Source organism: Ictidomys tridecemlineatus, chromosome 7, assembly GCF_052094955.1.
Source record: "Ictidomys tridecemlineatus isolate mIctTri1 chromosome 7, mIctTri1.hap1, whole genome shotgun sequence".
NCBI lineage: Eukaryota > Metazoa > Chordata > Mammalia > Rodentia > Sciuridae > Ictidomys > Ictidomys tridecemlineatus.
The window spans coordinates 162,077,186-162,203,179 of NC_135483.1; the positions used below are offsets into that span (position 1 = coordinate 162,077,186).

A 125,994-nucleotide genomic window follows, 5' to 3' on the forward strand; every position below is an offset into this window, starting at 1 on the left:
CAGTAAACACAGTCTCATCCTCCGCGCTGTAATTCAGATTCATTTTTGTTTCGATGATTTTCATTTGGGTAGGCGTTTTGTTTACATTTTGTTGTAAACAAATATTGTTTGTGTTTGTCCCAAACATTGTTGAACATCACCAATAGCCCATTAAGATAGGTAAGTTAGCCGGGCGCGGTAGCACATGCCGGTAATCCTAGCAACTCCGGGAGGCTGAGGCAGGAGGATCGGGAGTTCGAGGGCAGCTTCAGCAACTTACCCCTGTGTCAAATAAAAAGACATTTATTTAGAAAATTAAAAGGGCCGGTATGTAGCTCAGATTGCCCCCGGGTTCAACTCTCTAGCTTCACACACACACACACACACACACACACACACACACACAGAGCCCTATCTTCACAGGTGAAAGGATTGTCACAGGATTGTCTGCAGTACTAAGTTTTCCAGAGGTCTCCTATACTAAGGAGACATCAGATTCTACCTACCCCAGGCTTGAAGTAAATTTCATCTGCCTTTTAGTTATGTCTCAAATTCCAAAACTAGAGTTTTATTTCACCTAGCCTTACCATACTCTGCTCAAAGAAACAGTGCTGGGTTGTTCTCCAGGAAGAGAGAGGCACCTAGCCATCTATCAAAACCTGTCCTGGAATATAGGACCCCCTACCCACAGACAACAGAATATTTTTTTTGCTAAGTCAAGATTCCTTGTTTTGGAAATATGAACTGGAAGTATGCTATTGAATCAAAAGAATCAGAAGAGAATATTGTTTTAATAACATTACACAGAATGAAAATCCCAAACTTCTGCCCTAGACCCCACAGCTACCTTGAATCCTGAACAACCTTCAGCTAAAGCTTCTTAAGGCTAATCCTTTAAATAATAACTACTTTTCTTGAACTCACCTCTGAGTGGGTTTCTGTTTCTTTCAACTAAACTAGGCCCAATTAGAAAAAAACAGCAATAAGTTAAAATATTAGTGTTAATTTATTTACTAGCTACTTTTTCTACTTAAAAGTCTGCTGAGAACTGACTTCAATTCATAATGAAGAAATGTCTATATTCTGAGAAGGTGTCCCAGAAGTATTAGATGCACAAAATTCTATGATGATCTTATGATATGTCAATCTACCTAGGCTATTGTCCCCAGTTATGAAAGCTTTGTTAATGCAATTAAAGTCCATAATAATTGACTTTAAGGGAAATTGTCCTGGATAATATGAGAAGGTCTGATTCAATCAATTGAAAGCCCCTTGAGCAGAACTGAGACTTCCTTCATGAAAAAATTCTACCTGTGGACAGCAGCTTCAACCTGTGCCTGAGTTCTAGCCTGCCCTCACCGAAAGCCTTGCCCTACAGATTTTAGATTTGACTAGCTAGTGACCACAACTGCAAAAGCCAATTCCTTGCAATAAATGTCTTTATGTGTATCTACTATGCTCAGATGCAAATGCCAAAAGTTAATTTCACTATTCATTCAAAAGATATTTATTGACGACCTGTCATATGTCAGAAATTATTTTAGGTGTTGAGAACACAGTGTTATACAACACAGTATCCTCCTGTAGTTTATATTCTTTCAAGGGCAGATTAAAAATAAAAGTGGTGTGTGTGTGTTACTTCAGGTACTGTAAAGTGCTATGAAGAAAAATAAAAGATAATAAGGTGAGTATGAACAGAAAAGGTGAGATATCTGAGATGAGATTTGAGCAGATACCTGGATGAAGTTAAGGAATGAGGACTTGTGGGAAGGGTATTCCAGACAGAGCAAGTATGGATTTTCCAAGGTGAGAATGTTCTAAGAAGTGTTCTAAGAAGAAGATTGGTATGTCTAGAGTGGTGTCAGCTGGTATGAGTGGCAAGAAATGAGACCAGAGAAATAAGCAAGGCAAAATCATCCAGGATCTTTTTTTTTTTTAAAGAGAGAGTGAGAGAGGAGAGAGAGAGAATTTTTTTAATATTTATTTTTTAGTTCTCGGCAGACACAACATCTTTTTTTTTTTTTAAAGAGAGAGTGAGAGAGAGAGAGAGAGAGAGAATTTTTTTTTAATATTTATTTTTTAGTTCTCGGCAGACACAACATCTTTGTTGGTGTGTGGTGCTGAGGATCGAACCCGGGCCGCATGCATGCCAGGGGAGTGTGCGACCGCTTGAGCCACGTCCCCAGCCCAAGGCTTTATATCTTACTCAGGTGTAAGAGAAACCCACTAGAGGGTTTTAAGCAGAAAAGAAATGTGATCTAATTTGTGTTTTTATAATGTCCATTTTGGTGCTCAATAGAAAATATATTATGGGTTATCCTTTGCGTGTCTAGCAGGCACTCAGGGAAATTTGAATTAGGCCTGTGTAAGGAGACAAAAGCAGATGACTTTTTAAAAAATGCATATTGGGCTGGGGTTATGGCTCAGTGGTAGAGTGCTTGCCTCGCAAGTGAGAGACCCTGGGTTTGATCCTCAGCACCACATAAAAAAAATAAATAAACAAAATAAAGATACTGTGTCCATGTATAACTAAAAAATATTTTTTAAATAATGCATATTGCCTCAGGTATGACTTTTACAAATTTTCAATCTAGCCCTAACCCTCTCTTGAACTATCCTGCTCATGAGGTCTTTCAGTTGATTGAATCAGACCTTCTCAGATTATCCAGGACAATCTCCCTTAGAGTCAATTATTATGGACTTTAATTGCAATAACAAAGCCTTCATAACAACACCCAGGGTTGGTATTTATTTGAATAACTGGGGACAATAGCCTAGCTAGATTGACACACCAACTGTCTACCCTTGTTTCATAAATATTTCATATCTCAAATTCAGTGTGCCCAAATCTAAGCCAGATTCTCTTCTAATAGAGATCTCAGTGAGAAAAAGCATCATTCCCTAAGCCTCTTGGATAGAATCTGTTCCATCTTTTCACTTACCGCCCCTCCCTCTAAAATTACAAGTTACCAATATCCCTTCTTCATATCTTTTAAATCCATGACCATGCTTTCATTTCTCCTAAATTATCTTAGTTCAAGCTGTTACTAATTCCTAGTTCATGACAGTACCATTTTCTCTGCTCTATACCTCACTGCTGCTACTCCATACCTCCATTACAGTCATCTCTGGTGCTTTTATCTGCTCTTGATAAAAGCTAAATCTGTTCATGTCTTGACTTGGATTAAAATCCTTCAGTAATCCTACTTGATACCCTTGAATACCCCAATACCTGCTATTCCTTGTACATGGAATGCTCTTTTCTTCTCAAATTGGTTAATGCCTTTCTGGTCCACAGAGTGAAACCTAAGTGCTAGTTCTTCAGGAAGTCTCAGATGCCTTTTTCTGAACTACATAACACAGCGGGTATATAACTTCATCATTGCCATTATCACATTGTACTAAAACCTTTGACTTACCTGTCCATAGTCTTAATTATAAAGCCTATTGAATTTTTTATTTTTGTTTTGTTTTGTTTGTGGTCCTGGGGATTGAATCCAAGGAGTAACACATGCTAGGCAAATGCTCTACCACTGTGCTATATCCCTAGCCCTTCATTTTACTTTAGAATGCTTAGGGCAGAGATCTTTACTATTCAACTTTGTAGCCATAGTGCTGAGCCCACCTTGCCCAGAACCTGGCAACACCACATTGCTGAATCAAAGTATCAGATAATGAATACTGAAGGAAAAAAATCTTCCAAGTTTTCCTGCTAGTGCTTCTACTAGCTGATACATAAACCTGTCACATTTTTGTTACTGGATTCTCAATGATAGAGGTATTGTCCAAGAACAGGAACATTGTTACCAATGATTATTATAATTATCAATAAATAAACTAAGAAACTGGTAGAAAGTAGGGTAACATAGAATGTTAGAACCAGAAAAGAAGTAGGATTTCTGAAAGAGGTTCAGAAATGTTGGGTAGCTTCGAATGCTTGAATTATTAATGACAAGTGTTCTGTTATAAGCAGCATTGACCTACATAAATTGGTGATAATAACAATAGCAACAGTACAAAGCCAGCTGTTCCTAATGCCACCCAGAATCCAAGAAGACCTAATAGACATATTGCTTTCCTCTTAGTAGTGGGAAGTATGAAATGCAAAATTTGTCCTTTATTTTTGAGGAATTGTCCAGGTACTAGTACCAGGCTATTGTAGCCCTAAAACAGTGGTTCTCAACTAGGGGATGATTTTTTTTTTCTCACATACTTCACTATGTCCAGAGATTATTGTGATTGTCCCAACTCTTTTTTGTTAGAGTCTTATTTCTTGTTCTTATCAGCATCTCCTCTACTGGATTTCACCTAACTCCTCATCCTCTAACAATAGTCTGCTGTTTGCTCACCAGGAAATCTCACCCTAGGAATGAGATACAATTATAGATAGAGTTTGTTTGTTTTGTGCTATGCATCTGAAACACCACCCAAAAGTCTGTAACTACATTGTAATTGTTTCCATGAAAATTGGTTAATGCCTTTAACGGGATTTTGATATCTAAAGCTGTTACAAAGAAAAGGATAACATTTAGAGAACAGGAATCCTATGATGCACAGGAAAGCTCCTTACAAGAATTATCTGTGGTGGTGCATACCTGTAATCCCAGCAGCTTGGGAGGCTGAGGCAGGAGGAAGAGGCTGAGTTAAAAGCCAGCCTCAGCAACTCAGCAAGACCCTAAGCAACTCAGTGAGACCCTGTCTCTAAATAAAATTCAAAAAGGGCTGGGGGTACTGGTGATGTAGCTCAATGGTAGAGCATTTGTCCCACATGCACAAGTTCAATCCTCAGCACTGCAAAATTAATTAATTAATTTTTTAATGTACATTTTTTAGTTTCAGATGGACACAATATCTTTATTTTAAATTTATGTGGTGCTGAGGATCGAAGCCAGTGCCTCGTGCATGCTAGGCAAGTGCTCTACCACTGAGCTACAACCTCAGCCCCTAAATAAAATTAAAAAAAAAAAAATTTTAAAAAAAGACTAGGAATATGGATCAGTGGTTAAGTGCCCCTGGGTTCAATCTCCAGGATTGAACAAAAGGACAAAAAGAGAAAACTTGTACTCAAAAATATCACTAATGGAACAAGTCCTTACTTTTTGTTTGTTTTGTACTATTGGGGAACAAATCCATGGTTTCAGGCATGCTAGGCAAGCACTCTACCACTGAGCCAAGTGTTCAGCCCAAACTATTAATTTTCACTGTGTTTACCAACCACCCTCCCTCTTTTACACCTACCTAACCTTTAGTGATCATTCATTCCCAGCCTTTATAGTCTTTCTCTAGTATCTAAATAGAAACTATTAGTGTTTCACTTACTATTGCCAGTTAGATGGCAAGTGGTCTAGATCCAAAAGTCACATTTTAGAAACTGCTTTCTAGATATCATGGGTAACAATGAATCACGCTGTTATGTATACTTGTAATGCACCAATAAAAAAAAAAGGGGGGGAAAATAAACTGCTTTCTTGGCTGACGACTGGAACCCAATGGTAGAGGTTGGGTTTCCTATAAAGGAAGCAGTCTCTGAAATAGAAATGCAAGAAGTTTGTGGGAATACTCTAAGAGATTTTTATATTCTCATATAAACAAAGATTTGCATGTGCACTTCCTACAGGAAAAGGGAAGAGAGAGCTCTCTTTTGGCCTCATGCAATCCCTAGAGAGAGCTACATTGGAGAGCTGTCACTTACAGAACTCCTGGCAACTCCAGTTATGAGGGAGAGAGGAGAGGAATCTGGTTAGCCCACCACAGTATCCACTACTGGTGTCCAAAAGTGTCTGCCATGAGATAGCAGTGATGCAGCCAGACAGAGGGTGACACTTTAACCTGAGGACATGAGACTCAAAGAAATTTGGGTTCTCTCTCTTTCTCTCTCTCTCTCTGATAAGTGAAGGAGATATCAGTCCTGCTGTCTTGACCTTGAAGGACTTGGATAGCAAGAGCTGGCAAATACCCCTTCCTTGATTCTCAAATTTTTTTTTCTTTCTTGGAATGATGATATTAATTGAAATGATTTTTTAAAAGTCTATATTTTTTTTCTTTCCTCATGGCAATATATCAGTGGCTTTTTCTCTCTAGGAGCTGCTGAGTATAGAAGTAGGGTTGGGGGCAAAGGGTAGAATTTGTATCTGTGTACATGCAGAGGTGTGTGTGTGTGTGTGTGTGTGTGTGTGTGTGTGTGTTCCACTAATGCAGTAATTACCAAAATTTAAGGATATTCCCTGGGAATTTATTTAAATTGTAGGTTGTAGCCAGGCATGGTGGTGCATGTGTATAATCCCAGGACTCAGGAGGCTAGGTAGGAAGATGGAAAATTGAGGCCAGCCTCAGCAACTTGAAACTTTGTCTCAAGATAAAAAAGACTGAGGATGAAGTTCAGTGGTAAAGAACCCCCAGTTCAATCCTCAGTACCAAAAAAAAAAGTGAGTTGTAGGCCCAAACATAATACAGAGACTGACTCAGTAGGTTTGAAGTGATTTTTGAAATTATTTTTTAATTATTTATTTTGGTGATACTGAGGATTGAACCCAGGGGTGCTTTACTACTAAGCTACATCCTACATCCCCAACCTTTTTTCTTTTCTTTTCCTGTTTTTTCTTTCCTTCCTTCCTTCCTTCCTTCCTTCCTTCCTTCCTTCCTTCCTTCCTTCCTTCCTTCCTTCCTTCCTTTCTTTCTTTTTTGGTACAGGGATTGAGCCCAAGGGTGCTGTACCACTGAGCCACATCCCCAGCCCTTTTTATTTTGAGACATGGTCTCCTTAAGTTGCTTAGGGCCACACTAAATTGCTGAGGGCTGGAATTTGCAATCCTCCTGCCTCAGCTTCCCAAATCACTTTGATTATAGATGTGTGAAACTATGCCTGGCTTCCTTAACCCTTTTTATTTTTATTTTGAGATAGGTCTTGCTAAATTGCCCTGACTGGCCTTGAACTTGCCATCCTCCAGAGAGCTGGTCTTGAAATGAAAATTCCTTACAAGTGGTCTTCCACCATACTTTGAGAAACATTGAATACCATAGTCTGTCTGTCTGTCTGTCTGTCTGTCTCTCTCTCTCTCTCTCTCTCTCTCCTGCGCCCCCCCCCCCAGGGATTAAACTACAGAGTAATATCCCCAGTCCTTCTCAATTTTTTTTTTTGAGGCAACGTCTCACTAAATTGCTGAGACTAGCTTTGAACTTTCAATCCTCTTGCCTCAGCTTCCCAATCCACTGGGATTACAGACATGCACCACCATGTCCTGCTATCAAAGCCTCTTTTGTTATCTATTTCCTTCTTTCTTTGACTTTTTTTTCTTTCTTTTTTGTTTTGGCACTACTGGGATTGAATCCAGGCATGCTCTACCACTGAGTTATATTCCCAGCCCTTCTTGTTTTTGAGATAGAATCTCATTAAATTGCTGAAGCTGGTCTCAAACTTGAAATCCTCTTGCCCTCAGCCTCCAGAGTAGCTAGGATTCCAGGCATGCACCACTGCACCCAGCGCTTATCTCTTTCTGAGTTCTTGAAGAAGGCATGCAGGTCTTTATTGTTCCATGGCCAGAAGAAGAAATAAAAGTTCCTGATTATTTGATAGTACATGCAGTCTGTCCCCTCACTGAGATAGTCAGGGACTCCCATACAAACAATACTCCTTGTGATTCAGATAGTAGAACTGGGGATTTTGTTCAGAAGTAGAGTACTTATCTAGCACGCGTGAGGATTCAATCCCCATTAGGGGAGTGGGGGATGGGATTAAGGTAGTGAAAATTCAGTATCCCCCCTCCTACTTCCCCCAAAAGGGCAAATGTGCTCAGGGAACTTTAAATCATAGCCTGTTACCCATTAAAAAGTGTGATATGTGTTCTCCCTCAAACAATCTTACTGATCTCAAAAACCAAGTATATCACTAAAGCCAGGATGCCTTCACCTTTACATCTTGAAGAATAAACTAGATAAGAATGAAACTACTGGAAGATTGCCTCAAAGGGCTAAAGACAAACTCCCCAGGTCCTAAACTGTACGATTTGTTTTCTTTCACTGTAACTTGTATGTTCTCTCAATAGTTGCAGCTGTTCAACTTTATCACAGGGCAAAATGATTATCTAGGATGTTGCATCAGTAGAAGAGATTAACATTTGGCTCCAGACTAACCAACTGACCCACCATTCCCTCAAGGTAAAAGTGCTCACACAAGGAAAAAAAAAAAAACCTTAAAAAAAAAAAAAACACTACTTAATGTAGTGGCACATGTCTGTAATCCTAGTGATTTAGGGAGGCCAAGGCAGAAGGATATTGCAAGTTCAAGATCAGCCTCAGCAATTTAGTGAGCAACTTAGCAAGACCCTGTCTCAAAATAAAAAGGGCTTGGGGATGTGGCTTAGTGGTTAAGCATTCCTGGGTTTAATTTCCCATACCCACCCCCCAAAATTCCTAAAGTCAATTAATATTCCTACAACTCAAGCCCATATATTTTAGGAGTTCAAAAGTTTTTAAACTGTGGATTAGGGGGTTCTAAAAGGCACAAAGAAAAATGGTTTGAGAGAGAAAATCAGGAAAGAGAAAGCAATGGACTATAGTAATGAGGCTGAGAGAGTGGCAGCTGGAAGTTTGCTGGCAGCTGGAAATTTGCTGGCAGCTGGAAGTTTGCTGAGACCCCTTCGGCTGTGGCTCTCAACATCTCCCCCTCTCTGTTTAAACAACAAGCATGTGATTAGGGACTGTGCCTGCCTTAGGTTGTCCAATAGTACATATGGTTCCTACCCGTCATCGGATGAGCTGACCTCAAGGCGTCAGCCTCCTGTTTTAGGTTGGTACCATTGCAATTGGATCTTACCCATCACTGACTATATAGTTAATGCTATAGTATCCCTTGAAGATACTGGTAGGATTTCCCCTTCCTCTACTGTTTTCTCTTTGCTTTCCACTGGAAAAACTATATACTGACTATTGGAAAATAAATTAAATACAGAATCTTTAAACATCACAAAAGCTTGTAATACTGCATTAAGCTCTACCTTTTGAGCTGATTGTTTGGGTACTAAAAATGTAAAAGTTTGATCAGGTGTAACTATTGCTGCTGTACCATTATTTGACCCATCAGTGAATATATTTGGAGCATTCATGATAGGTATTTTTCTTGTCATTTTTGGAAAAATTACAGGATGCGATGACCAAAAAGATAATAAAGGATTAGATGGTAAGTGGTTATCAAATGAAACATTAGATATGCACATGATTATTGCCCAAGTATTTAACTCATTAGCTAACTCATCAATTTGATTCATAGTATATGGAGTAATAATTTTATTGGGAGAAATTCCAAACACTCCCTTTGCTGCTTTTATTCCTTTGAGTATTAATTGTCCTACAGCCTCAGGATACCTAGTAAGAATAGTGTTAGGAGAATAAGATAAATGTATCCATAATAATGGACCTTCTTGCCAAAATACTCCTGTAGGAATATTTTTACCACAAGTTAATCTTGGAGTCAATCCTAGAGGATTGATACCTAACCATATTTGGCAGATGGACGTCACACACTTGCCAGAATTTGGAAAATTAAAACATTTGCATGTTACAGTTGATACTTCTTCTGGATTTTTGATGGGCTCTCTTCATGCCGGAGAAAAAACTAAAGATGTTATAGCTCATTGCTTACAAAATTTTGCCACTGTGGGTGTTCCAAAACAGTTAAAAACAGATAATGCCCCTGGTTATACTTCTACCTCTTTTAAACAATTTTGCTCATCATTTGGCATTACTCATATAACAGGAATTCCTTACAATCCACAGGGACAAGGCATAGTTGAAAGAGCTCATCAAACTATTAAAATGTACTTATTAAAGCAAAAAGAAGGACTTGGGAAGGGGTATATATTCCCCAAAGATAAACTTAAAATAACCCTTTTTACTCTAAACTTTTTAAATTTGGATTCATCAGGACTTAGTGCTGCGGAAAGGCATATGTGTCCAAAAAATGTGCATAAGCCCGAGGTACTTTGGAAGGATATTCTAACAGGACAATGGAAAGGTCCTGACCCAGTAATTGTTTGGAGTCGGGGGTCTGTTTGTATGTTTCCACAGGGAGAACAGCAGCCGATTCGGATTCCAGGGAGATTAACTAAAGTGATTTCTATAGACCAAAAACAAGATGATTTGGCTCAAATCCATAACAGCTGATATCCAAAACTCCAGTTTGACTATCCTTACATGTGTGACAGAACCGGGATGCTTTTTTCAATATCTATTTTATTATTACCTTTTCCCACATCATGAAATTCTATTTTGTTTTTTGAGCTCATACACACCTAGGTTAATGTTTTGCTGATCAGTTCTATTTTTTGACTATAGAGTTTTTAAACATTGCAATGGAGATTTCACCTGTAAAAAGTTATAAGGCCTTTACTATTATGTGTTGTATGTATTATATTATGTGTGCACACTTGTGTTTTATGTTGTATGTTTGCATGTACATATGTCCATATATCATATATGATGAGCGCTCATGAAAAAATGGATCCAAATATTTTTTTTTGTTCACATGATTTAAATGGTTTAATTTAAATTAGGTAAACAGCTGTTGAGGATTGTTTTAATATGTGAACAAAAAAGGAGGTTAACAGATCTGTTTACTTTCACCTTTCCTTTTCATTATATTTAATAATTCTGTTCAAGATAATGTAAATTGTTAAGAAAATTGTTTTCTTTTAGGGCCTTCTGGAATGTTACATAATTTTTTCTTTAGCCATTATTGCCAGAATTCCTATCTTCATCCCAGTGCTGGTGAAGACAAAGATAAAACCAATCTACAGCTTCTGCAATAGCCATCACTGAACTGCTTGCAGAACTTGCCTGGACTATGTATCACTTACATGCATTGTGAACTATCTGTTGGTGCAGCGACTTGTGGTAGTGTTGGGGTATTTTTGCAGATGATGTCATCGGTGGTACAATTTTTCCAAAAGGAGCCGTCAATTGGCTTGGTGAATCCTCCTCCCTTCGGCTTGTCATGGTCGTTCAGCTAAAATTTGGGGGCCAACAGAGGTGAGCCACTGGTACAAAGACCTATCCACAGGTGTGGCTGTATGCTGGACCGGTAGTCAGTGACAGGTAAGATCCAATTGCAATGGTACCAACCTAAGACAGGAGGCTGACGCCTTGAGGTCAGCTCATGCGATGACGGGTAAGGACCATATGTACTATTCGACAACCTAAGGCAGGCACAGTCCCTAAGCCACATGCTTGTTGTTTAAACAGAGAGGGGGAGATGTTGAGAGCCACAGCTGGAGGGGCCCCAGCAAACTTTCAGACTGCCAGCTGATGATTGGCTCACAGCGGCCCCAGCAACTTCTAGCTGATTGGCTCCTCTGTGGTGATGCTCATTGGGGTGTTTCCCCACCCTTTCAGACTACGGAGCTGCTCATTGGGGGACTTTTTTTGGCTCTGCCCACTCGACCCAGCCTATCGGCCTCAAGAGCAGGAGGATTGTGGGAGGTGGAGAGGCTGGTGGTTTTGGGAGAGGCTTGTGGGAAGCTGGTGGTGGCAGTTGGGCTCTGAAGGTTTTCCTGAGGAGCTGTTTTGTTTGGCGTGTGTGGTTCTAAAAATAAAGTTCGTTTCTTTTAACAAGTGGCTCCTGAATTGTGCCCAGTGAGACTGCGGCAATCTGGAAAGCTAAGAACAACTCCTTCAACTATGTTGTCACACTTTGTGGCCCTGAGTAGTTAATTATACCGTTTTCTTCTCAAATTTCTGGTTTTGAGGGGCGGGGCATGTAGTTCTGTGGTAGAAACATTTGACTAGCATAGGTTTGATCCCCAACATCACACACACACACACACAGAGAGAGAGAGAGAGAGAGAGAGAGAGAAAATCCTAGTTTTGACTCACTTGATTTTTTTTTTAAAGAAAATGTTGTTAGTATAACAAGGTTGCTGCTGCTGCTACATTTTTCAATAAGTCGTACAGTTAGAACATTCTGACTTGATCAGAAAATGTGGATTTGCTTGTTATCTCTGTGTGTTTTGGTCAACTTTTTCATTGCTATGACCAAAAGACTGGACAAAACAGAGTAGAAAAAGTTTATTTGGGGCTCTTGATTTCAGAGGTCTCAGTCCATAGATGGCTGACTCCATTGCTTTGAGCCCAAGATGAGGCAGAACATCATGGTGGAAGAGTGTGGTGGATGGAAGCAGCTCAGGACTTGGGACCAGGAAGCAGAGAGACAGACACAGACACACTGCAGAACTGCAGACCAGGACAAAATAGATATCCCACAGGCACACACCTCCAATGAACCACCTCCTCCAGCCACATCCTACCTGCCTACAGTTACCACTAAGTTAACCCACTCAAGTGGATTAATGTACTGATTAGGTTAAGATTCTCATAACCAATTGTTTCATCTCTAAACTTTCTTGCATTGTCTCACACATACATTTGGAGAGGACATCTCATATCTAAACCATAACACTATGCTTCCTTCTAGTTGGTATAAGTTACTTAACATCCTTAAATTTCAGTTGCCTAGGTATGTAAATGTGTTCTGAAGGAATGAATCCAAAAGACCTCTTCGCACCCTCTCAGATGGCCCACTATCAGCCAGTGCTTCCTCTTTGGAGATCTGAGTCCTGGGCTCCAGGATGTTTGGGGATAGAGGTTATGCCTGTCCCATGCTTCCTAATGACTAACACCAGCCAAGCTGTTCCCATCAGAGATCTAGTTTCTGGCGCTGTGGGGCCCTTTCCTCCAAGTTGCTAATAATAACCCCAACATCTTCCATAGGTTCTCTCAGCCCTGATGGTATGTGCAGAAAAGAGTAGGCCTGACTGTTATCCTTTGAAGACCTGCTTAAAAGGTTTGTCCTTGGCACATCTGGCAACTTCGTTTTGGGGAGGGTTCCCATTATTCACAGAATTAGTGAACAGCCCTATCTCCATAAAATAGACCCTTTTCTGGCTCCAAATTTTTTTGGAACCCATATTGAAATGCAAAGTAGGGTTCTTTTACTGAGAGAACCTGGAATCAGAAAACCTCTCCCAAAGTAAAGCACCATTTATTTTTATTTTATTTTATTTTTTCATATAGTATATTGGCCCCAAATCCACAAGTATATATTTTTTTAAAGAATTTTTGAGAGGAAAATAGCAATCCTCAGGCAATAGGGAGGTTGGTACTGTTAAGATACCAAAATATTGGAGGTATTACTTTGTGAACAGAAAGAGGCCTGTGGGGAGGGGGAGAATTTAAGAACAAATGTCTTTCCAGGGGTTTGTTGATGCATCTAATTAATTGTATAGAAAAGAATTCCATCCTCCCTCCCATTCTCTCTCTGCTGTGGTAAATGTCACCTGGAATGTCCAGGAGCATAGTGATATATTTAGAAATCCCAAGATAGAATTATCAGATGGAGTATAGGAAGAATTTTCAAATCAAACTAGAAATGCCAACAAAGCATTCATATGAAGCTTACTAAGCCAAGAAAGGATCACAAAATCGTAACTGATCTAAAACTCTGTGGCCTGGTTCTGAAAGCCCTCCTACTATTCTTCTAAAAACAGTTGTTCTATTTTTTTCTTTCTCTCCTTCCTTCCTTCTTTCTTTCATACCAGGGATTGAACCCAGGGATGCTTAACCACTGAGTCAATCCCAGGCCTTTTTGTGTTTTATTTTGAGACAAGGTCTCACTAAATTGCTGAGGCTGGCTTTGAACTTGTGATCCTCCTGCCTCAGCCTCCCAGATCATTTGGATTACAGGTGTGCAACCAGTTCTCAGTTGTTCTACTTCCTCTTTTTTTTTTTTTTAGTTGTAGTTGGTAACAATATTTTTGTCTAACTTGATTTTTATTTATTTTTATGTAGTGCTAAGGATCAAACCTAGGGCCTCAAACATGCTAGGTAGGTGCTCTACCGCTGAGCCACAACCCCAGCCCAGTTGTTCTGTTTCTTGATTGGAAAATGATTTCTCATATTGCACTCGGAGGGACATGGTGTAATTTAAATATTTCCAGGCCCACAGGGATTATAGTTTCAAGTGATTTTCCTCCACAATAGGTAAGTTAAAGGCAGAAGCTAAAAGTTGAACATTTCATTGGGAATGGAGTGTTCCTAATTCATAGTAAGGTCATAAGAAGTAAGGAAGACCATGGGAGATGGGTTTCTTGAGCTAATTTTCTAAGGTGTCTTTTGAGAGTATCTTTGGTCTTTTCTACCTTTCCTGATGCTTAGGGTCTTTAGGCACACTGCAAATGATATTGTACATATAGTGCTTTAGAGATTCTTCGAGTGATAGTTACCTTGAAGGAAAGGGCATTGTCGCTTTGTAAACTTTGGGAATTCCAAACCTGGGTATGATTTCAGAGACACAAACTTTAATTACTTCCAAGGCCCTTTCCATCCTGCAAGGGAAATCTTCCACCCAATTGATGAAAGTGTGTACCCAGACCAGAGATATTGCTCTTTTTAAAGAAAGTTTATTTATTTATTTTAATTAGGTATATATAACAGGAAAATGCATTTTGAGTCACTGTACACTTGCATGACTCTTGACATTGGCACGTAAGGGAAATCTAGTTGCCAGTCTTCCTCAAGATATTTACCTTTAACATTGTATACCAGAGGAGCTACCTTTTTGTTAAGGCAATTTTTCTTTTGACAAATTTCATAGGCTGCAGTGATCTGTTGAACTGTCATCAAATTTTTGCCTATAAATAGCTTTTTATTACCATTACCTTTGTTTTGTAGAGAGATCCCTTTAGCTATGTCATGTAGGGTTCTCTTGGTAAACTTTACCATGTAGCTTCCATGTGCTACATTATATCTTTTAGAGGGATAAATATCAGGGCTAAATAATCACACCACTGAAAAACATATTGAGCCTACCTACCTAGGAATTTAGGAAGATCTGTAAGTTTTGAACTGACTTAGAACAAACTGTGACTCTGACAGAGCCTTTTGTAATAGTTATCAGGCACTTCTATATAAAAACAAAATTCTTTTATAACCTCCCAGTTTTACTTACCCTTGAAAGGACTGACACAGTGTACATCTTGAGTTATACTAAAAGAACCATTGTCTTTTCTTTCTCAAAGTCCATGTATGACTGTGCTTTGGTTGTTCTTTCCAGCCAGGTGTTCAAGAGTAAGTTGGTTAAAAATTGACCTTGTTTCTATCTACTGTTAAAGTCAGCTGAGATTTGCCAGCAGGTCACTCTTAGGAACTTGGGAGAAGCTCTTCGATCCTTTAGCTTTTCTTCTACCAGCCATGCCATCTATCAGGATCAGTCAGGGTCATGCTGACCACACGTGGCTTCCCTTGGAAGCATCAGAGACATTTCCCTCTCCAATAATCTTCTTTTTAGCAGAATATGCACTGGTTGGCTTCCTGACCTCTAGGGCTCTCATGATCCCCCTGATCAGAAGTTTGGATGACTCACCAGAATTGTAGGGCCCTTATGAGTCCATCATTTCCAGGGTTCTGGCTGACTTTAGAAGGCAAGTACCAGAATATTGGCTGTTTTCTTTTTCTTACCTTTTACTTCCTTAACTTTTGTCTCCAAGTTTTGGCTTTAAATACATAGCAGGCTAGTTTCAGCAGTCTTAAAGTAGGAGTTTTAACTTTAATGTTTTTAGCTTTAAGTTTTAACTTTAAGTTTTAACTTTAATGGTTTTAGCTTTAATGTCCACAACTTGACAGTTACCCCTTTTGTTTAATTCGGGTCAGTATCATTACTGGAAGTCAGCATTATGTTCTCTCCCTCTTGTAGGTGATGGCTTATTGTCTTAACTCAGGTTATTTTGTTAGGAATAGTACTTCTGCAAAACATTGTTAGGCAACAGTTAAAAAGTTTTACAAGAAAAATGCCAAAGAAATTAACAAGGGAGACAGCATTGATGATCAAAAATAAACTTATCTGATGTATAAGTGTACCCCATTTATGTAATAAGACACTATGTACCCAAAAGAAACCAGACAAGCCAGGTTGTTCCCCCACCCCTCATGGGGGGGAGGGGCACGGGGAACAAGGAGTGAACTCAGGGGCACTCAATCATTGAGCCACATCCCCAGCCCTATTTTGTATGTTATTTAGAGACAGGGTTTTACTGAGTTGCTTAGCACCTTGCTGTTGCTGAGGCTGGCTTTGAACTCGTGATCCTCCTGTCTCAGCCTCCCAAACTGCTGGGATTACAGGCATGTGCCCCACACCTGGCTACAAGCCAGGTTTTAAAACGGCAGTGTGGGCTTTTGTGTCAGATACAATATATAAAAGTTAGTTACCTTGCCTTTATCAAACTTACTTAAGGTCTTCTTTTACAAACTTTAACAAAACACTTATACAAAGTTCAGACAAACATATTTAGTTATCATACATGAGTATCTATAATCACATTTATTTAGTGTGTCAACTATAATGGAATAACCTATGTTATTAGACCTTGAATCAGACTTCTATAATCTTCTAGAATTTTATTTAGCAGTTGATATTTATGTATCTTAATATTGCAAATTAAACTATCTTTTAATAAACATGTTTAAAAATATTAGTCCCATTTATGTTAAATTTAATTTACCCATGAAACCAAGATATCAGACAAGCCTAGTTAACATTTTAAGGCATTTTTTACCTGCCAAAGAAAATTCTTAAAAGCAATGGACATTACACTTTGTTGGTAAACATTTTATAGAAAACATCACTCCATTGATTGGCTGACCACTGGCTGATCACCTGGAAAAATAGGTAGGTTAGTAATTTTAAAGATATGTTTATTGGACTGGGGTTGTGGCTCAGTGGCAGAGCATTTGCCTAACATGTGTGAAGCAGTGGGTTTGATCCTCAGCACCATATAAAAATAAATAAAGGTATATATCCATCTACAATTAAAAATATTTAAAAAGACATCTTTACTTTTCCAATTAAATTTATCCTTTTGTTAAAAAAATTTATTTAAGTCAATAAACTAAAAGGTACTTGGATACTTTTTAAAAAATTTATGAGTATCCATTTATCTACAAGTCAATTTTTGGTAACATGTAAACAATGTAGGTACAAGAACATATGTAGACATGAAATTCAATATACAAGTATTACAATGACTCAGACATGGAGAGGGCCTGTGCAATTGGAGATATTAGGAGTAGAGTTTGTCAGCCCTGGTGGATGCTGAAATCCAAGGATCAGCTGGCCACCTGTCCTGAATGGGGGCAGACTTATTCCCACTATTACCACTGTTTATCACCCTCCTTAGGATTCTTTAAAGGATATCTCTTTTTCCAGTGTATTTGAAAGTTAACCCTTGAATAATTGTTCTCTGAATAGAGCAGGAAAAATGAGGGCTAAAAAAACACAAGTTAGATAAGACTAATTGGAACAAAAAGATATATTAATTTAGGCATGCAGGACCAAAGGTGAATTCACCAGAGACCTTATGAGCTCAAAAAAAGAGATGTTTTTTGGGGAAAAAAATGACACAGTCATAATTATGCTAGTAAAGGAGCACATGGAATATCTTTATCAGACCAGAACATACTTTTGGATCAGATTAGAGTCCCAGATATAGGATCTTTTCATTTTCCTTCCTGGTGCCCACCCTGGAGAGAAAAGAAAACCCCATGGGAATTAGGGTGTTTCCTGACATTCCAGGGCCTGTCATGTCAGTTTTCTGAAGCTAAGCACCTGTGATGTTGTCGCAAAAGCAGAATGTACATCTCCTCAAAAGGTCTGGGGCCTTTACAGAAGGCCATTCCATCACTCCATTTCTTTTGCATTTGGGGAGGAATTTGCTGAAATAGAATCCCAGAGTACAAGAAAATACAAAACAGCTGGAGATGTGGCTCAAGTGGTAGCGCGCTTGCCTGGCATGCATGTGGCCCGGGTTGGATCCTCAGCACCACATACAAAGATGTTGTGTCCGCTGAAAACTAAAAATAAATAAATAAATATTTAAAAAAAACAAACAGCCATTTATGTCCAATAGTGGTTTTATTTAAAAGTGACACTTTTTTCCTCTGTTCTCAAATTTGGGGCACTTGTTCATGCATCCTACATCCCGGATGAATATCCTGCATGCCACTAAGAGGCAAGGAAAGCTGCTGTTTTGAGCATGAGAGGCATAAAACTTGTACACAGGGCATTTCTGACAAGCCAGTTGTAAAAAGAATGTGTTATAGTTTATGCTTCCCTTGAGAGGACATTTTTCTATCCTCCAGCTTATATTCAGGCCAGGCTTGAGTGCAGAAAAATATCAGGGATTTCTTTTTTAGAATTTGTAGATTAAATTGAGCCCAACTATTTGAGATACATTCTAAGTGTATGTCGACATCACAGGGAGTATTTCCCATCTGTAAGACAAAAAGGAGAAGAACATGGCATTCTATTATTTTTCCTGACCAGGGAGGGCATCCCTTGATGTTCCTTCCCTTTCTCATGTGAAGAGTTGTGGCCTATCAGAGTATTCTCCTTGTATCTTTTAATTCCCTTAGATTCCTTCCCTTTCCTCCATGAGTGACCTTGATAAAGGGTTGTGGCCTATTGGAGTAGTCACCTTTACTGACAAGGCTTTGCACGTCCTGTGATTCCCTGTCCATTATGATAAACCCTGGCCTGCCTATGTTAAGCCTACCATCAGTTGAAAGACTTTTGGCGGGGAGAATTGTGCTTCACTCCATAGGGAGGAAGTTATCATTCAAGCATTCTCTTAGGTCAAACCTCAGTGCACTGACACAAATTAGAATCCAACCCTCCATATGTCAAATCAACAAGTTCCTCCCAAAATCCCAATCTGCTTGTGTCAAGACAACCTCCTACATCAGCCAGGCTCCCACTACTCAAGCAAACTAAGTCCCAAAGAATCAGAAGCTGCACCTGTTCCAAAGTCCCCCAAATGACCACCTCATAACTGGCCACACGATTGTCATTCTAGGCCACCACAATACAACCAATACACCAAATATATGTAACCAGGTACATGCACACACCTGAGAACCATACATGTCCACTTGAGAGCTCTAAGTTCCAATGCAAAAGTCTGTAAAATGAAAGCCCATGTAGGTTTAACACAGGCGTGGCAACCATCCTGACTGTACCAAGTCCATACAAGTCCCCACTCCACAAACCCCCACATCAACACTCAGACAAACCTCCCTGACAAACACACCCAGCTCCCAGTATACAGTCAGCCACACACACCTAGGAAGTCAACCATACTGCAACAATCCAAATCAACAGTCATCTGTTCAATCTGTCATGAAGCAGACATTCAAAAGACCCCCAAACCACTATGAACTCCAACCCCCTAAGACCCAGCCTCCTAAGCAACCAAATCCCAATAGAAAGAAGAAATCATCCTGACAATGCTTCAAGAAAACCCCACTGATCCAAGACATAGAGAACTCTGGCCTGCACCAGCACAACAAAACTTGACCCCAGAAAAAAAAACTTATACCACCTTAACTGACTTTACAATTTATAGCCAATTTAATAACATTCACAAACTTTTTGATATTTACCTTCCACAAACTATCTGCAACTTTCTTAAACTCTCAACAGCTTGTTTAAATTCCCAATAGCCTTATTTATCTATGAGTCCTAGTGAGACAGTTGGGGTTTGGAGGAGCATATCAAGAAATCTGGGTCTATATGAGATCTACAGCAAACATGAGAGAAAGGCATTTTTAGTAAAGAAAGCTTGGCTCATGTTTTGGAGATTAGTGAGTTGCCACTTTCCCAAAGAGCTTGAACCAGGGCTTGGGAATATATATAGCTCAGTTGGTAGAGTGCTTACCTTGCATGCACAATCCCCAGAACCACAGGGGAAAAAAAATGAGAGAGCTTGAATCAGACTAAGACTTTGTCTCAGGATCCAAAATATATTTGGTGAGGGCACCCTGCAACATTGAGCCAAGTCAGTCAGAAAGTGAAAGGAAGATATGGATGTTTGAACTGGTCAGGTCAACCTGGCTTGTGTTCCAAGGGGAGAAGCTGAAGCAGAGCTTGACCAACAGTCCTCTGTCAGAGACAAAGGGGATTGATCCAGCCTCCTTAAGATTTACACCTTTGGGCTGGGGATGTGGCTCAAGCGGTAGCGCCCTCGCCTGGCATGCGTGTGGCCCGGGTTCGATCCTCAGCACCACATACCAACAAAGATGTTGTGTCCACCGAGAACTAAAAAATAAATATTAAAAAAAGAATTCTCTCTCTCCTCTCTCACTCTCTCTTAAAAAAAAAAAAAAGATTTACACCTTTATCTTTAGATTGGTGGCTACATTAACTGCTTTTAGCTGGCTGACAGATGCCTGATATATATATATATATATATATATATATATATATTTTTTTTTTTTTTTGGACTGAGGCAGATTTTTCTAAAAGAACTCCAGAAAACAAGAGTGATGGTTCTGTTGGTCCATTTTACTCACCCATCTGATAATCCTGATAATCTGGATGATTCCAGATGACCATGGACAACAGAGAATAAAGCAACAGAATTAATTTTATTTTTTAGATTCTTTTTTAGTTGCAGTTGGACACAATACCTTTATTTATTTATTTTTTTAATGTGGTGTTGAGTATCAAACCCAGGGCCTCACCTGTGCTAGGCGAGCGCTTGCTTTACTGCTGAGCCACAACTCCAGTCCCAGAATTAATTTTTTAAAGACAGGAAGTGGAGCTCCATTAAGAGAGGGGTTCCAAGTGGTTGTTGCAGAGTTGCTAAGGCGTTAAAAGGTATTTGCTGGAGGTGAACTTTAAAACTATTGGCAATGACTTTTAGAGAGAGGAGTTTCTACATCTAGAGTGTGATACTCTGTGATCATGCATCCATGTGTCCAATCAGGATGTTGATCATGTGCTTGATATCGTGCTGTATGGCCTATCGGATACTTTGTACATGGAATTATTGTGATGGAGGTCCTTGCCCTGTCTGCCTGTTATATTTCTGGCTCCTGCTCTCAGCAGGCAAATGCTCAACCACTGAACTATACCCCCATCCCTTCCAAAACCTTTTAAATAATGGCTCATATTTAATATAATTTCTGTTTTCCTGATTAGTTCCTAACTCAATAAAGATGAACTGGCCAGTTAATCTCCTTTGTTATCCTGTTTTTTTTTTAATATCAGAAACTAGCATCTGTATATACTACTAACCTCTTATTACTCAGTTCCTTACCTAGTCAAGGAAGGTATTCTTTAAATCAGAGATTTCCCAATAAAATTCTCAGTAAATTTAAATCATTAAACATTTTGTGAAGTTTATTCTATTGATCAAAAATTTCCCAGTAATGAAATTATGTTAACTTCAAAAAATTTGCTTTTAGCCAGGTGTAGTTGTACATGCCTGTAATCCCAGCTACTGGGAAGCTGAGGCAGGAGGCTACAAGTTCAAGGCCAGCCTGGGCAACTTAGGGAGACCCTGTGTCAAAATAAAATTTTTAAAAAGTTGGTGTATAGCTCAGTGTTAGAGTGCTTACCTATCATATGCTAGACCCTGAATTCAGTCCCCAGCACAAATAAAAACATTGCTTCATTTTAGAAAAAAATGCATGTGATGTTCACATAAAGGTCTTGTTTTGTGGTTAAAATTCATCCTGTAGCTGGGCACAATGGTGCACACCTATAATCCCAGCTGCTGGGAAGGCTGAGGCAAGAGGATCATGAGTTCAAAGCCAGCCTCAGCAACCATGAGGCACTAAGCAACTCAGAGAGACCCCTGTCTCTAAATAAAAATACAAAATAGGGCTGAGAATGTGGCTCAGTGGTTGAGTGGCCCTAAGTTCAAACCCTGGTACAAAAAAAAATTCATCCTGTATTTGTTTTCTTTTTATATTTTTAGTTGTTGATGGACCTTTATTTTATTGCCTAGCATGTGAGGCACTGGATTTGATCCTCAGCACTACAAAAAAATAGTTAATTAAAGAAAGGTATAAAAAATACAACATCATTTTTAAAGATATAGAGATAAAATATTTTATTATGGAAGACTTCAAATATTCATAAAAATTAGATTTGATTGTGAAAAGCTCCATATGAACCCATCATTCAGTTCAATAAATATCAACATACGATCAATTTTGTTTCATCTATTATATCCCTGACCCCCAGTTATTTTAAAGGAAATCACAGATGTCATTTCATCTGTAAATACTTCCATATAAATATCTAAGTTTTTTCCCCAATATTGGGATTGAACCCAAGGTCATATATATGCTATGCAATGCTCTTCTACTTCTTATTTGAAACAGGGTTTCACTAAGTTTCCCAGGCTGGCCTCAAACTTGTGATCCTCCTGTCTCAGCTTCCCAATTAGCTGTGATTATGGGTCTTTACCACTGTGCCAAGGAAGAGTCTTTTTTTTAAAAAAATTATTAGCTCATTATACTTATACATAATTGTATAAGTATATGATATGTTCATCAATGCAAATAACATAATTTGCTCCATTTCAATCACCAGTAACTACCCTGATCCTTCCCATGAGCCCCTTCCTCTATTCTAGTGGTCTTCCTTCTATTATTATTATTTATTTATTTGGTACCAGGGATTGAACTCAGGAGCACCTGACCACTGAGCCACATCCCCAGCCCTATTTGGTATTTAATTAGAGACAGGGTCTCACTGAATTGCTTAGTGCCTCATGGTTGCTGAGGCTGGTTTTGAACTTGCAATGCTCCTGTCTCAGCTTCCCTGCCCACTGGGATTATAGGCATGTGCTACTTGCCCAGTTCCTTTCTATTATTTTTTTAAAATATTTATTTACTTATTTAGTTAGTTAGTTTTTAGCGGACACAACATCTTTATTTGTATGTGGTGCTGAGGATCGAACCCAGGCTGCACACATGCCAGGCGAGCGTGCTATCACTTGAGCCACATCCCCAGCCCCTCTATTATTTTTTAATTTGTGCATTATAATTATAAATAAAAGTAGAATTCATCCAAGCACGGTGGCACACACCTGTAATTCCAGCAACTTGGGAGGCTGAAGCTAAAAGATCCCAAGTTTGAGGCCAACCTCAGCAACTTAGCAAGGTCCTAAGCAACTTAGCAACCATGTCTCAAAATTAAAATTATTAAAAGGCCTGGGGTTGTAGCTTAGTGGTAAAGCACCCCTGGGTTCAAGACTTAGTACAAAATAAAATAAAACAGTAGGTATGCTTTTGTTATTTGAAAAAGTCTTCTTTTTCTTGAAATTTGTCAAAGTATAATATGTACATGTATGAATATATCATAATGAATTCCCTCTTTTGTGGGGTACTGGGGATTGAACCCAGGGGTACTTTACCATTGAACTAGATCTCCAGTCCTTTTGTTTTTGAAAGAGGGTTTTGTAAATTTGCTTAAGGCCTTGCTAAATTCTGAGGCTGGCCTCAAACTTGGGATATTCCTACCTCAGTCTCCTGAGTTGCTGGGATTACAGATATGTGCCCCCACACCAAGCACATATCTACAAATTTTAATTACTTAAAATCATCTAATATCCAGTCACTTAAATTTTTTCCCAGTCTCATGTATGGTTTTTATTGTTGTTGTTGCTTTTTGTTTTGTTTTTGTGATACTAGGGATTCAACCCAGGGAAACCCTAATACTGAGCTACACTCTCAGCCTTTTTTACTTATTTTTTTTTAAATTTTGAGACAAAAGCTCACTAAGTTGCTCAAACTGGCCTTGAACTTGTGATCCTCCTGCTTCAGCCTCACAAGTAGCTGGGATTTCAGGCATTCACCTAGTACCTGGCTCACATGTTTATTCTGTTACCATTTAGGAGTGCTGGGTTCTTTGTCTCTGTTCAGCAAAGAATTGGAGAACAGGACACAACAGAGATAGCAAGAGCTATCAGAACCAGATAGCAACAGAGATAGCAAGCAAGCAGCAGATTTATTGCAAAAGTGACAGAGATAGACTTCTCTGAAGAGAAGGGGTCCCAGAGCTGGGAATCTGGTGAGGGGGTTTTGGCCTGTCTATCCGTGCTCTCCTCACTATTATTGATTGGTGCCTCTTCTGTCCACATGTCTGTTTTAGTTTTTCTATGCTTCTGTTATTTGAAAAAGTCTTCTTTTTTTGGATTCCCCACTTAGGAGCACAGATATGGAAGTATCTGTCTGACTGGTCCTCCACTTGTGTACATGAGTGCTTTCAACAACCAGGAGGTTGACCTCATCAGAAGACCCTCTCTGTGCTCCTTTGTTCTGATCCTGCCCCTAACCTCCTCACTTGCCATCCTGCCCTGGCTGCCTAAGCCCTTATACATCTCCCTCAATCCCCACTCTCAGAGAACACCCTGACTACTGCTGGGAGTTGGAACACTGACCACTCTGATTACTTCAAGCTGGAAAGGGGCATTATAAAGCTTGAGTCTGAGTGTCCTCCTAAGGAGAAGTCAAGGCTAAGAGGTATTGTCAAGACTATACAGAGGTCCTCAGAAGAAACTGGAAAATATATTTATGTCGGGTTCATCTATATAGCCATTCTTTTGATCTTAACATACAGAAACATATTACAGCAACAGAGTGAGATTAATACTAAAGCAAATATTATTATAGTGTTAAACAGAAGAATATCGTTGTACAGTTGGAGCAAGAAACAGAAAATCATACCAATGATGACTGGTATGTAGTTATTAATTGTGATAACATCAATTAGTCTGTTAGTTATAATTTGAGTACATCTTTTATATTGATTTAACTGATGTTGATTATGTGTTAACATATCTTTAACTACAGTAGTTTGATTAAGGACATCTATTAAGAATTGTAAAGATATGTGTGTGTGTGTGTGTGTGTGTGTGTGTATGCACAAAGATTTGGGGGTCCATGTTAAAATAATATCAACTACTTGGTCAAAAGAAAGGTTAAAAGACATCAACCAGCCAAGGGAGGACCTTAAGGGTATTTGATATACCCAGCAAAAGGAGCAACTTGATTAAGAAAGTTTAAGTCATATTGAGTTTTATTTGCTAAGCATACATGTTGAACAGTTACTTCATAGAAAAGAGAAAAGTTATTCACAGGATACAGAGTGAGGTCACAGATATTAGAGGAATGCTTAAGAAGACAGGGCTCCATCTGCCTACTCAACCAGCAACATACTCATCCTTGATTTCAAATAACATATTCAGATAAGGAATAAGTTACCTTGGTTTCATCTACATGGGTACCAATAAAGTGAGGCAAAGCAAATTAGGAATGTACAACAAAAGATATAGTATGAAAATTACATAAAATATATGTTGTTTTGGTTTCATAATGCTGTATAGACCTAGTACAAAATAAATCAGAGCATTGTACATGAAGTGGCTATAAAGTCATCCAGTGGGTTAAAGGAATATACATGGCAAATAACTTCCTAAAAATGACATCAATTCTAGCAGTTAATAGTCATTGTCATTTTCTTTCTGTATTAAAGTATATTTTTTAGGGAGCAGACAGTCCAGTTAAACAACATTTTAACATTAGTATCTGTATTTAGGTTAGCTAAAAGTAGACTTATTGGACAATGTCAGGAATTGCTTAGCATAATCAAGAGCATTTTTGTGAGGCTGGATCATTGTGGGTAGCCACTGAGCATTAATTGTCAAAGCTTGAGTTACATCTTGTCCAGCACTGCACAGTCTGCCAGCCAAGCTCTCAAGGTCAATTATCCAAACCAGTTAGTTCCAGCTCCATCAAGCAAGGTATCATATCAAGCTCTTTTCCTGATTACCTTGTTTTAAAATAGGGAAAGTCAAATTAAAGTGTAATAGATGTTTCTGATAATTTCAAGTGACATTTACACAAGATCTTGGAACTCTATTTGGGGAAGCTGTACTTTGTTTTTTTATATTAGACAAAATGATAATGTATTCCACCCACATTGTACAATTGTGGATGTCTGTAGCATTAGTATATAAAATAATCTGTGGTTTGTTTATAGTAATGTTCCCATTAGTATTTTAAAGATAGGATTACCAGAGTAAAAGATGGCTAAGGAACATAAATAAGGATGATGCTGTGCAGGAAGTGGAGGCCATAAAGAGGAAACATTGCAGCATGTCAAGGTGATATTTGACATAATGTCCAGAGTGAAAGACAACCCTCCCTGTGCCGAGGCACATAAAGGTAAGGGTCCCTTTCACACAAGAGTAGTTGGTGGAAGAGTCCAAGTACAAAAACATATTTATTATTACTATTGTGTATGAATTTATCTTATATCCTCATCTTAGTATCATAGTTCCAAGCAAGTGAGATACCTATACTGTTGGAGTTAAAGGCATCCTGTGAGTCCTGGTGTGTACCACAGTCCAGGAGAAAAGATTCCTGCAACATATATCTGTGCACATATGGTCATAATTAGGCTTTGTTAGAACTAGACTCAAGTATATACTAATAATACACAGAACAGGGTTTTCTGCCTAAATAGGTTAAAGTTAGAAATATCTCATGTGTAGGATTCCAGTCTTGTGGAGCTATTGCTATTAACCCAATAGCAAGCAGTACAGCCACTGATATTGTAATCAAAAGACCAGTAAAATCAAACATATCACTTAACTTGTTTAAACAGGAATTTGAGATCTTCTATCAGCTTACAGGTATAGTGATCTCTGTAGGAGCCTCTTTTGTGGTGGACTCAACAAGGGGTCTCCAGGCATTAAGGAGGGTATGATGTATCCAGAGGCCTTATCCTGCTACATGGACTGCTAAAGTGTTTGACATGATTATTGGGTAAGGACCCTCCCAGTTGGGAGTATGTAGCCCCTATTTGGATCTATAGTTTTTACTAGGACAAGTTCCCTGGACAGAAGAGAGGGGGTCCTTGATGATCTTCCTCAGGAAGTTCTTATCAGATTTCTGTAAGAATCTGTTAAAACTTGACCAACTGAGTTACATGGGATACTAATTGAGTAGTCTTGAAATCTAAAAGTAAATCATTAGACAAAAAATGGCCTTCCATATAGGGACTCAAATGGAGTTAGTCCCTGTCAGCCAGGAGTACTTCTAAGCCTTATTAGAACCAATGGCAGAAGTTTAACCCATGGTATTTTAGTCTCCTAAAGCAATTTTCTTAAGTGTCTCTTAAGAAGCCCATTGTTTTTTTTCTACTTTGCCTGAAGATTGGGGTCTCTGTGAACAATGAAGATTAAATGTAATTCTTAATGCTTGAGAGAGTTTTTGTGTTGTTTCTGCCTTAAAAGCAAGTCCAGGGATGGAGTTGTAGCTGAGTGGTAGAGTGCTTGCCTAGCATATGTGAGGCACTGGGTTGTATTCTTAGCATCACATAAATAAAGGTCCATCAATAACTAAAACAATATTTTTTAAAAAGGCAAGTTCATTATCACTTTGAAGACTTTGAGGGGACCAAATCCAGGAATGTTCTCCTAAAGTAGAACTTTTACAACTTTAATAGCCTTTTCAGATCTGCAAGGAAAGGACTCCACCCATCCAGTGAATATATCCATCAAAACTACTAAGTATTTTGAATTTGATTCCCCACTAACTGCCAGCCCACTCCTAGATAACAACCTGTTCTTTGTTGTCCAGGAGGACAGAGACATTTATTGGAGGGATTAACCTGTTAGCAGATTTCAAGCTTTAGATGATCTGATGGACTATGCCCTTCAAGTTTTTTCCTGAAAACATTTTTTTTTGTATTAGAGTAAAAGTATTATCTTTTCCCAAATGTTAGAGATGGTGGAGAGATTTTAAAATCTTTCATTGGAATGCTTGGGAATAGGATGCCCTCGGGAGAAACCCACCGTCCTCTATGATCTAGTTAGTATCTTTGAGTAACAGCCTGTTGAGCTTCTTCCATTGAGTACAAGGGGTATTCAGAGGATAGAAAATAATTTTCCTATAGGAGTGGGGTAACTATGGAACCCTGTAAAGCAGTTTCCTTGGCTCTAACATCTGCAGCCTTATTTCCTTTAGCTCTTATGTCCTGTCCCTTCTGATGTCCAGTAACATGGATAACTGCTACCTGAGAGGCAAAGAATCTTCTTGGCACGCTTAATAGGAATGCCTGTAATAGTAAGCAATCCTTGTTCTTTCCAGATAGCTGTGTGAGCATAAAATATAAGAAAGGCATATTTAGTGTGTGTGTGTGTGTGTGTGTGTGTGTGTAATGATGACACTCTTATCTTTAGAAGGCTCTTGGGCAACTAATTCTGTTAGCTAAGTGCTAATACTACAGAAAGTGGCCCTGATTCAAGAACCTCAAAATCTGTCACTACTGCATATCCAGATCTCCAAATCCCATTAATCACCAAGGAACTACCACAGTGTATAGCATGAGATTGGGATAATTTATAGGATGATCAGATAAATCTGGTCTGGCAGCATAAGTTTCCATGAAAACTTCCTTGTTCATAGAAAGGCCCTGAGTTGTTTTACTGTCTGAGGAAGGGGATATGAGAGTTTGGGTTGAATTCTTTCTGTGCCACGCTTTCGAGTTTCACCTCCCAGTGTCATGCCCAAGTAAATAACCTGGAGAAGGCACAACTGAGCCTTCTCTCAAGAGATTTTATATCTCTTATATGTCCAGGAAATTGAGAGTCGGTGCTCTCAGAAATTATTTTTTTCTGAAGCTCCACATTAAAGAAAGTCATGTTCCTACCTAAGTAACACTGTTTTAGGGTATGACCAGTCCATGAGGTCTTGTGCCAGTGCTTGTCCAAACAGATGGGGACTGTCTCTAAAGCTCTGGGGAAGGACTGTCCAGGTAACTTGTTGGGCCTTAGAAGTAGGAGCCTCCAAGGCAAATAGAGGTTGGCTTTTTGGACAAAAAGGAATGCAGAAAAATGCATGCATCCTTCAAATCTAGGACAGTATTATAAGTAAAAAATTCTCTTGGGGAGTAAATGGGTTTGGAACAACTGGTGCAAAGGGACTACAGCTTCACTAATTATACAAAGGTCCTGAACTAATCTCCATTTTTGGGGGGCCAAACATGACTTAGAGTTGCCACAACAGTGGGGACTTGTCAGTCAAAATTGAAGAAGTGGACTGAATGGGACTCTCTGGAAACTTCTCTGGGAAAAACTGGAGTGCAAGAGAGGAACACTGTCCCTCTCCTGAGAGGACCCACTCTTTCCCTTGAGAGTATCCCCTTTCCCTTTCCCTTCAATAAACTCATTCTTATTACTCTGAGCAGCATGTCTGGAATCTTTCTGATTTGATTTCAGGAATGGGGGTTTGACGACTGGGCCTTCAGAGTGCCTCAGTTTCTAGGAAGGCCCCAGTTCCACAACAAGAGAATAGAAGAACATGTTAAATGACACCAAGGGGCGCTCTTTACCGAATCTAAAATATTCTAAAGGAATAAATTTGCTCCTTTTCTTTTTTTTTTTTTTATAATTCTACAGGACATACAATTATCTGATATTGTATTATGTAATTGCTTTCTTTCCCTTACTAGAATATAAACTCTGAGATGGAACTTTTATTTCTCTAGCAGGTAAGTTCCCCCAAAATAGCTGACTACACTTAACAATATCCTTTATACCTCAAAACTGTTTAAATAGCATTGCTATCCTCCCTCTACAGAAAGCTATGGTCTGCAGAGATTAATTAGGCCTTGGGAATAAATGGAGAGAAAATTAGTCTGGGCTTGACTTATTTCTGAACCACGAGAATCAAAGCAAAGTTGTCTGGCTTATAAACAATAAGGGAAATCCAAAACATAAATCAACACCAAATATGTCACTGGCCACCCAGGAAGAAGGCTGTTAGATAACTGAGTCGCTTCCCTAAAGGCATGGTCTTATGTTGCCCTCATAACCCCATGGGAAAGAGCAGCAGGTATTGTATTAGACAGTCATTAACGAGTAAAATCTGCCAGGCTTCACAGCTTGAGACGATGGCATGAGGGGATCAGCACTTACAAGGTTGGACACTTACATAATTAATCAGCCCTTGGGTTCCCTCCGGCTCTTGGGAGGGACTCACGTGCCGGGCCCCGAGACCGGAAGTAGTTCCCCAAGAAATCCGTGGCCGTTGGCGAATCCGGAAAGGAGTTCTAGTGCGGAAGGTGGGGCGAGCGGTCACCGAGTTTTACGGAAGTACGCGAGGGCGAGGCAGGATCCGGAATGGGGAAATGAGGGGGGCGTGTCCTGAAGCCCCTGCACCCCTCTGATTGGCCGTCAGGAGGACGAGGCCTCCACAATCCGCGCTACGGCTTTGAGAGCTTGCGTGTCATGACGCTATCAGGAGGGAAGAAGGGGCGGGTCTGGGTCCTCAAGGGGCCAGCCGATTGGCTGGGAGGCCCTGGAGTTGGTCCTCCCGCCCGGCTTGAGGGCGGTGCCGCGGACTTGGCCCGGTGTTTGCGACCGGCTTCGGAGAGACGATCATGGCAGCTCGAGCCGGTCAGAAGGCCTTTACTAGGGTAGTCTCGGAGTGCGGTCCGAGGTTGGGGACGTCTGCCGCAGTCCCGGCACAAGGGTCAGCGCGGAATAGTAGGTAATAAACAATGGGGGCGCGGGGACGAGAGCAGTTTTACTCCTGGACTTGCTGAGTGGCGAGACAGGGAGATTTGGGGGTGAGGAGGAGCCGAACCCGGCGCCTTTCCCTTGACTCTGGAGAAGTGTCGGCATTTGAGGGACTCTGGCGCAGCGCCCGACGCTGGCCTGCTGTCTAGGTAGTTCAGTCTCTGGGTGGTTGGCTACCCTCCCGGTAGGTGGTGAGGCATTAGCGCAACGACTGTGGACGCATCTGATAAAGCAGTTCAGCCACAGGTGTTTGGGGCTCTTCCGATCTCCTTCCCTATGACCTGTTGCTGTGGCGGTCGGAAAGTTTTTGTTTTGCCCCGGGCTCTCGGAGTCTAGCTCAGAGATAGAGGACCTGCATCGCAGGCGCGAGACCTTGGATGAGCCCCTAGTGTCCCGGAAACACCCCAACTAGTAAGACAAAAAGCATTTGCGCGGAAGGGTTGCTCGCTGCTGGGGATTTGGGAGTTTGTGGCTTGGCGATGAGCTCCCCTTCTGTTCCTCCTGAGTGGTAGGTGTTCAGAGGCGCTTTTCCAGTTTGGGTGGAGTTTTTTGTCCCCACTATGGTACTTATAAAAACTAAATGTAGCCAACGAAGGACCTGTTTTATTTTTGTTTCCTTCCCCATTCCGCTGTAACTTAGAGGTCTTGTAACCTTGTACCAGAGTCTGTCTTCGATTTTCCTGGTTGGTTCCTTTATGGAGAGGTTGGAGTGGAGATGGAGGTGGAGAAATGAAGGATACCATATTTTTTACTAGTTTCCTTTTTTTAAAGAAAAAAATTCTTTTTTAGTTGTTGGACACAATAATTTTATTTTATTTATTTTTATGTGGTGCTAAGCTAGCACTCTACCACTGAGACACAACCCCAGCCCCTACTAGTTTCCTTTTTACTAATAACATTGTGTAGAATTTTTCTCGAAATTGGTGTTTAAAATATGTAGACAGTATGAGGAAAATTACTGTTTAAAATATGTATACAGTGAAAGAGCACAAATCTGGCCTAGCCCCAGGCCATTTAGATTCAAAGAAGAATTTAAGGAAGTAACAACGACACACACTTCCAAATCCTTTTAAACAAATTGGATAAACAAGTAAAATCAGATATAATTTACTCCTGCTTTAGGGAAATAATCTCAAAAAGTATTTCTAAACAGAATAACAATATTTTAGATCTTTTTTTTTTGAGAGTGAGAGAAAGAGAGAATTTTTTAATATTTATTTTTTAGTTTTTAGCAGACACAACATCTTTGTTTGTATGTGGTGTTGAGGATCCAACCCGGGCCGCAAGCACGCCAGGGGAGCGCCCTACGCTTGAGCCACATCCCCAGCCCTGTTTGTGTAACTCTTAAAAATATTGGTTTGCAAATAAAAGTGTTACATTAACATAGATTTTGGCCTTTATAATAGAGTATTTGAGAGAGTAGTATTGAAAGAAGGCACGTGGTGCATGCCAGGGCACTGAACCATAGCATGAACACTGACCAGAAAATCTATATTAGTTTGCTTTAAACCCAAAACTTTTCCTTTTTCTTTTCTTTGTGGGGAGGTGAATCTCCTAAGGCCTGGCACGTGCTAGGCAAGCACTCTACCACTGAGCTACATCTGCAGGTCTATTATCTTTTTTTTTTTTTTTAAAGATGGATACAATATCTTTATTTTATATTTTTATATGGTGTTGAGGATCAAACCCAGTGCCTCACATGTGCAAGGCAAGTGCTCTATCACTGAGCTATAATCCCAGCTTCAGGTCTACTATATTTTTAAAAATAAACTTTTCTCAGACAATCTACTTTTTCTGATACTGATTTATCAGAAAATTATTAATTTTAACAGTATCTGCCACATAATTAGCCTCCAATAATAAATAACATGGTATCTATGGAGTGGAAAAAGTGGGGAAAAGTAGATGAAACTGTTATAACTGTTAAAGGTAACTAAAGAATGTTTAGATTTTGTATGTTAAATTTAGCTTTTATAATCAATATAGCTAACAGATCCAGATATAATTTTTTGTGTGTGTGATTTATTTTTTGGGGGGGGGTGCCAGGGATTGATTTCAGAGGCACTCAACCACTGAGCCACCTCCCCAGCCCTATTTTGTATTTTATTTAGAGACAGGGTCTCACTGAGTTGCTTAGCATCTTGCTGTTGCTGAGGCTGGCTTTGAACTCAAGATCCTCCTGCCTCAGCTTCCCAAGCCTCTGGAGTTATAGGCATGCACCACCATTACATTAAAAAAATTTTTCTTTTAGTTGTAAATGGATACAATACCTTTATTTTATTTATTTGTTTTTATGTGGTGCTAATGATTGAACCCAGTGCCTCACACATGCTACGCAAGTGCTCTACCACTGAACTACAACCCCAGCCCTTTTCCATTACTTTTTAACAAATAGTCATGCAGCATATAGCTTGACCTTTTTTTATTGACCTCTATTACATGTAGAATAAGTGAAAGGAAAGCAAAGAACCGTGAGACTGGTGAGTGAGAAATGAAAGAGACCAGGCAGAGATACACATGAGAGTTTATCCTTAAATGGAGAGAGGCAAAACAGACTTGGGGATCAAGGCTTTTACGGGGCAGGCTCAGGGATTAGAGCCTGGTGGGTCCTAATGCAGGCGGTTAAGGGTGGGGTTGATATGAGAGAATGGTGAGCCTTTTTCAGAAATGCTCTTGGACAGAAAGTGAAATTTTTCTTACAATGGTGACTGTCACTTAAGATGGCCATCCACATGCTAAGCAAGGACCTTACATTAAGCCCATTCAAATTGTGTGTGTGTGTGTGTGTGTGTGTGTGTGTGTGTGATGCTAGGAATTGAATCCAAGTTCTGTGTGTGTGAGACAAACATGCTAACACTGAGCTAAATCCCCAGTCCCCTTTCAGTTTTTATAATCAACTAATTGTTTATTTATTTATTTATTTATTTTGTATTATAGAGCCCAAATTTGGTCTCCTTTTATTAGTTGGGCTTCTTCTTTGCATTTTGAAGCCATATTCTCAGGTATCCTTTAACTTCTGGCTGAATATTCCCAATTTCTTCAACTGTTCCTAGTTCTTTATATCTTTCAGATTTTCTCCTCCACCTCAGCTAAATTGTAGGGTCTCAAGTGTCCTTCAAGAAATTTTATTTATGTATCAATTATACTTTGCATATATCAAATATTATATATAATAACATGAGATTTCACAAGGCCACTGTTTTAGCCAGCTTTGTGGTGCCGTGATCAAATACCTGACCAGGGACAACTTGGAGGAGGAAAAGTTTATTTTGCCTCATGGTTCATTCAATGGTCAATGGAGGATACTACTTGGGGCCAAAATGAAGTAGAGCATCATGGCCAAAGGGATCTTTGAAGGAAAGCTGCTTGCTCATAGCAAGGTCAGGAAGCAGAGAGAGGGAAGTTGGAAAGGACAGCAGGGAAGATGAGCCCCTTCCAGGGCACACACCCCAGTGATCCACCTCCTTCAGTCATGTATACCAGCCCATAGTTACCACCTAGTCAGTCCATTCAAACTAGAATGAGCTGATAAGGTTACAGCTCTAATAATCTAGTTGACTATTTCTGCATTAACACAGGAACTTTGGGGGGGGGTATCACATCCAAACCATAATATTCCACTCTGGCCCCCAAAAGATCATGTTCATTTCACAATAAAAAATGCTTCTAATTCATCTTCAAGAGCCTATAGTCTTAACAGTTTTAGTATTACCCAAAAGCTCAAGTCCTAAGTCTCCTGTGAGACACAAGGCACTCTTGGCTATGAACCCCTGTAAATCTCAAAAGCAAGTTACATAAATTCAATATACAGTGGCACCAGGTAAACATTCCCATTCTGAAAGGGAGAGATAAAAGACAGATAAAAGGAATGGTGGTGGGCATGCCTGTAATCCCAGTGATTTCAAGAGGGTAAGGCAGGTGGAGGATCAAAAGTTCAAAGCCAGCCTCAGCAAACTTAGGCCCTAAGCAATTTAGCAAGGGCCTATGTCAAAATGAAAAGGGCTGGGGATATAGCTCAGTGGTTAAGTACCCTGTACCAAAAGAAAGAAAAAAGGAATGGGGCCAAAGCAAGACCTAATCCCAGCCAGGCTAACAGTTTTTATAGTTCTACCTTGAGTATCTGGGGCACATGGTGACAAGAGGTGGTTTCCCAAGGGTTTGGGTGGCCTCGCCCCTTTGGCCTTGCTGGTTGCAGCACACAAGTGCTGTCTTTCAGCTTGGCGCCAGCAGCTCTTCTTGGCAGACAGTCCACATTATTGGCATTTCTAAATTTCTGGGGTCTCCATTCCAGTTTTGGCTTCACTTTCACAGCTTTACACATTGCTGCCTTCGGGACAGCCTGTAGGGATTCTTGTGTGTGTGTGTGTGTGTGTGTGTGTGTGTGTGTGTGTGTGTGTGTGTGTGTATTGGTGCTGGATGTTGAACCCAGGGCCTTGTGCATGCAAGGCAAGCACTCTACCAACTGAGCTATATCCCCAGCCCTGGGATTCTGGCTCTACTGAAACCAGAGTTTTGAGATGAAACTAGATTCCCTGCTTCTGCTGGCAGATGAGGTTTGTGCAGTCTGTAGGCCTTACCAATTTCCTTCAGTATTCTTACCTGGCAAATTTAAAGAGTAAAATCCATTGTCAATAATGAAGAGTGAGATTTATTTAAGTGAGAAGAGATAATCTGATAGCATTATTAGAAACTGAGGTCGTGTGAAGGATCCCACCCCCTCCAAGTCAGAAAGATTTCAGATATGTTGCTTAGAATAACAGGCTTGAGTTTATCGAAGGGACTGGAAAAGGGAAATGGGACACTCTGAAGGGAGTGAGGGACAGTGTGCTTCTCCTACACTCCAGTTTTATTGAGGGTCCCAGAAAAGTTTCCAGAGGTTCTCACCCAAGTCCACCTCCTGACTTTTGACTGACAGCAGAATGATTTGAGACTTTGGGTCCCAGAGAAGTTTCCAGAGGTTCTCACCCAAGTCCACCTCCTGACTTTTGACTGACAGCAGAATGATTTGAGACTACTGCTACAATAACTCTAGGTCACTGGTCCATGCTGACTGGTTTTAATTGGATCTTTAGCCATACATTCTTATATTCTTACAAAGCTTATGGTTAGGAAGAATTATCCTTATCTCTCTGATAAGGATAATAATAAGTTCCATGATCTGATCTGTGAAAAGGGTCACAAAAGCTCCTCCTTGAGGGTAACTTGAGTTCCTCTTATCAACATTATTTTAGGTCTGCATTTCTCCTGCAGATAACAGATAGTTTGCTGAGAAATGTGACATATCCTGTCCACTTCAGTTGGATAGGGCTGTAGGTAAATTGCTTCTTAGAAAAGAAAGCATGAGCCAGATAGGCATGGAAGTACACGCCTGTAATCCAAGGGCCTTGGAAGACTCACAGGAGAATCGAGAGTTCAAAGCCAGCCTCACAATGGCAAGGCACTAAGCAACTGAGTGAGACCCTGTCTCTAAATAAAATACAAAATAGGGCTAAGGATGTGGCTCAGTGGTTGGGTGCCCCTGCATTCAATCTCTGGTACCAAAAAAAAAAAAAAAGAAACAACAGCATGTAAGGGTCAGCATAGTGGGCACATATTAAAGAATTCTTCTCTTAACCTCATGTTTCCATCAGTTGCATCAGCCTGCCCCCTATCACTACTGTACTTTGTCTGGCCTCTCAACCCTTCTTTTAAAATTATAGTGGAAACCTTATAACCCCACAACTCCATCATCTTGTATTCCTGTAGAACTAGCACCATGTGATGACACCAAGGTCTGCTGAAAGCTTGCTCAAGAGCTGGGCCCTCTGGAATTATGACTCTATGGTCTCTCGGTGTCTGGGTAGCTGAACAGGGTGAAACACCTTGCTAGGCTCCCTTGTATATGTTGGGCACCCCATGATATCTTCTCAAAGGAATTTTACCTTCTATACTATGGAGCCTATAGTGGATGTGGTCTTGCAAATTTCTAAGATGCCCTCAAGCCACCTTTTCTATTGTGCCGCAGTCTGGCTGGGCACAATTCAGGAGCCACTTGTCAAAAGAAACAACTTTATTTTTAGAACACACTAACACCTCACCACACAGCTCCTCAGGAAAAACCCTCAGAGCCCAACTGCCACCACAGGCTTCCCACAAGCCTCTCAACCTCCCACCCTCCTCCTGCTCTTGAGGCCATTGGCTCAGTTGCGTGGGCAGAGCCAAAAAAAGTCCCCCAATGAGCAGCTCCTTAGTCTGAAAGGGCCGGGAAATAGCCCAATGAGCATCACCGCAGAGGAGCCAATCAGCTAGAACTTGCTGGGGCCGCTGTGAGCCAATCATCAGCCGGCAGCTGGAAGTTTGCTGGGCCCCCTTCGGCTGTGGCTCTCAACACTATTGTCTTGGTGAAGTACTTAACATCCTAGTGGCTGTAATCTTGTTAACAACCATATATCGACCTTGGTCCTAGGTATCTAAGTATTTTTCTGGTATAACTGAAAGTTTTTTCTGCAAGTTTTCGAAATCTTCAACTCTGCCTTGTTTTCCTTCCTGTGTGTGTGTGTGTGTGTGTGTGTGTGTGTGTGTGTGTGTGTGTGTTTTGCTGGAGATCAAAACCAGAGCCCACACGTTCTAAGGAATCACTCTACCACCAAACTACATCACCAGCCCATCAGCTCTGCTTTCTGTTCCTGATTCTCACAGCATACCTGTCTAAAAACTGATAGCAATATCCATGCCATCTCCTGAATGCTGTGCTGCTTTAACATTTCCTCTGCAAATTAGTTCTATTACCGTTAACTCCAGCTTCACCGAAAGTCTTAGGACATGGGCAATATGTAGGCAAGTCTTGCCAGAGTATAACGTAAGTGGTCTCCAATTGCATTCCCAGAAGAGTACTTATTCCCCTCTGAAATCTCATGAGCACAGTCCTTTTTTTGTTTGTTTTGGGTTTTTTTTTCTTCTTTTTTAAATAGTTTTTGTTGTTCTTTTTCTTTTTATTTTTTTTGAGCACAGTTCTTAATTCTATTGGCATTCTGGTTTTCTGAGTTCCCACCAGAATTGCTCATTAAGCTCCACTGCAGCTGGGTATGGTGGTGCATGCCTGTAATCCTAGCAGCTTAGTAGGTTGATGTAGGAAGATCGTAAGTACAAAAGCCAGCCTCAGCAACTTAGCAAGACTCTGTCTCAAAATAAAAACCAAAAAGGGCTGGAGATGTGGTTCATTGATTAAGTTCCCCAGGTTCAATCCCTGGTACCAAAAAAAAATGAAATAAAATAAAAATTAAAAAGCTCTGCTACAACATTCTAGGGTTTTTCCAGCCTGCATCACCAAACTTTTCAAAATTCCTCCCACAAATCATTTTCAACTGCTTCTGAATCACATGATCAAGTTAATTAGAGTAAAAACCTCACTCTTGATATCAATTTCTGTTTTAGCTGACTTTGCATAACTGACAAGAACACCCAACAGGAACACTTAAGAGGTGGAAAAGTTAATTTTGCCTCATAGTTCTATGGTTAGTAGAGTCCACTGCTCTGGGCCCACAGTGAGGTGTGGAACATCATGGCCAAAAGACCCTGTGGAGAAAAACTCCTCAGCTCGTGGCAGTATCAGGAAGCAGAGAAAGGGAAGGGGGAAGGGGCTGCAGTGAAGATGAATCCTTCCGCGCACACCCCTGGTGGTCCACCTCCTCCAATCATGCCCCACCTGCCCACAGTTACCATCAAGTCAGTCCTTTCAAACTAGGAAGAAATAATCAAGTTATAACTCTCATAATCTGGTCGTTTCATCTCCAAATATCTCTGAATTAATAACGGGAGCATTTGGGTGACACCTCATATCTAAAGCCATAACAGCTACCCTATTTCCTTTTTTAAAAAGTAATTTGCCAGGCATGGTGGTGAATGCCTGTAATCCCAGAGGCTCGTGAGGCCAAGACAGAAGGATTGCAAGTTCAAAGCCAGCCTGGGCAATTTAGAGAGGCCTGAGAAATTTAGTGAAACCCTGTCTCAAAAAATAAAAAAGGGCTGCGGATATGGCTCATTGGTTAAGTGCCCCTGGGTTCAATTCCTGGTACCAAAAATAATAATAGTAATTTAAAGATTTGATTTAATGAAATATCACTTTTTTTCCTCCTCTGCTGGTACTGGGATTTAATACAGGGTCATTTTATCACAGAAGTACATGTGTCCAGCCCTTCTTTTTTATATACCTTTATTTTATTTATTTATTTTTATGTGGTGCTGAGGGTTGAACCCAGGGCCTCGCATGTACTAGGCCAGCACTTTACTGCTGAGCCACAACCCCTGCCCCCATGTCCAGACCTTATAATTTTTATTTTGAGACTAAATTGCCCAGGCTAACCTTGAACTTGCAATCTTCCTGCCCCAGCCTTCTGAGTTGCTGGGATCACAGTTGTATGCCACTGTGCCCATTGAAATATCACTCTCATACTTGAAGCTCTTCAACAGCTGCTCATTAAGAAAAATTTCATCCAGGTATGGTGGGTTTAGCTCAGTGGTAAAGTCCCTGGGTTCAATCCCCAGGAACCCTTTCCTCAAAATTTTTTTTCAGTTTTTTGTAAATTGCTTTTTCTTGGCCAGCAATATGCACCATGATCCAACTACTGTCTCCAACATTATTTCTTGCTACTCTCTTGGCATCCATACTGCTTCTAAAGGATCAGTCTCTTTTCATCTCTTGATACTCCCAAACTCTTTCCCTGTAGCCCAGAATGCTATAGTAGTGTTACCTATCCCTCCCTGCCCCCCCCACACAGGAAAATATCTTTGCATATTCATATTTGTACACACATTTATTATGTACCAAATTACCTCTTTTCTTTCTCTGCAAACTCCTTTTGTATTCTATCTTAACTGAAATAGAACTTCAGAGGGCTTCCTAGGATACCCTGTCCAAAGGAGGTCCTGAGGTGCTCATTAGATGTCTCTACCACTTTCTTTTTCTTTCTGATATTTTTTTTAGTTGTAGATGGACACAGTATCTTTATTTTGTTTAGTTTGTGTGGTGCTCTACCACTGGGCCACAACCCTGGCCCTCTACCCTGCTTTCTTTTCTAGTACTTTTTTTTTTCCTTTTCATTTTTGGAGATGGGGTCTTGGTGTCTCACTGTGTGGCCCAGGCTGGTTTCAAACTTTTGGGCTCAAATAATCTTTTGATCTCCACCTCCTGAGTAGCTGGGACTACAGGTGTACACCGCACGCTCAGCTCTTTTCTGGTACTTGTTTTGAATCCTCAACTAGAATATAATCTTCATAAGGTTCTTATTTGTTCTTTTTACCATCAAATTCTTAGTGACTATTACAGTCTAACACAGAATAGGAGCTCAGTAAGTATGTGAATTGATAATGAATATATAGTAGTGTTTAATAGATTGCGATATTCATATTAGGGAAAGTTAAAATAGCTAGGTGAACAAGACATTTCTTTTCTGGAAAGTGATACTTTTTGTGCCAGAAGTTTCTAATCTAACTTTTAAGCTGTTGTTTTTGGTTTTCTTTTCTTTCTTTTTTTGTATTTGGGATTGAACCCATGGGTGCTTAACCAATGAGCCATATTCCCACCCCTCTTTATGTTTTGAGACAGGGTCTTACTAAGTTGCATAAGGACTTCACTGAGTTGTTGAGACTAGCCTCAAACTTGTGATCCTCCTGCCCCAGCCTCCCAAGTGGCTGGGGTTACAGGTGTGAGCCTGGTGTCCCAGCTATTTTTAGTTTTCTTAATGGTGCTTAAGAAGCTTTATTTTTCTGGCCAGGTGTGGAAAGCAGTGACAGTGTCTGGGAGACCAGTGTCTGAGATTGGGGTCCCCTGATGACTTCATGGCTGTGACATACTGAGAAAGTTTCTGTGCAAAGGCATAGGATGCCCAGTTGCTATGGAGATGTCTTCCATGCTAGAGTTTTATCAGCCTCTGCCTTATTCCCAGGCACAGCAGCTCCTGGGAAGGAAGGAACTTCCTTGCTAAGATAACCACAATGTTTCACCAGTTCCGCTGCCCCTGAATCTGCCCGGAATTAGTAACTTTAAACAATGCACTTTCTTGAGAGCTGCACAATGCTCCTAACATTGCACATTGTAAGGAGGAAATAGCCACATACTGTTGCTAACTCTAACTTTCATGAATACAAAGAATAATGCTTGCATAGTCTTTAATCTAATATATATATATATATAAAATAAAGATTGCTGGTGTAATTCTTTAGACCTGCTTCTCCATCAGAGAGTAGCGCTCCATCCAACTCCAACTTTATCTTCAAGATCTACATTTGTTGACTCTATTTCTTCCATTCTCCCATTGCCCCTTGCAGGAACCTGCTAGTTTGGCCACAATAGTCCAGGCAGCCAGGCAATAGTGGCACATGCCTGTAACTTCAGTGACTGGAGAGGCTGAAGCAGGAGTATGGAACAACAATTTAGCAAGACCCTGTCTCAAAAATAAGCAGAAAAGGACTAGGGATGATGTTCAGTGGTAAAGCTCCCTTGGATCCCCAGTAGAAAAACAGATTTATTTTTATCTATGCCTGTGTGTGTGTGTGTGTGTGTGTGTCGTTTTTTTACTCTAAAATTACAAAGTCTTAAGAAATATGATAACTTTTTACAGTCTCTATAATTTGTGCTTCCTCTTAATTTTTACTGTCAATCTAAATTGGATGATTTTTTTCTTTTTAGATATTTAGCTTCCTGTGGTATACTGATGAGCAGAACTCTTCCACTACATAACTCAGTTTTGCCTAAGGAGATATATTCAAGAACTTTCTTCAAAATTGCTTCACCCTTAATAAACAAAAGAAAAGAATATTCAGAGAGAAGAATTATAGGGTTTGTATATAATAATAATTCTACTAAAAGAACACATTCACAGTTTTTTTAATAAAGTATTGTGCCTCTTTCTCTCCAAATTATTTTCTTAGACTAAACTGCTTTTTTATATTGGTTTTTCCATTGCCCCTTGCAGTTTTATAAATATTTGTTATTGAATGATTATAAGACAGATTTAAGCCTTGACATAAAATGAAAATAATTTATGACCTGCGTTTCTGTATGTTGTATTTTTGCCAATTCTCGAGAGAGTTTAAACAAAGAAAGGCTCAAATTTGGTTGCTTCCAAAAACACTTTTTTTGTGATTTAGGTTGTGATTTTTTTTAAATTACTATATCATTTTGGGGTGAATCATATATTAACAGTGTTGAGTCTTTATAAGCAAAAGTACTATATATCTGGCTTATTATTCAGGTTGTATTTTATATGTGACAATGGAGTTTTGCTGTTTGTTTTTTTATTTAAGCCCTGAGATATTTTTGTAAAATTTATTTCTACATATTTTACATTGCTATGCTAGTGTTTTCTAACTAGTTTTGGTTAATATAGGAAAGCTATTGGTTTCTAATTATTTCCTAACAGGCCACCTTACTAAATTTTGAATTGCTTCTTCTGAATTGATGTTTGTATCATCTACCAGTCGATAAATTTGGTTAATTTTTCAGCACATATGCTTTATATTTCATGCTCTGATTGGATGTTTTAGCTATTATTTTCAGAACAGTGGTACATAATGTAGCATCTCTGTATTATTTCTTACTCTAATAGACTTGCTTCGAGTATTTTATGATCTATGGAATTAATCATAGTTTTTCCTTTTTTGCAAGGAATGTGATTATAATTGTAAAATTCTTTATATTAAATTATTCATATATCCCTCAATTAGTTGCATTTGATCATTATATCTTTATAATATATTTCGGATTCTGTTTGTTGATATTTTTCTTCGGAGTGTTTGCCTCACTACTTATAAGGAATGTTGGTATGTAATTTTCTTTTCATGTTCTTTTATTAGCTTTTGGTATTAGGAGGTTATGCTGACTCATTAAAAGAACAGGAGCCAGAAGTGGTATTGCATGCCTATAATCCCAGCTACCTGGGAGACTGAGGCAGGAGGCCAGCCTGAGCAAATTAACATGACCCAATCTCAAAATTTCAAAGACTAGAGTATAGCTCAGTGGTAAAGTGCCCCTGGATTTAATACCCATTACCCTAAACAAAAACAATAAGAACTAAACAGTAGGCTTTTTTTTTTTTTTTTTTTTTTTTTTTGGTATTCTAAAATAGTTCATTTTTTTTTTCTAAAATTGCAGCAGTATTACCTGCTTATATAAAAATAATAACATGGAAGCATATAGTCTAAGGAGTTAGTCTATTTTAACCTTCCTTTTTTTCTCTGAGTTGATGTTAATTATTATATCCTTCCAGCACTTTTTAAATGTATTCATTTGACAACTATTGACAATTATTTTTAGGAGAAAACAAATATCAAGTAAGTTTAAATTGAGGAACACAGTGTATTTGTATACTTTTTTGTTAGTTGTAGATATTTTGCTTTATAATGTGCTTTTCTCATTAATAACACGCTGTAAACTGTGCCTTAAAATATATATTTGAGGGCTGGGGATGTGGCTCAACTGGTAGTCTGCTCGCCTGGAGTGTGTGCGGCCCGGGTTCGATCCTCAGCACCACATACCAACAAAGATGTTGTGTCCGCCGAGAACTAAAAAATAAATATTAAAAATAAAATTCTCTCCTCTCTCTCTCTCTTATCTATCTATCTTTAAAAAAAAAACAACATATATATATTTGACCAAAATTTTAAAGTAACCAGTATAGAGTCCCATAGTAATCTTTTATTATGATTCATTAAACATTTACTTTTTTGTTTTTTTACTTACTAATTTAGCAGTATTGGGAATTGAACCCTGGGCCTTGCACATGCAGTGCAAGTGCTCAACCACTGAGCTGTATATTCCCATCCCCTTTTTGAATTTTATTTTGAGAGAGGGTCTTACTAAGTTGCCCAAGCCTACCTTAAACATTTGTTGATATCTATATACTGACAAAGATTTGGGTTGCTTCCATTTTTTTCCACCCTTTCACATCAGTATTGAAGTAAACATCTTGGTTTTGTACATTATGGGAGTATTTTTGAATGTTAAATTGCTGAAAGTGAAATTCCTGGCTCCAGTAAGGGATTATTAGTCATCTCAGACCAGTTCATATTATGCAAAGATGTAGATATAGTGGCTGCAAGACTTTTCAATTTTAAAGTTTTGTTGTTGTTGTTTTACTATAAAGTCTGAGTTTTTAAGTACTGGCAACTAGTGAAAAATTGAAAAAACACATCTTACAGCCAGATTCAACCTATGAGCCACTATATTGTGACCTCTGCTGTATGTGTCTATGTAGAGCCCTTCTAATTTCTGTGTTTTAAAGTCATTCATTCTATAGTATGGTTCAACATACATGAAAAATTATTTATGAGTAACTTTTTTCATGTTCAATTTTAAATGTATGTATATCATATATAATAAGCAGTTAATGCCCCTCATCTTTTTTTTAAAAGATATTCGATGGAGGAAATGTATGATGTAGTATCAGAAATGGAGGATTACAAGCATTTCGTTCCTTGGTGCAAAAAATCAGATATAATATCAAAGAGATCTGGATATTGTAAAACACGATTAGAAATTGGATTTCCACCTGTGCTGGAGCGATACACATCAGTGGTAACCTTGGTGAAACCACATTTGGTAAAGGTAATAGCTTTGTTTTTTGTTTGTTTTTTTCTGTTTCCCCAAACAACACCAAATAGTTTAATGTCCTAAAGCATAAAAGGGTGTCTCTAAACCAGGAGGAGAGGAAATGAACCATTTATTTTATCTCCTAATTGTGCTATTTTATATGCAATGTTAGCATTATCCTTTTCCTTTTTTTTTTTTTTTCTGTTGAGGTCTAACCACTTAGGAAAGATCACTTGGGTTACACAAGTGAGAAATAATTTAATCTTTGTACTATTTAAAAATATATATTTTGAATACTGGGGGAAATTTTAATACGTATTTTTTTTAAAGTTAAAGAATGAAAAGTGGTAGAAGATGAGGAAAAGTAGAAAAGATACAAATGTGGGGAATATTAACATTGTTGAGGTCCTCCTGCCATGTAACAGGAATTGAAATGCCAGCTCCTGTTACCTTGTACTAATCATCTTACCCTTTTCAGAGAAGGATACACTTGGAAAAAAAAAAAAAAAAGAAACCTAGACTTAAAAAATAAAAAATTGGAGAATTCCAAGGAGTAATACTTCATTTCTTTCAAATTCTTACCTTGTACTGGCGAAAGCTTTTTTTTTTTTTCTGTTTTTTCAGAACCCAGGAGTGCTCTACCACTGAGCTACACTCCAGCTCTTTTTATCTTTTTATGTTTTATTTTTCAGACAGGGTCCCTTGGTCACCCACACTGGCTTTGAACTTGTTTTCTGCCTGCTTCAGCCTCCTAAGTAGCTGGGATTACAGGCATATGTCACTGTGCCTAGCTAATGGCCTTTTATTTTATTTTAATTTTTTTTTTTTTTTTTTTTAGTTGTGGATGGACACCTACTTTTATTTTTGTGTGGTGCTGAGGATCGAACCCAGTGCCTCATACATGCCAGGCAAGTGCACTACCACTGAGCCCCAGCCCCAGCCCCAGCCCCAGCCCCAGCCCCAGCCCCAGCCCCTTTACTGGAGCTCTTAATGCTTTAATTGCTCTTTTAATTCTTACAACAGCCTTTTGAGGGTCAAATCTTATTATTCCTTATCTCCTAGAGCAAATTAAGGCTTGGAAGAGTTAGATAACTTGCCTAGAGTCAAAGAGCTAACACTTTAGTTTGTCCAAAATCAGTGAATTATAATCTTAAATTTTTATTGTTCTCTGACCTCAATCTCTTACCATTTCAAGCTCTTATAACTTAAACATTAGTACTTTATGCAGCATCTAAATAAAGAACTCTTAAAAAAAAAAACCTAACCACTCTATCCTCTGACTTTCTTACCTTCTCTGGCTTCTTAAAATATACAGGATAAAGTCAATCTCTTTATCGTTGCACGGGGGCCCCCTCCCCTTAATTTTCAGATATACCACATATCTTAGAGTTCCATGATTGCACCAAATAGTACTTGTTCCACAGCCATGTGTTTTGGCATATTGTTCACTCCTCTACCTGCAGTGTACTTCTCTCCTTGCCTATTAATCCTTCAAATTCCAGCTGTCTAGTGTTATATGCTCCCTTTCTTTTCATGTAAATCATCAGTCCTACCTCAGTGATTCTTCTGGGCTTTGTATGTACTTTATTTCTCTGTCATATTTTTTCCACTGGATTTTTTGGACAAGATTGAAGAACTTGAGGGAAGGGACTCTATTTTTAGTTGTCAATGAATCTTTGTTTTAATCATTTATATGCAGTGCTGATAATCCAACCCAGTGTCACGCACATGCTAAGCAAGCACTCTGCCACTGAGCCACAACCCCAGCCCCAAGGGACACTGTCGTTTTCCTCTCTGTGTCCTCAGCACAAACAATGTGGCAATCAGTCCTTTCATATGAAGCTATCACTACCTGTATTCTTGGACTCCTGAAGATCAGAGATGTTCATAATCATGTTATTTTCAGCACATATGAGGAGAATGGATTTTTTTAAATTTTTCATAATAACCTATATGATCATTGCTATCTAACTTTTATGAAGCTTAAGGAGATTAATAGCCCTAAAAAAATTCACACTGTAGCTGGGCACAGTTGCATACAATTCAGGAGGCTGAGGCAGGAGGATCACAACTTTGAGGCCAAACTGGACAACTTAGTAAGACTCTGTCTCAAAGAGTTGAGGATGGGGCCAGGGTTGTGGCTCAGTGGTAAGATCGCCTGCCTAGCATGCATGAGGCACACTGGGTTCGATCCCTGGCACCACATAAAAACAAACAAATAAAATAAACGTCTTGTGTCCCCCTATAACTAAAAAGAGGTGGGGATGACACTCAGTTTTTTTTGTTTTGTTGTTGTTTTGTTTTTTTAACCCATGGCCTTGTGCATGGTAGGGAAGCACTCTACCAACTGAACTCTATCCCAGCCCAACACTCAGTTTTAAAGTGCCCTTTGATTCAACCTTCAATACTGTATTCCAAACACTTTTCCATTATAAAAAGCTGTGTCACTTTATATACAAGTTTATTTTCAAAGATATAATTGAGAATAACCCAGAATTGTGTGTGCTTAGCTTTCAGTTATCCTTCAGTTCAGATGTTAGATTTTAATACTTAATACATATTTGTAACATATAGTAATAATCATTATAACAAGGGAACAACAGAAGCTGTGTTACATGTCTATGAATTATTAACTTACTAAAATGTGCCTATCACTTAATATGTCAGTATTTCTAATCTACATGAATCTATAATGGTCACAAGCCCTTGGAAGTTTTCAGATTTAACAGGGACAACAAACATTTCAAATAATCTGACTTCCTGGTTTACAATATAAAAATTTTGTTTGGGTTAGTGTATTTGACAGACTTGGTCAATTTACTTAGAACAACCAGTAGAAGGTCATTATAATAACAGGTGCATCTGTGTTAAATATCTCTGCTCTTAGGGATAAGGTCTTTGGTAATATCATTCATGTCAAAAAATACCAGTAAAAATCCATGTGTCCTTGGACTACATCATTGGTGTGAGTGCACACTGCCATATTTTGTATAAAAGTAGTCAGAGGGGGAGGTATTATAGTGAGTATTTCCAACAGCTGTTTTTCCTTCAGTGTTAAGTTTCCTGTAAGCTTCTTATGTGATTATAAAGAAGGGCAAAATGTGTTATCTTTTCTGGGTTTTTTGGCTGTACTGGGGATTGAAACCAGGAGAGCTTTACCACTGAGCTACTTCCTCAGCCCTTTTTTTTTTTTTTTAATTTTTTTTTTTTTAAATACAACTGCAGCAAATTTCTTGACTCTGACAATGTTGATAACTTATTGTTAAGAGCAATAAAACATAAAGTAATGCAATCCATTATTTATAGAAGAAAATTTATGCATAGACAAACATTTAGAAAAACAGCTATCAATATATTAACATGCTTACTTTGAGTGGTGATATTACAGTTGTTTTTTAAATAAAATTTGAGTAGACTTTATTTTTTAGAATAGTTTTTAGACGAAGTTAAGATAATACAGAGGGCACTCATATATCTCATATCCATTTTTCCTATTATTATTATATTGCCTTAATAGATTACATTAGTTACAACTAATGAGCTAATATTGAAATATCATTATTAACAAAATCCATACTTTGTTCAGATCTCTTTCATCTTTTTCTAATGTTCTTTTGCGGTTCCAGGATCCATTCAGTATATGGTGGTATAGTTAGTCATCATTTTTCCTCAGCTCTTCTTGCTTTTGATAGTTTCACTTATTCCTTGTTTTTTTTTTTTTTCCATTTTTTTTTTTTTTTTTATTGATTGTTCAAAAGCCCTTTTTATTTTGAAACAGGGTCTCACTGAGTTGCACAGGCTTACCTCGAACTTGGCATCCTTCTGTCTCATGTCCCGAGTAGCTAGGATTGTAGACGTGCACCACCATGCCCAGCCAGAATGTATTGTCTTAAACTTAAATTACTGAAATAATAAGATTTCATTATAGTTTTTTAAAAAAATTTTTTTAGTTGCCAATGGATTTTTAACTTTATTTATTTATTCATATGTAGTGCTGAGGATCAAACCCAGGGCCTCACACTGCTAGGCAAGCACTTTTATCACTGAGCCACAACCCCAGCCCCATATTTTTTATTTATTTATTTTTTTGAGACAGGGACTTGCTGTGTTGCCCAAGTAGCCTTGAACTCCTGCCTCAGCCCCCCCAGTAACTGGGACTACACATACATGCCACCATTCATTGTAGATACTTACTGGTATTAAAAATTAGAGTTGGCAGTTATTGAACTATACATGTATGGCTAAAAATTTACTTCTCTCCAGTGACTTAGCATAATTCACCTATTAGTTAATAGTATTTTAATTATTAGTATGTTAATATGTCAAAATTAATTTTTTTTCTTTCCTTTTTTTTCCAGTGCTGGAGGTTGAACACAGGGTCTTATGTGTGCTGAGCAAGTACTTTACCACTGAGCTAGATCCCCAACCCTATATGAATTTTTAACATTCACTGGTTTCCACTTTTCAAGTTAAAATAATGTTATCATTTCTTTTTATAAACATGTGAATGGAGCACATAAATGCTTTTTTAGCTTGGGTGCTATTGATCTTTTTAATAATAATTTTACCATGTTACTGGCTGGTAATTCATGTTGATAATTCATTCAAGAGTGTGTAGGTGAAGAGAAAGTTAGAAACTGCAAAAGAATTTCTGCTTTGGCTCCAATATCTATGGAGAAATTCAGAATTGAGTCAGAGAAATGGTCCTGTGTTCTTTGTTCAGAGGGGCTACAACTGGGAAAGAAAAAGTAAAAAAGTACTTGGAGGAAAAACAGTTTATCTATGCAAGTCCCGATTTTGCTAATGTGTTTGTAGTGATTATAGCCTTAGGGGAAGGGCATTCTAAATTCTTGAGGGGAATCTATCACCAAAGAAAAAGGGATAACGAGGCTTGATTATTGACTTCAGGATATGCCCAAAGAGCTGAGGAGGAAGTTGTACACTTGGAAACAGTCTGCTGCTAAAGGAAAGTGATAGGTATTCTTGAAGTCAATTGTTTACTAGTGTAATAATGCCCAATAACATCTGAGGGTTTTAGGTAAAAAAGCTGAACTGGTTGGGGTGGCACAATACTGTAATCCCAGCTACACAGGAGACTGAGGCAGGATTATTGCAAGGTTGAGGTCAGCCTGGGCAATTTAGTAAGACCCTGTGTCAAAGGAGCTGGGGAGGGCTGAGGCTCTAGCTCAGTGGTAGAGCGCCTCCCTTGCATGTGTGACAACTTGGTTTGATATTCAGCACCACATAAAAATACATATATACATACATACATACATTGTGTCCATCTACAACTAAAAAATTAAGAATTTTTAAAAAATTAAAAAGGCACTGGAGATATGGCTCATTGGTATAGAGCAACCCTGGGTTAATTCCCAATACTACTACTACTACTACTACTAATAATAATAATAATAATATTAAAAATAAAGAAGGGGAAAGACTAAATATGATTAACAAGAGAAGTTTGGGTAATAGAGAATTATAGAATTGTTCTAACTATACCAGGTACCTTATAACCATTTTATCCATCTCGTAGAAATGGTATACAGCAGGTATTATTTTACATTTCAAGGAAATATGATATAAGAGTTTAGCTTTTTCAGGATCCCTTTTAAGTGGTAGATCTGGAAATAAGCTTCCAAGAATATCACTCCCTGTTCTATTGCTAGAGGAGAGAAATCTAAGTAGTATAGTGGGTAATAGCTATGAAAGAAAGAAAAACTGGCAGTCTTGGGAATTCTGAAAGAAAAGAAAAAATAACTAGTTTTGGTTAAAAAGTTCCTTCCTAGCATCAAGCTGTTAAATATCTTCATCTCCTGTGGTCTGACCTATAAAAATCAAATTTTTTTCTTTGAAAAAAAAAAAAGGTAGACTCTTATTAATCCAAAAGGTGCTTAACTGTAGTTTTTTTGTTTGTTTGTTTTGTTTTGTTTTTGTCTTATTCTAGGCATCCTGTACTGATGGGAAACTTTTCAATCATTTGGAGACCATTTGGCGTTTTAGACCAGGTCTTCCTGGCTACCCAAGAACTTGTACCTTGGATTTTTCAGTAAGTTTCTCAAAAAGTCCTTGATTTGTTTCACATATAAAGTGAAGTGAGTACTGAAGTCATGCATAGAGATAACCAAAGCTCAGTTTTTTAAAAATCTCAAATTTCTGAGTATTGATTACATTTTGCTGCACCAATGCTATGAACATTTTTTTCTCTGTTCTAATCTTGCAACAGTGAATATTTCTTTCTCTCTTTTCTACGTTTTACAGATCCATAGATTTTAAGATATATGCCTGGGCTGAGGATGTAGCTCAGTAGTAGAACATTTGTCTAGGATGCATGAGGTGGGTTTGCTCACCTGTTTGCAGAAAAAACAAAAAACTCCACATGCCATGAATTTACTATATCAGTTAAAAACATTTAAACTTAGTAACAATTTAAAATTGATACCAAATTAAATCTATATATTGCATGTTATATGTAGAAATGAAGAATAAAGGAGAAACTCTGATTTTAGAATCTAGGGACTCATAATTTTCTTCTTATCACTTTAAAAATAGAAAACTTAAAGCCTCCTATAAATTTCTTTGGCAGCAGGTAATATAAGTTGTTCTTTGTCTTGCAACTTAGAAACTCAGGCATTGAATCTTTTTGTTTGTTTCCTGCTACAGACTGAACTCGGGTTATTGACCACTGAAATAAATCCCCAGCCACTGCCCCACCTTTTTTTTTTTTTTTTTCAATTTTAAGACAAGGTCTTGCTAAGTTGCTGAGGCTAGCCTAGAACTTGTAATCCTCTTGCTTCAGCTTTCCAAGTTGCTAGAATTATAGGTGTATGCCACCATGCCCAGTCAGGCATTGAATGCTAAGTTATGCTGGTGATCCAGGTGTACAGTGGCACACATCTGCAATTCCAACAACTCAAGAGGCTGAGGCAGGATAATTGTAAGCTTGAGGCCAGCCTCAGCAACTTAGTAGGACCCTGTCTCAAAAAATGGGATGGGGATAGCTCAGTGATAAAGCACCTTTGTGTTCAGTACTCAGTGGTAGTGAGCTAGGGTTGTAGGTCAGTGGTAGATTGCTTACCTACCATTCAAAAGGCTCTGGGTTCAGTCCTCATTACTAAAAACTAAACAAACAAAAAAGAAATGGTAAAAATTTTGGTTAAATTGTTTTATTTTTGTTTTCGGCTCTTTCTCATTAAAACATTAGTAGGCGGGCTGAGGATGTGGCTCAAGTGGTAGTGTGCTCGCCTGGCATGCATGCGGCCCAGGTTCGATCCTCAGCACCACATATACAAAGATGTTGTGTCCGCCGATAACTAAAAAATAAATATTAAAAAATTCAAAAAAAAAAAAAAAACATTAGTAGGCATTGTGTACTCAAGGTCCTGGGTTCAGCCCCCAGCAACTTCTCCCTGTCCCCTCCCCCACACACACTCACACACAAAAAAAATAGTGGACCTTTTTTTTTTAATTTAAAAAAATTGTTTTTGTTATAAATGACAGCAGAATGTATTACAATTCATATTACATATGTAGAGTACAATTTTTCATCTCTCTACTTGTATGCAAAGTATATTCACACCATTCATGTCTTTTTCATACATGTACTTAGGGTAGTGATGTCCATCTCATTCCACCATCTTTTTTTAACCCCCTTGCTCCCCCCCCTTTTTAATTTATTTTTCAGTTTTAGGTGGTCACAATATCTTTATTTTACATTCATGTGGTGCTGAGGATTGAACCCAATGCCTTGTGCATGCTAGGGGAGCACTCTACCACTGAGCCACAACCCCAGCCCTATTCCCCCTCTTTGCCCTATCTACAGTTTGTCTAATCTTCCCATGCTCCCGCTCCCAACCCCACTGTGAATCAGTCTCCTTATATCGGAGAAAACATTTGGCATTTGTTTTTTTAGGATTGGCTTACTTCACTTAGCATTATATTCTCCAACTTCATCCATTTACCTGCAAATGCCATGATTTTATTCTCTTTCATTGATGAGTAATATTCCATTGTGTATATATACCACATTTTCTTTATCCATTCATCTATTGAAGGGCATCTAGGTTGGTTCCACAGTTTAGCTATTGTGAATTGTGCTGCTATAAACATTGATGTAACTGTGTTCCTATAGTATGCTGTTTCTAAGTCTTTTGGATATAGACCGAGGAGTGGGATAGAGCTGGGTCAAATGGTGGTTCCATTCCCAGTTTTCCAAGGAATTCCCTCTGTTAATTTCCTGATTTTGACAATTATACTGTGGTTACGTAGGACATTAAGATGGAAAAATCTGTCCAGGAGTGGTAGTTCACGCTTGTAATCAGGAGGTGGAGGCAGGAGATTTGCACACAAGTTCAAAGCCAGCCTCAGCAAAAGCGAGGCACTAAGCAACTCACTGAGACCCTGTCTCTAAATAAAATACAGAATAGGGATGCGGATGTGGCTCAGTGGTTGAGTGCCCCTGAGTACAATCCCTGGTACCAAAAAAGGAGGGGAGGAGCACTGGGGTTGTGGCTTAGCAGTAAAGTGCTCACCTAGTATGTGCTAGGTGTGCTGGGTTTGATATTCAGCACCACATAAAAATAAATAAATAAAATAAAGGTATTGTGTCCAACTACAACTAAGACCAAAAAAAAATTTTTTTAGAAAGAGGGAGAAATCTGGGTATGGGTACATGGGATTCTTTATACCAGTTTTGCAACCTTTTTATAAAAATACAATTATTTCAAAATGAAACTTTGAGCTGAGATCATAGCTCAATGGAGGCACTCGGTTTGATCCTCAGTACTTGGGTGGGGGGAGGATGAAAAGTTAAAACATTTTAAAATCTAGAGGGCATTTGGTCGTTTTTAAAAAATGTTTCTCGGGCTGGGGCTGTATGTAGCTCAGTAGCAGAGCACTTGCCTAGCATGTGTGAGGCACTGGGTTTGATCCTTAGCACCACATAAAAAAATAAAAAATAAAATAAAGGCATTCTGTCCATCTACAACCACAAAAAAATTTAAAAAACAAACATACAAAAAAATATTTCTCAAAACATTTGCCTTGGGCTGGGGTTGTGGCTCAGTGATAGAGTGATGCTTAGCACATGTTAGGCACTGGATTTGATCCTCAGCACCACATAAAATAAATAAATAAAATAAAGGTATTGTGTCATCTACAACTAAAACAAAATTTATTCAAAAGCAAACAAACATTTGCATTGAATTCTGGCTACTCGTATAAGAGACAATCACCTGCCCTTTCTGCTTTGTGGTTGAGTCATGCATGTGTGCACACAGGTGATCTCCTTGCTGCTATTTATCATTGGAATGATGCCTATGAGAACAGTCACTTCCCTTCCTTATTCCTTTTGTGAAGTAGGATACATCCAAGAAGTATACATTAATAAGAACAGTAAAACTTTTTCTAGTCTTCTCCAGCTTATTCAAATGTAGGCTGTTAGCTCTGAAACGAGATGCATTGGCCTTGTTTTTTTTTTTTAAAGAGAGAGAGAGAGAAATTTTTTTTAATATTTATTTTTTAGTTATTGGAGGACACAACATCTTTGTATGTGGTGCTGAGGATTGAACCCGGGCCGAATGCATGCCAGGCGAGTGCGCTACTGCTTGAGCCACATCCCCAGCCCACATTGGCCTTGTTAAATTTATTTTGCCAGCAGTTGTGCATAATGCAATATTCTAAAACAATTTTTAACATTTTCTTACAGATTTCTTTTGAATTCCGCTCACTTCTACACTCGCAGCTTGCTACTCTGTTTTTCGATGAAGTTGTAAAACAGATGGTAGCTGCCTTTGAAAGAAGAGCATGTAAGCTGTATGGTCCAGAAACAAGTATACCTCGGGAATTAATGTTTCATGAAGTTCATCACACATAAAGAAAAAAAAACTGGTGTCACCTACTTTTAATTTTAGTTCACTTTTAGGAAGTGCTTTCGTGGTTTATTTTCAGAAGTCAGAAAGCATTTGCTAAACCCAACTTTGATTATAAACCTGCTCCATTGAATATTTGCACATAGAATATGGACCCACTTGTAAGTAGAATTATTTCTTCAATCAAGTATAATTCAAAGTAATGTGTACATCAGCAGGTTCTGCATTTATAATAATGGGATGTCATCATTATTGCCACAATATTGACATTACTCTTCTGTATGGAAGTTGAAACTGTAAATTTAATTCTTTTAATTATCACCTTACTTGAAAGAGATTAGTTGAGAATACTCCCTCTGTGGAGCACTTCAATATATATTAACCATATCATGTTTAAGTTATTATATTCAGAGTGTTTGTAACTTATTGCTATAGGGCCTGCCATATGACCTAGAATATTTGAGTAATCATCATATATTCAAAGTGAAAAACTTTGATTGTTCATATGGGTAGTAGTTGATAATTCACTGTTATTGTGAGATTAGCTCCCAGGTAAACACTGAAGGTGTTTGTTTGGTTTTGTTGTTTTGTTTTGTTTTGTTTGGGTAAGTGGTCCAGAGCTTTATGATACTGAGTAGTAGTTTGCAGCCTTCTCCCAGGTTTTGTGTCTACTCTTTCAATAATGCTAATCACGTGTTAAATTCTGTCTACCACAGTAAGCAACAGATGAAAATAAGTTGGTTGGTATATCTCCAGCACTTTGCATCCCTGTTTTCTATTTATTGCATGTATTCACTTTCAGTAATATATTCCAAACATATTTTTTTAACAAATCAATATAAGAACTGAAGTAGTAACTTAATAAAGTTAATTTGTCTATTTTTTGTACAGTTATTTTGTTTATTGAAATATTACTATGTTGTTTCAAAGTATATATTATACTGTGTTGTTTGAAAGTGAAGTGTTATAGCATTTCATAACAAAAATACTTTTAGGGGCTGGGGATGTGGCTCAAGCGGTAGCGGGCTCGCCTGGCATGCGTGCGGCCCGGGTTCGATCCTCAGCACCATATACCAACAAAGAAGTTGTGTCCGCCGAGAACTAAAAAATAAATATTAAAAAATTCTCTCTCTCTCTCTCTCTCTCTCTCTCTCTCTCTCTCTCTCTCGCTCTCTCTCTCTCTCTCTCCTCTCTCACTCTCTCTTAAAAAAAAAAAATACTTTTATAGGAACAGACTATGAAAAATCTGGGTAAAATTCAGTCTTCCTTTAATCAATACTGATCTCCTTCACTCTTTTCACTCCATACACACCACCCTCTGGCGTTAGGTTAGTGCTACTAAGTTTTATTTTCTTGGATCAACAATCACTAATATGTTTTTATTTAAAGTGAGTGTGTATGAATTTGTTCAGTTAATCTTTTTTTGAGTACCTGCTTTCTCTAAGACACTGACTATATAGTGGTAAAGAACTCACATGGGAGTTTTGCTGTGCTGTCACACAAGTAAAACAATATATTCTCATTTATAGATGAGAAATCTTTCCAGAGAATAAGTAGTCTGCATATAATTATGTACCTTTTTTTTTCTTTTCTTTTTTGCAGTGCTGGGAATCATTAAACTCAGGGCCTCCCATGTAGTAGGCAAGTGTTTTGCTACTCAGCTATACTCCCAAACCCCCCAATTCTTCTTTCTTTTTTGTACCAGGGATTAAACAGAGGAATGCTTAACCACTGATCCACAGCCACAGCCCTTTTTAGAGATAGGGTCTCACTGAATTGCTTAAGGCCTCACTGAGTTGCTGATGCTGGCTTTGAACTTGTGATCTTCCTGCTTGAGCCTCCGGTTACAGGGGGGCTCCACTGCACCCAGCCCAAAGTTTTTCTTAAATTGCAAAAATTCATATATGCCCTATACTGGATTTTTTCTCTTTTGATGGAAATAAAAACTTACCATTGCTTTTACATGGTATCATAGGTAAACTTTTAGATTCAGAATCTGTCATTGGGATGTAACTGGGCTAATATGAGAATATGTAATGGCATTTTGGTCAGGGAACTCAGGAATACTGAACTGTTGCTTTGATCTAACTATTCCTTTGACCCAAGAGTTTCCCTAGACATGGGCAGGATAAGCACAGGAGAGAAAAAAGGACAGCACTGGTTTTAGCCTTGTCCAGGTGCTCATTGGTTCATATAGCATTTCAAGGATGTTCTAAATTTGGGATTAAATTTAGTTGCCTGATCTAATTTCTCAAGTTCTAGGAGTTGGTTTTAGTAGTTTTCTTGCTTAGATTAACTATGGTGTTTCCTTTATTTATACAGCACCACAATGGTCATTTGAAAGGGATGCTAATCCTGAGGCTTAAGCCCAAGTTTAGAGTGCCAGAGTTATCTATCATTCTATAGTTGATTGTATTCTCCAGGGAATTCTGTGCTCAGCCTCTCATCAAGGATAATTTTGATACTTCCCTTTATTTCTCCTACCTCATCTACAAGAAGAGTTCAGAAGACTGTGATGTGTAGATCTCTGGGATTTCATGGGGCTACCCACATAGATTTTCAGGACTCAAGTTTTTAGGCACTTAAAATTTTTTTGATGCTGTGTGTGGTGGTTCTCACCTGTAATCCCAGCTGCTTGGGAGGCTGAGGCAGGAGGATCGCCAGTTTGGGGCCAATTTAGTGAGCCCATATCTCAAAATTTTAAAAAAGGGTTGGGGATATGGCTCAGTGGTAGAGTACCCATTGGTTTAATTCCCACTACCAAAACTTTTTTGTTTTGTTTTGTGTACTTATATAGTACTATGTGTTAGACATAGTAACTCTTTCAAATACATTCTATTATTATCCCCATTTTACATACAGTACAAAGAAAGAGATGGAGAGGTTAAGTAACCTTGACTAATGTCACAAGAAGTGGTAGAAACAGGTTAAAATCCCCACATCACTGGTTCCTGTATCTTGCCTGACCTGGTCCAACAGTCTTGAGACCAGGACTTATTGATTTAAAATTTGTCATCTGTGCTTTCCATATTTTTTTCTTTTTTCTTTTTGGGGAGAGGGGCCATTACCAGCGATTGAACTCAGGGTCATTCAACCACTAAGCCACATCCCCATCCCTATTTTGTATTTAGAGACAGGGTCTCACTGAGTTGCTTAATGAACTCGGGATCCTCCTGTCTCAGCCTCCTGAGCTGCAGGGATTATATGCATGCACCACCATGCCCAGCCACATATTTTAAGGGGAAAGAAAACACCAACTTTATAAACTTACCTGGTCAGTGGTATCTAAGATTTATAGCAGTGGGATTGCTTGGTAAAATTATTCTCTCTGTAGAAGGAACTTCTCTTCCTTGGTGTGGTGTTGGTTTTTTTTTGTTGTTGTTGTTTTTTACTGTTTGAGGACCCGAGGTTTGTGGCTACATCTTCCATCTTTTTACTATGGAGAGGACCCAAATTATTTCAGAGAGGCTAACTCTTTAACACCATCCTTGTAGTACCAACTTTACACTTCTCCTTTGGGAGATAATAGACTTCTAGTGTTCAAGTCACTTGAACACAATTATTTGTAGGCCAAGCCTTTATCTTCCTGCTCCAATCTGAACTGGTTGCTCTCTAGGATGTTGTTCAGCTGTAATCTTAGGGATTTCCTGCAGTCGTTGTAGGATTTCCTTCATCTCTCTAATTTTGGGCCCCTATTTCCTGAATCTTTTGGCCTTTTTAAATTTTTATTTACTCCCTAATGCTGAAGGAAATCCTTTTGCGGCTTTCTGAGAAAGGGTGACTGAGAGCTAGATTTTTAATTTGTAGTGTCAGAATATGTCATTGTTTTATAGTTGATTGGAGGGGACAAGCACTCAAACACTTAGCAGTTAGAAAAGAGCCAAGAGTAGTCGAAGTTTGCAGTGTAGGTGCTCCCTTAAATCTATTTTTAGTTCTCTGCCTTACTCTTGCTCTCTTTTCTCAGGCTCAGTCTTTCTAATTAGATTTATCTGTTTTTCTTCCCTTCACAAACACTTAAGTACTACACTGTATTGGCTGTTACTCTTTTCCCTTAGTGACCAGGAGTTCCTTATGTGTTCCTTGTTTGTGAGGCCAATCGTTTTTTAATATTTTCTCTTGGAACAGGGAGCAGAATAATTTTATTTGTTCTTAATACTTAATTTATTAATCTTATGAATTTAAACATTCCTTTAAATATTCACATACTATATGGAATTAGCAAAATAAATTTCCCTGAGCATTTAAATATTGCAAACCTAAGGATTTCTGAACATTTAATTAAAATTGCAAATCCAATTTATAAAATTCTCTTGGTTTTTAAATTATTTTATATGTATGTATAGAATTTTTTTAGTTGTGAATGGACACAATACTTTTATCTATGTGGTGGCGAGGGTCAAACCCAGGGCCTTGCATGTGCTACGTGCTGGGTGAGTGCTCAACCGCTAAGCCACAACCCCAGCTCCCAGCCCTAGTCCTTTTTGTTTTGAGTTGGGATCTTGGTTGTTGAGGCTGACGAATTTGTGATCCTCCTGCTTCAGCCCTGGAGTAGCTGGGATTACCCATGTGCACCAATGCATGACTTCTCTGGATGTTTTTGAAAGTATTCATGCTCTCAAGCTATAACTGTTCTAGATCCATTTGATTTTTTTTCCCATCACAAACCATAGTATCCTAGGAAGACTGTTTCCATTATTTTGCGGGGAGGTTGTTAGGGATTGAACCCAGGGCCTCATGCATACTAGGCAAGCACTGAGCATCTCCGGTCCTTCATTTTGAGACAAGGTCCAAGTTGCCAGGTAGGCGTCATTGTTGCAATCCTGCTGCCTCTTCCTCCCGAGTCTCTGGAATTACAGCTGTGTAATGTTTCATTTTTTAAAGTATGAGGGTTGAATCCAGCCATGCTTTGCCACTGAGCTACATCCCCAGCCCTTTTATATTTTTTGAGACAGGATCTCACTAAATTGCTGAGGCTGGCCTAGAATTTGCAGTGCTACTGAGTCACTGGGATTACAGGTAAGCACCACAATTGGCATCTTAACTCCCAACATAGATAGGTCCCGGCATTTAACCAAGTTTGAAAATGATCATACTGAATTTGTTGCTGTAAGAACTAGGAAGATACATAAATCATAGGCCCCAAACTAAAGGTTTTTGGATGCTCCAAACTCTGAGCCTAGCAGGGGTTATTTCATTTAAAGTTGAAATGTTTTACTTCCTCATGAATTTTCCTGAGTCAGCAGGATCTGACTCCCTAATTTCCCAAGGGTTATTCCTGTTTTATCCAGGTTTATTTCCATGATTGGGGCTAAATACTGGATCATCGTTTGCTTCCCCTCTCTACATAATTCCGGACATTTTTATTTGAAAAGCCCCTCCTTCGTACATATAGATCCTTGGCAGAAAGGCAATTAAATCCTGCTTGTTTTCACAGTAAGGCCATTCCATGCTGCTTTTCTCTTCAGGTCAATCTCTCTTGACATTTTGTGAGTGGTTTCCCAGGGAATGTCCATGAACTGACTTGCAGCAGGTTTCTTCAAGAGATCTAAATAAATACCTGTTTTCTTACCCACACTGACATCTTTAATAATTTTAAAAAAAATTAGTTGTAGATAGACATAATACCTTTATTTTTTTACATGGTGCTGAGGATTGAACCCAGTGCCTCACGTGCGAGGCTGTGCTCTACTATCTTGACTAAATACTGTTGGTATTCCTGCCCCTTTCTAGAACCTACCCCAAATTTGTTATCACAGAAGATAGAACATGCTTTTCATGGATAGATTTTCTTTTTTTAATGTTTTTTTTTTTTTAGTTTTCGGTAGACACAACATCTTTATTTTTATGTGGTGCTGAGGATTGAACCCAGCACCCTGCACATGCCAGGAAAGCACACTACCGCTTGAGCCACATCCCCAGCCCAGATATTGTCTTTTTCTATTGGATATTTGGGAGGTGGAGGTTGGATTAAAGTCCCTTTCATCTTTTGTCATGAGCCTGGCCTAAAAATGGGTTTATTAATCATTTCTACTTTGAAAGAAGTAGAATGGAAAGGATTAAGACTATGGTCTACACAATTCCATTAAGTATGACCATGGGTGTTTGCACTTAAGGCTAAGAAAAAAAGAAATTTCCACATCTCTCTGGCTGCAGCCTTTTTGAATTCTCTTGAAACAATTACCTAGAAGATAAATTCTTCCTACAAATCCTAATATTAAGGCATTTCTTCATTTTTTAAAATTTTTGTTGACCTTTATTGTATTTATTCATATACAGTGCTGAGAATCAAACCCAGTGCCTCACAAGGCAAGTGCTCCACCAGAGCCACAACCCCAGCACCCCCCTTCCTTTTCTAAAAACCTCACTTGACCTCTTATTTGTTAAATAACAGGTCATTTAGTCTCCTCAAATCTGACTTATTCAACTAAGAATACCTTGCTCTGGTAACTAGGTGGAAGATTTCGACTTAAGATTTCTCATCTGTGATCAACTTTTCCTTTTTAAACGGGACTCTACTTCTGCCCAACTTACATCCTTAAGGACAGCAGAGCACTTGCCTACTGTGTACTAGGCCCTGGGTTCAATCCCCTGCATTACAAGACAGTAAGAACACATGCCTCAATGCCTAGTTTAGAGAAGCAGCCCAGTGCCAAGCTTAGTCAAATCCTTTCCCACACGAAAAGAGGTATACATTCTGCAACTTCAAGATAGACATCAAGTACACTGAGCCAGAACCTATTTCAAGTTATTAAAAAATAATGAAGTGCTGGGCTGGGAATGTGGCTCAAGTGGTAGCGCGCTCGCCTGGCATGAATGCAGCCTGGGTTTGATCCTCAGCACCACATACAAAGATGTTGTGTCCGCCAAAAACTAAAAAATAAATATTAAAAATAAAAATATTCTTTCTCTCTTTAAAAAAAAAAATAGTTGTTTAAAAAAAAATAATGAAGTGCTTTGGGATGTAGCTCAATATTGTGCTTGCTTAGCATATCCAAATTCTCCATGCTGGAATGGCACACCCCTTACAAAAGTAAGACTTAGTAGGCTTTGTTCATTTGTGGGCACCCAGCAAGAACTCCTAACTCCCACAAGAAACAACAGATTGCCTATTATGACCAGGTCTCAATACACCCAACATTTCCCCCATCAGGTCTCCTGCCTTTTTAAAAAATTCCTCCAATTACCAATGATGCAATTCAGTGTGCAAAAAAAGAGCTACATGAAAATACTATTGGTGAAGTGTTTTACACATGCAAGCTGTCCCTCCTCTCCAACTTAATGTAAAAGCTAACACAAATATTAACTTTAAACAAATTTTTATTACACAAAGGTTGTCACATAATTGGATATTTCTCTACTTTGTACACAATTATTCTCCACAGAAAGGCTGCTTCTGAACTTCTCATCTGGTGATGGCAAGCACTAAAATCCTGATTTTAGCAGAATAGTAGTAGAAATGCCTCAATGATTTAAGTTGAAAGCAGTACATTGGTACATGGCTCTTGCACCCAGTATCAGGAATGTACAAATGTCTTTATTCAAAAATACAAAATAAATTATTTGTAGGCATGGACAATGACAGCAGTAAACCATTATATACTGTCAACTGAAACCAGTAACTGATGGTTATAGTGATTTTCTTAAACATCAACCAGCCTTTTCTTCAGTCATTCTCAACTGACTTCTCTGAAGTTATTGGTGAGGAACCCTGCCTTGAGCTTCCTGTCACAGTTCATTAATAATGGTAAAGCACTATTCTGAGAATTAGAACATGCCACCTCCCATACCACCTCCCATTCCACCCATTCCACCCATTGCAGGGTCCTTTTCTTCTTTAGGAATTTCTGTGACTACGACTTCTGCTGTAGTTAACAGAGAAGCAACTCCAGCAGCATCCAATAAGGCAGTTCTTACAACCTAGAAAAAGTGTAATGAAATGTTATTTTTCTCTTAGAAAAATGAGTTATGATAATTAAATTTGTCTCATATTGAGTTGTTAAAAGAATTTTAAAAGATACCTTCATTTTACTTATTTTTTTTAATGTGGTACAGAGGATTGAACCCAGTGCTTCACATGTGATAGGCAAGCGCTCCTCCACTGAGCTAAAACTTCAGCCCCTTCTAAAAGAATTTTAAAAAAATATTCAACTAGGGCTGGAGCAGTAGCTCAGTGGTAGAGTGCTTGCCTCATACACATGAGGCCCTGGGCTCAATCCTCAGCACCACACAAAGATAAACAAAAATAAAGATATTGTGTCCATCTACAACTAAAAATATTTAACTACTTACCTTTGTCGGATCAATGATTCCTTTTTCTACCATATTCACAAAATCTCCAAGCATAGCATCATAGCCAACTTCTGGGGAACTCTGCAGAATTTTCTCCACTATTAAAGAGCCTTCAACACCTGCATTCTTAGCAATAGTCATTGCAGGAATTTTGAGTGTTCTTTTAATGATTTCTATACCTGCAAAAAAGCAATTTTTAGCAAATTTACTTTCTTTCATTAGTATATTATTCTACTTCAGTTATTCAGGAAACCAAAATCAGGCTTCAAGTAAATTCATTTGAAAGTTTTGTTTCTTTACCAATTTTCTGATCTTCATTAGCTGGAGTTAGTGAGTCCAAGGCTGGAATGCACCGAAGCAGAGCACAGCCCCCACCCAGAACAATGCCTTCTTCAACGGCAGCTCTTGTAGCATTGAGGGCATCTGTAACTCTGTCTTTCTTTTCATTCACTTCGACATCACTTGTCCCACCAACCTAAATGTTAAAAGAATTCCAAGTAGTATGGTCTCTCCCATTCAAGATGTAGATGCCAGATCATTTCTAAAAAGCACCCAGGGCCAGCGGATCCCAAGTTCAAGGCCAGCCTCTGCAACTGAGATCCTTTCTCACAAAAGAAATGTTTTGGGCAAGAAATCAGAATTTCCATGACCAAGTTAATCCCATAAATATTAAAAAAAAAAAAAGGCTCAGAAGCCAAGACACTTTACCCCCTATAATAAATCTTACCTTCAGCACAGCTACTCCATCTGAAAGTTTTGCTAGTCGTTCATTCAGTTTTTCCTTTTCATATTCACTATTTGTCGTTTCTAATTGCTCTGTAATTTCTTGAATACGCTTTTCAATTTGAGCTTTATCACCTTTTCCTTTCAAAAGCATGGCATCATCTTTGGTGACAATGACCTCTCCAACTTTTCCTAAATCATGAGGCTGAACATCTTCAATATTTAGGGTCAAACCCTCCTCACCAAACACCTATAAAAAAATTACAAAGTGAATGCCTATAGGTTACAGTGTCTTCCTTTGTACCAAGTTTATTAATGCAAGTATTTTGACAGGAGAAACATCTTGAAATACCATATAGTTTTTCAAAGCTACTACTAGGTCAGAACAAGATTTGAATAGTCTTTCATTGCATTTCCAACTTCTCACTTAATCATCACAACTGTCATTAGTATTATTTAAGAAAACATCACCCAGTCTAAATTCTATATCCATTCTATCATATTCCTTCAAAACTGAAAACAGATATAGTCAGTAAACCCATTCTTATGCCAGACTAATTGCAACGAAAGAAAGGGAACCCAATCTAACTCCCACTTTCCAGACATCCAACAGAAACAGATAGTAGACATTTACTTATACATTTCAGACCTGGAAGTATAAATAACATACAGTAAATGAACATCACATTTAACTTACTGCACCACCAGTAGCAATAGCCATATCTTTAAGTTGGTTCTTTCTGTTGTCACCAAAACCTGGAGCTTTAACTGCCACAACCTGAAGACCAACTTTCAGCCTGTTAAGAACAATTAATGATAAGATTTAAATAGAATAAAAATACCCGGCTTAGTTCCCCTTAAGTTGCAGTACTATTACTTAGGACTGCTGCCACTGAATTTTCTTTCTTATTTTCTAACTTTGGTCAAATTAAGACCAGAAAGATATGAGACAGGCAGGACTATTTTCTACTCATATACATATTCCTATCTGATTACCTTTAAAAAAAATAAATGGATAGCCTCCCATTGCAGTTCAACAGCTAGACCCAGGAACAAAGAACACATCATTTTACGTTAAAGGGTACACTAATTTTATAAATGGTAAAAATAGTAATAATAGATATTAAATTTGAGTCATTTAATAATCATTTTGCTCTATGGGTTCCAATCAATATTATAACAAGTTAGTTAGTATGAACAAGCAATGTTCTGAATGGATTCCTTTAAAATAAATGTTATATAAAGCTGATGGTGGCATTAAATTTACCTGAAATTTTATCAGGTAAATGAATACTTGGAATACAAAATCAAAGAAATGTCCATCTGAAAGCAGATTGTAGAACAGAAGGAATATTTAGATTTGACTCAGAGCTGGTCTATAGTCCCAAGACAGACAGAAATCAGAACAGTAAGCTGTGATGATATGCCAAGTGAATCAGACATCAACTTCACAGCTATCTATCAGTAAATGATTCAATAAAAACTCTGTAGGCTTTAGGGGAAGTGGATCTAGCTTCATGGTATATAGTGCTTGCCTAGCACATGTGAGGCCCTGGGTTCAACACTCAGCACCACAAAAATCAAAACAACTACCAAACAAAACAAAACAACAACAACAAAAAAAAAAACCCACCAAGGTAGGTAGGCTTCAAATTTCACTATCTACAAGGTTTTTCTTGACTCCCCTACTCCCCACACTTTGGAAACCTAAGCTAAGGAAGATACTCCACATTAAGCAAGCTCACATAGAACTTTTCGATCAACTCAAGGTATTTTATATCTGAAATACACTTCCTAATTAATTTGTACATTTTCACTATAACAAAACTAGGAAAGTATTGGGTTGGATATACCTTGATTCTAAGATAAAAAAATCTTAATGCTCGAGATTATGTTTATAGCATGAACATTACTTATATTAAATTTTAAAGTGATATTTAAATACAGAATAGTGAAGAACTCACTTTGATTGCTAATTTCTTTTAGATTGTTTATTAATGTTTACACATGACATGAAGTGCCTAACATTATTTTATTACCCTAGCTACAAACAAGTGAATCAAGCCAGGCATGGTAGCACACTCCTATAAACCTAAAGATCCAGGAGGCTGAGGCAGGAGGATGGAAAGCTCAAGGCCAGCCTTAGCAACTTAACAAGGCCCTAAGCAACGTAAGACTTTTTTTTTTTTTTAAAGGGCTGGGGATGTAGCTTGGTAGTTCTGCACCCCTGGGTTCAACCTCCCATACTGAAAAACATAAGTGAATCAAATGTGGAGACACAAAATGAATATCTCAAACAGAAATATACATAATTCTTTCCCCTAGAAATATAAACCACATACACTGCCTATTACCTATTCAAAACAAGTGTACTTAGAGCTTCTCCATCAACATCTTCAGCAATTATGACCAATGGTTTACGGTGAGCATTGGCAATTTCAAGAGCAGGTACAATGGACTGGACGCTAGAAATTTTCTTTTCACTCAACAGAACATAAGCATCCTGGAATTCACATTTCTGACCTGCAAAAACAATGTACGTTTCAAATCAACATTTCACTACTGAGAATAATTTGACCACAACTTATTTAATGAAAAGTTAAAACAATGCTTCAATACCATTATTAAAAAGTGGTGAAAAGGTTCATATTTTTTCCTTCTTTGCTTACTATAATATTAACTTTTAAAATATCACAAATCTGGGCTGGGGTTGTGTCACAGAGGATTTAGCGCTTGCCTAGCATGTGTGAGGTACTGGGTTTGATCCTTAGTACCATGTAAAATAAAATAAAGATATTGTGTCTACCTATAACTAATAAATGTTAAGAAAAAATATTACAAATGCTTTCTAGTGGTGTGCTACCAACTACGTAACACCTATACTACTGAGGTGTATTTTTAAAGTTTTGCTCTTACCTTTTGATGTATTAATAAAGTATGGAGAGATATAACCTCTATCAAACTTCATGCCTTCAATAATTTCTAATTCATCCTCAAGTGTTTTTCCATCCTATCAAAAGTCAAAGAATTAGATATAGGACTTCACTGATAAAACACAAAACTTGGAAGCAGATGCAGTGGCACATGTCAATGGTTCTAGCTACTTGGGAAAAAGGAAGAGTTTAGGGCCCATCTGGGCGATAAAGCAAGACCCTGTTTCAAAACAAAAAACCAAACACTTACCTTTACTGTAATCACACCCTTTCTTCCAACCCTTTTCATTGCATCAGAAATAATGTTGCCAATTTCTTTGTCTCCATTTGCAGAAATGGTAGCAACCTGAAATAATTGTTACTCCTCAAAATTAAATGGTAATGCTATTGTCCTCAATCAATACCCTTGGAGTTTCCTAGTAGCTTCCAAACTGATACTTCTATCCAGAAGAAAGGGGAATTCACTACATATTTTTTTCTTTTCCATACTGGATATTGAACCCGAGACCTCACACATAACAATGTATAAGCAACACCCCAGGTCTTTAAAACTTGGTTTTTTGTTTGTTTGTTTTAAATTTTGACACCAAGTCTTGTTGCTCAGGCTGGTGTGGAACTTTGGAAACCCCTGCCTCAGATCCCTAGTAGCTGGGATTATAGGTGTGTATGCGGTAGATTTAATCAAATATTGATTCTCTGGTTCAGTGCTTTTTAAACTTATTACTTCGAAGATGGAATAAATACATTATCTTTTTAAAAAATATTTATTTCTTTATTGTAGTTGGACACAATACCTTTATTTTTCTTTATTTTTTTTTTAGTTGCTGATACTTTGTATTTATTTATATGCGGTGCTGAGAATCGAACCCAATGCCTCACACATGCCAGGCAAGTGCGCTACCTACTGAGACACAATCCCAGCCCCTCCACAATACCTTTATTTTACTTAATTTTATGTGGTGCTGAGGCTCGAACCCAAAGCCCCGCGCAAGCTAGGCAAACACTGTACTGCTGGGCCACAACCCCAGCCCAAATACATTATCTTAAACAAAAACAGCAAGAAAAAACTGATCTCATTATTTTTTGTTGGCAAATAAGGTGATATCATAAATTGTCATCAAGGGTAGGAGTTTAGCTCCATAATAAGAGTGCTTGCCTGTCACATGAAAGACCCTAGATTCAATCCCTAGCACTGCAAGTAAAAGCATAACTGACAAGAATCAAGAACATGTTCATGTGTGTATGAATCCATTTTATAGCCACACAGAATAACCCATAAAGATCCAAATGACAGGATGTGACTTGGTGGTCTTGCCTAGCATGTGCAAAGGCCCTGGTTTTATCTCAAGCACAAATTATGGCAAGAGAATTTTAAAAACGTTTTAGAAGTGCAGGGCATGGTGGCATTAGCAGGCAAACCCAGCAACTGAGGATGCTAAAGAAAAAGGATAACCCAGCCTGGGCAACTCAGGAAGACCTGCCTCAAAACAGAAAATAAAAAGGATTGGAGGATGTAGCACAGTGTTAAAGCACCCCTGGATTCAATCCCAAGTACGAAAAAAACCAAAACAATAACATACCAACCCATACATATCACTAAAAGCAAACCCTTATCATAACATTACAAAATGTCCTTACCTGAGCAATTTCTTCAGGAGTTGTCACAGGTTTAGACTGCTTCTTGAGTTCAGCAATTACAGCATCAACAGCTAACATCACACCTAGTTCAAAAACATATATTGGTTTCATTACTTCCATGTACAGTAGAAATACTGAGGTGACTATTTACTGGTACTACACACTGAACCAAGGGTTCTTATGCATGCCAGGCAAGCACTCTACCACTGAGCTACACTCCCAGCTCATGACTAATATTTTAATCCCTTAATTAAGTCTGTATACAGCTTTTGTACCAGTGCTTTTCCTAATCGCATGGAGTTGGATAATATGCAATGAAGCAGTAACTTAAGATTTACCTAGTGCAAACCGAGTCTCACAATACCAAAATTATTTTGAAACCGGACCAAGAAAAGATCCATGGGTATAATTTCAAGAATTTCAAGTCTTTCTAATTAAAGTATGTTGCCTGTCTCTAAGGTTTACTCAACACCTCTCACTCCATTATATGACAGAAAAGAAGTCTTATTTCCAAAAAGTAGTATTTTTAGAAATAGTGAAATAAAGACATTCGTACCTCTCCTGATTTCCACAGGATTAGCACCCTTGCTAATCTTCTCAAAGCCTTCTTTGGCAATAGAGCGTGCCAGTACAGTAGCGGTGGTGGTGCCATCCCCGGCCTCTTCATTTGTATTATTGGCAACATCTTGAACAAGTTTAGCTCCAATATTTTTGTATTTATCCTTTAAATCAATTGACTTTGCAACAGTCACACCATCTTTTGTTACTTTGGGACTTCCCCAACTCTGTTCAATAATTACCGTTCTTCCCTATAATTGCAGAGGGAAAAAATGACAAGACCACTATAAAAAAATTATACTTAACTTTCTTAAAAAAGCATTCTTTAGAAATAAGGCAATTATGGGCTAGGGATATAGCTCAGTTGGTAGAGTGCTTGCCTTGCATGCACAAGGCCCTGAGTTCAAACCCCAGCACTATACATACACACACACACACACACACACACACACACACACACACACACGGCAAAACTATTTAAAATCCTCAATACAAATTGTGTCATTTGTATCAGTCCCACAATATGAATCTCAAAGGCAAGTTCATCCACATTCTTAGTTTACAGACAAAATGACCTCTCCACTTCTCTGCCAAGAGCATTAACTTTGAATGAGGTATTATGGGAGGTAAAAATCCTAGGGACTAAAAGATGTCATCTTATAAAATGAACAAGAACATAAGACAAACTATAGGGGCTGGGGATGTGGCTCAAGTGGTAGCGGGCTCGCCTGGCATGCTTGCGGCCCAGGTTCGATCCTCAGTACCACATACCAACAAAGATGTTGTGTCCGCTGAGAACTAAAAAATAAATATTAAAAAATTCTCTCTCTCTCTCTCCTCTCTCACTCTCTCTTAAAAAAAAAAAGAAAGCTATCTTCTAACTCAATGCTTTAAAAAAAAAAAAGACAAACTATAAAATTCCAGAACATTATTAAAATATTTCACACTTAAGTTCTGGCTAATGCCTGTTTGCTTTAAATTCAACAAAATAATAACCATCATTAAACAGTCTGCTCTTCCAGGTTTACTAAACATTAAACACAGCACGTACAGGACTGAAAGTGTTGGGATCTCAACCAAGCTAATACTTTCTATTCCTGAATGTGAAATGGAATATTTTATAACTGAGCAGATAATTATAATTTGAACTAGCTTCAATTTGAAAAGAAGCATCACTTGGCTGCATACCACCTTCAAAGGCTTCCTCAAAATATTGCCACTCAGTATTCAATGATATAGAATTTTATATGTGCTTTGGAACAAGTGATGGCATAAACACACTATTATCTATGGGGAAAGAAAATGAGACACTATAGTTCAATGGGCAATAGTTTTCCAAGTGCAGATGAAAAAAGTTGTGGAGATGGATGGTAGAGATGGTTGCACAATGAAAATGTAATCAATGCTCCTAAAGTATACACCTAAAAAAAAAAAAAGGGTAAAATTTTAGCTAGGGTGGCACAGGCCTATCCCAGCTACTCAGGAGGCTGCACAAGGAAGATCAGGGAAGTTGGAGGCCACCTTAGAGAACCTGCCTCAAAATAAAATAAAAATGGATGGGGATGTAATTGCAGGGGTAAAACAACTGTCCAGCATTCAGGAGGCCCTGATCCACAATAAAGTGTAAATTTTTTTAAGCATATTTTACTACAACATAAACACACACACACACTTGAGATATGGTAAGACATAAGCCATACTCTTTCCTCCCTCTATACTTAAATATTAACTACTGGGAAAAGATCCAAAATTTAATTCAAGTAGGCAATCAAAATTGTACCTCTAAGTTTTAAGAATCCACCTTGAGCTATGAGTTACTTCCCGATTACATCACACATTGTACAAAATAAATCGGTCGATCTGGCTGAAGCAGTTTAAGTTTTAAGACCACTAGATCTAGATAGACAAAACAAAAAACCATCCCCAGAAAATACAATAGCTTCAAATTCTTTTAAGTACTATTTCATAGTTCAGTGAGACTACCTACATTAACAAAACGTTATTCCTTGCTTAATAATATTGTAATTAAAATAATAAAGAATACTGATACCTTTGGCCCCATTGTAACAGCTACAGCGTCGGCTAAAAGGTCTACACCTTGAAGCATTAAGGCTCGGGCATCTGCACCAAATTTTACATCTTTGGCATAAGCCCGAGTGAGATGAGGAGCCAGTGCCCTAGACACTGGTCTCATCTGGCGAAGGACTGTGGGTAGTCGAAGCATTTCTGGGGAAGAAAAGGAGATGATCAATAATAGCACTACCCTCGTGTCTCAGCAGAGACATGTCCACCTGTGTTTAAAAAAAATAAAATACATGCAACGTTTGCTGTGGGCTGACCTGATAACCACCATGTCAGAGCCATGGAACGCAGGGCAGCTTCAGAACAGTTACTAGCCCTAGCTCAGAAAAGACGCCCCCAGGCCTGACCTACAGCACCAGCACAAAGCATATCCAACTCCTTTCCCATGGCCACCTACCCCAGTCGCTCCAAACGAGTTAATATTTTACCGCTAAAATGGCCTTGAAAGAACCACTCCAAAAATGTCCCTGCGAAACCCAGGCAGTGGGAGTAGAGGAAGGTTACAAATCCGAGTGAGCATGTAAGTATAGGTATACTTGGCGATGCAAAACGCCGCTCAGCAAAAATTGTCTCCAAGTATCCACCCGAGGTTACTGTATCAGAACAAATTACCAAGGCCGCGATGAGGGCAACCGCCCGGCCCACTCCGCAGCCCCACGTGTCTTCCCTTCAGGACGCCCCCAGCAAGGTCAAAAAAGGAGGTACAGTATCTCTGCTACCAGCGGGGCAAAAATCAGTTCCTTCACGGAAGCTACCACTCGCCCTGGCGCCCCGCAATCGGACTGGAGCGGGTTGCACATGAGCGCCCAAGTAGCTACTACCCCCAGATTCTATCCCGCAGGGATGTCCGCCCTCCTTCCCACGCCTGGACTGGGGCCGCGAACCGTCCGCACGTGATAGGAACCCTCATGGCCGCGCGAGGCCTGGCTCCGCCGGCTAGGCCCGCAGAGCCGTGGAGAAGTACCGGCTGTAGCCCGCCAGCATTCTCAGGAACGTCTGCGTTGGAGAAAGGCCTACTCCGGGGTCGCCAGTCCTAGAACGAAGCGGCACAGGGCGACCGCGTACCTGCGGGGCGTCGGCAGGGAGTGCACGCGGCAAGGCAGACCGTCTGCGGCGAGTGAGGGACAGAGTGCAAGGCGCACACGGCAATGAGCCCGAATCCCCTCCCTCCGCCACCCCTTACCCCCCCACCCGCCCTGCGGCACCGCGTGTGCAGGCGGCTCCCGCCCCCTCGGAGTCGGCGGCCCGGCCATCAGCATAACTTGCTCACGAGCCCCGCCCCTCCTACCCGCGCAGGGTCAGGCTAACGGGCCCAGTCCTCTCTTGCCCGCTTAGGCTAGTTCCCGGGCCACTCTCAGTTCCAGAACTTTCCGGAAAGCGCCGCGCTCTCTTAGAGTCAAGGGTCAAATCGCGTCATTTCCGGGAGGGGACACAGGGGTAGATCTTTCACCTGGGCTGGCTGCCTAGAAAAGCCTAGAAAGAGCGCCTCTTTTCTTCCGCCTCCCAGCCCTCGCGTCAGTGGCCTGCGCTGAGTCCTTGGGACGAATCACGTCGCGCGCTGGCGCGGCCGCCCTCTCTCCCGGGGGCGGGGGCAGGGCAGGATCCAGCGCGCGTGCGCGCGGGACGGCCTTTTCACGTGTTCCGAGGGCCGGATTGCGGGTCTCTTTGCGGCGGCTGCAAGAGAGCACAGTCCGAGCTGCGGTGGCGCGAGTCATGGTGAGTCCTGCGTGGCCCGGAAGCCGCCGGATCCTGCTCGGTTAGGATCCAACGGGGAGTCCCTAGCGGCCCTCTCTTGGGCCTGGTAGGTGATATGGTGGGCCACTTGGTGACCGCCCTCACCTGTACCCCGGGGAGGTACCCCCGCTCGAACCCTTCCTCCACCGCGAGTTTTTTGGACGCACGCGTTCCGCAGGCATGGTGGGTAGGGGGCGGGAACTTGGACGCGTGCGTGGCTGCCCGCCTGCTTCTGCGGGGCCTTGGTGGGTGTGTGTCTTGGAGAAAGCATGGCCTCAAGTAAAAAGAATGACCTTCATCGTTTCCTGAAAGTGTCCAGAAAACCTGAGGACGGAAAATATTTGACCTTGGAATAAACTAAGGTTACCCCTAAAATAGACTGGTTGCTGATGGCGAGAAGCCACAACGACCCTAAAGGGACATAGGGAATGGGAATTAAATTTGACTTATAAAGTGGAACGTTCAAATTCACCTCCTGTGAATAATATAAGTTTTGGTAATAACTTTGAACTCCAGAACATGTTAGATGTAATGCTTATAGTGGTGTGGTCGGTTGAGTGTAATTTACATAGTGTTGTTTCAGCTCTTTTAACATTTTTTTTAAACAGGCTGGACAAGCATTTAGGAAGTTTCTTCCACTTTTTGACCGAGTATTGGTCGAAAGGAGTGCAGCCGAAACTGTAACCAAAGGAGGCATTATGCTTCCAGAAAAATCTCAAGGAAAAGTATTGCAAGCAACAGTAGTAGCTGTGGGATCAGGCTCTAAAGGAAAGGTAAATGGGTGCATTGCAAGAGGAAAAAGTAAGAAAACCTTGTGTTATTTTCTAGGTAATCTCTAACCTTGCTTTAATGAAAGTGATTGTAAAATGATCACTTTGCTTGTTTTATATGATAGGGATTTCCAGTGTATTGAAATTGTCCTTAGCCATTTGGTAGGTTCCTTGTGATCGTTTTCTTCAAATTCTAAATTTTTGACTAGACAGAAGGTTATGTCTCAAGAAGTCCCTGGGTTTTTTGACAATTCACTGAAATTAACTCCAATCATTGATCTTTGTTGGCATACCTGTGAAAGGAACAGTTGACCTTATCCTTGTAAGTTTTCTCCAGTTAAAGTGTCGGACAGTAAATGCTTTTATATATATTTGGGGGTCAAATATGATAACCACATTGTTCCAGTCTCCTCAAACTTATTTCTACTAAGGAACTGTCCTGGAATTAGGAATAGGAGGACTTTCAAGAAACCCTTTTATTTCACTGTCTATGGATTATGTTAATATTTAACAATTTTAAAGTTAGGTTTGGTTAGTTAAACTTTGCTTTTCCAGTAAAATTCCTTGGGCTTTTACCCTGAAGTCAGAACCTGAGTTTTAGTTGAAGTATGTTCCTTATTGCAAATTAGGATTTTAAAGTGGTGTTTTTGTTGTGAAAAACTGCAATTCTAGTATAAAGTATCCACCCAATTACCTTCATTAAGTGAGGGTTGGGATTGTTTCTCAGCAGTAGAGTACTACCTAGCATGTGCAAGGCGCTGGGTTCGATCCTCAGCACCATATGAAAAAACAAAAGTATTGTGTCCAACTACAAGAAAATAAATATTTATTTTTTAAAAAGTTAAGTGAACTGGATGTGTTTGCTGATAAACATCTTTATTATCTTAAGGGTGGAGAGATTCAGCCAGTTAGTGTGAAAGTTGGAGATAAAGTTCTTCTCCCAGAGTATGGAGGCACCAAAGTAGTTCTAGATGACAAGGTATGTAAACTTAATAGTTCTAAAAAGAAGTTAAGTATTTGCTCTTAGCTGTCTTAACTAATAGTTTCTCTATTTGCAGGATTATTTCTTATTTAGAGATGGTGACATTCTTGGAAAGTATGTAGACTGAAACAAATCACTGTTGAAATGGCATCCTATGAAGCTGCCCATTCCACTGAAGTTCTGAGATCTTTCATCATGTAAATAATTTCCATGTGTCTTTTATAATAAACTGATGATAATCTAATAACATCCACTGTCTCAAAATCTTAGTTTCCCTATACTTGTGTAAACATTTCCAAATAAAATATGTAATGAATTGTTAGTCTTTATTTTATAACTTAAGGTGGTTTAGAGTTCTCCAGCTTATGCTCTTTTCAAGTAATCTAGAACATTCTGAGAATGAAGGTTTCTAGGTAGATAAATTTTCATGTTGAATTTACCTTTATTACATAGTTGTTTCATCCTGATACAAAGCCATGGATTTATACTTTTAAAAATTCTGGCTTAAATATAACAACCTTATAGTACAGTCTTCAGTTGATGAATCCATTGTTTGGGTTTTGGTTTTTTTAATGCCTCGTTTCTTAATTTTTGTGTTGAAAAACTTATTTCCTGAATGAATATTTCCAGTTTTCAAAACAACACTACTACTTAATCTATTTGGCAAAAACATGCAAGGTGAGATATAGTCATAACATAGGCTGAATGCCTTCTGTTTTCCAAGGTAGGAACTTTGTGGTGGTAATAATAAATAACCAAGGACTCAGTAGGAAGTAGCAAAGCCAGAATTTGGACTTCAAGATGCTATTTAAAACTTTATCCTTTGGCTTTTGCTATGTTAGCTACTTCTGAGAATTTAGAACACATTATTTGAATTAATTCTGCTGATCAACACTGGTATTGGGGAACAGGTAGTTCATTACTTACATATTTAGTATACCGTATGTTGAATTTTTTAAAATATTCTTCGGTGTTGATGGACATTTATTTATATGCTGTGCTGAGAATTTAATCCAGTGCCTCACACACGAGACAAGCACTCTACCACTGAGCCACAATCCCAGCCCCCATAAGTTGAATTTAACAGAAAATGAAACATTTTCACTGAAGGAGATAAATAGCAAGAAATTTAAGATTCCAACCTCCCACCTCTTGAGTCCCTTTCTTCCTCCAGGGAGAAGTCTTTTCTTTTCTGCTGTCCTCAATAAAGCTACTTTCCACTCTGTTCTAGAGTTAACTCTTTTTTTCTTTGTGGTGCTGAGGTTCGAACCCGGGCCACACGCATGCCAGGCGAGCATGCCACATCCCCAGCCCTAGCGTTAACTCTTAAGCAATGATGTCAGCTAATGGCCTTTTCTTTTTTTGTACCAGGGATTGAACTGAGCCATATCCCCAGCCCTTTGTGTTTTATTTATAGAGAGACAGTTGCTGAGTTGTTTAGGGTCTCATAAGTTGCTAATGCTGGCTTTGAACCCCAAATCCTCCTACCTCAGCCTCTCAAACCTTTGGGATTATGGGCATGTGCCACTGTGCCCAGCAGTGTTAATTTTAGTTCTTTACTAAAGTAGTATGTGCCATTAATATGTATATACATTTCTGTTTGTGTTGATGTCTGATATACTAAAGTTTATTTTTCTTTGTTTTGGCCTCTGTCTTGCTGTCCTCATGTCTGAGCCTCCCAAGTTACTTGAGATTACAGGTATCTGCTAAATTTAATTTTTGTCAAATTTAGAAATATACCTTTTGTTGGGCATGATGGCTCATGCTATAATCCCTCCATAACTATGGAGGCTAAGGCAGGAGGATGGAAATTCAAATCCAGCCTCAGCAATTTTGTGAGACCCTATTTAAAAAATATAAAGGGCTGGGAATGTTGCTCAGTGGTTAAGCACCTCTGGGTTCAGTCCTGGTACCCCCCCCAAAAATGCATGTTAGTATTCAAGTTGATCATAAATTTCATACTCTGCCTCAGGCTAGATAGTTTTGATTTTTTTTTTTTTTTTTAGAGAATTTTAATATTTATTTTTTTAGTTTTCGGCGGACACAACATCTTTCTTTGTATGTGGTGCTGAGGATCGCATCCAACCTGGGCCACACGCATGCCAGGCGATTGCGCTACTGCTTCAGCCACATCCCCAGCCCAGGCTAGATAGTTTTGAAGCCCAGGTTTACCTTCCCAATTATTTCCCTTTTGGGCAAAGGTTGAAAAGCAACATAGTGGTCTGAAACATGCAGTTCCTAAATTTTTAAGACAAAGTTGTTTTCCCTGTTTTAATCAATATTTATTTAGTCATTCTGTTAGGCAAGCATCACAATAGAATTACTTAAATGTTAAAAAATTTATCTCCTGATTTAGTAGGTTTGGATGGGGCTTTCACATTTTATGTGTAACCAGGTAATTCCAAAGATGAATCCAAGGTTTGAACACTTTGATCTCAAAACTTACTTGTGTGGGTAAGTTTGAGAAATGGGAAAGCCATGGCCTTGAGCAAGTGTCCTAGGTTATTTGTGACAGGCTGTGCTGTTGCTGTTTTATTTTAAAACTGGCAAAGCACAGCTTTAGGGAAGGTGAAGGTGAAAGTAGTGCTCTGAAGAATGAGCCAAGGGGGAGAGCGGCTCAAGGCCTTTTTGTGATACATTTTTTTTTCCTTACAGTTTATCATTTTGACTTCTGCTTAATATGTGCAGGAAGTCATTTTGGTATAATTAATAGCCATTTTGGCTCCTGGGTATTATTTCAAATTCTGAAGCGTCTACTACCTGAAAGTTCTTCCCATGGTTTCAAGTTTTTCTTTTCTTTTTTAAATGTTGATGGAATTTTATTTTATTCATTTAGTTATATGTGGTGCTTAGAATCGAACCCAGTGTCTCACACATATAAGGCAAGCACTCTACCACTGAGCCACAACTCCAGCCCCTCAAGTTTTTCGTTTTTACTTTTAGCCTTAATGGGGAGTGAAGGAGCATTCTACCACTGAGCTATGTTCCCAGCACTTTTAGTTTTTTTTTTTTTTTTTTTATTTTGAACTGGTCTCACTAAATTGCATAGGTTGGCCTCAAACTTGCAATCTAGGCCCAGATTGAATTTAGTTTTATTTTATGCTGGGGATTGAATCCAGGGCTTTGTGCATGCTAGTCAAGCACTCTACCAACTGAGTTATATCCCCAGCCCTTGTTTTTTAATATTTTGATCTTGGCTGTATCTGGAGATTTTCCTATTAAAAAATAACAGGCAATGTATCAAACCACTCTACTCTTTTACAGATTAAGCCTAATTCTTTAACCATGTAAATTTTAACTCAAGTCATGCAGAATTTCATCTCATTTAGCCTTAAGACGTTGACTTGGAAAAACACCAATGGGCATTGTCTGGCTTGTGTGTAACTTCAAAAAGACCAGTTAATTAATAGTATTTTTAAGTCACTTTTTAATCATGTGGGAGGCATTGTGGGCAGTGGGGATTCAAGAAATGTAGGAGAGGCACACAATAAACAAGATAATAGCATGCGTTTCATGTGAAGAAATTGGAAAAGCTGCTTAGGGAATAACATAAGTAAGTACCCTGTTAAGAGGATAATACTGTGACTTGTCTCTTCTGATCATTCTACTTCCCAGAAAGTTAAACTATTACATTATCTGTTGCAACCTTAGTGGCTTTACACAACAGTAAACATTTCACACTATATATATAGATCAGAAATTGGGAGCTGGTCGAATTCTGGGGGTCTAATGAGGCTGCCATTATCTGAAAGCTTCACTTGGGCTAGACAGTTTCAAAATGCACTCAAGCCAGCAAGTTGATGCTTTTGGCAGAAGCCCTCAATTTCTCACTACACAGACCTCTGATATGTCTGCTTGACTGACTTCACACTTGAAAGCCATGATCATAGGGCAAGAGACTAAGGCAGAAGCCCACTGTCTCATAACATCAAAAGTCATATTTCTTTTTTTTTTTTTAATTTTTAATATTTATTTTTTAGTTATCGGCGGACACAACATCTTTCTTTGTATGTGGTGCTGAGGATCGAACCCGGGCCACACGCACACCAGGCAAGCGCGCTACCGCTTGAGCCACATCCCCAGCCCCCAAAAGTCACATTTCAACAACATCCTATTGGCTTTTCTAATCAGCCCTATTCAATGTGAAAGAATCACAGAAGTGTGTAAATACCAAAAGATGACAGTCATTGGAGGCCAACAACTGCAGCCACCAATTTGATTAAATATTTTGGAATATTGCTAAGAGACAAGTCACAAGAGTTTAGTATCATTTGCAGTCAGTTACCTAAGTTTAAATCCAAAAAAATTAACTTTGATAAATGTTCAAATTTACTGAAGATGCATAAAATCATAAATGACACTGTTTTGTCCAACTGTGAATGTATATTACTATGGTTTTCTGCTGCTTCAACTTTACTCAGCCTGCAATGAAATTTCCTATATCTCATGAAAGCGCTACCCATACTTTAAAGCATATTTCAGCTACTTCTTACATTGTTCACTGGCTAAACTGTGCTTGGCCTGACTTCCTTTAAGCCAGGATTGATGCTACAGTCCCATACTTGGCAATGCCCAATAACGGAAAAAAGGAACCATTTCTTTTGGCATCTCCTTTTGAAAAAAAGAAACCTTTTTCCCAAAGTGCTCCATCAGACATCCTTAACATTTCTTTAAGATAAAATGGAGTTAAATGCCTACCCCATACTAATCATTGGCTTAAGCTAATAGGGATTTATCCCTCACTTGGAGATGAGATTTACCTTTCCTTGGTCACCGGAACAAATAGACAAGGAGCAAGATCCAAGTCTGTTTGCAAAGAGACTGCAAAAACGGAAGGGGTAATGAATAGGCAACCAACAGGAGATGCTATACACTGGAGGCATTCTGTTTTGTAGTATAGTAATCTACATATTGCCCTTAAAGTCTTGGAGGAAAATCATAGCATCTAAAACATTCATGTTTCTCACCATCTTACCCTGTACTTTGCATATGTTACTTGTTCACTCTTAATAGTCCTGTGCCTCAATGTTTTAGTCAACAACTGCATATAAAACAGTGGTCTTGTAAGATTATATTGCCTAGTGACCTCAGCCATTTTTGTTTATGCAAGTACACTATGATGTTCGGTCAATGACAAAATTGCCTAATGATGCATTTCTCAGAATGTATTTCTGTTAAATAAAGCAGAATTGTACTTCGATTTAAAAATTACCCAAAGTCACCAGGTGTGGGGGGCATATCCCTATAATCACAGCTACTTCAGAGGCTGAGACAGAAGAACTGCAAGTTCAAGGCCAGCCTATGCTATTTAATGAGACCCTATCCTAAAATTTTAAAAAATCATCAAGGCAGAAAGAACACTCCTGGATTTAACCTTCAGTATCCCTCTCTCTCATATATACACACACACACACACACACACACACACCCTGAAACACACTTCCCAAAATGAATTTCATACTAGAGAAGATATTTTGAAAATTATGATACTTTAGATTTATAAAAATATTTTCTTCAGGAGACTTCTAAAACTGTTTAATATTAATTTTGCTTTTGTAGTCTGTTCAGTAGAGGAAAAGGACTATGTAGAACCTTCATTACAATTTAAGAAACCTTTTTTTTTTTTTTTTGGTACTGGGAATTGAACTCAGGGGCATTCAACCACTGAGCCACATCCCCAGGCCTAACAGGGTCTCAGTGGGTTGCTTAGCACTTCGCTTTTGCTGAGGCTGACTTTGAATTCAAAATCCTCCTCTCTCAGGCATGTGTGTCACTGTGTCTGGCTACAAATTAAGAAGCTTTTAACTGATAACCTTGTTTGAAGTCTTAAACTTTTACTTTTTTTGGTGGTACTGGGGATTGAACTCAGGACCTTGAATATGTTAAGCAAGTGCTCTACCACTGAGTTATATCCCCCCAGTCTTTGTTTGAAGTCTTAATCAAGTGAATAGTCAATAGTCAAGTGAATCTAGATTGATTCTCAGCCCAGGGTCATTTTCTTTGGTTTATATTGCCTTTACCTGAAATATTCAAATAGGCTCCTTGACCTGAAATATTCTAGTAACTCTTCATTACATCTGTTATTACTGATTAAGCTCTTTTCTTCTTTTTTTTCCTGGTGGTGGTTGGGATCAAATCCAGGGCCTTGCACATGCTTAAGTAAGCACTGAAACACACATGACTAAGCTCATTTTAAATTTTCTTTTCCCCTCACCCCCAACATTTTTCTTGTTTGAAGATCATAATCTTCAGGCTGACAGAGGAATGAAAATGTGAAGGTTGTGAAGTAGAAACATTTCAGCCCTAAAGAACAAGGTTCTTCTGTGAACAAGGTCAGGGTTGACATCACCATGCAAATTTATTGGTCTTTCCAAAGAGAATGATGAGTATTTTTTTTCCTGAGTTTAACATATATTCATCCATTTTTTTTTTTACTTTTAAACAAAATTGGCTGAAACTATTTAGCAAATCTGGAATTAATAGAACATTAAAATGACCCCCCCTTTGACTATAGGTAACTACCATTTACACTCCGAGAAATTACCACACAATCTGTGGAATTTAAACTTAGTCCTTAGAGTGAGGTAGAGTCATCTATAGACCAAGAGACATACCAAGAACTCTCCTTTTCACAGATCCTTCCTCCATCTCTGGTAGGGAGGTAGTTTTTGAGTGTTGTCCTAGGATGTTCTACATTTAGTGTTAAGAATTGCTGATCTGCACGTCTCCTTTGTTAAACTTTAAATAACATATGGTGAAAGTCTTGGGCTTTTCATGCTTGTACTGTGCCTACCACATAGTGGGCCTTTTATGTTTTTTTGCAGTACTGAGAATTGACACAGGTCCTCTGCATGCTGGGCAAGTGCTGTAACCCTGAGCTACATCCCCAGCCCTTAATAAATATTTGTTGTATGAGTAATCTTTTTTCTTTGGTGGGGGATTACTTGAGGTTTAACCTAACTGAAACACATCTCCAACTCTTTTTTTTAAAATTTTTTTTTTAGTTGTTGATGGACATTTATTTACTTATTTATTTATATGTAGTGCTGAGACTCAAACCCAGTGCCTCATACACGGTAGGCAAGTGCTCAGCCACTGAGCCAAAACCAAGCCCCCTAGCTCTTTTTATTTTTATTTATTTATTTAATATTATGTTTTAATTGTAGTTGGACACAATATCTTTATTTTTTTATTTTTATGTGGTGCTGAGGATCAACTCAGTGCCCCGCACATGCTAGGCAAGCACTGTACTGCTGAGCCACAACCCCAGTCCCTCTCTTCATTTTTCATTTTGAGACAGGATCTTGTTGAGCTGCTCAGGGCCTCACTAAATTGCTGAGTGTGAGGATGACCTTAGGCCTGACCTAAGCAACTCCGTTTAAAAAACCCCAGTTTGAAACCTTCAGTCTCATTAGGCACATGTAACAGAGCCCTCCAGTATGGCCTCAGACAAGTTACTTCCTCTCACCCTGATAAACAGAGTGAAGCCTCTGGCAGGCTGTCCTCGCCTGGTAAGAGGAAAGGTAAGAAGGTCAGGGTGGAGACTACCTGTTTCTGACCCCAGGGTAAATAAGGATTGAAAGGGAGAGGGGGGTCAAAACCTCCCAAATTTGTTAAATAAAGAGCTAATGAATAGAAATTCAACCAGCCAAAACAAGGATGCACTCTGCATGATGAGGACCTGGACTGACTGATATCCCATCACTGATCCTCTGCATGATCCTCACTGCTCTCAAACTCTACCGCCTCTTCTGGACCCTTGTGACAGCTGCAACTTTTCCGTAGGACCTGACCCTCTCTTCAACCCGTTATCCACTCCACACCAGGAGAAGTCTGCCTTGGTTCCAGATCTGATCACCACAGTTTGAGTGAGTGTGCATCTGCTGGACATAAAGTTTAAGTGAATTTAGCACACAGAGGGAATGTCTGTCTTAGCCTGTCATGATTAAGTGTGTTTGCAGTGCTTATAATTAATCTAGAATTGTTTGCTGTGAATTGATTATGTCTATTGCAGTGCCTAACATTAAGGATTGTTGTTTTCTTGATTAAGAACCTATAGAGTGAAACTGTATTAATTTGAGTGAATAAAGCATTGAAAGGAGCAGAAGCACATGGAGATTCTTTATTTCTTCCTCTTGACTGCATCTGTCACAATTTTGCCCCCTTGTGACACTGAAGTTGGCTGTTAACTTGTGATCCTCCTGCCTCAGCTTCTGGAGTCGCAGGGATTACAGGCATGTGCCACCAAGCCTGGCAAATCTTTTAACAGATAGGAGCAAGTGCTAGGCAGAAAAAAAATAAGTCATTACTCTTATTTAAGAGGTACCAGTGTGCCTGGTTTGATGGCACACACACTGTAATTCCAGCTATTCAGGAGGCTGAGGAAGGCAATCTCAACTTTGAGGTTAGCCTAGGCAATTTTTTTTCTTTTTTTTTTGGTGGTGCTGGGGATTGAATCCAGGGCTTTGGTGCCTGTGAGGCAAGCACTCTGCCAATTGAGCTATACCCCCAGCCCTAGCCTAGGCAATTTAACTAGACCCTGTCTCAAAACAAAAACCAAAACAAAAATGATGAGGCTGGGGATGTGGCTCAAGCGGTAGTCCACTCGGGTGCGAGGGTTGGACCCTCAGCACCATATACAAACAAAGTTGTTGTGTCCCCCGGAAAAAAAAAATTAAAATTCTCTCTCTCTCTCTTAAAAAAACAAAAACCAAAAATAACGGTAAATGGGGACTTGGGATGTAATTCAGTGCTTGCAGGAGACCCCAGGTTTAACCCCAAATACAGAGAAAAGAAAAAAAATTTTTTTTCCTTGAACCCAGGAAGCACTTTACCACTTAGCTACATCCCCAGTCCTTTTTTAAAAAAACTTTTTGAGACAGGGGTCTCTCTAAATTGTTTAAGACCTTAATAAATGCTGAGGCTAGCCTCAAACTTCTGATCCTCCTGCCTCAGCCTTCCCAGTTGCTGGGATGACAGTCCTGTGCCACGGGGCACCGGCCCGGATCTTAAGTTTTCTAAACAGGATTTTTATTTCTTTTCTTTTTTAAACTTAACTTTAAAACTTGGAATCCTGGAAGAAGTAAAAATCCCACTATCAAGGACTACTCATTTCCTTCTGCTTCCGACTTCCAAAAACGCTAATTCTAAGTACACCTAACGCAAAATACCAGACATCCACTCTACATTTTATAATGACCATCTGCGTCTTCTATCTACGCAAACTTGTCATTGAAAAAGTCCTTGGCTTTGTAGACAGCAGGTGGCAAAACATTTAATAGTCAAATTTCCAGTCTAATTTCAGATTGGGTCGATTTCATGCAAATTCCTTATTATTTTTCCCAGACTGGTCCGTTTTCTACCCTGCTTCCCTTAGGTGGATTTTGGGGAGAATTAAGTTTCTTTAAATTTTTGCTTGCACGTGGGTTTACCAAAACGGTCGCCATTGCGTAAACTCTGCCCTTGTAATGTAATTAACAAGAGCCCAAGGGGAGGCACTTAAATATGACGCAAGCCGCGCACACTGCCACAGGGGTCATCCTTGGTCACCACTCTCGGAGCCCGCCCGCGGACCTCCCCAAACCGTCCGTAAACCCCAGCCTTCCTGCCACTATTTCTCCAAGTCGACACCGGAACCTCCCTCCCCCTGCCTAGCCCGCCCTACTTCAGACTCCTCCCTGTCTTCCCGTCCTGCCCCGCGCGGACTACGGCTGTTCCGCAGAGTGCCTCCCCTCCCCAGATTCCGGACCCAGAGTGCCTCAGCGCCCCGCCCCCCGCGCAGGCAGTCGTCCCCTACATCCGGGTACCGACTCTAGCCGCCCAGACTCTGGCACTATGGTCATGGCGGAGGGGACGGCAGTTCTGAGGAGGAACAGGCCGGGCACAAAGGCGCAGGTATCATCTCCACTCCTTTCTTGCCAGGGAACTCTCGGTACCCAGCGGTGCCGCGCTTGCAAGCTGGCGGCCGCCGGGGGAAGGTTGGGCCCCGGCCGCGGGCGGGCGGGCGGGGGCACTGGTCCCCGGCCTGCTCTTCCGGAGCCGCAGCTCCTCTGTCGGGCTGAGACGGCAGTGGCCGCCCTCAAGGCCTGCAGAGCTCAAAACTGAGTGGGGGCGTGAGGCGCTCGTGGCGGTGGGGAACCGGGGTGCCTGCCCCGGCCCCAGGCTATAAGCCTGTCCGGTGACTGCAGGTAATGATCTTGGGGATGAGTTCCAGCTGACTGGCGCCGAAGGGGCGCGGCCAGCCAGGTGGAGACCTTGGGGTTTTCCTAGGGTCAGGGCCGGCGGTGTGGTAGGGGGTGCTAACACAGCCTACCTCCTCCCCGCTTCCATTGCCTACTTGCCTTGTGACGTACCTGTCGGTCTGCTCCCATCCAGCTTGTCTAGCCGGATGCGGGTGGCAATAATTTATCCTCCTCCGGTTGTTTGCCTTTGACCATCACTCCCTCTGCTTCCCTGCAGCTGTTTTCTGGTCCAGCAAGTTTTCAACACCAAGTTGCGACTTGTTAGATATCATTCTTTATAAATTTCCTTGTTAATTTCAATGAAGCATAGTCAGGGAATGAGCTGATTATAATCTCATCAACTTTTAATAGAGCACTATTTGGGGTAAGCTGGTGCTTATTTAGGTATTGCTTCTTAGGATTTGCAAAAGATGGGATGCTTCCCTTAAAAAAATTGAATTGGCATTCAGACTTGATTACTCTCCCAGCCAAAATGACTTGCCATAAAATAGATGCTCTAAAATCAGAAGAGCATGTTTAAAATGTAATTTTAAGGAAAAGTGATGAGTCAGAAAAGAAAACGGTCATGGAGCTATAATCATGTTTGTTAAAATAATAGATTTTAATTTCTTTTACAAAATTGTGGAAAAGAGACTTTTCAGAGGGAGTTTATATATCTGCACCTCTTTCCAGATCCATTAAAGGTAAGGAAGCTGAAGCCTAGGGAAACAATCTACTGAATTTGCTTAAAGTTACCCGGTTAATTCACTAGTGACTTTAACAAGTTGTTTCTGCTACTGTATTTTAGAATTGTTTTGAAAAGTTTTAGTATATAGTCACTTTGTCAGTTACTTCTACTGGCAGTTTTGCCTTCATACTACTGGAAATTTTGTGTGCTTTCTTTTACCATTTCTAAACTTTTTTTTCCTTCTACAGGGTCTTTTCTCAGATAACTATTTCTTATTCTATGGCAAGATTGTTTCTGATTTTCTGATTTTTAAGTGATCAAGTTTCCATTTTTTTGATAGTGGGATAGGAACTGTGGACCCAGAGTGGTAAGCAAGAGCTCTGTCACAGAGAGCCCTGGCCAAAAGTCCTTAATTTTGAAAATTAATTTTAAACAAATACTGTAAAATATCTGTTTGCTATGTTGTCATAAGAAAGCTCCTTTGCATTTTTCCACATTATCACAAATCAAGGCTAAGTAAAATGTAGGAAGATTAAAAGAAAAAAGACTTTAGCAGTATTCTTGTTTGTCACATGAATTTCCTTCAGTGAATATAAAAAATGATGTATTTAAAACTATAGTATATTGGGCTGGGGATGTGGTTCAAGCGGTAGCGCGCTCGCCTGGGTTTGATCCTCAGCACCACATACCAACAAAGATGTTGTGTCCGCCGAGAACTAAAAAATAAATATTAAAAATTCTCTCTCTCTCTCTCCTCTCTCACTCTCTCTTTAAAAAATAAAATAAAACTATAGTATAAAAAGTAGGTGATCTATCTTTCTGCTTTTTTTTTTAATTGGTTAGACTGGAATGTAGGCACATAGTTGTTTTTCAATAAATATTAACGATTAGATGAGAAAAATTTCCCCCTTACCAGAGATTGAACCCAGGTTGCTTAATCGCTGAGCCATATCCTCAGCCTTTTTATTTTTTATTTTGAGACAGGGTCTCATTAAGTTGCTGAGTCTGGATTTGAGCTTGTGATCCTCCTGCCTCAACCTCCTGAGCCCCTGGGATTAAAGGCGTGTACCCAGGAGAGCTAGATTTTTGGTGTCTCATAACATGTCTAAAATATCACAATTATGATAACTGGGGTTTGGCTCAGTGGTAGAGTGCTCACCTCGCACGTGAGAGACCCTGGGTTTGATCCTCAGCACCACATAAAAATAAATAAACAAAATAAAGATATTGTGTCCATGTATAACTAAAAAAATGTTTTTAAAAAATGATGCAAAACTTTTTATTCCCAGTGAAATCATTAACATCTTTTCTATATAGTATTATTATGTATACTCATTAATATTTTTAAGACAAAATAATCTACAGTTTTATTACCATATTGTTTTTTTTGTCCCATTTATTTATTTATTTATTTAGTAGTGCTAGGGATTGAACCCAGGTCCTTACACATACTGGGAAAGTGCTCTTATCATTGAGCTACATCCCAGCCACAATCATTCTAATTTTTTAAATGAAAGAATAAGAAACATTTTAAAATGTGACTCATGTAGGAAGAATTTAAAAACTGCTCTTTAATATTTAGATAATGTCTAAGAAAAGCTATCTGGGAACAAGTTCGAAAGGATTATTTTATTTGACATTTTTCCTTAATAAATTTAGTTCAATATTTTCTTTCAGATAGTACAACTATGAAAACTTAAACACTGGTGAAATGTTTAAGATAATTAAAAAGATATAACCATCACCTAACCTCAGAATATGATGTTGCTAATGTTTTTCTGTCTTCTACTTCCCCCAACCATCCAGAAATGGTGATTTCTTTATACTTTTAATATATGTGCATTATATCTGTGAATATATCTTGCATTTTCTTAAACTTTTATTCATGTGATATCGTACACTGTATATTCTTCCAGTTGTGGGTTTTGTTTTGTTTTGTTTTTTGATACCAGGGATTGAACTCAGGGCATTTGACCACTGAGCCACATTTCCAGCCCTATTTTTTATTTTATTTAGAGACAGGGTCTCGCTGAGTTGCTTAGCACCTCTCCCATGCTGAGATTGTCTTTGAACTGGCTATCCTCTTGTCTCAGCCTCTAGAGCCACTGGGGTTACTGGTGTGTGCCACCCATTGCACCTGGCCTTTTATTTTTACTCAGTGTTTTGAAGACTTTCCTATGATTTTTGATTCATATTTATTGAACATTGATTCAAATTTATGGAATATTACTACGTTTTCCCCCTTCTCAGTTTTACCCCAGAGACTTTTATTGAAGACCAACTGTGTGTCAGGCATTGCTTACTTACTAAGAATATATAGGTACACTTTGCTGGAAAATCAGTCAAATCTATTAATCACTTATCAGGGTTCACAGACATTCCCGTATCTATAGATGATTCAGAAATAGTACCAGATGTTTCACAAAAACATCCCTCTTAGAAGAAGTCATTTGTGGAGCCGGAGTTGTGGCTCAGTGGTAGAGCACTTGCCTCGAAGGTGTGGAGGCACTGAATTCGATCCCTGGTACCACATAAAAACAAATAAAATAAAGGTACTGTGTCCATCTACAACTAAAAAAAAGTCATTTGTCCAAATGCTATATAATCCTAGTTACTTGGAGACTGAGGAAGGACAATTCTAAATTCAAGGCCACCTCAACAATTTAATCTTTTCTCAAAATGAAAAAAGGGCTAGGGATGTAGTTCAGTGGTCAAAAGGCCTGGATTTAATCTCCAGTATCCTAAACCAGCAAACAAAATAGTCGTCTTTTGGATACACACAGCCTTGGGGATCCAACTGGGATCTAACCCAGGACCTGGAACATGCCTAGTGCTCTACCCTTGACCTGTACAGCCAAATGGAGAGCAACTTGTTTTGTTTTGTTGTTGTTCTTTTTTCTTTTCTTTTGTTTTTTTTTAAACCAGGTATTGAACCCAGGGATGCTTAACCTTTGAGTTACATCCCCAGACCTGCTTATTTTTTTATTTTGAGACACGCTTTTCCTAAATTGCTTAGGGCCTTGCTAAGTTGCTGAGGCTGGCTTTGAACTTGTGATCCCCCGCCTCAGCCTCTTGAGTTTCTGGGATTATAGATGTGTACCACTATGCCTGGCTGGATGACTACTTTTTGATGGAGTTTTGTTTTTATTTAGCAATTTGAAATTATCTGGAATTAGAATAAGGATTTATAATATCTTTCTAAAATAACACTTATGGAGCCATAAATTAGCTACTTTAGGTAAGAAACTGATTTAGTTTTTTGATGCCTGGAGACTTTTTTTTTTTTGGTGGTGGTGGTGGTGGTGGTGGTGGTGCTGCTGCTGCTGCTGCTGCTGGGGATTGAACCCAGGGCCTTGTGCATATGAGGCAGACACTCTACCAACTGAGCTATATTCCTAGCCCTAGAGACTTTTTTTTTAGTGCAACTTTTTTTTTAGAGATGTTTAGCTATCTTCAACAAAAAAATGATAGACTCACCTCCCCAATTAAGTTATACATGAAAGGTTAATGGGAACCAGCTTTGAGAGATTTGTGGTTGAAAACAATGTGATTTGTAGTTTGTTTGTCTGTTTATTTATTTATTTATTTTTGAGATTTTTTTAAAAAAATGTTTATTTTTTTAGTTTTAGGTGGGCACAATATCTTTATTTTGTTTTTTTTATGTGGTGCTGAGAATCGAACTCAGTGCCTGACACATGCTAGTGAGCGCACTACCACTTGAGCCATATCCCCAGTCCTGACTTGTATTTAATTTTTAAAAATCTTGATGTTCACCTAAAAACATTGACTAAATTTTTTTTTGAAAAGAGGAGATATTTCCTTGTTCTTTCTTTTTTAAAAATATGTCTGTAGTTTTTGGTGGACCTTTATTTTATTTATTCATTTATATTTGGTGCTGAGAATTGAACCCAGTGCCGCACACATACTAGGCAAGTGCTCTTCCATTGAATCATAACCCCAGCCCCTTTTTTTGGGGGGTGGAATACTGGGGATTGAACTTGGGCACTCAACCACTAAGCTGCATCCACAGCCCTATTTTGTATTTTAGTTAGAGACAGGGGTCTCAGTGAATTGCTTAGTGCCTCACCATTGCTGAGGCTGGTTTTGCACTCACAATCCTTTTGCCTCAACCTCTCCAGCTATTGGGATTACAGGCATGCTCTGCAGCGCCTGGCACTCCAGCCCCTCTTAATTTATTTCTGATAATCACATTATAAAGGCTTTTCTTCCTCTCTAGTGTGAGCTTTGGATTTTTATTCAGAATCAAAATTAATAATAATATTAATGCATCCTCTTTATAACTTTGTATATGTTTTAACCTTTAATTTATTTTTATAGGATTTCTATAATTGGCCTGATGAATCATTTGATGAGATGGACAGTACACTTGCTGTTCAGCAGGTAATAAGAGATTCTTTTATAACTCAGCCTAATTATTTTATTACCTCTTTGGCATAGTTAAGTATTTCTATTTTATTTTTAAACAGCATAAACCAGATTCCACTGAGTTAATGAAATGCCCATTTAAAACTTTAATTAAGCCTCATTTTAAGATGGTATATTCAGGGCTGGGGATGTGGCTCAAGCGGTAGCGCGCTCGCCTGGCATGCGTGCGGCCCAGGTTCGATCCTCAGCACCACATACAGATGTTGTATCTGCCAAATACTAAAAAATAAATATTAAAATTCTCTTTCTCACTCTCACTCTTTCTTAAAAAAAAAAAAAAGATGGTATATTAAACTATAGTCAGTCTTAAATCCACTTTAATATGTTATTTTATACAGACTAGAGTACTAAATTTGATTTTATAATGAACTTAAAATTATTTGAATGATAATTTGAATAACAGATAATTAAACAACATCTGCAGTTTGGGAAAAACAGTAATACGTAGAGCTCATTGTTAAGGATTGCATTAGGGTTTAATAGAAGAGTGACAAAGAGTGAGGTGTAATTAATAGGGGTTGGGGGTGTAGTTCAGTGGTAGAGCATGTACAAGGCCCTGGGTTTGATCCCCAGCCCTATAAAAAAGAAGAAAGAAGGTAAAACAACAAAAATAAAAGCAAGAAATTGGAGTATACTAGTAGATTAGGTATTAGTTAAGCTATAATTTTATTTGCTTTTAACAGTGCTAAGAATTGAACCCAGGCCCTCATGTGTACTAGGCAAGTGCTCTACCACTGAGCTTTATTCCCAAGCCCTAGAAGTGCTTTTTCCATTCCTAAGCCAGAATTTCTATTTGACCACTCTCTGTCATCGCTGTAGTATTTATTTTGGGGTTTCATATCAAGCCTAGAGTTCTTTTTTTGGTAGGGGAGTTTGTGTGTGTGTGTGAGAGAGAGAGTGGGGGGGGGAAGGGAGATTGAATCCCAGGGCCTAGCACATGCTAGGCAAGTGCTCTATCATGCTACATCTTTAGCCTATTTATTTTTTTTATTTTGAGATAAGGTCCAGGCTGGTCTCAAATTTGTTATCCTCCTGCCTCAGCCTCCCAGGTAGCTGGGATTATAGGCATGTGCCACTGTACTGAGCTATTTTTGGTTTTCTTTCTTTCTCTTTTTTTTTTTTAAGAGAGAGAGAATTTTAATATTTATTTTTTAGTTATTGGAGGACACAACATCTTTGTTTGTATGTGGTGCTGAGGATCGAACGCGGGCCGCACACATGCCAGGCAAGCGTGCTACCGCTTGAGCCACATCCCTAGCCCTTTGGTTTTATTTCTAAACTGAAGATCTCTAAGACAACTGATGAAAGTGGCTACTCTAAACAGAATTTCACTGTAGACAAAACAGTCTCATACCGAAAAAAAAATTATATTTAGGACATTCATAGCTAGAGAGAAGTCAATACTTCCCTTCAAAGCTTCAATGGATAGACTACCTCTCATGTTAGGAGTTAATGAGGCCAATGGCTTCAAGTTGAAACCAAAGTTCATTAACTATTCTGAAAATCCTAGGACCCTTAAGAATTATACTTAAGCCAGGTGCAGTGGTGCAAGCCTGTGAAAAGAATCTTTTATGAGCAGAAGGTCTCAACAGTGGGCTTAAAATATTCTGTGGACTGTGTTATAAGCAGATTTTGCTGTTACCTAGGCTTTTCTTTTTTTGAAACAGGATCTCTCTATGTTGCTGAGACTGACCTTAAGCTTGTGAATCTTCTGCCTTAGCCTTCTGAGTCACAGGGATCGCCAAGAAATACAAAAGAATCAGGGTGTATACTCTATTTTTGATGAATTTTGTTCTCTTTATCACTCCATGGCTTTAATATTTCAAACCATTATTTATCTTTGACCTCAAGTAAGGTGGTTTAAGTGAGGCCAGTAAACAAAACTTAAGTCTTTGTGTTCATGGTCTCACTATTTGTTGGAGACATAAGAAAATAAGTGCTATTTTTTTGTGTGAAATAAATGCTAGTAAAAGTTCTATAGAAGGAATCGTGGGGTTAGGAAAGATGAAAATGAATAGACAGATTGCTAATTCAGATAATACAAAAAACAAATGTGGTCATAACCCTAGTCCCTGGAGGTGTAGATTTAGTATAGCTTGCACTTAGCATGCATGAGGCCCTGGGTTGGAACCCCTGCACTGCAAAAACAAAGCAAAAAAGCAAACAACTTTATTGTTAAAAATTGCAATCAATCATCAGAGTTCAGTAAGTCATAATCTTTTTTTAAGAATGGAGAATGCTTTATAACTTGCAGTAACTATATTTGATAGCATTTTCCCCCTTTTGGTACTGGGATTGAATCACTGAACCACATTCCCAGCTTTTTAAATTTTTTATTTTGAGACAGGCTCTTGCTCAATTGCATAGGGGCTCACTAAATTGCTAAGGCTAGCTCTGAATTTCTTGCCTTAGCCTAATCCCACATGCCTGGGATTACAGGCGTGTGCCACTGTGCCTGGCTGTTTGATAGCATTTTACCCACACTAGTTTGACTTTAAAAATTGAAATCAAGCTGGGTATGGTGGTGCACACCTGTATTTCCAGCTGCTTGGGAGGCTGAGGCAGGAGAATCACAAGTTCAAAGCCAGCCTCACCAATTTAACAAGGCCCTAAGGAACTCAGCAAGACCTTGTCTCAAAATAAGATATGAAAAAGGTCTAAGGGTGCTGGGGTTGTAGCTCAGTGGTAGAGTACTTGCCTAGCATGCATGAGGCACTGGATTTGATCCTGAGCACCACATAAAAATAAAAGGTTTTGTGTCCACCTAAAACTAAAATATATATATATGTTTTTTTAAAAGCTCTTTTTTTAAAAAAAAAAAAAAAAGGTCTGGGATGTGGCTCAGTGGGTAAGCACCTGTGGGTTCAGTCCCCCATACTAAAAACAACAACAACAACAAAATTGAAATCAATCTTTTCAAACCCTGCTGCTAAGTTTATATAATATTGTAAACCTGTTGTTGTCATTTTAACAGTATTTACAGCATCTTCATCGGGAGTTTCTTTTCAAGGAAGCATGTTTTTTGCTTTTCCCTAAGAAGCAGCTCCATCTGTTAAAGTTTAATCATGAGATTGCAGAGATTCAGTCACATATTAAGGCTTTGTGTCTAATTCTAGTTGTCTTGCCACTTCTATCATATCTGCAGTTCCTTTGCTACAGTCTTTAACCTGTAAAAGACATTTGTGAGGGTTGCAATCAACTTCCAAACTCCTGTCAGTGTTAACGTATTGACAGCCTTTCACAAATCACAAGTGTTCTTTTTTAATTTAAATTGTTTTTCAGAGTGATACATAAAAACATACAAGTTGTACATGTTAATTGGGGTAATGAGTGGTTTTTTTTGGGGGGGGGGTTACCAGGGATTGAACTCACGATCACTGAGCCACATCCCTAGCCCTGTTTTGTATTTTATTAGATACAGGGTCTCACTGAGTTGCTTAGCGCCTCATTAAATTGCTGAGGCTGGCTTTGAACTCCTGATCCTCCTGCCTCTGCTTCCCGAGCTGCTGGGATTGTAGGTGTGCGCCACCGTGCCTGGCCATGAGTGTTCTTTATACCATTTAGAATGGTAAATCCTTTCCAGATTGTTGGGATTACAGGTGTGCACCACCAGGCCTGGCTGCTTGTCAACTCTTAAAACAACTTTCCTTGGGTATAATTAATATGCCATATAAATAACCATTTAAAGTGTACAATTCTGTAGTTCTATTCAGAGTTGAACAGCCTCAATTTAGTTTAATTTTGGATTGTTTTTGTTGACCCTAAAAGAAAACCCCATCCCCGATAGCAGTCAGCTTCATTCTCCTCTCTGCCTTCCTCTTCTCCTCAAACCTTAGCAACTGATAATCTAGTTTCCATCGCTAGAGGTTTGCTTAATCTAGATATTTTATATAAATGGAATCATATGATATATTCACAGTCACATTTACATTGTCTATATTTTATATTCATATGAAAACTATGGTTTTTCAATTTTGATCCCAGTTCTAGTTTTGATACTCTATCTTCAATGAAGTTGACTTGGAAGGGTTTCCTCCTTTTTTGAGTTAACGGATGAGTCAAAACTTGATTTTCTTTTTAGTGTATAACCCAAAAGTTGAACCACAACTGCAGTTTTGTATTAAAAAATGGAAATACATTTAAAACCAAATTTGTCACGTAGCACAATATTTTAATTAACCATAAGAACTTTTTGTTTATAGTATATTCAACAGAACATAAGGGCAGATTGCTCCAATATTGACAAAATTCTTGAACCTCCTGAAGGCCAAGATGAAGGTGTGTGGAAATATGAACATTTAAGGTAAGTTCTTATGATACATTAAAAAGCAATTATGCTTCTGGTAAAGATATCCTTCAGTATCCACTAATGATAATAATGAATCAGACCTTGTAAAGATCAAAACGCCACATTCTAAAATTTTTGTGTCTTAATTGTTAAAAAGGTTCTTCAGCTTTGTTGTTCACTGGTTGTTTCCCTGTGGAGTAATGCTACAAAGTCACTTGTTTTGAAAGATGGCTGCAGACTTGCTTGTGCATGTTTCTATATTTATGGATTTGGGCCTTACTGTCTTTTTACATGATTTTCCTTAATTGTATCTCTTAACTACAGATGCATTATTTCCATTTTCCCACTCATGAATAACTTTAATAGAGGATCATCTCTAGGTCCTAATCTAGGCTTAATATCTGATGAATTACTTAAGAACTGTCCAAACTTCCAGTCTTCCCTTTGGTAAATAAAGATAAATTATATTCCTAAAGTAAGGATTTTTATGCTTTCATTATATCCTTTGAATGAGATTATTGTTGACTAGTGAATAGGTAGAGTTAACATTATTATTTTTTGTTCTGGGGATTGAACCCAAGGGTGTTGTTACCACTGAGCTAAGTTCCCAGCCCTTTTATTTTTTTTATTTTTATTTTTATTTTTATTTTTGAGACAAGGTCTAGTTGCTTAGGACCTCAATAAGTTGCTGGGGCTGGCCTTGAATTTATGAGCCTCCTTCCTCAGCCTATTGAGTTGCTGGGATTACAGGCATATGCCACCATGCCCAGTTTAGAGTTAACTTTGGAAGCAGCAACATCCTGAAGTTAGTACTAAAATTGTAAACTTCTCAGTGCAAGTAAGAGCTGGGATGAGTTGACAGATTAAATATAGAGAATACAGTATAAGTTTAACTGCATAATACATTTCTTAACTTGTAGACAGGGCTTTTTTTTTATTAATTTTTTTTTTTTTTTAGAGAAGAGAATGAGGGGGGGGGGACAGAGAGAGAGAGAGAATTTTAACATTTATTTATTTATTCTTAGTTCTCGGCGGACACAACATCTTTGTTGGTATGTGGTGCTGCTGAGGATCGAACCCGGGCCGCACGCATGCTAGGCGAGCGTGCTACCGCTTGAGCCACATCCCCAGCCCCTTTTATTAATTCTTGATGCTGTCTGTTTGCTAAGATATGTATATGTCTTGATATGTCCTGTTAAAATGGTTGAGCAATTTTAGAATGATACAACTTCTTTATATGCTTTGCCAGTTATTAGACAAATCACTTGAATATTTTATTTTAATATATTTATTTTTGTGGGGGTGAGGATCAAACCCAGGGCCTCACACTTTCTTTCTTTTTTTTTTTTTTTTTTTAAGATCTTGCTCTATTGTCCAGGCTGAACATGAACTTAAGCTTTCTTTTTTGGGTACTGTGAATTGAACCCAGAGCTTTTCTTATGTTAAACATACATCCTACATCTTACATCCCCAATTCCCAGTGAGCATGTTTGTTCACTACAAACCTAATTCTAAAAAGTGAGGTTTTCCCGGGGATAGAACTCAGTTGGTAGAGTGTCTGCCTCACCTGCACAAAAGCCCTCAGTTCAATCCCCAGTGCGCGCGCGCGCGCACACACACACACACACACACACACACAAAATCTAAAAAGTAAGGTTCAATTTCAGTGTACAAGGTTTTATTTCAGATCTAAGAAAACATTTTGTTCCCTATTTAACCTATACTGTGAGATATGCATTATATGAAACATATAACAGTTTTATTCTGTTTTTCCTGGTGCTTTTATATTTACTTTTGTTATTTTTTTTCTATTAACTACTTTTGAAGGGGCAAATTTAATATTGTAGTCATATATGTATTCTTTGGTCTCTTTGTTATATTGTATGTTACTATAGTTGACCAAGAAGAGTTCCTTAAGTAGCCTTTTTGGGCCTTTTTTTTTTCCCCCACATTCTTGATGTTATTGAACCTGAGGCTATGTACTTGCTGTTATTAATTTTATTATTATGTTACTTTGAGTTGGATCATGACTTTATTCAAATCTCTCAGTAGCTCATTCTTAATCTTTATGATTAGAAAAAGATACCCCTTTGAATGGCGTACAATTTTATGCCAGGATGTGTGGCTTGATACCTGAGATGTCAGACTAAATTTCTGTCCTAGCCTGTGTCTTCAGCTCTGCCATTGTATGTATTGCCCTGTAGTAGATTAATTTAAAGCCTTGCTCTTAGGTTTGTACTGTTTATCCCAGATTATACCTGCAACACTTCAAAACAGTTAATTTTACTGTTGTCTATAAGAAGGTTGGATTAGGTAAGACACTTGCTTATCACCACCACTGTTCGTTACCACTTAATGGGAAACAACTCAAAAACCCATAACCTGTAGCCTACTGATACAGGGAAATAGAGGATGATGGGTAATTTAGAAGTAGTGTTATTTTTGCAATCTAAGAAAAATATTAGGCATCTGGAAAGAAAATTATAGACAACTAAATTTTTGATTCTTGTCTTTTTGTTTTCTTCTATTATAGTGTACCTAAAATAAATATGTAAATGAGTGTGGTTTTTCTTTTACCAAATTAGTTCATATATGTCCTCTTTATTCTTATCATTTGGAAATCCCTTTCATCTTCTAATTGTTTAGGTTTTAGCTTTGCATTGGGGGGAAGCAAAGTTTGTTTTGGTTTATTTGGTTGTTTGGTAGTTTGTATTTGGGATTTAACCCAGGGACACTTTCCCACTGAGCCATATCTCCAGCCCTTTTCAATTTTATTTTATTTTATTTTTTGAGACAGGGTCTCACTAAGTTGCTGAGGGCTTTGCTGAGTAGTTGAGGCTGACCTCAAACTTGCAGTCCTCCTGCCTCAGTCTCCCAAGTTGTTAGGATTATAGTTCCACCATGCCTGGTGGAACCAAAGTATTTTTAATTTGTTTGTGGGGGAAACAGTTTTGATTTTCAACCTTGATATGGTACACTAAATATTACTAGATAGTATTTTTATAGGGAACACATTCAGTAGCTTGACAACTATAAAATTATTTTTATGACTTAGAGGATTGTCTTACATCAAATGCCTATTTAAAACTGTCTTGTAATTTCCTACATTCTTCATTTATTAAAAAATATTGAGGAGCCAGGGTTGTGGCTCAGCGGTAGAGCACTTGCCTTTCACATGTGAGACCCTGGGTTCAATTCTCAGCACCACATACAGAAATAAATAAGTGAAATAAAGGTGTTGTGTCCAACTACAACTAAAAAAATTTTTTTAAAAATTGAGGACTTACTGTATGTCAGTCATTATATAGGCTTTACAATTATTAGTTTGTTTTAGAAGAAAAGAATATTACCAAAAAATTGCCAAAGGCCTAAGGGTGCGATTTAATGGTTGAGCACTTGCCTAACATACACAGGGCCCTGGGTTTAATTTCCAGCAGTGGGGGGAAAAAATTGGCAAGATCTGTTAAGTACAAAAGCATTTTAGAAAATTGTATATGATCTGATCCCAATATATTTTATTTTATTTTTTATTTTTTTAAATATTTATTTATTTTTAGTTCTCGGCGGACACAACATCTTTGTTTGTATGTGGTGCTGAGGATTGAACCCGGGACGCACGAATGCCAGGCAAGCGTGCTACCACTTGAGCCACATCCCTAGCCCCCAGTATATTTAAAAAAATTTTATTTTTGTAGGTTGTAGAGGGACATCATGCCTTTATTTTATTTATTTTTGCATGGGATGCTAAGGATCAAACCCAGTGTCTCACACATGCTAAGTGAGTGCTCTGCCACTGATCCACAACCCCAGCCCAATCCCAATATATTTTAATCTGTACATAGAAAAATAAATTTGCATTAAAACAGTAGTTAACTTTTGGGAGAAATAATTGAATTATAGAGAATTTAGATCTTCTACATTATAAATTTGGTAATGTTTGACTTTTGATTATTGTTTTAGTTTTATGGTGCTGGGAATAGAACCCAGAGCCTCATACTGGCTAGAAACAAGCAAGTGCTCTTCCATTGATGTACACCCCCAACTCTGAAGATTTTAAAGGAGTATGTTATTCATAGTGAGAATAAAACTTTGAAAATACATATAACACATTTAGTCTATCAGAAAAAGTCTAGTATTCTGTGTCTCTTTGTATATGAGTATATACATATACTTTTTTTTTTTTTTAAGGGGCAGCTGTTTTTTTTTAAGAGAGAATTTTAATATTTATTTATACATATACTTTTTTAGACAACTGAAATATTACTGTAAACATTTACCCTTTGTATATATGTGCCAATATTTTACTACCCTCCCATTGAAATATTTCAAAAAAATTTGTCATATTATAGTTCCTGTGAACATCTTTGTAATCTGTATCTGCTGCAGTTCTAATTATTTTATTACAATAGATGGATGATTTAGTTTAAAAGTACACAATTTCTAAGACTGGTTAAATATTTTCAAATTACCTCTTACAAAAATCATTAATTTCTAATGTATAAAAGAACAATCAACTCTCTGGACTCTGCTGTTGAACCTTTTTGGGTCATTGCTTTTGGGTTTTAATATGTAAATCTTTGGAAGAAATGTGCCATTGTCAGTTCTTGTGGTGGTGATAATAGTGGTGAGAAAGGAAGAATGATACTGATGAGATTCTATTTCTACAATTAATTTTCTAAAAATAACTGGAGCCAGGCATGGTGGCATGTGCCTATAGTCCCAGCTACAAGGGAGGCTAAGGTGGGAGGATTGCTTGAGCCCACAAGTTCAAGATCAGTCTGGGCAACATAGCAAGGTCCTGGCTCAAAAAGAAAAAGGAAAAAAAAAAAGAAAAAAAAAACCTGTGGAGAATAAATGTGATTTTTCATTTATATATTTGCATTTTCAGGCAATTCTGCCTTGAACTAAATGGACTTGCTGTCAAACTTCAGGTAATATTTTCTGTGAGTTAAAGCTGTAATTAAAAGTTCTGATATATTTCTGTTTCTGTAACTTAATGTGATTACAAAGACTTATCCAACTTTTCTAATAATTTTTCTTGTATTTTATATGGAAATGTAATAACCCAAATGATAATCATTTTCATCATTATTTTACATATTAACAAATACAATTATTTTTAACAGAGTGAATGCCACCCAGATACTTGTACTCAAATGACAGCAACTGAACAATGGATTTTTCTTTGTGCAGCTCATAAAACTCCAAAAGAGGTGAGGATTTATGAAATAGAATAACTAATAATCATCATAACCTAAATATCTTTAAGACATTGGTAGGCAGATTTTTAGAATTTTCAATTTCTGTTTGTTTTGCCACTTGGTTTAGAATGTCTTGCCTGCAAGGTTATTACCACAGTGCTGTTTTAGGATTTCTTATGATTAGCGTCATTTTTCATACTTCAACAATTACGTGCAGTAGAACTCACTTTCTGATTAACTGACTTACCACAAAATAATATCTTTCACACTAATAGTTGAGATATGCTTGTTTATATTTTTGTTGTCATATTTTCTTTTTTTAAAACATTTTTTATTGTTGTAGATGGACAATATTTATTTCTATTTGTTTATTTATTTGTTTATTTGGTGCCGAGGATTTTGAACCCAGGGCCTCTGCTAGGCAAGTGCTCTACTACGGAGCCCTTATATTTTCTTTTGAGAGGCAGAACCATTGATTACTTATTGATGTCTAGTCTTTTTTTAAAAAAATACTTTTTTTGTTGTTGATGGACCTTTAATTAATTAATTAATATGTGGTACTGAAAATCAAACTCAGTACCTCACATATGCTACGAGAGTGTTCTACCATTGAACCACAACCCCAGGCCTGATGCCTAGTCTTAGTAGAAATGTTACTTTTGAGATTTTAATATTTATGTTGTTTTTCTTCTCAGTTTTTGTCAGGGTATGAGTGTGAACAATAGCAATTGTTTATCATATTTATTTTAAGTCATTCCTTTTTATTATCTGATGCCTAATATGTATTCACTTTTCCTTGTTTTAAAAATGTCCTTTATAGCTGGTTTGTTTACACTATGCATTGTGTTTCCCATGACCTGCATTTTTAAAAAATCTATAGTAATTACTTTTTACTTGACATTTATTAAGGATATTGCTCTAGGCCAGTTCTGTAGAATTATTGATCTTCAAATGGTTATTATATTGAGAGATCTCTAAAGCTAAAGAAAGCGATGTTCAACTTGCAAAATCAGTATTTGGTGTTCTTTTGTTTGAAAAAAGATAAATTCCTATAGGCGCATTGGCTCACTCCGGTAATCCCAGCGGCCCTGGAAGCTGAGGCAGGACGATCACAGGTTCAAAGCCAGCCTCAGCAAAAGTGAGGCACTAAGCAAATCAGTAAGACCCTGTCTTTAAATAAAATGCAAAATAGGGCTGAGGATGTGGCTCAGTGGTCGAGTGTCCCTGAGTTCAATTCCTGGCACCCCCCACCCCCCATGCCCCCGAAAAAAGGGGGATAAATTCCCAGAATAAGGAGTATGTGGTACCTGTGTAAGCAAATGGTAATTATTTGGAAGACCAGTTTCATTCAGGATTACATTTTTTGTATTAGTAGAGTGAAGTAACATGAAGATTGTGCATCAGTTTATATCTGGGAAAATCCACATAGCTTTTCATTGATAATTCCCTGAAGTTGGCTAGTTAATGTAGTGATTAATATGATAAGTGAAGTTAAGAAGCTGTATTATGTCAGTTTTTCATTTCTATGACAACAACTACCTGACATGAACAACTTAAAGGAAGAAAGATTTGTTTTGGCTAATGGCTTAAGAAGTATAAGTCCATGTTGGGCTGGCTGTAATACTTTGGGCTTCAGGTAAAACAGATCATGGTAAAAGGGCATGGCTGAAGAAAGCTGCTCAGCTCATGACAGCTGGAAAGCAGAAGGGAGGGAGTGGCCAGGAACTATAAATACCCTTTAGGGCATGCCCCCAGAAACCTTCTTCCTCCAACCATGTCCCAGTGCCTACAATTTCTACCACCTCCTAGTATTCCATTCACTTATTAATGGATCAATCACTAATGAAGTCAGAGCCTTCATGAACTAGTCACCTCCTAAAAGCTCCACCTCTAAGCATTGCTGCATTGGAGACCAAACCTTCAGCACATGAGACTGTAGGGAACATTCTATATCCAAACCATAACAAAAACTAAGTCAAGAAGACCAGGTTCCTTTTGCCAAAATGTAAAGATGCATTTTTCTCACTTTGGGTTAGAGATGTTCTGTTTGTGATACATTATGTCTTAAATATAGTGTCATTCTCACATCTACTGTCTTCCCTATTAATATTAAATGTAAGCTGGGGTAATCATTAGCATTAGGACCTATAATGAAGTCTTAAATTGCAACATTGCTTGCTGAGTTCTAGTTACAATGAATTGGCCAAATGTCAAGGAAGGATGATAGTGCTGTTTCCAAGTGATAGTTTATAGAATGATGTTAATATTAAAAATAAAAACAGAAAGCCAGGCATGGTGGCACACACCCATAATCCCAGAGGCTTGGGAGTTTAACAGGAGGATAAAAAATTCAAAGCTAGCCTCAGCAACTTAGCAAGGCCCTAAGCAATTTAACAAGTAAGCACCCTCAGTTCAAACCCCAGTATACTTTCTGAACTCTTTTGAGGTAATTGTGCATAATCAAGAAACTATAGAAATTGACTAGTAGATAATAAAATTGCCTTTAATTTATACAGTATCTCACTAAATTGCTAATGCTGACTTCAAATTTTTGATTTTCCTACCTTAATTATCTAAGTTGCTGAGATTATAGGTATATACCTCCTGCCCAGGATTTTTTGTTTGTTTTTTTGGCACTAGGGATTGAACCCAGGTATGCCTTACCACAGAGCTCCATACCCAGCCCTTTATTTTTTATTTTTCCCATTCAGTGAGTAGGGCCTCCCTAAGTTGTTGAGGCTGGCTTCAAATTTGCAGTCCTCTTGCCTCAGTCTCCTGAGTCTCCTGGATTGCAGGTGTGTACCACCATGCCCAGCCAACCTCACCCCCTTTTAGTTGTTTATATATTTGCCATGATACCATACTGAGCTGTCTTTAGTAGTTATTGCATTTCTAAATGTCAACTTCAGTTTCAGCACCTGAAAAATAATTCAAATTACTAAATAAAGCTAGAATCATTATTATTCCTTTCTCTAGTTGTTTTCCTTCTGGTCCATTCTTGGCTTATTCCTAATCATTCTTGTCCCTTGATGTTTCTTCCTGTCTGTCTTCAGGGAAATTACTTTGTAGTTTTATTTTTCTCTTTAAGTTCACTGACTCTCCATGAGCTGATATATTTGATTGTTTCTGATAAATGTAATAGAATAAGACAGGTTTATTAAAACTTAAAGATACTTAAAGTTTTTACATGAAAATTTAAAAGAGGTTCAAGGAGAAAGTGTTTTAGAGAGCTTTTAGATTGGTAAATGGCATGTTTTCCAGGTTGTAGGAAGTCAGTGGTCCCTGGAAATAATTTGTGAAGGGAAGGAAGCTTTGGGACACTTAGTAATGTATAAACCAGTAGGCTAGGAATTAGTGTATCTGGGATGTTGTTTGGGAGCCGTTTTTCCTAACTATATGATTTGTATAAGTTATTGACCATTCATTTGACGTTGAATGTATAATCATGTTGGATTAGTTAAATCAGGGGTGCTTTTCACTTGTTTTTTTGTTTTTGTTTTTGTATTGCTGGGGATCATCCCAGGACCTTTCACAAGCTAGGCAAGTGCTTTACCACTGAGTTACATCCCCAGCCATCTTCCCAGTCCTAAACATTGTTTTCTTCTAGGTTTATTGTTTGGAATGAAATTGGGAGACTGATTAATGTATCTTCTAGAAGCCTGATATTATGGTTCATGTGAATAAAAAAGCTTTATTTATTGATGTAACATTGTATTTTATGATCATTTTGAAATTGTAAAGGACTTTTTTCTTAGGATATACTCAAGTCTTTGGAGTAAGTTACCTAGATAATAAATATACCTAATTTAAGAGATAGAGCTTTATGCTGATGCATTTTTAAAATCTTTTCTTTTCTAGTGTCCTGCTATAGACTATACTAGACACACACTTGATGGTGCTGCGTGTCTTCTGAATAGCAATAAATATTTTCCCAGCAGGTAAACAAAGCTTTAAACATGATGTTAAATTTTGTGAGTTTACTTTAAAAGATTGATGTTTTAAAACTAAAATTAGGTGGTGGTTATTATTTTTTTTTAAGCTGTGTTTATTTGTTTATGGATTTTTATGGGCTTTTTTTTTTTTTTTTAAATTTTTATTTTGGTGGTACTGGCAGTTGAACCCAGGACCTTGTGTGTGCTAGGCAAGACTCTACCTTTGAACTACATCTTTAGTCAAATTACTGTGATATATTTTGGCTTGCTCATATTATTCAAGTTTTAAAATTAGGATTATAGTTAAACAGCAGGACTTGTTTCCTAAACCTCATAGACCAATTCAATCAAGATTAATTCTGCCTCTGTGCACCATTTCCTAGGTCTCTTCCTATCATGCTTTAGAGTTGAGATATTTACGAGCTTGTTCACTTGAATCACTGATAGTCAGCCTCTCCTTATACAGTATTCCTACAGTGCAGACTTTCCTAAGTTGGAGCATTTGTTTTTGTAGGATTCTTTTTTCTCTCCTATAGTTTTTTTTGTTTGTTTGTTTCCCTATAGATTTTTAAGATCTGGGAAGAAGCCATGTATACATTATATTATTGGTGAGGTTTGTGATTGGTCTTTTATTCTTTTAAGATATTTGTTACTAACCTGGGAGGCTGAGTCAGGAAGATGCAAGGAAGATTGGCCAGCTTGGGAAACCTGGGGAGACTCTATCTCAAAAATTTTGAAAAAGGGGATAGGGGGCCGGGATTGTGGCTCAAGCAGTAGCGCACTCGCTTGGCGTGCGTGTGGCCCGGGTTCGATCCTCAGCACCACATACCAACAAAGATGTTGTGTCTGCCGAGAATTAAAAAATAAAAATGTTAAAAATTCAAAAAAAAAAAAAAAGGGGGGGGGGATAGGAATATGTAGCTCAGTGGTAGAGTACTTGACTACAATGTGTGAGGCCCTGGATTCAATACTCAGTACTGGGGAGTAGGGGACGTGAGTCAATTTGTTTCCTGGTGGTTGGACTTGAGATTTTTTTCCTCCAAAATATTTATATTTGCTCAAGAAGCTCATATAAAATACTTTTTTTTTTTTTAAGTGGGGCTGGGGACATAGCTCAGTTGGAAGAGTGCTTGCCTCGTATGGACAAGGCCCTGGATTCAATCCCCAGCACCACAAACAAACAAACAAAAGTGATTTTATTTCAATATCCTGTATATACATATTTTTAAAAAGAATATCAGAAATAGGCATATTTTGATTTTTTAAAAAATCCAGTTCTATAGAATAAGGAATATTCCTCTTTGTTTTAATCACCTCTACTGGACAGAGTATTAACATAGTAAAATGTTGTATTAAGTTTTGAGTTATCAGGGATTCATTTTAACTATATTGAACTTTATAAGTTTCAGAACTATAATATTGAATTTAACTTCAGTACTGTGGTTAAGGTGAAAGAGCACTGGCCCAGGAGTGAGGAATAATGGGAGGGTTACAGGTCTGCTTCTGGCACTTGTTAGTATTGTGTGATTTTAGATTAGTCACTTATTTTTTCTAGATGTAGATTTCTATACTTGTAAATTGAGAAGATTGTATTATATTGTCCTAACATTTTATTGAGCTCTATGAATCCATGATTTTGTTTCTGTTTTTAGGGTTAGCATAAAAGAATCATCTGTAGCAAAACTAGGATCAGTATGCCGTAGAATTTACAGAATATTTTCACATGCTTATTTCCATCACCGGCAGATATTTGATGAGTATGAAGTAAGTATATTTCATTAATTATACTAATAACATTTTTATCAGAATGATAACATGTGTTGATATTCTAGTTTTTTGATTTTGGATAATAAAATAACTTCTTTTCCTTCTTTCTACAGAATGAAACATTTTTATGTCATCGATTTACTAAATTTGTGATGAAATATAATTTGATGTCGAAGGATAACCTGATTGTACCAATTTTAGAAGAGGAAGTTCAGAATTCAGTTTCTGGGGAAAGTGAAGCATGAAGGGAATCATAGAAAAATGTACTGATCACATAATTAACATTAATTATGTACTGTATATATATATATCATTTTAGACACATCAATCATGTATCCACATTATAGCTTCTTTCTTTAGTATAGGTTTTTGTATGCTGTGTGTTGCCTTTTAAAATGGGAAATACTTTTTAAGTTATTCATGAGCTGTATATTCACCAGTGTGGCACTCACAGTTTTTAAATAAGATTAGTATTATCTGTTTATAATGCTTGTTAATAAAAGAATTTACAGTTTGGTAAAATTGCTGCTAAACAATCATTGGATCACAATCCTCATCAAATAAACCTATCTATAAAAATGAGTGAGCTTGAAGTTTCAACAAGCCATTTACTGAAAAGATAGTAATGTTTTCCTTTGGTTTTACCCCTGAGTTTAGATATTTTAAACAATTCTGTAGTACATAGTTTCATCTTAACTGTTAACATTTTGAAAATTAGATAAGTGTTTTAAAATTCTGTTTATAGTTTTTGATATACATATGTGATTATTATCCAAATAAAAGAGCAAATGAGGGATTAGTAATACTTAAATAAGTTTACTATGCTACATAAAGTATGTTCTAGGCCAGTATAGTGTAGTTGGAAAGGTTTTACCTTTTCACAGTAGCAGATTATTAAATATGTGATGATGATAACAGTAAAGCACTAAATGATGTTCCCACTGGAAACCTGCCCTGTCTCCTCCTCCTCATATCCCTTAATCCTCTCCCCAAACCACTTTGGCTTAGAAGTTTTTTCACCATGATTTAGTTGTGGCTTACTCCTATTTATATTTGTATTAATTGCTTACAGATTATACCTCATATTAGCAATTATTTTACACTACAGGAAAACTGTATTGGCATAGGCTCTTGCTTATCTTTGTTTTGGGAAATTGTTCTTACTACTTAGAAAATAGCCTTAAGATAGTTTGACTTTTCCTGTTAGTGATATTAATCTTCTAATCCTAGCAGCATTAAATAGAAATGAAGACATACTATAGTATTTATTTTATGCCCCCTCCCCAAAAATTTATGTTGAATTATTATACAGGTGAGATTATTTGCAGTAATTTACAGGTTCCAATGGTGTTTATGCATGGTCATATGTTTGGGGACTTTGTCATAATTCATTGTCTTTAACAAAAATTCAAGTGCAGGTTTAACAATTTTATAATTTCTTGAATAAGGTTTTTTGTAAAGTGTTGGAGGTCTTATTGCCAAACTGGTTATAATGACTCACTAAGATAGGATAAAAAAATTGTACGTGTTGTGAAGAAAATACTGAAAGCCATCTCTTGACCAAACTAAACAAACTTGAGGAACTTTTTTTTTTTTTTCATTTAAAGGGGTTATTTTGAAGTGAAGATGAAAATGTATTCATCTTAATTTTTTTTTAATTTGAAGAAATAAATTATACTGTATTACAAGGCAAGTATGTACAGAAAAGGGTGGGAAATAGTAGAAGACTGAGAGTATGTTTATATAGTTTAGTCTTTTCCAAGCCTGCCTGTCTTTTTTGACTTTTAAACAGTACTATCCCAGCAGCCACAGTCATTACTGTACCACAAACCACAATTATCTTTCAAGAAGTTTTATGTTCACAGTGAAAGGAATGTGTTGACTTTGAAATTATGCATTTATATTAATGTTACTATAAACCAATGGGAATACTACTTTTTAAGCAAATTTGCTAAATATTGAGAGACTAAACTACTAAGTTAATAAATTATATGTAGCAATGTAGCTCTTCTCTGGATGGTGTCTCACAATGGATTTCTGTTTCTTGAATATTTTCTTAGTGAACATTTGAGCTAAGGTAGTGACTGGGATTGGTGATTTGGCTAAATATTTTGAATCTTAGTGTTAACAGGGAAATAAAATACCATTTTTTTCCTAACTCATTCCATCCTCCTCCCTGTACTTTGTGTTTGGAATTGATCTTTAAAAAACAAACTCACTCACTCCAAAAGAAAACCTCAGTTCGTAGTCTTGGTTTTGTATTTTTTATTCATATTGACATCTCACTAATCCTCATTATACTGTGAAATTAATTGACTATACTTGTTAAGACCTTAAATGAAATAATTTCTGGTTTTCTTTAATACTATTTTCAGAATTTTGAAAATGCACATGTACATAAGTGGTGTTTTTTTAAAAAAGGATTATTGAACCTGAGCTGGCAAACCATTGATTAATAAAGTGTTATAAGAAGAGGAAAAATGGAGAATTCACCGTTCTGTGTGATAAGAAAGTTAGGCTTTACTTTTTGTTTTAAAAACCTTATATAAATCCAAAAGTTAAAATTAAATTTTCTTTTCATAAAGACATATGGTCAACTCACTCTCTTTCCTGTTAATTCTGAAAAAGTAGCCAACTTCTAATCACTTACATTTCTCTAAGAATTATAAAGTTCCTTTGTCTATATTTTCTTTTCTATGACTTGAGGTGTCAAATTTGAATTTCTAGAAGTATCTCAGGTTTGATTGTTTTTTTCTTGTTGTTGTTTTGTTTTGTTTTTCAGTGCTGAGGATTTAACCCAGGGATGCTTAACCACTGAGTCATATCCCTAGCTTTTTTTATTTTTGCAGTGAAACAGGATCTCACTAACTCACTTAGGACCTCACTAAGTTGCGGAGGCTGGCTTTGAATTTGTGATCCTCCTGCCTCAGCCTCCCGAGTCACCAGTCTTATAGGTGTATGCCACCACACCCAGCCTGGTTATGATTAAATTCTTTTCTTTTTTTTTTTTTTTTAATTTTTAATACTTATTTTTCAGTTCTCGGCGGACACAACATCTTTTGTTGGTATGTGGTGCTGAGGATCGAACCCGGGTCGCACACCAGGCGAGCACGCTACCGCTTGAGCCACATCCCCAGCCCCATGGTTAAATTCTTAATAACCACATTTTTTACTATCAGAATAAAATTAGAAACCTATGATTGTGTTGTGGTTATAAACACATTTACTGATTGTGAGAGTCATTGTAGTAGAACTAATTTTTTTTCCATGATATTTTGCCTAATCTCTATATGTTGACATCTTTAATTTTCAGGACTTCCTGTAATTTTATTTCTGCAATTCTGTAATTAATATTCAAGAATATTTCTAGAATGTACTAAAGCTTTTTTTCTATACTTTCTTGCTAAGCAGATGTTTTAGTTAAAAGTAATTGATTTTCATTTTTTGAACCATCTAATTTTTTTCCATGTTCATTAATTTCTTTAAGGATATTAAATAATAATTTGGAATTTTTTTCCGATAATGGCATCAGATGCTTTTGCATCTGGTTTTCTTTTTTTAAATTCTTTTTAGTTATATGTGACAGTAGAAAGTATTTTGGCAAATTATACATGCATAGATATGTATTATTCTAATAAGAATCCCCTTGTAACTAATTGTTAATGAAACAGACAATACAGATGTATTTGTACAACACATTTAGCAGTTTTGAGATGGTCAAAACATTCACATCTGTTTCCTGAAAAAATAGGCATTATTACTGTCTGGCACACTACAAAACTGGAAAACTACTGAGTCCACTAGGTGTTAGATGACTCATCCAGCAGGTTGAGGAGCCTCATTCTTTGTGTGATTTCTTTCCTGCCATTGATAATTTTTTATAATACAGAAAGTTTAATATCAAGTATGTGAACCTAAATTTTCATATTAATCTGACTTTCTAAAAGATAAATATATTAACATTTAGAACTTTTTTTTTAAAGAACAGGATAGTGTTTTTTTGTTTGTTTTTTTTTTAAGAGAGAAATTTTTAGTATTTATTTTTAGTTTTCGGTGGACACAACACCTTTATTTTATTTTTATGTGGTGCTGAGGATCGAACCCAGTGCCCCGCGCATGCCAGGCGAGTGTGCTACCGCTTGAGCCACATCCCCAGCCCTCACATTTAGAATTTATATCCATGAAGATAGTATATACAGGGCCTGATCATTGTCAAATTATGACATAAACATTCAAAACTAGTCAGATGTTCATTTTTTAGTGAAATCAGGATTTTATCTGGAGCTAGATTTCTATAAGCCTTGGTAAGTACATTTTATAATTACATAAACAGTGTGTTTACCACTTTGGGAAGACCTCATGAGAGCCATCTGTACCTTGTGTAACAATTAAAACTTTTACCTTCAAATTTGTAGTTTTGGGGTCTGGGAGTACAGTTCAGTGGTAGAGCATTTGGCTAGCATGCTTGAGGATCTGGGTTTGATTCCCAGCACCAAAAAAATTATGATTTACATTATAGGTGGTAGGATTATCTGTTTGTATACGTGAGAGAGAGAGATGTCACAATGCGTTGTTAAAAAATTTTTCTTCTTTCTTTCTCTCTTTCTCCTCTCTTTCTTTCAAACCCAGGGGCGCTTAACCACTGAGCCACATCCCCAGGCCCCCTTTTTATGTTTTATTTTAAGAGAGGGCCTCACTAAGTTGCTGTGGCTGGCTTTGAACTCAAGATCCTCCTGCCTCAGCCTTCCAAGTTGCTGAAATTAACAGTATGTGCCACTATGCCTGGCCGTAGAAGAATTTTCTACATCCTATAAGTATTTGCTTATTTTAAATATTTTTGGTTTTCCTTAGTATCAATGTCTAGAAGAAAGTTGTTTTTAAGAGCTTAACTAAAATTCTGTGTATTTTTCCCCAACCTCTCGCAGAGATAAATTGAAGGGAGCTGATAAAGAACTAAGGGAACCCCATCTAAGGGAATAATGGGTATAGTCATTATTGCAATAGCAAATGAGGTGATCCTTTATTCACTTCCAGTAATTCAATTGGATCTCTTTGAGGTTAAATCCCTACTTACCTTCCCAAAAGGTACCATTATGTTTTTAAAACTACTGGGGGCTGTAGCTCAGGGGTAAAATACTTGCCTAGTTGTGTGAGGCACTGGGTTCGATTTTCAACACAAAGGTCTCTTGACAACTAAGAAAATGTTAAAAAAAAAAAAAAACAAGAGGAAGAGAAATTATACTTGATTTTGATAATACTTAAATCACTTTTATGAAAATAAAGATTTAGCTTAAAAATGGTGGTTTTGGCTTTTTAACGTTTTATAAAACAAATGTGTTTCTTGGGTTCTGATGTTGAGATACCATGTCAATGATTATATTTGTTTCCTGTGGCTGCTGTAGTAAATTACCACTAACTTGGTGGCTTAAAACAATACAGATTTATTCTCATTTCTTCAAGTCAGAGCTCAAAATCAGTTAGGCTATAATCACATTTCTGGTTCCTTCTGAGGCTCTGAGGGAGAATCCTTTCTTTGTTTTCTTTTTGTTGTTGGTGGCTACTAGCATTCTTGGGCTAATGGCTGCATCATTCTAGTCCCTACCTCCATTATCTCCATGCTCTCTTCTGCAGTGGGATCTCCCTCCACCAATGAGCACATTTGTGATCACATCCTGTGACCACTTGAATCCAAGTTAGTCTCCCAAGCTCAAAAGAATTTTCCTTCCTTCCTTTCTTCCTTCCTTCCTCCCTCCCTCCCTTCCTTCCTTCCTTCTTTCCTTCCTTCCTTTCTGTCTTTATCCATGCCAGGCAATAGCTCTACCATAAGCCTAAGCCATGTCTCCCTCAAAATTCTTAATCACATTTGCAACGTTTCTTTTGCCATCTGAAGTGACATTCACAGGTAACATGGATATAGGGGCCTTTGTTCAGCCTGCCACAACAGTTCTCTCAAATTCATATTGTTACTCTCAAAAACTTCTTTCTATGGACTTAATCTTGACTCTGATAGAGCTATTTTTTATTTCCTACTTGTTATCCACTTCTTCATGCCTCCCCCCATTTACACACATTCAAGTCTCTAAAAAGGTTGAATTAATTTGAGATCACTTCCTACAAATTACCATTTAACATAGTTCTTGGTAAGATTTATTTTTAAAATTTATTGTGGTAACAACACTTTTAGGGTCTCCTCCTTCTTTCTGTGTTCTAAAAAACCACAGCATTAATCATTTTGTGACCTACCAGATTTTTCCCAGCAGGCTTGAGCCCAAACCAGGCCCTTGAGCATTCCTAGGCACTGATACAGATGTTTAGGTTGTTCCCCCAAACTAAAGGAAACTGGCCCTGGTCCTGAGACAAGATTCCTTAAATACTGGAATGAATTCTGTACCCTGGCTTCCTTGCTGAAAACATACCTAAGTAAGACACCTCTTCCTTGCCTCTGTTGAGAGGATTACCTGCAGCACTCTTAAATTTTCCTAAGTTTGAACTGTTCACCCTGGCATTTAGGGCTACTTTCTTTGGAATCTGAACTGGCTCCATCTCAGTATGGTTAGGGGCATTCCATTTTGGAAATTTCCATGCATCAGATTTTAGGACAACTCCAGCTTTGTTGATGGGAAGAAATAAATTTGAGATTTACCAACTTATAAGTTTTAAGTATACAGTACTGTTGACTACAAGCACAATGTGAGCAGATTTATAGAACTTATCTCACTTGACTGCAACTTTTGATTAGTGACTCCTCGTTCCCCCTTCCTATGCTTCTGGTAGCCACCATTCCATTCTTGGATTCAATACATCTTTCTATTTTTTAGATGCCTCATATAAGTGAAACTATGCAGTATGTGCCTTTAACTATTCATGTAGCGTAAGATCTTCAAGCTTTTCTTTTTTAAAACACTATATTGTATGTATTATCACATTTTTTTGTTCATCTGTCAATGGACATTTAGGTTGTTTGTATACTTTGGCTATTGCAATAAACCAAAGAATGCTAATGTCTTTTCAACATCTGGATTACAATTCTTTTGCATATGTGCTCAGAAGTAGCATATGCATTTGTACTCTTGCACTCTGCCCCAACCCAAGTTTTAGATTTAATTCCTAAAATAAAGCCAAATCTGGGGGCTGGAGGTCTAGGGGTAAGCACTAGTCTAGCATGCTCAAGACCCTAGGTTTGACCCCCGGTACCTCTAAAAAATAGAAATATAAAGCAAATCATATTGATTCTGGTGATAGGAAGTCACTATGCTGTCCCCAAATAGGTAAATTTCTTCAATGTACATGCCAAACAAGACTGCACAAACCTGATAATGAAACTCTTATTATCCCTTCTGGGTGCTCTGGATACTATAGACTAACTGATAAGGAGCACTCCCCATCCCCTGCCTTGGAAATGGAGATTGAACCCAGGGCCTCACACATGATAGGCAAGCACTCTATCCACTGAACTACACCCCCAACCTGGAACACACTTCTTGAGAGAAGAAAAACTACGCAATCATGTCCTCTATGCTACCCATATCCATCATATGCATGTTTGCGAAGGAGGCCTTCTTTGTAAGCAATCAAAACACTACAGACTTGCTGGAACTTATTTCCTTAAATCCCATGAAACCAAAATATAAAGGGTTTATCCTCAACTAAATGCCATGGCTGAAAGTCCTCACAAACAGTATTATGGTCTCATTATGAAACAGCTTCAATCTCGTCAAGGTGTGGAGCTCAAGATCTCAAAAAGCTCTGCCAACTTTAGCAACAAAGCCATTTAAGAGCAGAGGAGCAAGTCCTCCTCCATACTGTTCCTATGCTGCCTCCTTTAACACTGGGAGGAGCAGACGGTATACTCCAAACTCGTTCCTTCTGCTGGGAACTTCTTTGGCTACAATTACTGTTTACTTATTTGAAGGAAGTGTACCTTCTACCTCATCTGATTTTCCTAGTGACTTCCAGAATGAATAGCATATCAGATGCTGCCGCATTCTGGCTGGGCACAAATCACGAGCCACTCAAGCAGGAACAAACATTATTTCTGAACTCCCCCGAACGCCACACACTCGGCCTTCTCCCCGGGCACAACACACACCAACCGGAAATCCCTCCTCCGGCACTTCCCCAACCAACTCGAACTCCCCAGGAATCCCCACGAGAACTCCAAAGTAGCAGGCTGAGGCGGACAGCAGGGGTCTAATATACAATTGAATACACAGCTTAACATAACCATCATCATCTCAATGGCTTGCTGGCTTGTGGTCACCTCTCAACCACTCTGTTCTGGCAAAAATGCCATGCATCATCCCGACTCGGCTGTGGCCCTCAACTTGTTGAGGTGCTTTTAAAACCCAAGATGCAGCCCTTCCCATTTCCAATCTCAGATCCCAAAGATAAAGCCCAGGAATCTCTCAATTTTAATTTTGTTTTTTGATACATAATAGAGGTTTGAAAAACATTCTTCCACCCCATTTTTTTCTCTCTCTCCTACTCTTTCACAAACTGATAAGCAAGGCCTGTCAACCGCAGAATGATTGATTCTGTGCTTCAACTAAAAGGTCATATAAATCATGTACCCCTCCAAACAAACTGAGAAAAGATATAGTCTTTTTTTTTTTTTTTTTTGGTCCTGGGGATTGAACTCAGGGGCACTGGACCACTGAGCTACATCCCCAGTCCTATTTTGTATTTTATTTAGAGATACGGTCTCACTAAGTTGCTTAGCATCTCCTGGCCATTGAGGAGGCTGGCCTTGAACTCGAGATTTTCCTATCTTAGCCTCTGGACCTTCTAGGATTACAACCTTGTGCCACCACGCCCTGCAAGATATGGTCTTTTCAACAAATGAGTCAACAAAATTGGATATTCATATATATTCCTCTCCCTTTCTGTTTTTTAAAACATTTTAAAAAATATATCAATAGACCTTTATTTTATTTATTTATATAAATATATTTTATTTATTTGTTCATTTATATAGTAATTCTGTGTGGGTTTTAAGGAGCTTTCATACTGATTTTCCATAGCTGCTGCACCATTTTGCATTCTCACCAACAGAATACAGGGTCCCATTTTCTTCATCAATACTTCACCAACACTTGTTTCATTGATAACAGCCATCCTGACAGGTGTGAGATGACACCTTAATGTATTTTTTAAAATATATTTATTTATTTTTTTTAGTTCTCGGCAGACACAACATCTTTGTTGGTATGTGGTGCTGAGGATCCAACTGGGCCGCACACATGCCAGGTGAGAGCGCTACCGCTTGAGCCACATCCCCAGCCCCACCTTAATGTATTTTTGATTTGCTCTTCCCTGATGACTAGACATCAAACATTTTTTCATAATACCTGTTAATAATTTATATGTCTTTTTTGGAGAAATGTCTATTCAAGTCCTCAGCTTATTTTTAAATTGGTTTACTGTTTTTTGTTTTTTTTTTTGTTTTGTTTACTATTGAGATTTAGGAGTTCATTGTATGTTTTGGAGATTCAACAGATGTAGGTTTACAAATTTTTTCTTCCATTTTTTAGGTTGTCTTTTCACCCTGCTGATAGTTTCCTTTGCTGTGCAGAAGTTTTTTTTTTTTTTTTTTTTTTTTTTTTTTTAAAGAGAGAGTGAGAGAGGAGAGAGTGAGAGAGAGAGAGAATTTTTAATATTTATTTTTTAGCTCTCGGCGGACACAACATCTTTGTTGGTATGTGGTGCTGAGGATCGAACCCGGGCCGCACGCATGCCAGGCGAGCGCGCTACCGCTTGAGCCACATCCCCAGCCCCTGTGCAGAAGTTTTGATGTTTATTTGTGTTTGTTGTCTGTGCTTTTGGTGACCCATGTATGAAATCATTGCAAAAATTAATGCCATGAAGTTTTCCCCTTTGTTTTCTTCTTCTACATTACTATTTTGGATCTTACATTTAAGCCTTTAATCCATTTTGAGTTGATTTTTTGTATATGGTATAAGAATCCAGTTTCATTCACTTGCATAGTGGCAGAGTTGTGGCCGCAAATCCCTGAAAGGCATGGGTGTGAACACAGAGACAGAAGGAGAAAAGTTGCTGAGTGTTGTGGTGCATGCCTGTGATCCTTCTCAGTGACTCAGTAGGCTGAGGCAGGAGGATTGCAAGTTCCAGGCAACTTAGCAAGACCTTGTCTCAAACAATAAAATGGGCTGGGATGTAACTCACTTGTAGAGTGACCCTGGATTCAATCCCCTGTATAATAATAATGATAATAATAATAATAATAATAATAATAAAATTTTTACCTAATGGGTCCCGAGAAACCAGCATTTTCCCTCATGACTTCTCAGTAGTGTAAAGATGCACCATTAAGTATCTCAATTTTAAAAAAAGCAAGTTGTATTTTAGCCAGATCCTACAACCCAACAGGAAATGATGGGATTCTCTAGTTGGACCCAAAAGTGCTTCTTAAAGCCAAACTTAACATTGCCATCATTGTCTGGTCTCTGGGAATAGGTGATAATTTGGAAGTTGCATAAAATCTTTTCATGTACTGGAATATTTGGTACAGCAGCAAGCTTCCAAAACCCCTGATTTCCTTCCAGGGCATATCTTGAGCATATTGTGATTTTAACTGTTTGTAAAATAGACCCTTCTCCTACTTACAATTCTAAATAAAAATAGGCCAGTCATCAACTGCTAAAATCCCATCTGCCTTCAGTTAATACATAAGTAAACCAGAAGCTTCACGATGTCCCCATTCTTCCACAGGGCTTCCTATTCAGACAGCACTAACTTGATCATTTCTTAAGTTGGACCCAGATGTGCTGCTTCAAGTCAGAATTACACATTGCAGTTGTTATCACTTGGCTGTTGCATTTTCTGTTTATGTATCAAGTGATTTAATATAAAATCTGAAATTCCAAATCATTGCCCTGCAAAAAATTCAGTCTAGATAATCTATTTCCAATTGGGTGAATTGATAAATCAAGAAATTGTAAACTGAGTTTAGGAAAGCCCACCTGTAATTCCATTTTTTTTTTAAAGCAGAGGTGAGGATAAATTAAGAAAAAGTGCATCTTTTTAGTTTTTTTTTTTTTTTTTGTAATACTGGGAAATGAACCCAGGAGTGCTTTACCACTGAGCTATATCTGTAGTTCATTTTCTCTTTTGTTGAGACAGCTTCTTGCTAAGTTGCTGAGGCTGAACTTGAAGTTGGTATCCTGCAGTGATTACAAGTGTGTGCCATTGCACTTGGCTAATTTTTCAATTAGTAAATTTGGACTATCTTACAGTTTATAGTTTTTTAACTCTACATTTTAGTGTGGTACTTTATGAAATTGTGTCTGTAAATTTATAAAATTTTGGTGAATAACAGATAAATTGTATTTTAGAATATAATATTGGCTATATTAATGTCTTATCATGCCTAATTGGAGGTGCTAAGGCCTTGGAAACAACCTCTATTAAAACATGGCTTTTGAGCCAGGTGTTGTGGCACATGCCTGTAGTCCCAGTACTCAGCAGACTGAGATGGGAGGATTGCCGGAGTCCAGGAGTTTGAGGCCAGCTTGGGCAACATAGCGAGAGCCTACCTCAAACAACAAAAAAAGCCATCCTTTGCTGGGTATGATGATGCACACCTGTAATACCAGCAAGTCAGGGGGCTGAAGCTAGAGGATCATAAGTTCAATATCAGCCTCATCAATTTAGCAAGACCCTCTTTCAAAATAAAAAAGGGCTGGGGATGTTGCTCAATGGTTAAGCACCCCTGTGTTCAATTACTGGCAGAAGCTTTTTCTAAGTTGTATTCACAACCTGTTTAGCAATCAATGAAGATTTTCCTTTAGAATTGTGTTTACATATGGTTATTTTGAGTATCTGAGTATAGTTAAATGTGTTAATACAACAGGATTTAAAATACCTTGCAATGATTTGGGGGAAATTAGAAGAGACCCACTCCTTGTTATTTTAATTATGTACTAGTTCCCAAATATAACTACCAAGGCAAAAACCCAGCCGTCCAGAGGAAAGCTCAGATTTAGCAAGGTAACACCAAAAAGGATGTGACCATATTGATTGGAAAGGCCACAGTCTGTGAAGTAGGGTGCTAAGTATCAGAAGGAAGGACCTTTCTGGCTATCCAATCTCTCTATATAAGGCATTATCTCTTCTGCCAATCCTCAGACTCCACTGATCTGCAAGTAAAGATTCAAAGGCCCTGAAATACACTTGTTCTCATTACAAGTCACAGAAATGAAAAAGATTGCTCAGGTAGAATCAGAATGAAGCATGAAAAAGGACCAAGATGGATGGTTAATATAGTAGTGAAGGTGAAAGGGGGCCAAATGAGGAGCAGCCAGTAGTACAAATTTCTCTTGAAGCAAGGTCCTTTCTACCTACAGGGGAAGAACTCATCCTTGTGAGTTCTCTATTACCTGCTCTTTTCCCATGCCTATACCTGCTGACAAGGAGCCATCTGCTGTTGTGCACCATCTGAGATCATCTCTCACATCACTGTGACCAAAAGACCTGACAAGAACATCTTAGAAATGGAAAAGTTTATTTGGAGCTCACAGTATCAGAGATCTCAGTCCCTAGATGGCCAATTCCATTGCTTTGGGCTGAAGGTGAGACCGTACATCATGGATTTTTCTTAATGCATGTGTCTGACTTGTTGCTTGTAAGTTACTGCCTTTCATTGTACTTTCCTCTAGCCACCTCTTCATAGCTGACTAACCTGCTTAACAGTTCACACAAACTTGGGTCTGTGCACAGTAGCTCTTCACATGAAGAAGTGGGGAGCAAGGGAGAAACAAACACAATGTCAGGCTGGAACTGTATTGTCAATTGGCAGTTCTGAAACTGAAGAAAAGAATGAATCTCAAGAAGAAAAATCTAGAGACACATGGTTTCCTAGAAGAACAAATTCAAAAGAACAAAAGATGGTTAAGGAACTAATGTTTTCAGAACAAATATTGAAATTATAAAACCCATTTTTGCGTGTGTGGTATTATCAAGGAAGGAGAGGTGTCTCTGAAGAAGAGCCCAAGCAATTCTCCGAGAGAAGCAGGAACTGGACTCAGGACCAGCAGTGTTCTTGGCATAAGTGATGGAAAAGAATTTCTGCATGAGCCAGTCAGAGGCACAGATGGAGGTTTATTTAAGAGAGGTTTACTTAGGAAAGCAAGGAATAAGCCTTCAAGGGAGAATGCAGGCTATTTCTGGAGTGAGTGACATAATTTGGGGATTCTCAGTACTTCTTTTAAAGGCAACTTGGTGAGAGGTGGGTATGGAAAAGTATGTAGGAATGACATCTGTCCCGTGATCTCAAGGTGGGTCTAGTGGTCTGTCCGTCTTGGGATATTTAGGCTGATGTGGTCTTCATTTCTGATCAATAGGTTGCTCAAGAAAGTCCCCTACACTGTTAGTTTCTCAAAACATTATTTTTTTACTTAATTTTTTTAGGGGGGTGTCACTTAACAATGCTTAGGTAGGTTTATAGATTTTCTAGGAATTTGGGAATGAAATAGGCTTGGGAAGGAGACTAATTTAAGGAGCAACAGATATGAAAAAGTACACAGAACTTTTCAATTAAAATCTTATTTCCTTGTCCTTCCTTTGTCTCATTTCAACCCATTTCTTATTCTTTCTATCCTACCTCTTTATAAGCATTAAATTGGGTCTCCATATCAGTTGTAGTGGCACTCATTTATAATCGCAGCTGCTTGGGAGGCTGAGGCAGGAGGATCCCAATTCAAAGCCAACCTCAGCAATTTAGCAAGGCCCTAAGAAACTCAACGAGATCCTATCTCCAAATAAAATACTAAAAAGGGCTGGGGATGTGACTCAGTGGTTAAGCACTCCTGAAATTAAAAAAAAAAAATTATGGCTCCAGATTGAAAGAAAAAGCAAATGTAAACAAAATATCCAGATTTGATATTTATTTTTCAGTTCTTGGCGGACACAACATCTTTGTTGGTATGTGGTGCTGAGGATCGAACCCAGGCCGCACGCATACCAGGCGAGCGCGCTACCGCTTGAGCCACATCCCCAGCCCTGTTTAAGTTTTATAGTAATTGATGAAATAATAAAGCATGCTATTTTCTTTTTTTTTTTTTTAAAGAATTGAAAACAGAGACTGAGACACTCCTTATATACAAATAATCTTAACAACACTATTTTTTTTTTAAAGAGAGAGTGAGAGAGGGGGAGAAGAGAGAGAGAGAGAGAGAAATTTTTTTAGTATTTATTTCTTAGTTCTCGGCAGACACAACATCTTTGTTGGTATGTGGTGCTGGGGATCGAACCCGGGCCGCACGCATGCCAGGCGACCGGGCTACCGCCTGAGCCACATTCCCAGCCCTATGCTATTTTCTTAAATAAAAAATTATTTTGCTGACCAATCTCTTACTATAATGTGAGTGGTCCTCTTTTTGAAACTTTAACATGTGGAAAACAACTCTGTCCCTAAGGATTAGCATATTCATTAAGAATGAGGCATGTGGCAGTTCATAGTTTTTTGTATAACCAACAACAATAACAAAAATTCTTTCATTAGAAAGCCAGGACTACAGATTTCCCACTTGCCCTTTTGGGCGGTTCCTGGCCACTTCTCCTAAGCACTGTAACACTGTAGTGACTAGGTAGGGCACAATGAGCCCTCATTGAAATGTATCTGATTGCTTCAAACTTAACTTACTTCCATGTAAGTCTTATAATTCCCCTTACAGTTTTATTTTAAAATTTTGGTATTGATAAGAAAATATGGATACCTATTCTTCTTTTGCTTCATTGACTCTTTTTTTTTTTTTTTTTTTGCTTCAGTGCATCTTGACCAATCATACTCTTCCCACTGTACTTTTTTTTTTGGTTTGTTTTTGCTTTTTAGGGGGCTGGGGATTGAACCAGTGCCCCACGCATACTAAACATGCTTTCTGTCCTTGAGCTACATCCCCCAACCCTCTTGGGAACTTCTTTTGTAACAATTGAGTTAATGTTTTGCAGGGAAATGACCCAATAGGTGAAGAAAGTACATAAATAAATCTCGTATTACTAGAGCTTATTTTCCTTCGAAGCTGCTGTCCTGTCTACATATGGCAACCATAACCACCACTGAATGTGGCAAATGCTGGTTTTGTGCAATCCTGAGTATACTTCTATCAAATATATACTTACCCCATTTTACACATAAAGAAAAAAATTTCAACAAGATTAAGCAACTTGTCCAAGTTTACACAGCTCAAAGACAGGGACCTCTGGTTTCCTGGTAACTCTAAAGACTGCTCCTAGGTGGGGATCTCCTTTCTCATTTGTTCCTATGGCTATTTTTCCTACTAAATGTGGGCTTCCCTTCATTCTTTTTCTTTTACTGCTAGGGAATGACCTGCCACATTGCCCTTCTTCCCAATCTGTCACCTGTGTTGGGATTCTAGGATTTTCTAAAAAGTTTAAAGAAATTGATTCCAAAAATTGTATAGCATTTTAAACATGCTGGGAAAATTCTGAGTAAGCATCATCTTTGATATGGTGAAGACACGTTCCATCTAGCTGTGATGTCAGGGATCAGTCCCAAAAGAGACCCAGGAGAAGGATCTTCCAAATTATGAGTTTGCCTATTCAAAGCAGACTTGATGGAAGCCCATGATTTGTAGTAGACACAGGTCATGTTTTCTGGCCAACTGAAAACTTTTAAAATATGTGCTCTGTTTGGGGAATCTCAAGTCTGATGAGTTCTGTCTCAGAACCCAGAACACCTCTCTTCCACTCTGTGGAATCCTCTCATTCCCAAGTCAGGGCATAGGCTCACTCACTCCTGGGATTCGGACCCACAGTGAGTCACAAGGGGAAGAAAGCTGCACCAAGTATAACCATTTCTCTGGCAAGGGTGACAGCGAACATCTGTGTTTTGAGGGCTGTCAGATCCTGCAAAAAGTTGAAGCTGGAAAGTTGGATTTCTGGCAGCAGTGCCAGGGCAGCCCCCAGGTTTTGTGTCTTGTGTAGGTTTGAACGTTATTCTGAAAGCCTGCATTGAGCCAGCTTCTCTAGCCTTTCCAACAATTCTATGAACTCCCCAATAAATACTTTTTAATGAAGACACAATTTACACACAGTAAAATGTGCCTATCAATGGATTTGACCATTTTATAATTTGTATTATTTTATCACTAAATAAAGACATAGGACATTTTTTTAAATGTTTTTTTTATTTTTAATCAACGTAGTAATTGTACATATTTGTGGGGCACAGTGTGATATTTCAATGCATGTAAACAATATATAATGATCAGAGCAGGGTAACTGGTTTTTATATCAGACACATATCATTTCTTTGTGTGGGAGCATTCAAATTCTCTTTCTTTTTTTAGTGGTACTTGGGATTGAACCTAGGGTGTTCCACACTTGCAATCCTCCAATCCCAGCCTCCAAGCATCTGGGATTCCAGGTGTGACTGTTCCTGGCTTCTACTTGCTATTTTTAAATGTTCAATTCCTTTTTGTCAGTCATACTCTTCCCACTGTACTATAGAACATAGGAAATTATTTTTCCATCTGTTCAGCTGCACCCTTGTTCCCATTAACCATTCTATCTCCATTTTAACCTCCCACACCCTTCCCAAGTTCTGGGATAGGGAACATTTCCATCATGTCAGAAAGGGTTTCTTTTGACTAATTCCCCCAGCCCACCCCAACAGACAGCTGGTCTTCTGACTTTCATCACCATATAGATTTTCCTTCTCAGACTTATGCATACATACGTCTTTTAACCAAATGTGGGGAGTTTTTAGCCATTAGTTCTTTGAGTGCTTTTTCAGTTTTATTCTCTTTTTCCAACCCTCCCATGAGAACTCTATGACATGGATTTTTAAAACTTTTTAAAAATCAATTTTTTGTCTATATTCTGTTGTTCAGATTGGATAATTTCTATTACTCTGTCTTCCAGTGCATAGATTTATTCCAGCCTCTCCATTCTGCTGGTGAAACCAGCCAGTGAACTTTTTATTTTGGCTTTTGTATTTTTCATTTCTAAAATTTCCATTTGGTTCTTCTTTATGTTTATTCTCTATATTTCTTCCAAGGCTATTTTTTCTTGAGAGAGAGACAGAGAGAGAGAGAGAGAGAGAGAGAGAGAGAGAGAGAGAGAGAGAGAGAGAGAACTTTTTTTTTTAAAGAGAGAGTGAGGAGAGAGAGAGAGAGAGAGAGAGAGAGAGAGAGAGAGAGAGAGAGAGAGAGAGAGAGAGAGAGAGAGAATTTTTTAATATTTATTTCTTAGTTTTTGGCAGACACAACATCTTTGTTGGTATGTGGTGCTGAGGATTGAACCCGGGCCGCACGTATGCCAGACAGGCGCGCTACCGCTTGAGCCACATCCCCAGCCCAAGAGAGAACTTTTTTTAATATTTATTTTTTTAGTTTTTGGCACACACAACATTTTTGTTTGTATGTGGTGCTGAGGAGCGAACCCGGGCTGCACATAAGCCAGGCGAGCGCGCTACCGCTTGAGCCACATTCCCAGCCCCGCAAGGCTTTTTTTTTCCATTTGTTTCATAATTGCTTGTTGAACATTTTTTTTAAATGAGGGCTGTTTTAAAATAAATCTTTTGAAGAAGACGATTCTAATATCTCTGTCATTTCAATGTTGACATCTCTGTTCTTTTCACTTAATTCAGCATCTTCCTGGTATAATGCGTAGCTTGCTGTGGATAGCTGGGCATTTTCTTGTGAGATTTTGGATCTTATGCCTCTGTGTTGGTTGGCTTTTTCAGACATCACTCTAGCAGAATGGGGTGAGGCCTACTTATTGCAGGTGGAGGCTGAAGATCAGGTTCCCACTTAACCTCTGTTCAGCAGACACCAAAGCGGGGTGGTTCCTCGCTACTGCTGTGAGTGCCAGCTTATGTGTCTCCATTGACACCTCAGTGGGAGTGGCATTGAAGTGAAAGTCCACCTAGCTCCCTTTGCCTCCACCTCAGTGATAAGAAAGGTTACCTCGTTACTATCCAGAGGGGTAAAAGTTCAAGCTCTGGAGAATGAACTCAGGGGCACACTACAACTGAGCCACATCCCCAACCCTATTTTGTATTTTATTTAGAGACAGTCTCACTGAGTTGCTTAGCACCTCACTGTTGCTGAAGCTGGCTTTGAACTCATGATCCTCCTTTCTCAGCCTCCCAAGCCACTGGGATTACAGGCATGTGCCAGCATGCCCAGCTACTCAGTTCAAGTTTTCTGAAGAATCTATATTGCTTTCCAGAGTGGTCATACCAATTTGCAGTCCCACCAGTGATGCATGAGTGTGCCTTTTCCCCCACATCACCAACATTTATTGTTGCTTGTATTCTTGATAATTGCCATTCTGACTGGAGTGAGATGGAATAATTTTGATTTGCATTTCCCTAATTGCTAGAGATGAACATTTTTAAATATATTTTTTAATCATTCATCTTTCTTCTGCCTGTTCAGTTCCTTAGCCCATTTATTTATTTGTTTGTTTTGGTGTTAAGTTTTTTGAGTTCTTTGTATATTATGGAGATTAATGCTCTATCTGAGGTGCTGATGGTAAAGATTTTCTTCCATTCTGTAGGCTCTCTGTTTATGTTCTTGTTTCCTTTGCGATGATGAAGCTTTTTAGTTTGATACCATCCCATTTATTGATTCTTGATTTTATTTCTTACACTCTAGGAGTCTTATTGAAGAAGTTGGTTCCTAAGCTGACATGGTGGAGAGTTGGCCCTACTTTTTCTTCTAGTAAGTACAATCTCTCTAGTAATATGTAGGTCCTTGATCCACTTTGAGTTGAGTTTGTACAGGGTGAGAGAGAGAGGTTCAATTTCATTCTACTACATATGGATTTCCAGTTTTCCCAGCACCATTTGTGGGAGAGGCTGTCTTTTCTCCAATGTATGTTTATGGTGCTTTTGTCTAGTATGAGATAATTGTATTTATGAGGGTTTGTCTCTGTGTCTTCTATTCTGGTCCATTGGTTTACATGTCTGTTTTGGTTTCACTGTCATGCTGTTTTTTGTTACTATAGCTCTGTAGTATAATTTAAGGTCTGATATTGGGATGCCTCCTGTATTGCTTTTCTCGCCAAGGATTACTTGGGCTGTTCTGGGCCTCTTATTTTTTCCACTGAATTTCATGTCTGATTTTTCTACTTCTATGAAGAACATTATTGGAATTTTAATAGGAATTGCATTAAATATTTTGTAGCATGGCCATTTGATAATATTAATATTAATTATGTCTATCCAAGAGCATGGGAGTTCTTTCCATCTTCTAGGGTCTTCTTCAATCTCTTTCTTTAGTGTTCTGTAGTTTTCATTGTAGAAATTTTTCACTACTTTTGTTAGATTGATTCTCCATTTTTTGGGGGGGGGAGGGGTTTGAGGCTATTGTGAATGGGATAGTTCTGATTTCTCTTTCTGTTGATTAGTCATTTGTATATAAGAACACAGTTGACTTATGGGTGTTAATTTTTATACTGCAACTTTTCTGAATTCATTTGTGAGTTCTAGAAGCTTTCTGGTGGAGTTTTTTGGGCCTTCTAAATATAGAATCATATCATCAGCAAATAGGGATAGTTGAGCTCTTTTCCTATTCACATCCCTTTAATTTCTTTTATGTAATTGCTCTGGCTAGTTTCAAGGACTATGTCGAATCGGAGTGGTGAAAGAGGGCATCCTTGTCGTGTTCCAGTTTTTAGAGGGAGTGCTTTCAAATTTTCTCCACTGAAAATGATGTTCCCCTGGGGTTTAGCATACATAGCTTTTACAATGTTGAGGTATGGCCTACTATCCCTAGATTTTCTAGTATTTTGAGCATGAATGGATGCTGAGTTTTGTCAAAATGTTTTTTCTACATCTATTGAGATGATCATGTAATTCTCATCTTTAAGTCTATTGATGTGATGAATTACATTTATTGATTTCTGTGTGTTGAACCAGCCTTGCATACCTGGGATGAACCCCATTTAATTATGGTGCACTATCTTTTTAATGTTTTTCTATGTGATTTGCCAGTATTTTACTAATAATTTTTGTGGGCTGGGGAGATAGCTTAGTTGGTAGAATGTTTGCCTTGCATGTGCAAGGCCCAGCACCAAACACACCAAAAAAATTTTTTTTTTTTGCATTTATGTTCATCAGAAATATTGATCTGAAATTTTCTTTCCTTGATATGCCTTGTCTGGTTTTGGTATCAGGTGATCTTAGCTTTTTTTTTTTTTTTTTAGAGAGGAGAGGCAGGATCATAAGGTAGGTGAATGTTAACTTTCTCTTTTTTTTTTTTTTTTTTTTTAAAGAGAGAGTGAGAGAGGAGAGAGAGAGAATTTTTAATATTTATTTTTCAGTTCTCGGCGGACACAACATCTTTGTTGGTATGTGGTGCTGAGGATCGAACCCGGGTCGCACGCATGCCAGGCGAGCGCGCTACCGCTTGAGCCACATCCCCAGCCCCGTGATCTTAGCTTTATAGAATGAATTTGGAAGGGTTCCCTACCTTTCTATTTCATGGAATAATTTGAGGAGTATTGCTCATGTTTATTTTACAAATAACGTTCAGGTTTTTTAGTTGTACTTCATGGAAGGAATCAACTTCATCTTTCTGAAAAGGGAAGTCTGTATATTTTCTTTTGTGAAGTATCTGTTCATGCTTTTTGCCCATTGATAATTGGGTGCTGGGTCTTTTATTATTGATTTATAGGAGTCACATATATAGTTATGAGCCCTTTGTCAGATAATCTTTTGTAAATATAGCCCTCCAGTCTATGTCCTGTCTTTTCATTTATTAAATTGAAAATTTTGATCAACAGAAACTTTAAATTTTGATGAAGTCTAATTCCAAATCTTTTTTCCCCCCCCTGGTACTAGGGATTGAACCCAGGCACTTTACCACTGAGCTACATCCTCAGCCCATTTTATCTTTAATTTTGAGGCAGGGTCTCACTAAATTGCTTAGGGCCTTGCTAAGTTGCTGACACTTATCTTGAATTTGTGATCCTCCTGTCTTAGCCTCTGGAGTTGCTGGGATTATAGGAGTATGCCACTTTGCCCAAATATCTTTTGAAATAATTTTCTTTGCTGATAAATGAACCAAAATCAGTTCTGTTGCCTGCAACTAAGAGTGCTGGCTGATAGAAACCTTTAGAATTACCTTGATACTTACACATTTATTTTACACTTACATTGGTTTTACTTATTTGATAATTACACAATGATTTTAATGCTCAAGCATTTCTTGAACTCATTTTTGCCTCCACAGAAACTTTGAGGTTCACTAGAAATTAGATTCATTATTTTAGAGTTTTGCCTAATTTTCTACCTCAAATACCATTTTAGAACTTTCTCATTGGTCATATATACTTGCTTCTGTGAACTTTTGCTATTGCACAAATAAAATTCCCTCTCAAGGGATGATAGATTGCCACAACAAATATTATTTGAATGGCTCTGCTGCTAGTTCTGATGGATAGTAGTTAGCCAGTTTTCCTAAATATCCAAACAGCATATTTTTAGTTAACACACTTAGTTGCAGACTCTCGCCAAAGTTAGTAGCTCCTCCATTTTTGTTCTCACTCAGAATTTAGTCTTTTCACATAGAGTGACTCTGTGGCCCCGAGTTAACAGGAGGAAATTCTCGTCATATGCTGAGGGAGAGTCCTTCCAGCCCAGAATGGTGGAGGGAAAATGAGACAACTCCTCAGCTATTCCAGAATGAAAGTAGTAGAAGAGCACCTGGTACTTGATATTAGAAACACCTGCTCCCCATAAAACAAATGATTTGGAAATAGTTGTGATTTGATATATTGCTGTCTGCTTCTATGGAAGTGGAAGACTCCTGAAAACCTTAAAATCTTTTAAAGCAAGTGACCCTTCCCTGTGTCTTTCACTGAGGAAACAGTAGTGGCATTGATAGAGCTGTTCCTCAGTTCAATGGTGATTCTCCATGATGA

General features: G+C 38.3%; 4 protein-coding genes, 2 long non-coding RNA genes and 1 other non-coding gene across 14 annotated transcripts; 3 read left to right on the forward strand and 4 right to left on the reverse strand.

The window, feature by feature from the left end:
• Positions 1-17,913: 17,913 nt before the first annotated feature.
• Positions 17,914-30,122, reverse strand: LOC144365596 (uncharacterized). The gene is made up of 2 exons (XR_013424219.1): positions 29,812-30,122; positions 17,914-18,291 (listed from the first exon to the last, which is right to left on the reverse strand). It is a non-coding gene; the product is annotated as an uncharacterized LOC144365596 (long non-coding RNA).
• Positions 30,123-30,159: 37 nt separating this feature from the next.
• On the forward strand, positions 30,160-54,713 carry Coq10b (coenzyme Q10B). 2 transcript variants are annotated; one of them, XM_005324344.5, is made up of 5 exons: positions 30,160-30,369; positions 41,065-41,214; positions 43,788-43,980; positions 49,913-50,014; positions 53,672-54,713. In XM_005324344.5, exons 1-5 carry the CDS (start codon positions 30,260-30,262, stop codon positions 53,837-53,839), a joined length of 723 nt encoding a protein of 240 aa, XP_005324401.2. In that variant the 5' UTR covers positions 30,160-30,259; the 3' UTR covers positions 53,840-54,713. The 2 variants fall into 2 exon arrangements, with proteins under 2 accessions (XP_005324401.2, XP_040150580.1); XM_040294646.2 differs by having other exon boundaries at positions 30,234-30,365.
• A 6,420-nt stretch (positions 54,714-61,133) lies between these two features.
• Hspd1 (heat shock protein family D (Hsp60) member 1) lies at positions 61,134-71,488 on the reverse strand. 3 transcript variants are annotated; one of them, XM_078017790.1, is made up of 12 exons: positions 71,346-71,488; positions 70,026-70,201; positions 67,974-68,226; positions 67,418-67,500; positions 66,030-66,125; positions 65,763-65,856; positions 65,201-65,369; positions 63,544-63,643; positions 62,851-63,096; positions 62,424-62,598; positions 62,124-62,302; positions 61,134-61,751 (listed from the first exon to the last, which is right to left on the reverse strand). In XM_078017790.1, exons 2-12 carry the CDS (start codon positions 70,197-70,199, stop codon positions 61,599-61,601), a joined length of 1,722 nt encoding a protein of 573 aa, XP_077873916.1. In that variant the 5' UTR covers positions 70,200-70,201; positions 71,346-71,488; the 3' UTR covers positions 61,134-61,598. The 3 variants fall into 3 exon arrangements, with proteins under 3 accessions (XP_077873916.1, XP_077873915.1, XP_077873917.1); XM_078017789.1 differs by lacking the exon at positions 71,346-71,488 and adding an exon at positions 71,123-71,277; XM_078017791.1 differs by lacking the exon at positions 71,346-71,488 and adding an exon at positions 70,486-70,634.
• Positions 71,489-71,580: 92 nt separating this feature from the next.
• Positions 71,581-73,859, forward strand: Hspe1 (heat shock protein family E (Hsp10) member 1). Its single transcript, XM_005324343.5, has 4 exons — positions 71,581-71,773; positions 72,400-72,564; positions 73,451-73,540; positions 73,620-73,859. Exons 1-4 carry the CDS (start codon positions 71,771-71,773, stop codon positions 73,668-73,670), a joined length of 309 nt encoding a protein of 102 aa, XP_005324400.1. The 5' UTR covers positions 71,581-71,770; the 3' UTR covers positions 73,671-73,859.
• A 7,792-nt stretch (positions 73,860-81,651) lies between these two features.
• Positions 81,652-84,445, reverse strand: LOC144365597 (uncharacterized). The gene is made up of 2 exons (XR_013424220.1): positions 83,896-84,445; positions 81,652-81,825 (listed from the first exon to the last, which is right to left on the reverse strand). It is a non-coding gene; the product is annotated as an uncharacterized LOC144365597 (long non-coding RNA).
• Positions 83,202-107,282, forward strand: Mob4 (MOB family member 4, phocein). 5 transcript variants are annotated; one of them, XM_078017796.1, is made up of 9 exons: positions 83,224-83,437; positions 88,790-88,852; positions 93,100-93,200; positions 98,074-98,116; positions 98,312-98,398; positions 102,245-102,324; positions 103,971-104,082; positions 104,199-104,348; positions 107,123-107,282. In XM_078017796.1, the coding sequence occupies exons 1-8, from the start codon at positions 83,378-83,380 to the stop codon at positions 104,328-104,330; spliced, it is 678 nt and encodes a 225-aa protein (XP_077873922.1). In that variant the 5' UTR covers positions 83,224-83,377; the 3' UTR covers positions 104,331-104,348; positions 107,123-107,282. The 5 variants fall into 5 exon arrangements, with proteins under 5 accessions (XP_021581419.1, XP_077873923.1, XP_077873922.1 ...); XM_078017797.1 differs by lacking the exon at positions 104,199-104,348 and having other exon boundaries at positions 83,220-83,437; XM_005324340.5 differs by lacking the exon at positions 107,123-107,282 and having other exon boundaries at positions 83,225-83,437; positions 104,199-104,336.
• Trnam-cau (transfer RNA methionine (anticodon CAU)) lies at positions 87,776-87,851 on the reverse strand. The gene has a single exon. It is a non-coding gene; the product is annotated as a tRNA-Met (tRNA).
• Positions 107,283-125,994: the final 18,712 nt, after the last annotated feature.

Coding starts and splice junctions, on each gene's coding strand:
- Coq10b (XM_005324344.5), top strand. CDS start 30,260: ATGGCAGCTCGAGCCGGTCAGAAGGCCTTTACTAGGGTAGTCTCGGAG. Junction 30,370..41,064: donor GGGTCAGCGCGGAATAGTAG/GTAATAAACAAT, acceptor TTTTCTTTTTAG/ATATTTAGCTTCCTGTGGTA. Junction 50,015..53,671: donor CTTGTACCTTGGATTTTTCA/GTAAGTTTCTCA, acceptor ATTTTCTTACAG/ATTTCTTTTGAATTCCGCTC.
- Hspd1 (XM_078017790.1), bottom strand. CDS start 70,199: ATGCTTCGACTACCCACAGTCCTTCGCCAGATGAGACCAGTGTCTAGG. Junction 63,644..65,200: donor AGTACACTTGTTTTGAATAG/GTAATAGGCAGT, acceptor TGTTCTTAACAG/GCTGAAAGTTGGTCTTCAGG. Junction 62,303..62,423: donor TAATGAAGATCAGAAAATTG/GTAAAGAAACAA, acceptor GCTTTTTTGCAG/GTATAGAAATCATTAAAAGA.
- Hspe1 (XM_005324343.5), top strand. Junction 72,565..73,450: donor GATCAGGCTCTAAAGGAAAG/GTAAATGGGTGC, acceptor TATTATCTTAAG/GGTGGAGAGATTCAGCCAGT. Junction 73,541..73,619: donor AAGTAGTTCTAGATGACAAG/GTATGTAAACTT, acceptor CTCTATTTGCAG/GATTATTTCTTATTTAGAGA.
- Mob4 (XM_078017796.1), top strand. CDS start 83,378: ATGGTCATGGCGGAGGGGACGGCAGTTCTGAGGAGGAACAGGCCGGGC. Junction 93,201..98,073: donor TGGAAATATGAACATTTAAG/GTAAGTTCTTAT, acceptor TTGCATTTTCAG/GCAATTCTGCCTTGAACTAA. Junction 104,083..104,198: donor AGATATTTGATGAGTATGAA/GTAAGTATATTT, acceptor TTCTTTCTACAG/AATGAAACATTTTTATGTCA.